This window comes from Lissotriton vulgaris, chromosome 6 (genome assembly GCF_964263255.1).
Source record: "Lissotriton vulgaris chromosome 6, aLisVul1.2, whole genome shotgun sequence".
NCBI classification, from domain to species: Eukaryota; Metazoa; Chordata; class Amphibia; order Caudata; family Salamandridae; genus Lissotriton; species Lissotriton vulgaris.
Genome location: NC_141694.1, coordinates 1,471,039,567 through 1,471,183,745, shown reverse-complemented (window position 1 = coordinate 1,471,183,745; position 144,179 = coordinate 1,471,039,567). Strand labels below are relative to the sequence as shown.

Here is a 144,179-nt window from a genome sequence, read left to right as displayed (position 1 = left end):
TGAAGTTTCGAGGAGCATTTCTTTTTTTTTCTTTCTTTTTACTTTTGGGGGATTTCCTGGATACTTTGCATTATTTCGATCGATCTCTATTGGATTAGTTTTATTTTTGAATTGTTTTTTGGGACGTTTTAGAAATAGTTTTTCCAGTTTTTGGTGGATTATACTTTTTTACTACATGGACACAGAGGATGATCTGCAGTTACAGAACAGTAAGCCATATTTAATTTCTTTGTTTTTGGTAGGAAATGTTATATTTTCTCATTTATGTAAATGCTATGTCATTGTTATTTGGTGTTATATAATTTATGTGTTGTAATTGTTTTTCACAATGGATTACATTACAACTATTTAGAAGTGCATCCTCACGTAAGATACCTTTGTACTCCCATTTTTTGTAATGAATTACCAATCTTTGATGGCTAAAAAATATTCTTTACATCATTATTTTCACAAATGTCAATATCCTTACATCTTGGATTGTGATTTCCCCCATGCTGTTTCTGGTAAGTAACTAGCATTTGGGCGCAATTCTACTATCTGTTTTTCTCTATAGTTATTTAACCTAATTTGGCTGCTCTGAAATTTCCAATTTCTTGTAGCAATCTATCCACAATTGCACCGACTCATATGGTCCTTTGCTTTGTAAGTCATTTTTTGATTCCTGGTGCACTTCACTGAGATTGTATAGCATATAGACCCCTTACGACATTCTTCTCTTCCCCTTACCTTCCACCACAGATGATCAAAGCAGATGTTATGGTAATGACCTATAGACAGACCCCTAAGATCCAGCACCAAACTCCTCCTTCCCTTGCCACATATTCGAACATTTCTAAACGGTGGTGGGTCATTTTCTTATCTGGCCCCTAAGCTTTCCAATAAGCTACAATTGCATCTTCTATCCATAATTGATCATAGATGCTTCTGAGGAGAATTAAAGACTTGGCTCTTTCCTCAGTAAACTGGTTATTACATTATCTTCTTGCTGAAGGTCTGCCCATCACCATGAGACCTCTTCGGTGATATGTGCGCTTAACAAGAATATTTGACATTTGATTTGACATTTTACATTTATTTGGATGGTTCGAAACATCAAAGTTTTACCAGTGATATATAATGATGATAATGAGTTTATAAGCTGTACTGGACTGACTAAACACGCATTTGAAAGTTCTTTGCCGCTCCCATCCAATCACTACTTTTATACGTATCTCCTTAAAGGGCTTAAAATATGTTTTATAAATTCAATCTGTGCACATATTTTTGGTGGTTTTGCACTTTCCATTGAACATTGCGCCGTTGCTCACCTGGTTCAGTAGTTGCATATTTTGTTAAAGGAATATTCTTAGTGTCTGTTCTTTTTTAGTTTGAAGTGTGTTCTTCTACTAATGTGTTGTGAGATACTCATAATCAGCTCTCAATGTATCTCCTTTTACTTCAAGAGGAGCCATTGCTTGCATATTGGAGAATAAAGGGTGTTTCAGAGGGCTCTGTTCATAGGCAGTATGTTCCAATAACGTATATGCGGATTATTGCCTCAAGTGATCTAGGTATTTCCTGCCAGTGACATATCTGGCAACAGCTGTGGTCCAGGATTAACACAGCTCCATTTATGCAGGCATTCCAGCTTAATTGACTGTTACACTTCAGTCATCGATAATACTGCTGCATGCTATGGGAATTTGTTTCCGGGTATGTGACCTGCTTGCCCTTCATCGTTTACAATTTATTGCAGAAATCAGTAGCATTTTAGCTTGAAACCACAGAGCTGGCTTTTACTTCCGCCTTCTTTTTAATCGGACACAACTTTAGACAACCGTACTGAAAGAGGCAACACCTTTTTAGGGCATCACCCTCATATTAAAATCTGCAGGCGAAAAAACGAGTTCACTTTTGATTAAAGAGAAGGAAACCCTCCTATTGAAAGAAAACACAGAACAATTTCCAGTTTCTATGACTGTAGTTCAATATTTTATGGTAAACAATCTGTACTGAAGTTCTTTAAAGCCGGAAAGGTGAGATACGATGATATAGTTTCTACTTTCTACATGTAATTTTTCAAGCTTATTAACATTGTTTCAGTGTTAGTATCTGACTCCCTTTGAGAGGATACAACCGTTCAAGTCCCGAAATTCTCTTTTACAAATCGTTTCAGTGGGATTACTACATAGGGTCAACTGAAAATACAAAAAGACTACGAATTCCAGAATACATAGGTCTAGTAAGCAAAGTCTAGAAGTGGGGTAGTATGATATATATAGGGCACACTGCCCAGGTCTACATGGCGGCGCACTTTAAATTGGGTGTGTCAGGCATAGACCTGGAAAGCCCCCTATTAAAGGTGGGACTGGACATGGTGGGCACTAGGCATTTCCCTGGGGGCCGCCATGGTGGGGGCCGGTTTTGGGCCCCTGGGGGGGGGGGCATTTTTGCCACAATGGGCCAGCAATATCGGCCCCTTGTAACCAATTTTTTGTCCGAAACCGGACCAAGCTAACAACTCGACTGCACATTCCCGCCCCTCCTCCAGGGGCGGACCGAGCAAGTTTGCCAGGGCCGGTTTACGTTGGCAGTTCGGCCCTGCCCCTATATGTCTATCACTTTGCAGGTGGCAATGAGGCCTGCCTTTCAAATGAATACAAAGACCCCAATGCATGCTTGTTCCTGTAGTGGCTGCACCCGCCGGCAAGGGAAATGTCTGGGGTGGGTTATTTGGATCTCTTGCAGGGGTCGCCCTTCGGGGAGGCAATGACTGTACACCACCTCTTCATGGTGCACAGTCAGTGCACATTCCAGATGGTCTCTTTTCCTTTGCGCCTGTGTCCATGATACATTGTGGATGCTGCGGCAAAGAGTTGCCATCATCAGCTGTAGCCACACCTGTATGCTAATGTAGGAATGTCCCTTAGAATTGTGCAGCACTATATGTGTGCAAGTCAAGTCAAGTCAAGTCAAAAAGTTTTTATTTGTTTTGGTACTCTACTGAGGACCACAAATATTTAAAAACATTTTACATCAATAATCAGGAAAATTAATATAATATTTGAAAAAGCTTTAAAAGAACAAAAAAAGTATTTAACAAACACATCCACTATTAGATCAAAGACACTAGAATAATGTTAGAAAAGACTTTAGAAATGTGTAAAAGTTATAACAGACCCATTCATTGGGAGGGTATTTACATACTAGTATCAGATTTTTGACTGTGATGATCCTACATTTATTGTATATCGGGATTAAATATCTTAACCGTGCTGTAACTATATTTGGATGGGGGCATACAAATAAAATATGCTCAATATTCTGATCGCCTCCTAGACAGAATTTACATGTAGGAGATCCATCTGGCGACCATTTAGAGGTGAAGGTTGACACAGGTAAAATTCCTAGTCGTAACATTGTTATTGCCCTTCTTGCATCATGCGTAAGGGAGAACCCTATATATGGCTGTACTTGCTTATATTCCAAGGACTCAGCAAAAAGTTTGTATGATGGTAACTTATTACAGTGTACAAAGTCTAGGTCGAAGCTCAATCTTGGTGTAAAGTTTTTTAGAAAGAGTTTCAGTTGGGACTTTGACCAGGATAGCAAGATTTCTTTGGTAAGTTTAGCGATTTCAAATGCTTCTGTCATATTCCGGTAAAAGTTGAGCTTCGATGCGCCTGATGAAAAAGTCTCGATTTTTAACAGGGAGCGCAATGTTCCTTCCTTCCCATGCAAGATGTTATGAGCCCATCTGATGACATTGGCGACGGCTGTAGCGTAGGAACTTGTTATTGAAAACTCTAATCTTAGGGCTTGAAACGGTGTAGATTTAGAAACCTTTAAGATTTTCTTCAAAATTTTCCCCTCGTTTAAATCCATATAAGACCATTGTTTTATTGGTATATGCTCGGTAGCATAGGATAGAACAGGAGGAATTTTTGCTCTGTACACTTTTAACAATGAAGAGAAATGTCTATTTCCTGTGACGGAGTACAGTCTAGAAAGGGCCCTAGGATGTATTTCTGATTTTCTCGTTAAATTATTTATTTGTTTTGTGTTTTTCAAGTTCTTTGTAAAAATTCTGCCAAGGTAGGTATATTCATCACATTCATCAACTTTTATCCCGCCAAGGTTCCAACAATATTTGACACTTTTTATCCTACCAGTAAATGCCACCACTTTGGTTTTTGTTAAGTTTGGAATTAAATAGTGGTCTTTTGAATAATCGTTTAGAGAATCCAGGAGCATTTGCAAACCAAAGGGGGTTAGGTCCAACATGACAATGTCGTCTGCATAGAGCAGAGCGTGTACTCTATGCGAGGCAACCTTAGGAGGCAGACTGGAGCATTGTTGCAGATGATTAGGTAAATCACTAAGGTATAGTGAAAATAGTATCGGTGCTAAAAGGCACCCCTGTTTAAGCCCGTTAGCCGTTCCGATTGATTTGGTTAGTCCTTTTTTACTCCCCATTTGCACCTGTGACCAAGTATTGGTGTGGAGATTGATTATGATCTGCAGCAAGTATTCAGGAATACCCAATCTCCTTAGCTTTTCCCACAGTGTAGGTCTATCGACACGGTCGAAAGTGGTAGAATAGTCAATGAACGCCGCATACACTGTCTGTGAATTTTGTGAATTTTTTGCGGTGTATTTGTCTAGAATGGTCTGGAGAATTGAGATGTTGTCAGTAACTGAATGGTTTGGTCGGAATCCTGCTTGGTACATTGGTATTAATCTCTTCGAAAAGGCCCATTCTTTTAATCTGTCCAGGACCTCTGCCGCGAAGATTTTCCCTGTGGCGTCCATCAACGCTATTTGGCGGTAGTTGCCAGCAATAGTTTTGCTCCCCTTTTTGTAGATGGGAATTATGATACTCCCCTGCCAGGACTTTGGTATTCTCCCGGTTTTGAAGATGTAATTAAAGAGAGGAAGTAACATCTGGCTCCACTCTTTAGGATTTCTCTGCAGGACTTTAATTGGTATTTGATCCGGGCCAGACGCGGCGGTGATTCGTGCTTGTCTGATGTGCATTTCTATGGAAAATGCCGTAGTGTTTGTTATCAGAGTAATATTATTTTCCGTAATAATATCAGCTGCTTTTCCATCCGAATTGTTCGAGTTTGCCTTATAAAGGTTGTTCAGATAAATTTCCCATTCCTGGGGCGGGACTGGTATGGCTTGTAGTTTCTTCTTTGTTCCTGTCATTTTGGCAATTAAGGTCCAAATTCTCGTTGATTATACTTTTTTGCGGCAATTTGTAGTTCTACCCAGTTGTTATCAAGCACCTTTCTTTTATGGCTCTGCTTCGCTCTTCTCACTTGATTTTTTAGTTTATTTATTTCTTGTTTAATTGAAGGAGAAAATTTTAGATACTGCCCTCGGATAAGTTTGTTCAGTGTTTTAGTTTTCGAAGTTATCCTAGTTGGTTTTTTGTTGTTCTTCCTGTTATTCCTTTCTGTGTCTTGTCTTATCCTGTCAGTGAGATCGTCCTTGAGTTTGTTGATGATACATTCAAAGTTTATTATTAGATCACCAGAGTAATTCTTAGTTAGTAATTGACTATATGTAATCATTTCGGTGATATAATCCAAACCTGCGGAGGTCCAGAATAATCGCCTCTGAGTATTGTTAATTTCAACACTACTGTTATGGAACATAATCTGATTATACCGTGAATGATTAATCTGCCAAGAGGTCTTTAGGTTTAAAAGAGCATGGTCACTTTCATCGGAAAAGATGATACTCAAGTGTGAAACTGTTTCTACTAAATCCATGCCGCAGATTATATAGTCGATGATTGAAGAAGATCCATTACCTCGCCTTGTGTAAGACGCCGGTATGTCTCCTTCAACATTGCCATTTAGAATTGTCCCATTGAAAATTGGCAGACTTGTTAATAACAGTTTTCCTCTCTTGTCTGAGGCAATCTCTTCAGGAAATATTGGAATAGAGAAGTCCAAAGATTCATCCTCGTATAGATTTACCCATTTATTAATCTCCTCATTCGAAATTTTTCCGTTCAGGTCGCCCATGATTAGGTAGGATGCGTTTGCACGATCTTCAATTATCTCTGCAATTGCTTCCATGGTTTCCACAAAGATGACATCCTGTTTGAAACCGGGAGGGGCATACATATTGAAAAGTAGAAAAACCTTTTTTTGATCGAGGTTATGTGTTTTCAACGAGATCTTGATGCATTGAAAATTGTCAGAATTAGACTCAATTACTTCTTGGTCCCATTGGTACTCCTCGCTCAACAAAATTGCCAGTCCACCTTTTGCATGACCCCGGTTTGTGGGTTTAGCAGGAATGTCATAGACATAGTAGCCACCCTGATGGAAAGTTGTTATTGCCCAAGTTTCCTGCAAAGCCACTATATCTGGTTGATTTTTGGTAGCTACTATCATTTTGATGTCTGTTCTTCCCGCAAGATTCCACGAAATGATCTTCAAACCATTGTTAAACAGTGGGTTGTTGGTGGTATTGTAATTTGTTACTGTTTAGTACCGCTATATGTGTGCCAATGCAATCTATTTTTCAGAAGGGCCAAGAGAAATCGGGCAGTCCCTTCTTTTTTAAAATATATTTTTATTGGTAGTATCAAAAGATGGACAATTGAAAAAACAACCTAGGCGGAAGTCTTAAAGTGCCTACACAATGGTTACAGGACAAAAAAACGGTAGAAAGTGGGGGGGGGGGGAAAGGCGGGGGGCAGTTACCAATAAAAAATTATAATACTTATTTATATACTAAATAGATTTTATTTTTAAACAAACAGTGTAAAAATGCATATATTTCAATACAAAGTAAAAATGCAATTCATAAACAGGAGAACGTAATAAAAGACACATAAATTTCTATTACAGATTTCTTTTACAAATTCCAAAAAAGTGGTGTGTCAAGTTGAATGTCAACGCGTTTCGGCGTCCAGCGCCTTTGTCAAGACAGAAAACACTCCCTGGAAATAAGAACACATTTTAGTGCATAAATTTAAACAAGGCTGTAACAACTTCCTATTACATATATCGAGTTATTATATCAGATATACTACGGTTAAAAACTACGGAAACTGCGCGAGGGAAGCAGGGGGAAACAAAGGGGTGGTTTTTTGTCCTGTGTCTTCTACTACTTTCTATCTTTTAGTTGTAAGCATTAAAAGTATACTGATAACGAAAATGATATACCATATGTATGATGGTGTAGCACTGTCCCTTGTAATAATTCCATTTCATTCTCAGACTAATTGATGTTTGAAAGACTAGCCAACTTGCTACAGAATAGCCAAAGAGATTTATAGAATTGGAAGTTGATATGGAGGTTGATAGAAGGAAAGGTATGGGCCTAGTAGAGCTGCCTAAAACATTCTAACCTAGTGGGAATTTCCTTGTTCTTAATTATATTATCCTTTTCTTTGGTTTTTATTATTTAAAGGATATAGTATCTAATTTTTAACATCATTTGTTCTGCTTACCTATAGCTGAAAAACAGCTCGGAAACGACTTGCGATGCTGGTGGTTTCCTTACGGTTCGTTTAAAATAATGAAAGGAATCTGTATTTTTTGAGGAAAAATATATGAAGAACCTTTAATTATCTGATTAAAACGAAAAAAAGAAAGGAAATTGAATTTATCCAAGGCAAGGTTTCAACATACCTATTGTCTATTTAATTTTCATATATTATTCGTCATTGATCTATTTTTTCTTTGTTTTGATCCAACTTTTTGATTTGGTACTCAGTTATTCAATAAACCTTTAAGGGATATGTAAAAAAGAAAAGATGTTTTATAATTACCAGGCTATTACATTTTCTCACTTCTCTGCTTTTATTCATTCATTTAAATTTTTAACTAATTTACCTGATGTATTAAAACCATGTGCCTCCGCCTCCACGGTAATGTAGCGATTTAAAATGGGTTAAAAATGGCGTCTCTCAGTTGCACCTATATTAGGATTATATATAAAACGTGCGTTTCAATATTTAGAATTTTAACAAATTACAACATTTCCCACACTTGCGTTATACTATTCTTACCTAAAATATTTAATTTCCTGTATTCGAGTGGCCACGGATAAATGCTCCTCGAGTTGTAAAGTGTTTAACACAATGGCAGCATTGCTCTGCTCACGGTCAAAAAATGGCCAATACTAAATGGAAACAAAGGAAAACAGGGATTGATTACAGTGTCCTTTAACACTGGAGAGTGCCGTCCTAACAGCTATGTTGAATTCCTAAACACGTTAGCGTACCTCGCGAGCAGGAATGCTTCCGAGGCGTAGTCTTTGAAGTTGACAAACGCTGGGCGGGCTGAAATGTCCTCGCCTTGCTTTATGAAGCTTCGCCCCGTAGCTGGCGAACGCTCAGGCGGAGAGTCTTCGAATTCTGTCTATAGACGAGAAATAATTTAAGAAGGGATTAACTATAGGCTAAGCTTATTACAAGAAAAGGAGCAATCCCTCTATCTACCGGTCGCGTTTACTTACTGATGTTTTTGCTGATTGTAGCGCGTGGAGGCGGTAGTCTCTATCAAACGGGTCTCAGGAATGCAATAGGTTAGGGGAAGGTTCACGCGCCTTTTTATGGCCGGTGCAGCCAATTAACAGTCATTTACCGTGATAGTTAGGCGAGAGAAAAGACTATCTAGGTAAGAGCTTGTGTCTACAGCGGTAAAACACATTAGGCAAATGTAAGGTTATAGACTACAATGCTAAAGCAGAATAAAATAAAAAAGGGGGGGGAGGCTGCTAAATTGTTTTCTCGCATTAGTGAAGGTTTTCAGGCACTGAAATGGAACAACAATGAATTAAAAAACGGATCGGTTATTTTAGTTTTTTTGTCCTGTAACCATTGTGTAGGCACTTTAAGACTTCCGCCTAGGTTGTTTTTTCAATTGTGCATTTTCCCTGACCTAGGGGTATGGTTTATTTGTGTATACAGGGAACCCTTGTTTGAAGCAAGAGTATCAAAAGATGGAACAAGTACATAGATAATAAATACAACAGCATTTTAAAATGAAAGTGCATATCAAAAAGAAATAGCATTGCAAAATACTATAGCAGCAAAATTCAGTCTGACAAAGTTAAAATGAGCATAGATATGATACTCAGATAAAAAAAAACAATGAATAGCAACCAAAACTCCAACTAAATTTACTTACAAAGAACAATATTAACCAGAGGCAAAGTTACACCATGAGCTGTTAAAGTTCTTAAGTTGATTAGTTCTTTTTGCATAGACCTGTTCAAAAAAATGAACCCAGTCCATTTTGTTATGCCAATGAACCACGAGCATTGGCTGGATTGAGTTCAATCACTGCAGGATCAAGGAACATGCCACCGACATCTCAATAAATATAAACTTTCGTTCAGTCAGTGAGAAATGTCAGGACTTAGATCTATTCCTTAGACTCATATTACTAATAGCTCGAAAGGAATCTTAAAAGTCTTATTCATAGACAAACTCAAAAAAAATTGCTCATTGATTCCAAAATTCATATAAAATCAGACAGATGGCTATAACAGGGAGCCAATCTCCCTCTCCCTCCGAATGGCATCTGAAACAATGATTACTCCCTAACGGACAAAAACTTTTTACACATTTGGGAGTAAAATGAGCAGCCACCAAGAAAAAAACGCCTAAAATTTCAGTTCTAAATAACTTGAAACTAAATTGACATTTCCATTTCCAGCTCCCGCAAATTTGACTCAAAGTTTGGAAACGTAGCTGAGCCTAGGGAAAGAGAAGCAAGATCAACCCTTTTATGATGGGCTAAAACCAGACTCATTAAGTTTTTCACCAATAGTGCAGAACAAGCTATCTTGTGGCAGTTTAATAAAGCCTTAAAAGCATCCCACACTGAGGAGAGGCAGAATCAAAATTAGATTGAAAGAAATTACAAACAGACGAGTTGATGCAACCGAATAAGATCGGATAATAAAAGATCGTTAAAACTCCACCTTCTTCCTGAAAAAGGGGCCCGTCCAACCTAAATTCCAAAGAGATCACTGCATGGTCAGATACATTATTTGTAATAATTTGAGACTCTAGACCATAAAAATACTGAGAAATCAAGAAAACGTCTAATCTAGATATAGCACTATTCCTAGCAGTAAAACAGGTATATTATCTATGTAACGGAAATTGAAAATGCATTGGATCTATAAGGCCAAAGTCAGACTTGAATTTAGCAATAGAGCCTGCTGTCTTGGATTTAGATTGCCTTGCCTTCTTCCGTAAGGCATCTAATTCAGGATTCTGATTTTTTTTTAAATTTCCCCCAAAATACCAGGGCTGTTAGAATGGACAGAAAGGGAATACATTTTCTGCAGAACCTCTATTTGATCGGGAATAGGACCGTAGTAGTTTACGCAATTACTGGCTCACCCAGACTAGGGAGGTGACCCAAATATATCTCCCCAGAGGGTCATTAACAGAGTTAATACTCTCACCCTTTAATGTACGTCTAAAAAATACAGCCACCCCCCTACAAGTCATGTTAGACAAATTGAAATGAGCCAGAGAAATTCTCTTTGGTAATGAAAGCCTACAGCTGTTAGGAGAATTAGATTTAAGATGGGTTTCTTGCAAAAACATCAAATCAGGATTATGAGCATCATTACATTTGGACGTAATATTTGCTCCATGTTACAGAACTCCACCCTGACTACCCCATTGGTGAACCATCCTGTCAGCATGAAATAATACCACTGTCAAGCATCAACAAGACTTGAAACCCATAGGATACCACCATTTTTCTATTTAAACCACCCAAGTGCATCTTGCATCCAACCAACCGCCCCAACCCAAGTGCGTCCTATACCCAACCCACCACCAATCCGCACCCATTTCCCTTTCCCTCTTCCCCTTTTCCCCACCCACATCACTTTCCCCAACGAGATGCCTACCCCACCTTAGGGAAGTAGAAGAGCCACCCTCCAACAAGGAGTGCCATAACCCTGCACCCAAACAGTCATCACACAGGAAGGGAGCAAGAAAACTCACCAGAAAAGATAGCAAAAACAGCAATAGAGAGAAGAGCACATAAAGAAAATGAAGCAAACCCAAATCAGGGAAAATTCTTAAGTAAGAACAATACCCCTAACCAAAATTAAACAGATATAGTGTGCATACAGTCAGACTGAGATTCCTAGCCATTCTGCTTACTCTGAAGATTTTTTAAAAAGTCTTGTGCAGCATCAACAGCATTAAAAAGATGAAAATGGCCCTTATAAAGAACTCTCCATTTGGACTGCTGAAACAAAGTGGGATGTGCTCCTGCGGCTTTTAAAACGACCAACATATTAGGGAATTCCGTACTTCTTCTAGCAGCAGCAACAGAAAACTTGGTAGGAGAATTCCTCTGAAGAGTCAAACTTGTTTAATTGCGTTGACCAGGATTTGTTCCTTTATCTGATAACTGGGAAAATCGTTACTGTGCCATCATTATAGTGAAATCCGCAGTATAGAGTTAGGAAGAATAAACCTGTGCCGTCGTCATTTTCAAAATTCTCCAGATTGCTTATGAACTTGAGATTTGAACATCAGAAATGATTTACCAACTCTTCCTTTTTATCTTTCAGCCCTCTAGGCCCTTTGTCCAGGTCTCCCCATGTTTTTGAACTACCCCATTGAGATCTTCCAAATCTGAGACCTTCAGTCAAATTCATCGAGCCTGCCAGCCATGTTTGATCATTTTTGGTCTTTTCCGTTCAATTTATTTTCAAGGTGGGCCAGACCCTGCTATTGTGAGGTTTTCACGCTTCTAACTTCTGCTTCTGACAAGATAGTCTCTAGCAGAGAATGGAGTGAAAGATCCAATAAAGGAGTCACTTCTGCAATTACAGCAGAAGGAGACGGAGGGTGCTCAGTCAGAGATGACAGAGCTTGAATGTCCTTATTTACATTGGAGGTCAATTTAGTATAGTCTCTCTGAAGCAATTACGAGGCCTGTAGCTTTGAACCTGAAAAGGATGGTGGAGCAGACTGAGGTGATTCTAAAGCAGAGCAGGCTGTGTTAACTGAGTGCTCCATACCGTTCGGTAGCGCAAAAAGGGGATATTGCCGACCCTCGTCTGCCACAACCAGAGTTCCTGCAGGGGGATCTGGCTTATCCACCTTCATGGCGACACCACCTTATAAGGCTGTGCCAGCTAAGTAGTACCATCAGCACATGACTGCTGTAATTTCTTAAACAGTCCTTTCGCAATGGCCACCCTAAAAGAAGTGGATGAAGTAGCTTCAGTTCGCCCAGTCAAGTCTGCGGTTCCTACAATGCCCGAAGTGTGTTTACTGGCATCACAAGAGGTCTTTCCCTTACATGGTGAGTTCCTAAAACTATAAAGCTTCATCTGTTAGACCAGTGGTGGCTCGCATATGGCGTGCTGCGGGCGGGGCAGGGAGGGGCAGGGTGGGGGGGTAGTAAACTCAGACATACGACAGAACGGAGGAACGTAGTAATTACTTTCCTCCGTTTCGTTGTATGTCCGAGTTTACTACCCCACCCTACCCCTCCCCTGCCCCACCTCACCGCCCGCAGCATGCCCTATGCAAGCCGCCACTGTGTTACACTTCAATGCTCAAACATTCACTCAACAGACACAAACAGGACAGCAGCTGAGCAGGCAGAAGTGAAAGACTGACTACAAGTCCAATGACAAACACACAAAGCAAGCCAGAACAGTTAAATAATTGTAACCTCAGTAGCATTTATGGTTTTGCATATGTGTATCCTCACAGAAATACTTCTTAAACCTAAGGCGGCACTGGATACCTCCATCCCAACTCCTTGAGAGTAGGGAAGGGGCACTCTCTCTTTAGTGAAGATCAAAGTGAAGACCAAGGGGGACCAGTAACAGATAACACCAATGGTTCCACCTGCCCACCTTCCCAGAGTGGCCTTGCTACAGATCCCAAATTCTGCTGGGTTGCCATTGCAGTTCCTGTACTAATGGCCGGTTTTGCCAAGCCGGACCATATGCGCCGTCAGCCACAATCCCCACAGCCAAAATCACTGCCTCACAACCCATAAGTCACCAGGCTTATCCAAGTGCCTCCCTTTGCCTCTTTTCGCCTCCTCCAGCTCCACAGCTCCAGCTCTTCACCAACACCACAATAGTCCGCCATTACGGTGCTCTCTCCTGGTTCCTGTTAGTGGTGAAACATCACAGGCCCCCGATACAATTGTACCCATTTGCAGTTTCTTCTGTAATACCAAAGTGCCCCGGTGGCACAGAAAATGGATGCAAATGACTGTTGCGCCCCCAGGGCACGTTATGCAGTACAGCACCAGTTGTCCCCATTACAAGCAGTGATACAGTCACCTTTATTTCTTTATACAATTAACTTTTATTATTATTTACTAAACACAAAATCTCACTTAACAATATTTCTAAATAGTGTCTAGTAAGACTAGCTAACAATGCATGAGGAAAACATTTTTAAAACTCTACCCGCATTTGTGGCGGTAGGTGAAAATGCAAAGACTCAAGAAATAGTAAGGGCAGGACCGGGTGCAAGGAAGGAATTCTAGCGCCTTAGCGCATTTGGCTAAGTGGCATTTTGTCCTTTTTGATGGTTTTGTGAACATCCTAGGCCCCTTTCTGTTAGCAGTATAGGTGTGTGCCTAGCGTTGCTTGATTTAGCATCCATCCCAGATCAATGAGGTTTCAAACAGCCCAGTCTCTGTTCAAAAGCTTCATATTAGACACACGAGATAGTCAGTTTCTTAGCCATACAGCATGGCCTTCACAATTACGCGTTCTGTTCTGAAAACACATATTGTAGCACAGTACAATACAGAGAGCTGGGAGGTGCCTTTTTTGGACTCTGTGGAGCCCCTGCTGATTGTAGCTCTGGCCCACCCACATATTAGGAAATAATTATTATTTTCAAGACGGATACCAAGACACCAAGTTTCAAGCAAGCGCTCCAGTAAAAAAGTAATGTCCAAAGTCAGAAGCTTTAACTCATTCTACACTTAGGGCTGTTTCAGTATGAAGCTTTCATGCAGATGGCCCCCAGATGACTAATTGTATTTCTAATTCATAGCTGCCCTTCATGCTCCATGGCAATCTAGTACTTTATTCCATATAGTCCAATTCATATAAGCCTGTACTGCATAACCCAGAATGAATCTGGTCACGCAGGTTCAATGCAGATTGAGAAGGCTGCATCCAATGCAATTTTCAGGATCTAAATGTGAATCACACATACATTCACCAGGCACTGTCCCACCCGTAAAAGCTTCTGGTCCGACACAGAAATCTTTCTTCTACAACTGTAATAATCTTGAATCACTCACTTTATTTCCTGATATCATTCCTACACCCCTTCCTTGATCTTTAGAGTGCTTCTTTGCATCCCTGTTAGGTTTGTACAGTTGTACCACCATAATAAAATGAAATGAAAATACATTTATAAAGCGCTCAAATACCAATTTGGCATCAAGGTGCTACTGCCCATGTACACATTCTTGAGGCAAGAAACAGAAACAGATCAGAAAAGAGAAGGAGTAACATCAGACTGGAGAGAGAATAGCCACGTTTTTTTTACTCCTTTCTAAAGGCGAGATGATTTTTCATTGCACTCAGATAGAGAGGAAGAGTATTCCACAGTTTAGCCTATGGCTATCTAGAAAGATGTTCCTCCCATCTCACTTTCCGAAATTTAGGAATGACCACCAGTTTCTTCTTGGTAGAGCGTAGAGGTCCACTGGTTGTTACCACTGAACTTTGGTTCTTATAGCACGTGGTCCTAAAGTATGCATGCCTTGTCTGCAATGAACCAGGGTTTAAAGGTGACTATCTGGTCAACGAGCAGCCGGTGAAGCTTGACCAGCTCAGCAGCCACTGACTGATGCCTGGGGAGGTCTAGAATGAGCCTTGCTGCTGCATTCTGTGCAGTTGACAATTTCTTAATGGAGAACTTGTTGATATTCAGGTACTAGGCATTGCAGTAATCAAATCTAGACAAAATCAGCGCCACTACTGCTTTGCGCTCAGACTGTGGAATATAGGAAAAGAATTTCCGCAACATTCTAACCAAGTTGAAACAGGAGGATACTGTTCTGTTTACAATATACAAACACATAAGGGGGTAGGAAGAACAAAAAAAACATACACCCAACAATAGACACGAGAATGGCAAAACCAATATGTTTTGAAAACTTCCCTCACTCACACACAAATGTGTGTGACATGCTTCATCATCAGGTCTGCTTACAAAACGCCCTATGTAGCCAATCTCAGGACGGAGCATAGGGAGGGGGAAAAAAATACAGAGACAAACCAATAACATACTTACACGACACAACACAAATACAATGAAACAGTGAGAACACAGTGAGTATCACACTTTGACTGGGTATAGTGATGGAACAAAGTGCAGCATGGGAAAGTGCTTTAAAACTGGCTCGTGGATACCCTTAGAACTTTTAATTTGTAGGTTCCACAACCAGGATTAAAATAGTGAAGGATGGGCAGTGTCTAAAGAGAATATTAAGTTCTCACAACACCATTCCTTAAACTGCTTGTGCCAACATGTTTCGACCGACTTACTGGGCCAATAATAAGCTGGTCACCCCGGTCTTCTTCAGGACATCTATCTCTCCCAGTCCTGTTACCCACCTCACCTCAGTCCGGTAAATAGGTGGAGAAAAAATGGATCGTTAAATGATCAGATACGTGTGGAGGATAGTCCCGCCATCACTGAATACAAATACTGCAAGAAAGCACATAAGTCATATGCTTTCATGAATCATGCAAGTAGTTGATAAGCAACATTAGAGAATTGTCTTGCCTCTCAATGATGTCCCCCTCAATAGCAAAATATTCGGGACTATTATATTAAACAGACCCCTGGAGTGGTTCATGAGTGTACTCGCCACCCTTCATACCATAGTCAGGTATCCATAAACAAAGTTCTTTAAAATATATACTGCTGCATAAAAAGTACCACATTGTCCTTCAGCATAATCTTCTGCAATTAGTTCTAGAAAAACGGCATGCATACATGCTAGTACAATATCAGCCTCTGTACCAGACTCTCAAGGCGTATTTTCCGAGTTTATAAATATTTTAAACTTGAAAGGGCGCCAGGCTGGGAGGATTCCAAAGAACACAACCTGTGTTCGAGGAAAAGAGAAGAAATATGGGGAACCGTCAGTTCTCTTGTTAAAGGACGACATGACGTTGTTCCATACATCCAAGTTTGGTAACCCCTACAGACAGCGTGTTTACCACCAACAGGGTTTGGAGACATCCACACAATCTTAGAGTCGTTTAACTCAAACCCCCCTCCAACAATAACGATACTCCTTACTGTTCTGTCGGATATCTGCACTAATAGTGCCTGCTCCTGGGCCGCCGCACAGTGTGTCAAGCGCAATGTGGCTCCGTAACTTAATGGAAATCTCTAATGCACCCGCCCTCTCGCAGCCGCCAGAGAGTGTGAGTGTCTCTGTGCGTCAATACATATGGGGCTGCTGGGAGATGTAGTACCTTCCGGTGGTTTTCATGACCACCCGCCCAAGATTTTACACTCTGAATTCCGAGCGAAGTTTATGAAAAGTGTGTCTAAAGGCACTAGTAGCCAATGCCCTCATTGTGTAAATGATGTAGAAAAGCACTCCTTAAAACAATCTGGCAGAAGCCTTCTCTCTTCCTCGTAGTGGTCAGAACATTCTTGAAACCGGGTATCCCAGTCTAACCAAAACAAAGACCCACTCCACAGATTATTCAAGGGAGTTGGACGGGTCGGTGGGGTGGAGGGGGGAGGGAGGAGGGGGGGATTGAGGGGGGTTTGTAGTGTGGGGTTGATTAGTGGCCCACAATACCATTACTAGGTGCACCCCAAGGATACTGGATCGATTGTTTTGTATTTCATGTGACCTAGTAGTTACCTCTATCGCCCAGGTTAATTAAAATACAAAGCTCAAGCTAAGAAAAGGGGGATCAGCTATATTTGTAGTTAGGGAAACACCCTTTTCCGAGATGAAAACTCGCCTTTATACACATTTCATCAAAAAGAGTGATGTCAATATCTCTCCTGACTAATCAGACCAGTACTCATTGTCCGTGGCTCACATTCATTCACCTGATGTCTCAATGGCAGGGAACCTGAATTAATTGAAACCATCGTTCACCTACCAAGGGTCTGCCAAAGTATGTCATTATTAAGTCCCACAACATGGCTTCTAAGTCGGTAGACCCACTTCTGTTCACGCAGCAATAAGGTTCGATTATCATCAATTGCATGCCTACCGAACTGGAGTTTTTCAATCACAGTCCACCTTACGTTTTCCGAGGTGTGTCCTACCACTAGGAAGTGTGCTGTCAGCCTAGTATTAGATCTGCCACATCTAGTAGTGCTACTGTGTTCTGTAATTCGAGTCTTCACCTTACTACTGGTCATGCCTATGTACTGTTAATGGCATGGGCATGTGATTAGATAAATGACCCCCTGCGAGTTGCAATTAGTATGGGATCTCTGTTCCCAGGGGGAAGGAAGTCCCAGGTCAATGTGCTTGGTGTTAGAGGTTAGATGACACACACTGCATGAACCACAGCAAGTGTGGCCCATCATTCTGTTTACAATACATACATACTTACATTTAATCATTTGCATAGACAATGGTTTTCCTGAAAATCTGTCATCGCTCCAGAGAAATGGTGTCCCTGATGACACTACTTCACTTTTGTTTTAAACCGTTCCATGCAGGGCCCAGTAAGGCAACAGCTTTAAGGCACCTACTAGTATTGGCACCAAATTAAACAAAAGGCCTGAGAAAACATTTTTTAATTATAACTCCAGTTGGCAAAAATTCTGTAGTGCCTCGAGCGCTGTGAATCCTTGCATCTTTCCTGTCTCCAAGATGCACAGAAGCTGACTCTTACCACTGGTGTGCAGTAACATGGTTTGGGTTGCAGTTAAATTCATGCAAAACTCAAGAAAATTACTCATCATGGACCGATCCCATAAATCTTGCTGTGTTGTGCAAAAGTCAACAGATATTTACTCATCAAAAGTTGACCTCTGTTCCAAAATGATGATTTTGTATACCCTGTCATTAAATAATTTAATGTATTTAAAGGGGCCATCTAGAGAAAAGAAAAAATGCATGTCCTTTTACGAGAATCACTAATAATCATCAAAAAAGGATATGGAATTTCGCTTTGTTTGAATATTCAGGGCTGGTTGTACAACCAATTATGACATCATTAACTGGATTTCTTCTTTAAAACATCACAAATCTTCTCCTGCAGAAAACACGTGGCGACCGGAGCTTCTAGGGATTCTTGTCATTCATTGATTGTGCAACTCAATTGTCTTCTGAGTTGTATTGCTAGGCTGACAACCAATCTATGTTTGGAAAAATACAGGTAAATATGTGATATGTTTTGTCATTTTAATGTACTGCATTGAAGCATTTATATAGCTAAATATGTAGCATGCTACACCAGGTGGGGGCTTCGGAGTGCTGTATTTCTTTTGTTTCTATGTGGGAAGAATTTTGGTGTCATGAGTGAGTGACCACAAGGTGCTCATATCTTGACTCTAATTGTACTTAAGTCTAAAACATATTAGCAGCTACAAAACATTAAATTATGGGGATGGGGCAGTTTGTGGTGGTGGTGTTGGAGGTGGCTGCAGAGGTGGCAGCATGTATGTGTGCGCTCACCAAAAATGGATGGTAATCCGTGAAGACTCAGTAATCCATATGCAATAAGCAAAAGGGAGAGATGTAAGTAGGACATAATGAGAGTTGGTGATATGAGCAATAGTCATGCACCCTTATGAAGGCAGGGATGCTGCCTACTGCTGTTCAAATACACCTCCTGACTGGGGAAAGTGGGGAAGATCAAGCAAGATTGGCAACCACAGCCAGAACTAGACAAGACCCAGACTTTACCTACTACAGCTAGACTAAAAGAGGTCAATATTTTTAGAGCAGTGATGTATGCCCTTAAACCCTCTATTGCTCAAAAAGGCCTATAAAGGCATATGATGCCCTAGTTGGGTCATGACTCTGACCTTACCCAGACTCACACCATGTACATGCAGGGGTGAGAGGGCAAGCACTTTGTGCATTGATGACCAGACATAAGAATGAATGGTCCAGCCACGTGTTACCCTCCAGTCCTCACCACTCAATGCAAGTCCAATACTTTTTCTTAGATCCCAGAGACCCCTGTATTTTGTCTTTCTAATTTGAATGAGTAGGCATCCTCTTGTTCAGGGCCGGACTGGCCATAGCGGGCACCGGGCAATCCCCCGGTGCGCCACACGGGTGAAAGACGGTTTTGGGCCCCTGGGGGTAGTTTTTGTTACAGGTCTGTTTTTTGCAGCATAGCTGCAAAATCAGCCCTGTACCAAAATCGGTCGAAAACCGGCCCCAGCAAAGAGCTCGGCGGCACCTCCAACCTCCCCAGTGAGTGGGGGGGGGTGAGGGGGGCGGCCGAGCACTTTGCCAGGGCCGGTTTTGTTTCCCAGTCCGGCCCTGCTCTTGTTCTTCTAGAATTTCTTCCCAGATAACCTCCACTTTCATTTTTATGATTTGTGGTGAAAGGAGATGAAACCTACTTCATTTTGTTTCAGCTAAAACAGCAGCATGGCATAGCTCTGGTAGTTCTACTTTTGTTCAGGCCAGCTCCTCACAGACCTGAGAGTCCTGCTTTCAATGATTTGCAGTGTTGGGGTTTAGGTAAGGACTCAAACAAGTGAAAGTTTGTAAAAACACCTCTCTCTTGTCTGCTATTAAATTATTTTTAAATACTCTGTAATGAATGAGCTTCAGCTAAAAGTTTCACAGCCACAAAAGTGAAAGAAAAAAAGACAAAAATGCAATGCAGAGGGGGAAGGCGACAAAGCCAAGCAAGATGGTGAATCGAAGGAGAACACTGATTTATTTGGCCACCAGTTGAACACTGATTTATTTGGCCACCAGATTCACCATCTTGCTTGCAGGGGCAGCTGGTAACATTTGAAAGTGGTGGGGCGCGAAATTATTGTCATACTGCACTGCAGCGGGCGAGCGTAGCGAGCGAGCCGGAACAACCTATGAGGGGCTCAAGGGTTCTACCCCAAGATTTTCTTTTTTTTAAAAGAGTGGACAAATGGTGCATTTTAAAGCAAATTTGAGAAAGCAGGAAGGTTAATAAAGCAATTTTGAAAGTGCAGTCATTACATTAATAAAGAGATGTCACTAATTCCCCATATGGTAAAAAATACTAGTTCTACTATATGAGGGGGCCTAAAGAAACCTTTATCAGCAGCAAATAGACCATCAGAGACTCAAGCAAGCAGCCGTCAGTGACACAGTGAATTCTGGTGATCTTTCACAACTTTTTTAGGGGAGACAGACCTACAACTCTTTTGTACTTTATCACTAGACAACACAATATTCATGTTTCATGCAGTTGTATACAAAAACCGTGCCAGGATAATCGGCACAGCAAGCCAAAATGCATTTTGTCCTTGGCACCTCCCTACCAACAGAATAGTCACATTTACAGCTCCCAGATGCAACACAGTACCCATTTGCTATCTGTTAGCAATATAAGGCGCCTCTCTATCGCATCTTAAGGACGGTCTTTAAGTAAGGCAGGGCCTGCCCTTAAGCTGGAATGGTGGCATTCCGCTCTAACACAATCTAATATATTTCTTTGCCTGCTCATTATATGACTTGAATGAATTTCAATGACTGTAAACAAATGTCAATTTCCAGAATACAACATTTAAAACATATAAAAGGACATTCATTTCAAAGAGTATATTTTGCATGTGTTAAACGTAGCTGAAAATAATGCTTACTTGACAACTGCTTTCTATTCACTGCATGGGAAAAAAATTCTAGGCCTTATAGCATAAGTAGTTTCGCCTTTCTAAAAACATTCTTATCCATCAATGTTATTTATTGCTACAGACTGTTTCCAAATACTTTTCCCTCTCTGGTAAGTATGGGAGGCCCAATTCTGACAGCAGGGTCAGCTCTCTGCAGATGTGACTAAAGATTGTACATTTGTAATTAGAGTACCTGTACCATGCTGGCACTTGGTGATACTCTTTCAGAATGTGGTTTCCGATTCTAAAATGTCTAAAGTGCAGCAGACTCCAAATTTTAAGCAAAGGCGAGGCCCGCGAGAACCCAGGAGAGCTTTCACTAGTTAGGTATTCAGTAGAGGAGCACCGAAAGTCAAGTACCAGTTACAACTAAGCAAGCACAATACAAGAGTAATATGCTGCCCAAAATAAAAATCCAAAAACGCAAAATCCTGGGAACAGCTAAAACTCTAATGGAGTGAAAGATTCAGTAAAAGATGTGAAATAAAAACGGGAACTAAATCACTGCCATGGGTCACCTGGATTCTTGTTACATGTATTGTTCACAAATTGTCAGTGTTTTTCACAGTCATGTTAAGGACATGAAAATAGTGCCCGACATGGACCTGTTTCAATGTCCGTTCTAAAATGCTACAGGGTCTGGGACCCGGCCCACTCAGTGCCCAGCAGTGTTACTCACCAGAATATAGAAAATAGAATATGCTGAAACAAGGCACTGTGATGTGTTATCGGTACAGCAGTGATGGTCGGTTGTGCGAACTTTCCCTTACACCGTTATTTGTATTGAAATATGAAGCATACCATGTAGTTTTATTACAATCGGCACCACTAGAATTATGTAATTTTGTACCCACAGCGGTTTTCGAATAATAATTATCTATTTGCCACAAGCACATAGAAATGTGTTTCTAGGTCAAATGGTTCAAAAGTTACAAACAATACAGAAACACGTGTTGCCGCTCCGGGTAAGGCGCTTTACATGCGGCTCTGAAAGTGGTAGTATGTAAGTGAAGGGACGGTCTGCAAGCACTATGTGAGCTCAACCACGATGTCTTTAAGAGCAAGCACTTCCGTGATGGAAGTGCCTCTGTAAAGGCAGCATGTGTCATCAGGGCCGAAATGTTCTGCGCAAGTTCAGAAAAAACACAAATGTACATGAACTGAAAGGGTGTCTGGTTTGCTGCTGCGTGTATTTAAAGTATTTACTTTAAATCAGTGCACAGTTCTTTGCTGTCTTGCATATTTAAAGTAGGCACTTTAAATTACAGCAGCAGAAAGAAGACCCTTTGAGTTTATTTAGATATGTGTTTAACGAACCTGCACAGACCTGGACAGAAGTGAGTCCTGGAGACCTGTGTCACAGTGTGCAGTCACGGTGGCCTCAAGGTGGTCGCCACAATTCGCCCCACCACCAGTGTGGTAAACACATGCCCTGTTGCCCGGGAGAGGTCAAGAGTAGAAATACTCCGGATTCCTGCGGCAGGTCTGTTTACAAGTCCGGGTCTGCGTTTACTGCCCCCGGGCGGACGACCAAACATAGGGGCCTGGCATCATGGTCAACGAGATTAAAGGGGGTGGGGGGAGGGGGGGAGTCTGAAATATCCCAACAAGCAACAGAGCCTCAGCCTACCCCACAAACGGGCATAAAGGGAGGCCCTGGTAATGGAGGCGATGACATGGAGGACCACTTGTACAGATAGCAGATAAAGGGGTATTAACGCCCGAGGCATGATACGGTGACAGAGAGAAGTGATAGTTGGGCAGGAAAAATGGCGCACAGAAAGACCTATTACAATTCACAATGAGAGAGATAGGTTGGGCTATTTTTATCGGGGTCCAGCGTACAGGCCCAAGGAATATGTGAACAAAGAAAGGTACGCCGTTCCCCTAAGTGTTATACCAAAGGAGTGGAAAAGGGGGGCCTGGTACCCACGTGGGAAGGAAACACGGGAAAGGGGGAGGGGGATCCTGCCTTTCGGGACTAAAACCCTCACCCACCCAGCAAGCTAGGTGTCATGCTTCATCATCTGGGTTTTGCTCCTCCTCAAACTGGCGGTGCAATGTCTGACGGGCACCAAAATGGGGCTCTTTGACGGAGATCTTCTGTCCCTGGCCCCCCTCTTCCACTCCTTTGGTATACCACTTATGGGAACTGCGTACCTTTCTTTGTTCACACAGAAAGACCTTACACTTTATCAGCTGCTACTAATTCACGCCTTCTGTGTGGAACTAAAGGTTGCTAATCTGATAAAAGTAAATCAACCAACCTGCTGCACGCTCATTTGAAACCAAGGCTGCAGGCAGCGGCGGCTTTCTTTTTCCAGCAACTGTGTCCCGGAAATAGGAGCTACCAAAGTTGCGTAGCCACTCCCCTAAGGTTACGCCTCGGCCATACCCAATTAAGATGCCTAATTCACGGAGGCGAAAGGAGTGCTGAAACTGTTCCCACCCCCTGCACTGTGCGCCATCCCTGCCTCTTCACATTATCCTAAATGGCACTCCACTGACCGCGCCCTCGGCCAATTCCTTAGCGCCCAATTTTAAATACATGCACTGCCGTTTTACACAGCCACTACCTCAAGGCTGATGTCACCAGCCTCCTCGCTTGCCTCGTTCCTCGCCCCTGGCATATGCGTACAGGAAGACTCTTCGAGATCGAGACAAGCACTAAAAAATTTTTTTACAGTTTCACTCAAACTATGTAAAATCTTTTTTTTTGTTTCAGAACAGTGAGCACTTCTTTTCCATGGTGTTCAGTCTCTAATCTCTCTCCCTTTAGTTTTCCCCAATGCTGGAAGGTAGGGCAACGCCCCCTACGCCCCTTTATACCAGCCACCCCTGCTTGCTTGGCCATGTTGCCTTCCCCCTCTGCTTTGCATTTTTGTCTTTTTTTTCTTTCACTTTTGTGGCTGTGAAACTTCTAGCTGAAGCTTATTCATTACGGAGTATCTTAAAATAATTTAATAGGAGGCAAGAGAGAGGAATTTTTTACAAACTTTCACTTATTTGAGTCCTTACCTAAACCCCCACACTGCAAATCATTGAAAGCAGGACTCTCAGGTCTGTGAGGAGCTGGCCTGAAATCAAACAAAAGTAGAACTGCCAGAGCTATGCCATGCTGCTGTTTTAGCTGAAACAAAATGAAGTAGGTTTGATCTCCTTTCACCACGAATCATAAAAATGAAAGTGGAGGCTATCTGGGAGGAAATTCTAGATGAACAAGAGGATGCCTACTCATCCAAATTAGAAAGACAAAGTACAGAGGTCTCTGGGATCTACGAAAAAGTATTGGACTTGCTTTGAGGGATGAGGACTGTAGGGTAACACGTGGCAGGACCATTCATTCTTATGGTGTAAGGACATCAATGCACGAAGTGCTTGCCATCTCACCCCTGCATGTACATGGTGTGAGTCTGGGTAAGGTCAGAGTCATGACCCAACTAGGGCATCATATGATAGGCCTTTTTGAGCAATAGAGGGTTTAAGGGCATAAATCACTGCTCTAAAAATATTGACCTCTTTTAGTCTAGCTGTAGTAGGTGAAATCTGGGTCTTGTCTAGTTCTGGCTGTGGTTGCCAATCTTGCTTGATCTTCCACAACTTTCCCCAGTCAGGAGGTGTATTTGTACAGCAGTAGGCAGCATCCCTGCCTTCATAAGGGTGCATGGCTATTGCTCATATCACCAACTCTCATTATGTCCTACTTACATCTCTCCCTTTTGCTTATTGCATATGGATTACTGAGTCTTCACGGATTACCATCCATTTTTGGTGTGCGCACACATACATGCTGCCACCTCTGCAGCCACCTCCAACACCACCACCACAAACTGCCCCATCCCCATAATTTAATGTTTTGTAGCTGCTAATATGTTTTAGACTTAAGTACAATTGGAGTCAAGATTTGAGCACCTTGTGGTCACTCACTCATGACACCAAAATTCTTCCCACATAGAAACAAAACAAATACAGCACTCCGAAGCCCCCACCTGGTGTAGCATGCTACATATTTAGCTATATAAATGCTTCAATGCAATACATTTAAATGACAAAACATATCACATATTTACCTGTCTTTTTCCAAACATAGATTGGTTGTCAGCCTAGCAATACAACTCAAAAGACAATTGAGTTGCACAATCTATAAATGACAAGAATCCCTAGAAGCTCCGGGCGCCACGTGTTTTCTGCAGGAGAAGATTTGTGATGTTTTAAAGAAGACATCCAGTTAATGATGTCATAATTGGTTGTACAATCCACCCTGAATATTCAAACAAAGGGACATTCCAGATCGCTTTTTTGATGATTATTAGCGATTCTCGTAAAAGGACATGCATTTTTCTTTTCACTAGATGGCCGCTTTAAATACATTAAATTATTTAATGACAGGGTATACACAATCATCATTTTGAGACAGTGGTCAACTTTGATGAGTGATTATCTGTTGACTTTTGTACAACACAGTAAGATTTATGAGATAAGTCCATGATGAGTTATTTTCTTGAGTTTTGCATGAATTTAACTGCAACCCAAACCAGGTTACTGCACACCAGTGGTAAGAGTCAGCTTCTGTGCATCTAGGAGACAGGAAAGATGCAAGGATTTACAGCGCTCGAGGCAATACAGGTTTATTGCCAACTGGAGTTATAATTAAAAAATGTTTTCCCAGGCCTTTTGTTTGATTTGGTGCCAATACTAGTAGGCGCCTTAAAGCTGTTGCCTTACTTGGCCCTACATGGAACGGTTTGAAACAAAAGTTGAGTCGTGTCATCAGGGACACCATTTCTCTGGAGCGATGACAGATTTTCAGGAAAACCATTGTCTATGCAAATGATTAAATGTAAGTATGTATATATTGTAAACAGAACAGTATCCTTCTGTTTCAACTTGGTTATAATGTTGCGGAAATTCTTTCCCTATATTCCACAGTCTGAGCGCAAAACAGTTGTGGCGCTGATTTTGTCTAGACTTGATTACTGTAATGCCTTGTACCTGAATATCAACAAGTTCTCCATTAAGAAATTGTCTCCTGCACAGAATGCAGCAGCAAGGTTTATTTTAGACCTCCCCAGGCATCGGTCGGTGGCTACTGAGCTGGTCAAGCTTCACCGGCTGCCAGTTGACAAGAGAGTCACCTTTAAACCCTGGTTCATTGCAGACAAGGCATGCATACTTTAGGACCACGTGCTATAAGAACAAAATTTCAGTGGTAACCACCAGTGGACCTCTATGCTCTACTAAGAAGAAACTGGTGGTCATTCCTAAATTTCGGAAAGCGAGATGGGGAGGAACATCTTTCTAGATAGCCACAGGCTAAACTGTGGAATACTCTTCCTCTCTATCTGAATGCAATGGAAAATCATCTCGCCTTCAGAATGGCGTTAAAAAAAACTTGGCTATTCTCTCTCCTGTCTGATCTTGCTCTTTCTCATTACTGATCTGTTTCTGTTTCTTGCCTCAAGAATGTGTATATGGGCAGTAGCACCTTGATGCCAATTGGTATTTGAGCCATTTATACATTTATTTTAATTTCATTTCATTATTGATGGTACAAGGGTACAAACTTAACAGGGATGCAAAGAAGCACTCTAAAGATCAAGGAAGGGGTGTAGGAATGATATCAAGAAATAAAGTGAGTGATTCAAGATTATTACAATTGTAGAAGAAAGATTCCCGTGTTGGACCAGAAGCTTTTAGAGGTGGGACAGTGCCTGGTGAATGTATGTGTGGTTCACATTTAGATCCTGAAAATTGCATTGGCTGCAGGCCTTCTCGATCTGCATTGAACTTGCGTGACCAGATGCATTCTGGGTTATGCAGTATAGACTCCCCTGAATTGGACTGTATGAATGAATCAATGAACAAAATTTATAACGCGCAAACAGTAACCTGAAGGCATCAAGGCGCATAACAAAACAGATCAAAAGTAAAATTCGCTACAGGTACGCTTGCGCAAAAAGGTGAGTTTTCAAAGCCCTTTTGAATGCCTGAAAGGTGGGTAGTGATCTTATTTCCAGGGGAAGAGCATTCCACCACTTAGGGGCCAAGGTGGAGAAGGCCCTGCCTCCCCATTTCACTCTACTGAAAGGGGGGGTCAGTAGCAGGAGTCTACCGGAGGACCGTAGATTCCTAGTGGGAGAATAGCGGGACAGGATAGATCCTAGACCAGTGGGGCTATTTCTGGCCAAAGCCCTGTATGTCAAGCATACGGTCTTAAAGTGGATCCGCGCCTCAACAGGGAGCCAATGTAGCAGCTTTCTAGCCGCTGTGGCTGAGGTGCGCCTGGGAAGATCCAGGACGAACCTGGCAGCGGCATTCTGGACTACCTGCAAGCGCTGCAGTAGGCTTTTTTTCAAGCCCGCATACAGCGCATTGCAGTAGTCCATTCTGGAGCCGATAAGGGCCACAGCTAGCTGTTTCCTTGCCTGAAGGGAAAGGTAGTTCCTAATCCTTCTCAGAATATGGATGATGCCCCAGCAGGTAGAGATGGTTTGACTGACCTGCTTGCTCATGTCAAGGGCAGGGTCTTTCATAACCCCCAGATTTTTTGCGGAGGAGGTGGGGGTGGGACAGGCTCCTAGTGAGTCTGGCCACCAGCTGGAAGACCATATTTCCTCTTTCCCTCCGAACACCATCAACTCTGTCTTCTCTCCATTTAAATTGAGCGAGTTTGTGATCATCCATTTACCGACAGCCTCCATACAGGATCTAAAATTGGAGGCAGTCGGGACGCTGTCGTAGGAGAGAGAGACTAGGATCTGGGTGTCGTCTGCATAGGAAACTATCTCCATCCCATAAGATCTGATAAGCCTGGCAAGTGGGGTCACGTAGATGTTAAATAGGGTCGGACTCAGGGCCGACCCCTGAGGGACCCCACATTGCACAGGAAGGGGTGGAGATAGGTACTCCCCCAGCTTCACTCTTTGTGCTCGGTGGGTGAGGAAAGACGTGAGAAGATCCAGGGCTGCTCCACGCACCCCAATCTCCCTCAGCCGAGTTGTTAGTACTGAGGGAGAGAGGGTATCAAATGCCGCAGTCAGATCTAGGAGGATCAGGAGGGTAGTTTGGCCCTCATCAACCCGTGTGCGTATGTTATCCAACACTATGGTGAGGGCTGACTCAGTGCTGTGTTCCCTCCTGAAACCATGTTGGGAGAAGTCGAGACATTCCGAGCTCTCAATGAAGGCGGCAAGGTGCGTATTGAGGTGCGCCTCTAGCATTTTTGCTGGGGCAGGGAGTAGGGAAATGGGCCAGAAAGTTTTCAAGACCGACGGATCCAGGGAGGGCTTTTTTAGAAGAGGTTTTACAGCCGCTCTTTTCCATTGAATGGGAAAGACACCATCTCTCATGGCTCTGTTCATGATGTCTACCAGAGGAGAGTTTCCCTGCATTGTTTAAGAATCCTTAGGGGACATACATCCAAAGGAGAGCCTGATTTGGTTTTGTTGAGGAGGCTATCAAGCGTGTCCACGGAAAGAGGGGGAAAGGAGTCTAGGGTTCCCGGGAGGGTTATTTCTACCGGGCAGGGTCCAAAGGCACTAAAGTAGGGGGCCCGCTCATGAGCGATTTTTGTAGCTCCAGGGCTGAGTAGATGTCAGATATTTTTGTTTGAAAGAAAGAGGCGATGTTATTACAAAGCCCTTGGGACGCCACTACAGGATCAGGGGTTTGAAGGGTTATAAGTGAATCTACAACCCTAAAGAGCTCTTTAGGGGAAGACAATGAAGTGGTCAGGGTCGTGAAGTGCTCTTGTTTGGCTTTAATAATTTCGGCCTTGTATTTTCTAAGCAAGATCTTATGTGCTTCCTTATCTTTTAGGTTCCATCCTGTATGCCAGAGGCGCTCCTGTCTCCTGACCTCCTGTCTCAGGAGTCTAAGGTGTTCAGAGAACCAAGGGGCTGAGGGCCTTTTCCTGGTACGTCGGCAGAGTTGTAGGGGGGCTAATTCATCTAGAGCTTCCGTCATGGTTCTGTCAAACTGCCTTGCAGCTATGGGGGCACTTTCTTCCTGAGAGGGACACCATTTGGATGCCCACCTGGAGAGGGAACTATTTGAGATGTCTTTGTAGTTCCTACGGAGTTCCTGTTTGCTAGGTGCGTTTGGGGGTACAGGTGTTCGGAGATAACTAAGTAGGAATGGGACGGCCATATGGTCAGACCATGACAGATGGATAGATTCCTCAATCGATATCCTCTCGTCGTTGGTAAAAATGCCGTCGAGCGTATGCCCAGCTCGGTGAGTGGCCCCTTTGACCAGCTGGTTAAAGCCGCAGGCTGACATAGTGTCCAGCAGAGAAATGGTATCCTTGTTGTCGGACCTTTCTAAATGGAAATTAAAGTCTCCTAATATAGTGAAGTCTTTTCGGCCGAAAAAGGGTTCAAGGACTTGGAGCAGCTGTTGTCCAAAATTGGTACGAGGGCCTGGGGGGGCGGTATACCAATATACCGTTTAGGAGGGTTCTGTGGCCACTTTTATGGCAAAGGAAAGGGCCTGAAAACTGTCTTTAGTGTCCGTAATGGCGACCGTGTGCCAGTGAAGATGGTCCCTATATAGGATGGCGAGTCCTCCAACCACCCGACCAGGTCTATCATGGTGGGACAGGCAGTAACCTTCTGGTATTGCTTCGGTAAGATCCGGACCAGAGGATTCCTTGGCCCAGGTTTCGGTAATGAAGACCATAGAAGGCTTTCTAAGAGAGACGAAATCCCTAAATATGACATTATTTTTGATAAGTGAGCGAGCATTCAGAAGGACACCCCTTTCTGTCTCAGACGAGTTTACCGGAGTAGTAATGAATGACTTGGGTCTAAACCTAGGTAAAGAAGGGGTGGGGCTTACCGCGTTAAGAGTCCCGCAGCCACATGTAAAAGGGCTGTATAGTATGAAGTACTAGATTGCAATGGCGCGTGAAGGGCAGCCATGAATTAGAAATACAATTAGTCATCTAGGGACCATCTGCATGAAAGGCTCATACTGAAACAGCCCTAAGTGTAGAATGAGTTAAAGCTTGTGACTTTGGACATTACTTTTTTAGTGGAGCGCTTGCTTGAAACTTGGTGTCTTGGTATCCGTCTTAAAAATAATAATTATTTCTTAATATGTGGGTGGGTCAGAGCTACAAGCAGCAAGGACTCCAGAGAGTCCAAAAAAGGCACATCCCAGCTGTCTGTATTGTACTGTGTTGCAATCTGTGTTTTCAGAACAGAACACATAATTGTGAAGGCCCTGCTGATTGGCTAAGAAACTGACTGTCTCGTGTGTCTAATATGAAGCTTTTGAACAAAGACAGGGCTGTTTGAAACCTCATTGATCTGGGATGGATGCTAAATAAAGCAACACTAGACAGACACCTATACTACTATCAGAAAGGGGCCTAGAATGTCCACAAAAGCATCAACTAAGGCAAAATGCCACTTAGGCAAATGCTCTAAGGTTCTAGAATCCCTTCCTTGCACCCGGCCATGCATTCATCATTTCTTGAGTCTATGCATTTTTACCTACCCCCACAAATGCAGGTACATTTTTTAAAACGTTTTCCTTATGCATTGTTAGCTAGTCTTACTAGACACAATTTAGAAATATTAAGTGACATTTTGTGTTTAGTGAATAATAACGAAAGGTAAATTGTATAAAGAAATAAAGGTGACTGTATCACTGCTTGTAATGGGGACAACTGGTGCATCAATTTTCTATGCCACCAGGGCACTTTTGTATTACAGAAGGGACTGCAAAGGGGTACAATTGTATCGGGTGGCCTGTGATGTTTCGCCACTAGCGGGAACCATGAGGGGGCGGAACTGACATCAGAACAGTCAGGAGAGAGCACTGTAATGGCGGACTTTAGTGGCGTTCATGAAGACCTGGAGCTGTGGAGCTGGAGGAGGCGAACAGGGCAAAGGGAAGCACTCGGATAAGCCTGGTGACTTTTGGGTGGTGAGGCAGTGACTTTGGTTGTGGGGATTGTGGCTGATGGCGCATATGGTCCGGCTTGGCCAAACCGGCCATTAGTACAGGGACTGCAATGGCAACCCAGCAGAATTTGGGATCTGTAGTAAGGCCACTCTGGGAAGGTGGGCAGGTGGAACCATTGGTGGTATCTGCTGCAGGTCCACCTTGGTCTTCACTTGATCTTCACGAAAGAGAGAGTGCCCCTTTGCTACTCTCAAGGAGTAGGGAGTGAGGTAGCCAGTGCCGCCTTAGGTTTAAGAAGCATTTCTGTGAGGATACACATATGCAAGACTTTAAATGCTACTGAGGTTACAATTCTTTAACTGTTCTGGCTTGCTTTGCTTGTTTGGCATTGGACTTGTAGTCAGTCTTTCACCTGCTGCATGCTCAGCTGCTGTCCTGTTTGTGTCTGTTTAGTGAATGTTTGAGCATTGAAGTCTAACACAGTGGCGGCGTGCATAGGGCATGCTGCTAGGTGGTGAGGCGGGGCGGGGAGGGGGAGGGCCAGGGTGAGGGGTAGTAAACTCGAACTTACGATGGAATGGAGGAAAGTAATTATTCCGTTCCTCTGTTCTGTCATATGTCTGAGTTTACTACCCCCCAACCTGCCCCTCCTCGCCCGCCCCACCGCCCCGCAGCACGCCCTATGCAAGCCACCACTGGTCTAACAGATGAAGCTTTATAGTTTTTGGAACTCACCACATAAGGGAAAGACCTCTTGTGATGCCAGTAAACACACTTCGGGCATTGTAGGAACAACAGACTTGACTGGGCAAACTGAAGCTACTTCATCCACTTCTTTTAGGGTGGCCATTGCGAAAGAACTGTTTAAGGAATTACAGCAGTCGTGTGCTGATGGTACTACTTAGCTCGCACAGCCTTATAAGGTGGTGGCGCCATGCAGGTAGATAAGCCAGATCCCCCTGCAGGATCTCAGGTTGTGGCAGGTGAGGGTCGGCAATGTCCCCTTTTTGCTCTCCCGAAGGGTATGGAGCACTCAGTTAACACAGCCTGCTCTGCTTTAGAATCATCTCAGTCTCCTCCACAGTCCTTTTCAGGTTCAAAGCTACAGGCCTCGTTATTGCTTTAGAGAGACTCTACTATATAGACCTCCAATGTAAATAAGGACATTCAAGCTCTGTCATCTCTGACTGATCACCCTCCACCGCCTTCTGCTGTAGTTGCAGAAGTGACTCCTTTATTGGACCCTTCACTCCATTCTCTGCTAGAGACTATCTTGTCAGAAGCAGAAGTTAGAAGCTCGAAAACCCCACAAGAGCAGGGTCTGGTCCACCTTGAAAATAAATTGAACGGAATAGACCAAAAATGATCAAACATGGCTGGCAGGCTCGATGAATTTGACAGCAGGTCTCAGGTTTGGAAGATCTGAATGGGGCAGTTCTAAAACATGGGGCAGACCTGGACAAAGGGCTTATAGTGCTGAAAGATAAAAAGGAAGAGTTGGAGAATCATTCCTGATGTTCAAATCTCAAGTTCATAAGCAATCTGGAGAATTTTTAAAATGACTACGGTGTAGGTTTTTTCTTCCTAACTATATACTGCGGATTTCGCTCTAATTATGGCCCATTAACAGTTTTCCCAGTTATCAGATAAAGGAACCAGGGGCAGATGCATCAACATCCATGTTTGCTATCTCAAATAGCGATTTTTGGAGAATTGCTATTTGAGAATTGCAAAATGGGATGTATGTAGAAAATCAGAATTTTTTTGCGATTTCTTAATATTCCTTAATTGCGATTCTGCGATTTGCTTTTTGCGATTCCTTAAATGATTGCGCAAAATTAAGGAATCGCAAATTTTGCGATTCCTTAATTTTGCGATGCAATTTTCTTCATAAATCACATTTGCCGATTTTTTTGTCGCAAACGCTGCTTTTTTGCAAATCGCAGCGTTTGCGACAAAAAAACCAGATGATACATCTGCCCCCAAATCCTGGCCAAAGCAAATAAACAGAAATCGTTCGTCTCTTCGGAGGAATTCTCCTTCCAAGCTTTCTGTTGCTTCTGCTAGAAGAAGTAATGCATTCCGCAAAATGTTGGTCGCTTTTAAAGCCGCAGGAGCACATCCCACTTTGTTTCAGAAGTCCAAATGGAGAGTTCTTTATAAGGGCCATTATCATGTTTTCAATGCTGTTAATGTGCACAAGACTTTTTAAAGACTTTTCAGGGAAATCAGAATGGCTAGGAATCTCAGTCTGGCTTTGTATGCACACTATGTCTGCTTAATTATGGTTAGGGGGATTGTTCTTAGTTAAGAGCTTTCCCTGATTTGGGCTTTCTTTTTTTACTTTATGTGCTCTGCTCTCTATTGCTGTTTTGCTATCTTTTCTGGTGAGGTTTCTTGGTTCCTTCCTGTGTGATTACTGTTTGGGAGCAGTGTTATGGCACTCCTTGTTGGAGGGTGGCTCTCCTACTTTCCTAAGGTGGGGCAGGCATCTCGTTGGGGAAAGTGATGTGGGTGGGGAAAAGGGGGAGAGGGAAGGGGAAAAGGGTGCGGATTTGATGGTGGGTTCGGTATGGGACGCATTTGGGTTGGGGCGGTTGTTTGGATGCAAGATCCACTTGGATGGTTTAAATAGAAAAATGGTAGTATCTTAAGGGTTTCAAGACTTGTTGATGCTTTACAGTGGCATTATTTCAAGCTGACAGGATGGTTCACAAATGGGGTAGTCAGGGTGAAGTCCTGTAACATGGAGCAAATATTAGGTCTAAATGTAATAATGCTCTTAATCCTGATGTGATGTTTTTGTAAGAAAAAGTGTAAATTGCCTGCGCACTCCTTATTTTGAACTAAGTTATTCTACTATTGAACTGTTTAAACAAGTGTGTGTGTTGTTTGGTCTAAGGCAGCCAGCCTATTGAAAGAGCAACATCTGGTGGGATCCCCACTAGTATACCAAACGCACTACTGATTTAAAGTATGTCAATTGGAAACACTGGTATCTGTGCTTAAATCAAAGTATCTGAAATTCAATCTAGTGCTGGAAAAAAAATTAACCAGTGTACACATTTTATATAAATTGTCAATTCATTTTATATATTCACTAGCAACCCGTCCCGACGTTGTCCGGGAGCAATTAGGCTTCAGGCCCCCCCCCCAGTCCCGACGATGTCCGTGGGTCCCCCGGAGCCTTCCTCCATATATTGCAGTATTATACCTCTATGTTTACTTTGTACACTTTTGTAACCTGCACACATAACTTTTTCCTCCTGTAATGCACTGTTTGGCTCACTTTTTTAATGCTCCGTTTGCTTCCTCTTGCTACCTGCACACGTCACTTTTTCCTCCTATACCTCTATGTTTACTTTTTACGCTTTTGTAACCTGCACACGTAACTTTTTCCTCCAGTAATGCACTGTTTGGCTCACTTTTATAATGCTCCGTTTGCTTCCTCTTGCTCACGATGTACGCTTTTGTAACCTGCACACGTAACTTTTTCCTCCTGTAATGCACCGTTTGGCTCACATTTGTAATGCTCCGTTTGCTTCCTCTTGCTCCCGATTTTCATTTTTGCTTCATTTTTCCGCTGCTCACCGCTCCTAAATAAATAAATAAATAACCTACCTCATCCGCCGCTCACCGCTCCTCCCCGCCTGTCCGCCGCTCCTCACCGCCTGTCCGCCGCTCCTCACCGCTCCTCCCCGCGCCATGTCTGCCGGTCCTCCACGCGCTCCTGGACGCTGCTCCTCCACGCGCTCCTCACGTCGGGCACGCACGTCGCGGCCGGTGCTTCTTCCGAGGGACTACTTTTTTGTTTTCGGTAAAAAATGTTAATAACTTATATTTATTACGTTTATATAGCCTATGTCCATCTGCACACCCTGACGATTACAACGATGTATCGGGTGTGTGGATTGGCGCTGTGGTTCCCGAGTTTACCCGCCTCAAAGGTTCAAAGTTCTTCCTTTATAATAGTAGTATAGATATACTTTAGATATGATCAACAAGTAATGATGAATGCACTGTTAGTTCATACAAAAACAAAGAATAAGACATTTTTTGAAAAACGAATTGACACTGTTGTGACTACTCAAAATGGCCCAATGCATTTCGGGAAGACTCCCTTCTTCAGGGGAACTGTAGAAAAAATTAATGTGAAAACAATATATTAACAGGCTGTATGCTAAAGTTGCAATGTTAATCATTTACATAATACTGAACATGAGCTCATGTACATGTATAGAGTTTACTCAAAGAGCAGTTCTGAAAACAATTGAAAATTGCCAACTAGGAATACAAAGTAAAGTTCCTAAATGGACTTATAGATAGGTCAAGTTTAGCCCCAGTGAATAACCTATGAAATATAATAGAACCGCCTGTGATAGAAACCTCGACCAAGATTGAAATGTGCTTGCTAGTAAGTTGTGTGTAAGATCAAGCTCTTAATTGAAGCATTTGTGCAGATAAGTCGATTGAAATCCCAGTTACAAGTGATAGTGTGAACTGCCTCATATTAGTAGAACATCCTTACTTTAGGAGAGGTTGAATCTTGTGTGGACAAAAGATGTCCCAGATAGTGTCTGCGGATACGCTGTAAAATACTGGTACAACCTGGAGAAGGATGAGTACCTCTGATTAGGCGAAAAAAACCCTGACAGTATGCTTGCTGTTGTATACACCACAACGTATGGTCTAACTAAATATTTAAATGCACTAAGGTGCTCCTGCTTCACTGGTGTTATAAATGCTGATTAAATATATACTCCACTATTACTGTGCAAGTGATCATGATAACTTAATCGTGGCTATCTTCCCTTAGTCGAGTAAAAATGACTCTGTCTCTCTGCTAACTGTAGAACAACTCACGTATGATAAAACCATTGCCACTTTGAAAAAGGGTGACTGAAATGAATTGTTATCTCTGGACTCACCGAGGTGCAGAGCGAAAAACAACTTATGTATTATGACTGCTGTTTAAGCCAGTAAAAATCACTCTATGAAAAAATGAAATCTGTGTAAGTATCGAGACCGATTGAATTCGCTCAGAGATGCTCAAGTAAATCTACCTAATGCTGACCCCTAAATCAACACTCACCTAGACCTTTAAACGCCAGTCCGTGAGAATTCAAAAAATGTCTTATTCTTTGTTTTTGTATGAACTAAAAGTGCATTCATCATTACTTGTTGATCATATCTAAAGTATATGAATATATAAAATGAATTGACAATTTTATATAAAATGTGTACACTGGTTAATTTTTTTCCAGCACTAGATTGAATTTCAGATACTTTGATTTAAGCACAGATACCAGTGTTTCCAATTGACATACTTTAAATCAGTAGTGCGTTTGGTAAACTAGTGGGGATCCCACCAGATGTTGCTCGTTTTTGTAAAAAGCCCATCTTAAATCGTATTCTTAAGCTGTAGGCTTTCATTACCATTATCTGGGCTTATTTCAATATAGCTAATGTGACTTGTATGGGGGTGAGTGTTTTTTTAGACATACATTGAAGGGTGAGAGTATTACCTCTGTTAATGACCCCCTGGGGAGATATATTTGGGTCACCTCCCTAGTGGGGGTGAGCCAGTAATTTTGTAAACTACTACGGTCCTCTTCCTGATCAAACTGAGGCTCTGCAGCAATTGTATTCCCTTGCTGTTCATTCTAACAGGCCTAGTATTTTGGGGGGCGAATTTAATGTTTTTTAGAATCCTGAATTAGATGCCTTACGTAAGAAGGCAAGGCAGTCTAAATCCAAGACAGCAGGCTTTATTGCAAAATTAAAGTCTGACTTGGGCCTTATAGAGCCAATGCATTTTCAATTTCCGTTACCTAGATAATATACCTGTTTCACTGCTAGGAATAGTGTGACATCTAGATTAGACGTTTTCTTGATTTCTCAGTATTTGTGTGGTCTAGTGTCTCGAATTATTACAAATAATTTCCCTGACCATGCAGTGAGCTCTTTGAATTTTAGGTGAGACGGGTCCCTTTTTAGGTGGAAGGTGGGGTTTTAACAATCTTTTATTATCTGATCTCGTCTGTTTGTAATTTCTTTCAAATTAATTTTGATTCTGGCTCTCTTTCCTAAGTGTGGGATACTTTCAAGGATGCATTAAACTGCCAAGCAATAGGGTGTTCTGCGCTATTGGTGAAAAACTTAATTAGTCTGGTTTTAGCCCTTCAGAAAAGGGTTTGATCTTGCTTCTCTTTCCCTAGGCTCAGCTAAGTTTCCAAACTTTGAGTCAAATTTGCAGGAGTTGGAAATGTCAATTTGGTTATAAGTTATTTTTTGGCCCCACCCCCGTGCCAAAAAATGTTGTGAAGAACCAAGGTGTCTGGCTGGACTCCTCACTCAACTTTCAGTCCCACACAAAGAAAGTGGCAGCTACGTGTGTGGGTCTATTGAGGAGTCTTAACCCGATACTCGGTTTCTTAGACTCCAGAACTCGCCAACTTATCATCCAATCCATTATCCTTGCCCGGCTGGATTATGCCAATGTTCTGTTCTTGGGGGCAAATAAAGCAGAACTAGCACGGCTGCAACGTATTAAGAACTCGGCCGCCAGAGCTGTGGTTGGCCTTCCACGCAGGTGCTCTGCCAGAGCCACCATCCGTAATCTGCACTGGCTGCCAATTGAATCCCGAATTCATTTCAAAACCCTTACCACTGCATTCAAAATTCTTAACTCAGACGGCCCTGAACTCCTACGCCCACTCCTTGTACCCTACACTCCCCAGCGCACCCTGCGCTCACTGGGACAACACCTAGCGACGGTCCCCCGAACCAAGCTTTGTAGAATGGGCGGCCGTTCCTTCAAAGTCCTAGGGGCAAGACTCTGGAACTCCCTGCCTCTACATATCCGCACCCTAACCAACTTGACTGCCTTTCGAAAGGAACTCAAAAATCACCTCTTTTCCGTCATCTAGTCCTCTGTTGGTTATTCCCCCACCCCTCAGGTACTGTTTAGGTCAGCGCCGGGACGCTCCGTTGCTGGGGCAGCTGTTTTGCGCTTTAACAAAGGGTTAAAAAAAAAAAAAAAAAAGAACTGCTAATATTAGGCGTTTTCAGCTCTATTTTACTTCCACAAGTGTGAGTAGGTTTTGTCCGTTAGGGAGTAGTCATTGTTTCAGATGCCATTCGGAGGCAGAGGGAGATTGGCTCCATGTTATTGCCACCTGTCCGGTTTTATATGAATTTTGGAATCATTGAGCTATTTTTTTGAGTTCGTCTATGAATAAGACTTTTGTGTTAGACCCTTTTAAGATTCCTTTTGAGTTGTTAGTAATATGAGTCTAAGGAATAGATCTTAGTCCTTAAATTTCTCACTCACCGTACGAAGGTTTATATTTATTACGATGTTGGTGGCACGTTCCTTGATCCTGCAGCGCTAGAACTCAGTCTAGCCAATGCTCTTGGTTCATTGGCATAATAAAATGGACTGCGTTCATTTTTTTTAACAGGTCTATGCAAAAAGAATTAATCAACTTAAGAACTTTAACAGCTCATGGTGTAACTTTGCCTCTGGTAATATTGTTCTTTGTAAGTAATTGTAGTTGAAGTTTTGGTTGCTATTCTCCTTAATCAAAAGTAAACTCGTTTTTTCGCCTGCAGGTTTTCATATGAGCGTGATGCCCTAAAAAGGTGTTGCCTCTTTCAGTACGGTTGTCTAAAGTTGTGTCCGATTAAAAAAAGGCGGAAGTAAAAGACAGCTCTGTGGTTCTGAGCTAGGATACTAATGATTTCTGCAATCAATTGTAAACGATGAAGGGCAAGCAGGTCACATACCTGGAAACAGATTCCCATACCATGAAGCAATATTGTGGATGACTCGAAGTATAACAGTCAATTATGCTGGAATGCCTGCATAAATGGAGCAGTGTTAATCCTGGAGCACAGCTGTTGCCAGATACGTCACTGGCAGGAAATGCCTAGATCACTTGAGGCAATAATCCCCATATACGTTATTGGAACATACGGGCATATGGACAGAGCCCTCTGAAACACCCTCTATTCTCCAGTATGCAAGCAATGGCTCCTCTTGAAGGAAGAGGAGATTCATTAAGAGCTGATTATGAGTATCCCACAACATATAAGTAGTAGAACACAGTTCAAACTAAATGGAACAGACACTAAGAATATTCCTTTTAAAAATATGAAATAAGTGAACCAGGTGACCAACGGCGCAATGTTCAATGGAAAGTGCAAAACCACCCAAAAAATGTGCACAGAATGAATTTATCAAACATATTTTAAGCCCCTTAAGGAGATACATATAAAAGTAGTGATTGCATGGGAGCAGCAAAGACCGGCCATAGCGGGCACCGTGCGTTTCGCCAGTGGGCCACTATGGTGGGGGCCAGTTTTGGGCCCCTGGGGTCTGTATTTGGTACCAGGGGGTGGCAGTATCAGCTCCTGTAAAAAAAAAATCGGCCGCAACCGGCCCTCGGAAACTGCTCGGCTGCACCCCGTTTACCACAGGGGGGGGGGGGGGGGGGGGGGAGGGGGGCGGCAGAGCAGTTTGCCAGGGCTGGTTTCGGTCCCCAGTCCGGCCCTGGCCACCTAGTGCTAAATCCTTTGGAATCCTGAGAGAGAACTGCTGTACAACTGCTCGTCTTGTGAGACCGTGAGCCCTGGTGTTGGGCACCATGGCGGAGACTGGTGGCGCGAGGTCTGGAGCAGGATGTTGGCACCGGCAAAGTCTGAACAACCCAGCAGCCATATTTCACAGGCACACTTCCTCCTCGAGAGCAGCCTGGGTGTGGGCCAGAGATGAGCCCGATTATGGATACCGGCAGCGATTGGGTGCCTGGGTGTCTAGCCACAGACCTGCATTGAGGATTACAGTCCAAGGGGATGGGCCGATGGCCCGAGTGGTAGTCTACATCAGAGGAACTTGAGACACCCAGTGACAGTTTTGGATAGCTAGAGAGGAAAGACACTGAACCTACATCCAGGGGTAGCCCCCATGAGACTCCCTTGCAGCCTAGGAGAGCGCCTCTAGGGTGAGATCGTGGAAGTGAACTTGTGAAGATGCCGGAAGATAAGACTGAGAAGGTTGCTTGTGGATGGGCTTCTAAGGATTGCATATTGACATGAGGTTTACATTGGTTCAGCACTTTCACTCTCGATTACTGGAAGAGTGGGGTGGTGTCTGGAATGGGCACTGTGCTCCCACGTTATGAAGGGGGAGGTCTGTGGCCCGGACCCACCCTGAGGATTAAGCCTACCCCTCCTAGAGGGTTACAGCTGGTGAGTTTGCATTGGCTCAGGGTACCCTGTTGAGGGGCACCCTTGGTGGTTTGCACGCTTAACACAAAAACGATTTACTTATTGTTTTATTATTTTCCTGTTTTCCTTTTTGGATTTGTTTGTTAACTTACATTGCTTCATGACCCTGATAAACCACAGGGTGGGGGGGACTGGTATACAATCGCCCTCTGGTTAGAGCATATCAGTGATACCACATGTCAGGAAGGTTTAGAACTGCCTGTAGGGAAAGGGGATGGAGGATAGGGGCTATTGTTTTAGGGATGTGCTGTTTTTCTATGTGTTCTGTTCAATGAGCAACAGCAGAAATCGGTGAGGGGGTACTGGCTGGAGGCATAGATGGTGACCAGGCTTGGACAGTTAGAAGTATGGGGAGGGACTGGACCTGGCCCCGGTCGGGGTCACTCATGCCCACTTCTAGTGCTCCTGGCTTAAGTGCTGCTGTCTTGGAACCTTCGGGGTCTCAACGGATATCTGAAGCAATGCACGTGTTATCCTGCCTCCGATGGTATAACATTTGCATAGCTATTACAGGAAACCCACCGCCCCAGGCCGAGGAGGTAAAATTGGACCAGTGATGGAGTGGACACATGTTTGCAGCAACATACTTTAGTTACGCCAGTGGGGTGGAGACGTGGATACCGTTGGGTGTTCCGTTTCACGAAAAGGTGGTGCATGCTGACCTAAAACTAGATACCTGATAATAGTTGGGGTGTTGGATGAGTTTGAGACCTGCCTGGTGAATACGTTTGCACCTAACATTGCTGATGGATCCTTAATTCCCGAGGAGGTGAGGAAAATGGCCCCGTATCTAGGAACACAGGTCACTGGGGCAGGGGACTTCAACTGTGTCTAGGACTAGTGAATAAATAAATCTCTTCCACATGGGACAGACTGACCTGCATCTCATGGGTGTCTGAAGACACCACCATCAGGGGGCAGGACAAACTCGTATTACTCATCAGTACATGTACCTTTCACGTTTTAGCTGATAGCACAAGTCACTTTCGTATTGATTCTGTTCTACTAGTGTATTTTATTCAGCTTTAGTTTTAGATATTTTTGATATTGTTCTTCTGCTCTGTTGCTTACTGCCATTGAATATTTGCTGCTAGCTTAATGCATTTAATGCACTGTTTACTTTTTGGTCATTGAATATCTGCTGCTAACTAATTGCACTTAATGCATTGTTCACTTTTTTGATAGCATACGTCACTTTAGCGCTGAATTTGCGATATGACAAGTTTTAGACATTCTGTAAAATGTTCTCCTACTGTAACTATCATTGAACATTTGCTGCTAGCACATCGTAATTTAGCTTATACTTTGTAAGCACATGGCATTTTATTTTTGACTCTGTAGAATGTTATCAAATCTGTGAAACTATTGACAGCACTATAATCCCTAACTGGAAAAAGTTAATCAACTAAGGCCAGTTGTTATTTTCTGCACTGTATCTCTGTATGTTCAACGAGTTATTGTGTTTGGTTTGTATTTGTTTTTTTTCTTTTTTGTAATGGTTTTAATTAATCAACAAATAAAATACTACTACTCATCAGTACATGGGGGATGCAGTTGCATAGATTGCGTGTTAGGGAGAAGATAGGACAGAGAAATGTACATCTCCTCATCCTATCTTAACAGATAACTCTCTGATCATTTGCCTTTACTCACTCCTGACCTTGCACTCAGGGTGGGCTAGACCTAAAATTCTGCTGTGGAGACTGTGACCTGAAGTGCTGACAGAAAACCCTTTTCTCATAAACATTAAGGAGTACATGGCACAGTTCTTCTGAGCGAACCAGGAATCCACTGATAGTAGATGGGAGTGGGAAACCTATGAGGTTGATTTGAGGGGGGAGTGCATTCCTCAGGAGTTAAAAGTCAACTGGTGTATGAACTCCTAGACCTAGAGGAAAAACAGGCAACAGGCGAACCTAGGGATCCAACCTGCAGACAGGCCACAGGGGTCCCAACGGCTGGTGCAAATCACTATACACAGTGGAATAGGTGTGGTCAAAGCTGCCTAAATATACACATACACAGTACAGAGACTGTTCCACAAGGGTGATAAATCAGCTGTTAGGATGGTTGGTGAATATGGAAAAGCCTCACACACACATACTGTACCTGTAGAGGGCATGGTCGCCTTGATAGCTAGAGATCAGATAAATGAGGCTCGCAAAGCTTACCTGCAGGAGGCATTTGCGCAAAAACCCACGTGGTGTCATATGATTTCCTGTGGCAGTTCCTTAATGGGTCAGAGTTATCAAGCCTCACGACAGAACAGAGGCTCAGCCCGGATAGCCGACTGGAGGTCAAGGAATTTAAGGAGGCACGCTTGAGATGACTCGGGTAAGGTGGCGGGAGAGGATGGGCTACTGGCTGAGCTATACAAGGCTCTGCCTGACTCGCTCCTGGAGACCCTTATAGGGGTTTTCACAGAGGCACAGGAGAAAGGAGTGCTCCCCCAACTATGAGAGAAGCAGTAATGGTTTTGATACTCAACGATGGCAGGGACACGGTGCATCTCTCCTCTTATAGTCCATTGTCCATCCTTAATGCAGATGTCAGATTGTTGTGTAAGGTTTTGGCAAATAAGCTCCTGAGGGATGTCCGTGACCTGGTCCATCCTGACCAGATTGGTTTTATCCTGGGAAGCAGCATGATGTACAATACCATGTTAAACATGCTGTCATAGGGACGAGGGATGACTTGCACTGGTGGCACTGAATCTGAAGCATGGTTTCGACATAGTAGGCTGGCATTACATGTGAACCACAATGCTCCACATGGGTTTCGGCCCAGAGTTTCTTGGATGGGTTAAACTTTTCTTCACCAAATCGATAGGCAGGGTACAAACAAGCAACATCCTTTCTGAAGCCCGCGAATAAGTAGGAGACCAGACAGGGGTGCCCCCACCCCGGGTCTGAACATGCTTGCAGTGGAACCGCTAGTCTCTCAGCTTCGCATAACCCTTAGGCTGTGGGGTATCCAGATGGGAAACACGACCCACACAGTATTGGTGTATGTGCTTGATACGCTAGTTTATTTATGGCACCCTGTGCATTCAGTACCCCTCCTTCCTCATTAGTTACAGGACTTCGCAGAGGCTTCAGGACACCAAACCAACATAGATAAATCCAGACCTTTTCCACTGGGTAGACTGGGGCATGAAGTGGTTCCCCTGCTGGACGATCTCAGTATTTAAGAATATGGGTGACCCGCAGCCAAAAGGCTCAAAATGACCTGAATGCAGGGAAGGTGACAGATAGACTGAGGAGATCTGTTGACTTCTGGAAAATGCTTCCACTGTCTGTAATGGGGAAAGTAACCCTGACAAAAATGATGTTCTTGCCGAGGTGCCTGTATGCCTTGCAGTTACACAAAGGGGTAAACCCAGACAAGTCCTGGGACCTGGGTAGAAAGCAGTACAGAAAGAGGGTGGTCCCAATCTTACAATTCAAAAAGCACGTAATTAAATGCCAGCCGATATTAATTCAAATTACACAACACAATAAAGCGTTCAATATTATTTAATCATATTGAGCATCAGAATATATCTGAGACAGCATATTATATCAAGTGCCCCACGAGTGGGGGAAAGAAAGGGGAAATAGTAAGGTGCGCTTTGTGAGGATTGCGGGAGTGAAAGAGAAAGGTATTTACATCAAATACATTACAATTAGAGCCGGCTTCACTTGACTACAACATAATCATGGAGACATGTAAAAGGCCATTGTTTTCAATACTCTATCATAGTGAAGCAAGCACTGTTGATCAAACTGGCATAGGGCAGTGATGTAGTTGACGTTTCGACCCCAGAAGGTAAGTAGGCTGTTTGGGTCCTTACACCGGGGTCTTCCTCTGGACTAAGAAGGGGATACCAGAATCCACCTTTGAGTGGATGGAGGATGGAGGAAGGACCACCTCCTTTCTGTACTGTATGACTTGCAGAGCATTATGTGCCCGGTGCTGGCATCGATGTTTACCCGGCTGGACAGTTTGCTTGCTGACCTAGTATGTGCATGAAAGCGAAGCTGGGCAAGTTTGTCCACATTTGAAACTCCCATGGGCAAAAGGCTGGGTAGGGATGCCACACTTTTTCTTTTCCCTGCTACAACTCAAATGCAGCATGTAGTAAGTTGGCTTGATAGGGGCCCCAAATAAAAAACAAATTATCTTGGCTGACACACACATGGTCAGTATGCGCTCTCCAAGGTGTTCCTAATTGGGGTGGGTGTCCTGAAGGATAGCCCATACCTGATTCGGCAGTTGGCGACGGTGTGGTTCAGGGTGGTTAGCAAGGTTCTCCGCTGATCCACCTTTGCGGAGGGTCTGCACCTTGTGGGCATTGAGGCCTTTGTATATCATTGATAAAGATACCTCCTATGCAGCAGGGCATGCAGGAGAATGTGTAACCATCGGGGTCTTATACCTCAACAATCGCTTCAGGCCCAGGATCGGTTTGAGCTGGGACCTGGACAATTTTTACGTTTTGCCCGGATAGTACATACTGCATAGAGGATTTGACCACTGTTTTCTGCTAAATCTCAGGAACATGACACAGTGAGACAATTGCTGGTATTGGCTGGCTGTAGACGCATCTATATGCATCCCTCATGACAAACAGTGGAGGGAGCACTGACTTGGCCCAGGAGCTTTGCGATACAGACTCTCCTTATGACTTGATGATGGCAGACGAAAAAACCAGTGCTCAGGTCACACAGGTGTCACCAAATGCATGTTTTAAGTTCATACACTCCACAATTTGCATAGGACTTATATGCCTAACACAGATGCTCACCAAAAGGTATCCTGACATGCCTACTGCATGTGGAGGCTGTGGTCAGGTGACGGCAGACTTCCTCCACACAATGTGGGGTTGTCACATATATAGCAGAGTTTTGGAGGTGTGTACTACTGCACCTGACCCAGATCATGGGACTGACGCTGGATGACTCTGTCAAACTGTGTCTCTTGGGCATTGTCCCAAGTTGACAGAGATGAAAAATGGGGGCTAGAAAGGCTGCATTAGGAATGGTATTGACGAGATGCCGGAGGAGGTGGACTGGAAAAGAGATTTAACGGAATGGGTTTTTGCAGACAAACAGCATGTCAGGCTCACAAGGCATGACAAGACAGTAGAGGAAGACCTGGTAACCTGTGGGGTAATTAGTGTAAGGATGACAGACCCCCCCTGATGGTGGGCACCCATGAAGTCACCCGGGGGAGGTTTGAGAGGGAAGACTAAGCGGAGGTAGTATGGAAGGGAAGTATTCTAATTAGAAATTAGGTATATTTATACAGCACAACATTACCTGAGGTTGTTTAGGCACTAACATTAGAGAATATCACGACAGTGCCAGCAAGACATAGATGGGAAAACACTATGGTCTAGGTCTAAAAAAGCCAAGCTTTAAGATTCTTATGAAAGATGAGGATGTTTTCGGTACCTCAGATGTGGAAGGGTAAGGATTTCCAAAGTTAGCAACAGAATGGGCGAAGCCCTGAACAACCACCTGTCTCCTAGATGCAGAGTGTGGCAGCCTACGAGGCGTATGCCATTTAAAGGTAGATTTGAAGCTCCCAGGGCCAGCATTGTGTGGCGCCCTGTGGACCATACGAAGGACTTTGAAAACCGCGTGTTTCTTATTCGGTAGACAATGAAGGATCGTATGCCTTTGACGACCGAAAGATGTTTTGGAATATCCAGATTAAGTCAATCCGCTGCATTCTGAATAATCTGAAGTTTGGTAAGAGATGTCTGGTTAATCTTCATGTGAGTAACAGTAATCTAGACGATATGTGACCAATTCCATGACCACCAATTTGTGCAATTCCTCCGGAATTAAAAGTAATTATTTTTCAGAGTTCTAATGATATGTAAATTTGTGCTAGCTGTGCGATTCACCTGCTTATCAAATGACAAAGGATTGTCAAAGATGACCCCCAGGTTCTTAGCAGAGTCTACAGGGAGTGGTACGTGACCACAGGAGACTCTGGCCACCATATTGTAGACCAGATAGACTATTGTGCTCCAAATATCCAGCACCTCTGTTTTTTCAACATTAAGTTTGAGAAAGTTATCTTATTTGGGCACACAGTATTACAGGTGGCTGCGCACATGTTTAAATATCTGGGTATTCATGTATACCGGACACCCACTGATATGTTGGACGGCAACCTCAATAGAGCAATCAGAGCCCTACGCTCTAGTATTGACTTTTGGACCACATTACCATTATCAGTGATGGGACAAGTGGCTATAACGAAAGTGGTGGTCCTCTCACGATTGATTTATTATTTTACAAATCTACAGGTGCTACTCCCACAGAACACTTTTAAACTCTTAAATACTATGATTATTGACCTCATCTGGGGGCCCAGTAGACGGAGGATAAGCCTCAAAAAGCTCCAGATTGGCACGGATAGAGGAGGCCTGGGAGTGCCGGACCTCAGAGCATACTACTATGCCTGTCAATTACAGTGGCTGTCCTTTTGGACGGCCGGGCGTAATTTGCAAGAAATAGGATACACCGAGCGAGATATCACAAGAGGAGCCTTGCATACACTGTTATTACCGCGATGCAAACTCCCCCAGCACCTTCCTCCCCTGCTAAACAAGGCGCTACAATGTTGGAAAACAGCACTACACTACATATGCCCACACCCTCCCTACACGGGTAACATCCCCTTATTGGGAATACCACTGGCGACCGGACGAATAATGAAGCGCACTATCGCTCCCTGGCTAGACGTAGGGGTTAGCACGGTGTCGGACTTATTCCACGATGAACAGTTACTGGATTATGGTAACTTTGCTAAAAAAAGACAGGGGTGCCAGACCACTTATATATATTACATGCAGCATTAGTACAATATGTAAAAACACATTGGGCCCCACATCGGCAGGAGCCTTCTATTCACAAATTGGTTAAAGCACTTTATTATATGGACAGGGGTAGGCACTTAATTAAATGGTTGTATGTAGGGATCCGTGCCCACGCGGGGATAGCCCTCGATACGTTACAAAACACATGGTCGGATGACATAGGGCGGGCTCTAGAAGACAAAGATGGGACAAAATTATAGAACACCCTAAGAAACTAACTAGAAATGCAAAATTCAAATGTATCCAAACCATGATACTTCACAGGGCCTATCTTACCCCCCATAGACTGGACAAAATGTTACCGCAAACGCAACACCACTGCCCAAGATGTCACTGGGAGGGAGCCAACCTAGCTCACATGGTATGGTCCTGCCAACACCTAAGGGGGTTTTGGGACTCTGTCAGACAATATCCCCATGCAGTCACACAAAGGGACATAACCAATACCATAGAAGAATACATCCTGGGCCTTCATAAATCCCAATCTAAACACAAAGTACAATATAGATTTGTGAACCTGTCGCTGATCCTAGCAATAAGGGCCATCACCCTGCTGTGGAAATCCAAGAAATAACCCTCTGCACACATGTGGCAAAGTGAACTGATTCACTGGGGTAGTGCAGAAAGTGTGGCTAAACGAAGGGAGGAGGCCAAGGGACTATGTAAAATCCAGATAGCACTGGAGTGGGACGTCATGCTAAAAAACCCTTAATGAGCAAGAATTAGACTTTGTAGACACCCACACCGGCTCACAATAAAGAGTGTAGAACTCCGAACCCACCTCGAAAGGGACAATCATAGATGCCAGAATATTACGCATCGAACAGGTGTTGTTGTCAATGTAATTCAACTGTAGATATGCGGTTGTTTTCTTATAGTTCAGTTGTATGCCAAGCCTCATTCAACAGGTGATTTAGGACGCTTTACTACGGCGATAAACGACTGGAGGGGGGGGGGGATAAATTGGGGATCTTTTTGTTGTCTTGCAGACACAGACGCGATGGATTGAGTTCACCTACCTGGTTTGGAGGTTGTGTATGTTTGTAAAGTGATAAGCGGCATTTATCTATGACCTTGTGGATTATTTGTGGTATGAGCAAAATGTACGAAATGTCATTACCTGATTTCTTCTCTTCCAAACATTAGAATTCACTGTAAAAATGATACTGACTGTACCACCCCACATGGCGATTGTACTGCATTAGTCATAATATGTAAAATGAAAATTACTAATAAAATCTGTTTAAAAAAAAAAGTTTGAGAAACTTGTCTCTCATACAACTGCTAATTCTAGACATTTGTTCCTTGAATCTAACTGCCACGAAGAGTACATACAAGTTGAAGAGAGTAGGGCTGAGGAGCCCAGTGGTACTCCACCAGGAAGACAGAAGCCTGAAGGATGGGACTTCGGGGGAGAACCTGTGCTATATAGAATCTGACATGAGCGGTGTGGATTGTGTCAAAATAGTCCTGCCTGAACCAGAGGCGCTCCTTGCAAAACAACTTGCTCTGTTTTTTATGGTTGCATATGAAAAAAAAATCTTGAAAAAATACAAAGCAGAAAAAATCTAGCAAATGTTCCACAAATGATAGCTAGTACCATTTATGTCATCGTTAGTCAATTCATGAACATTAATTCACAAAAATGTTTGGGGTAGTGAAACGACATCTAGCAGCCTTTAAACTCTGATGAACAGCCTGGTTGACCTCTTGTCCCGCACTACTAACTTCTCATTTCATTTGCTGGCCACAGGATTGGGGAAGGTCGAGGAGTAGAAACTATAGAGAGTAAACAGGGTTCCAGAGGCTTACTTGCTTTCTGATGTTGACACTGCCTTCACACTCCCAAAGGTAAGCAAGTAGATCAGACGACAAGTCAGATGTTGCAGATTTCACCCCTGCCTCCCACTAACTTGATCTGATCAGACATCCAAACCTATCATCGCACAATTAGATCATTTTCTGAATGAGCCATCAAGAGGCTGTTTCACGACAATGACACCAGTGGAAACAGACTTTGAAAGTCCATTGGTTCTGCCAGGTAGAGTCCATCAAGTCGTAAATGTTGCTTAGGCACTCCCTTATTCAATACTCGTTTTGAACCTCTTTGCGGCCTTCGGTACCGTGCTTCACTCAAGCTAATTGACTGGTTTTGCTCCAGTTTATCCGGTTTTGCTCCAGTTTACCTGGCTTGCGTAAGAACTAACAAGAATTGGTTCACATCATTGATGTACGGTCCAGCCATATGGCCACCATCTCTTATATATTGAGCCTTAAACATAAGGGTTGCAAAGCAGTCCCACGGGGTAGCAATCACAAACAGAGCACCAGGAAGCAAATGCCTCTCTAGCCACACCTAATCCACCCCTCGACTACTATATACAGGGCCACAAAATATGTGTAAATCTTGAATTTTAAGGCTGCAAATAGGCATTATTTAATGTAAATCACAACAGGAGATCCACTTGTTGAACAGAGAATTGTTTGGGCGTTTTCACAGTGTTGCTGCACCATCCAGGCCTCGCTGGGATGATTGCTGGCAGCTATCATGCCCCTGAACCTTTAGCCCAGCTGCTGCCAGCATCCATGTCAAGCTGCCTCTGGCACCCATCTATCTGCAGCCATTTCAAGCCCTCGCCCCAGCCATGCCAAGGCAGAGGCCGGGCTCCGAGAAGCCGCTCCAACACACCAGTCTTTGTCCCACCAAGAGGGTTCAGCGCTTTGCATTTTCATTTCGCTCATATTTTACACCGGCGGCTTCGCTAAGGAGGGAGAATAAAAATAATAACACATCCTGGACAAAAAGGGGCCTTTCTTAGGCCGCGCGCTCCTGTCAGGCTTTACTAGACTGTCATTAAACGGCGCTGGCTCTAAATGTATTTTCCGGGGTTTCCAGCGGAGACTCACTGGTGCCGGCAGGACGGGAACGGGAAGGAGAGAGGGCTGCACAATTGCTGAATTGTTTGCAGGCTTTCAGGAGTGCGCTCAGCTATCCAAAACATACATGTTGAAAATACTGAATGCAGTAGCCACGAAAACGCTGCACGTCTCCCGTTCACTTTAATAAAATTGGATGTGATCAATTTTCGACTTTTAATGAAGAATTAACACCTGAGTTGGAAGAAAGCAAAGACACCCCATGTGCTGGTGCATTCAGACCCCGGGACTCTGGCCTCAAAGGGGACAGGTTCTGGTGCTGAGCCTTTCAGGTCTGCAGATGCCCAGGGGATTGTTGGAGTGGGTGTGAGTGGTCTTGAGGAGGAACAAAAGGGGTGTGAAGCAGCTGGGTCTCCCCGTCCACCTCAGCTGCTTATTGGGCAGTTGCAGGGGCGTAACACTGGGGCTTGCAGCCCCTACGGCACATCAGGGCTCTCAACCCTTCAGGCGGGCCCTATTCAGACCAAGACCAATAAATATTGGTGAGATATGGAAGCCTCATGGGCCCCCATCATATTCTGAAGGTGGACCCCATCATTTTGCATTACGCCACTGGTCAGTTGATGTGGTCTCGTGTTGACACTGATTGGGTATTAGTGATAGAGTGACTGCTCCAAGGTCGGGTTTGGAGATTGAGGGGGATTTCTCAGTCACTTTTTTTGGGTGGCCACTTTTTGGCCTGTGTATTTACCAGCCACTGACTTGCCCTCCCCAGAGGACCAGGCATATGTGAGGAGTTGCAGTTTTACTATAGGGCTAGACTGCTTTTAGGTCGATCCTAGTAGACAGCACATGTGCTGCCCTTAGAGAGACACATTGTAGATTACCATAAACATAGAGGGGCTTGGAGCACGCCCACTGCTGGCTTTCCTTGTCACTCTCATTTGCCTCTTCTTATTTGTGTCCCAGCTTCTCAAGTTTCTATTTGCTCTCCCATGGAGCATTGCCTGTTTCTCATGTGTGTGCTAGCCTTGTGCCTGCAGTCGGTGTCAAGGAACTACTTTTCTGTGTGTTTGAAAGCACACACAGATAGTACATGTGTTTTTCAGCTGTCTCCCTCTTGTAATTCTTCCCCCCCTTTGTGCTGTTGCCTATCCACCGTGTGCTTCTTCCCTCCCCACGCCTTACTGCTCTCATCCATGTGGTTCTCTGTGCATGGGCTTAACACTGGGCCCTTGTGGTGCAGGGGCCTCCCTAAAACTTCAAAGGGAAAGCCAACCCCTCAGTGAGGCCAATGGGCAATTACAAATTGTAAGATATGAGGGGGCAGATTTATGAGCCCCTTGCGCCACGTTTACGCCGCTGTTGTGTCACGCAAGGTGGCGTAAACGTGGCGCATCCCTACGAGGCATTTACAACGTGACGCATCTATGGAGATGCGTCACGGTGTAAGGCCCTGCGCCACATGAAACCTGCGTCAGGTTTCATGTAGGCGTTCCGGTGCAGGGGGGGCGTTCCGTCGCAGGAAAGTCCCTGGAAAGTGACTCAGTGAAATCTACAAGATTTCACTGAGTCATTTTCCCAAAGCTGCTACGTTAATTCCTTACGCCTGCTTGAAGCAGGCGTAAGGAGTGACTCACCATGTAATGTATGGGTGGCCCCTGTGCATTGCAGGAGTTGCGACGCGACTCCAGCAATGCGCCGCCCGTAAGCCAAAAGATGCGTCACGCATCTGCCCTTCCTTGCACCATGGTGCGCCGCATTGTAAATGCGGCGCATCATGGGTGGCGCAAGGATGGATTTGCGTGACGTATCTTTCCTGGCGCATCTCTGCCGATTTGCAGAGATGCGCCAGGCAACGTAAATCTGCCCCGAGCTACTTAGGGGCCCCCACCACATTCTGCCAGGGGGCCCCCCAACATTTTGAGTGACACCAATGTCTCTGTGCTTCATCCTTTTATCCATGTGTTGCTTCTGTGCCTGCCACCCTCCCCTTGTTGCTTCCATGTCCCGCCGCCCACTAATGTTGCTTTCATGTCCACCACCCTCTCCCAAGTTGCTTCTGAGTCCCACACCCTCCTCTGTGTTGCTTACGACCCTCCATGCTGCTTCAACTCCCTGTTGCTTCTGCCCCACTCCACTTGCCTGCCTTAAAAAAATTAAATCGCTTTTGTTTTGTTTTTAGTTACTGATCATACCCGGAAATGCATGGTGCACGTGCGTGAAATTACGTAGGCGGACGCTTACAAGTTTTTTTTGTTTTGCTTTAGCCATGCAGCAAAGCATCAGGGATGCTGTGCACAGTGTGGCTAAAAACAATTCTTTTCCTCCGTTGTGGCATTTAGTTGTCTACATTTGGTGCATGAAGGTGTATGTTTGAATGTGTGTGCTAGAGGCTACATTCACACCTCTGCAGTTAAGGATGACACTACACTGTAGCAGAAAACCCATGTTTGCATCTTTAATGACTTTGCCCCCACACCTTGGTCGATTTACACCAAACCTTGGAAATACGTGTTATCTTTTTATTATGTTTAATCTTTTCTGGTGTTTGTGAACCCTGTTAAAGAATACAAAATAACTGCAACTTGTTATATAAGTGCTGAACGATGCTTTTGTCTGAAAAATGGGGTAGTTTAGCACAATATTTTTAATCTCTCCCAATGAGGTAAATTAAAAAGAAACTAACCCGAAGAACATTTTTTTAAATAGTTTCAACCTTCTAATTCACTGTGGTGATTTTTGTTTCAGTGTATTTTTGTATGATCTATGGGTGATCACCCACACCCCCATAGACAAATCTGAATGCAACGTCTGGCAACTTGGGGGCCAAAGCTGGCTCCAGAAATCCTGGGGTGGGAGGTCATACACCTGAGAGCCAGGTTGGCCAAATTTCAAGATTCGCATCCACCCTCTGGGTCTGCGAGCTCCACGTACACAAAAAAGCAGCATTGTTTAACATTTTAATTTCATATGAGTTCCCTTTGGGCCCCGCAGTTGGCTTAGGATCCGGATCTACTCACCCTGCTCTCTTGTTTAGATTTCAAAAATTTTTGAGGAAGGGGGAAACTGCAGCTGCAATTATGTTTATTGATCACAACACTGTTGAAAGAACACATAATTACAGTGCTCTATTAGGTACTTCAGGAAGGCCCTAGTTAGACCAAGACCAAGACCAATAAATATTGGTGAGATATGGGAGACCCAGGGGCCCGTCATCACATTCTGAAGGGGGGCCCCATCATTTTGCACTACGCCACTTCGCAGTTGATGTGGTCTTACATTAACACTCCCTGCTATGAAAAGCGTGGGTTTAGATAAAGGCTGTGTCATGGGGAAGGGGAAGCCTAAGAAGGATACTTGAAAGAGAACAAAGATATAACCCTAAAGTAGATCTGTTGAAGCAGATAGTGGATGCACTCTCCGTGGCACCGCCAACAGGACTGAACAAGCACACAAAACAGCCAGAACGAAAGGCAGAGGAGCAAGGCATAGCCACTATAATGACAATGGTAAGGTCCTCCCTCCCTTTATATGTCATATATTGCACCCTATTAGAATTACCCCTGAAGTCCCTGGTCTGATCAGGAGTGGCGACTCATGTAGTCACACATTCATCAAGGAGCTATGCCCTAAGTCATCCTACCCAGCCCCTGCCATCAGAGGAACTGTGGGACCATAGGTGTAGGACCTTACCTTTGTTTTTTGCCCTACAAATAAACATAGATTACAGATCCTTCTAGAGCACTGAAGAATGCCCAAGACCTGTTTATGGCTATTAAGAGGCAGAAGAATGTTGGCAGAACAGGGAGACACAAAGGTCATGGTACCTAAAAGCGTCCTCTGAATACACATTATAGCATTTATATTCATACCTAAGGTTTCACCTAATAAAGTCAATCTTTGTGGTATACCTTACGGCATTTTTAATAATTTAACCTGGATCCCTGGAATGTTATCCAGAAGATAATATTTTAGGAACGCCTTAAAAAAAATTGTGCAATTAAGTCCACCATGGTGGTACAATCCCACCAGGGTGGGATGAGGTGGCCTATAATGAAGCAGGCACCATTACGTGGGTGAACCCATCTCATCCAATAACTTAACCCTCCGAATTACAGTGCTCACTTAGGGTAACTGCACCTGAGCAGAAGCAAAAGTACAAAGGACCCTACTCCTTCACTATATAGGTAAACATGTTTCTTTGTAGTGGTGTGTCTTCTATGAAGGCGAACACAGCGTTTGAATCCTCCACTTCTCCCCGTGTGTTAACAAACCCACAGGGCAACCAACACGTCTACAGCACTTCACACCATGATCCACAGCAACAGATAGGTGACACTAGGGCAAATCCGCAGATCCCATAGAGTTTGCATGGAGCAGAAGAAGCAAAGACATGAGCACAGTCGATGATGCCAATAGCAACAGTGGGTGCCACAGTGCCATGCCACTGTGGTGCCAAGCCTTGCCACATGTGCTAGCCTGGTCCATAGTCCACCAAACCATGCATTCACATTTTGTTCTGCACTGTCTCATACCACATATGCAGTGCTACTGTTGCCACATGTTTCACCAGATGTTGTAATGTGCCGCACATGCCGTGCCATCCAATACCACTCATGGTGCTGTGATGTGCCATGACACTGCACACCACTGTGCCATTTTATATACTGTGCCCACCCCTTATAGGAAACATGCTGTTCCGTACCATCCCGAGTTCAACTACCTCTTTCAAGCCACCTACAATGCACAGCAATCTCTTGACACAGAACGAGCACCTACATCTTCCCACACTCAGCACAATGGCATTGTCCTTCACCTCTGTCTCTGGGCCCAAACATGGGTGACAGGTTTGTGGGAGAGAGCAGGAGTGGGAAAGATATATGTGTGGATTAGACAAAAAGAAACAGGTGTGTGAGAGAAGGCAAGTGCATGAGAGGAGACATCAGTGGGCCAGAGAGAAAGGCAGGTATTGATGTAGGGCATGTGTGGGAGGGGAAGGCAGATGTGGGAAAGTGATCCTGTCATGCAAATGATGTGATCCTAATACCAGTGCAGTCTCTAAAACACTTGCATCACATGGAGGGCATTGCTATGTTCATTTTAAATTTCGCATGGCTAGGTCATAGTTTCCATAGATTATTTTTTTTTCTTAATAACTTTGGCACTGACCTATGAATCTGCACAAAGCTTTTGAGAAGAATGTCCACCCCCCATTGGTCATTCAAGGCAAGTTTTGTGCCGATCCATCAAGCGGAGGAACGGAAAAAGGTTGCTCCTAAAAGTGCCATTTTCTATTTTAATCTCATTCTCAAATGGCTGAACAACATTGTACCAACTTTGTAATGAGAGTGGAATTTTACTCAAGGGTTGTGCTTTTGTTCGTTTGGTCTAAATATGTACATTAGGTTATGAGAAATGAGTATTTGAAAAGATGCAAAAAGTTGGGCAATAAAAGGTTACATTTTAGAAAAATGTATGTTTATCTGGGCCTGAAAAGATCAACAGATATACTCAAATTCAGCAATTTAAAAAATATTCAAATCCTATTTGACAGGAGAGGTTTTTTCTCCTGTTGTCCATTGTGGTACGGCGGATCCAAAGATGGATCCATGGCACCAGAATAATCTGATTGGTTGGCCAACCGTCATGGAAAATGGTGCGCCTGCCATTTCAGGACATGGTTCTCATTTCCATGTCGGGTCCGAGTAAAAGGGAGGGTCCAAAACCTTGTTTTCCCATGTTCATTTTCACAGGAATTTGTAAGAAGCGATATGGAAATAATTGGCTGAACAAAATTACACAATTTAAGCCGAAAGATGGATCAGAAATCTTGCTTTTCATTATTTGATGTAAATCCTTTCAGGCATTTTTGTGAAATTAATGTTTGAATTATAGTGATAATGGACTTTTTGTCCCATTTGAGTGCTTCGGGACTCCTGTACTACCGCAAATAAAAAGAAATAGAACATTCTGATTGTCATAGAGGCATTTTTTCCTGTTGGCACCTTCAGTACTGTGGGACCAATATTGGTCCCACGGTACTGAGATATATGGTTTGCTGGCCACAGAATGAAGACAAAAGTTGTTCCTGCCATTTCCTAACTCAGGGACTTAGTCCCCGTATCCGGTGTTTAGAAAAAAATGAAATAGAAGGTGACAGGGTAGGGGTACTATGAGCCCTGTCTTTGAGAGGGCCAAAATAAAAAGAAATTGTGCTTTTGGTCCCACTGTACTCCTGCAGGATCCAGCACAGCCCCTTTGTAGCACTCTCGGACTCATGAAGGAGTCATGGTCCCACAAGCTTCAACAAGTGACACTTGCAAGGTCTAACGGTACCACTGTTGGCACTTCAGCTACGGTACCGCAGCATATCGAAAAATCCTTAAAAACAAAGTAAATAAACAAGAAAAATGTGGGGTTGGGGTCTTTGAGTGATTGGCCTCCCGCAGGAAGTGTGGCTGTCTGTGAGGGATTTAGTACAGGCTTGGCCGCAGTGATGTGACCTGTGATGTTATTTGTGATGTCATTTGAGATGTCATTTGTGATGTCTTTCATGATGTAATTTAGCATGTCATTAATGATGTAATTTGTGAGGTCATAAGCAGTGTTTAGTGGGGGCACACGTTATAGTTAGCTCAGTGGTTTAAAACCACTTTTTCAGTGGTTTTAAAGCTCGTATTTCACAGAAAAGATGTCTAATTGTAGGATATTTAGATTCCCTAAACAAATTGCAAAGTTAAGGACAGTATTTTGTCTTTCTTGGATTGCTGGAAAAGAAAGAAAAGGGCTCACAATGACCGTGCTACTTTTAGACTACTTCAGACACACAACCTCTCGCTTGCAGGCCCATCCTTAATATACAAAAAAAACCAATATACAATAATAGGGCAACCCAATATTCCCAAGGAACTGGGTATAATCAATAACACAGCAAAAATGTTCCTTAAGGAATCACTTCACGTTTTTTTAGATTTCAAATTTATCACAGCAGTGAACAAAATTCCATAAAACTCAAGAGATTATTATCAAATAACCAAATATTTTATAGTTTTTTTCTCATAAGATACATAAAAACATATCTTATTAACATCGCATAGGTATAAATCCATATGTCAATTCATGTATGGCAACTAAAAAATCCACTACTTCCTGATTTCTGACATGTGCAGTGGTTTCTGACACTTTTTCACAGGTATATGGACAATATTGACAAATTTGCCATATATACATTATTCAACACTTATATACATAATTACAATACATTGATTAGTAATAGTATACATTAAAAAAGTGTCATAGCGTCGAAGTTTTGTCTCACAAACTATTATTCTTCGAGGCCATCATCAGGACATGTGTTGCACCATGAATCTAGCATAAAACATCATATACATAATCAGCAACATATTTATAAAAAATTCCTGGAGTACATAAATGTACACCTCTAGTCCAATTCCACCAATCGTGCAGCACATAAAATAATTGTGACATGCACAAGCAACTTGAATCTGTACATAAACCTAAATACTCACAACAACGGCCGGTAACAAAAACCTTAACCGTCTTGTCTTAAAAAGAAACCACAGCCAATCATAAACAACTAATTTAACCACAAGAACCTGGTATTCAATGTCATACACAAAAGTTCATCTATCTTACCTTCTGCCTCTTTCTGTCATAGGTCTATGAATAAAATGAATACATAGGCTCATCAATTTTAATACTCTCTGATATTATCAGGATCTTAACATTTAGTATCCACATACACAAAACAAATCAAAACTGTACTCACATACAAAGACGGCACTATATTTTGCCCGTGTATAATCTATAGAGGAAACACAAACGTAATGTACTTAGGTCAACACAATTTTAAATCGTAGTAGCAATCTTAATCCTTTCCCCCTCATGTAAGTGAGTACAGTTTTGATTTGTTTTGTATATGTGGATCCTAAATATTAAGATCCTGATAATATCAGAGAGTACGCTGTGGTCGGAACAGTGGTGGCGAGACAAACTTAAAACAGTGCCACCGCCCAAAGAGGCGGTTAAGAACCTTGATTTTTGGATTGATAGGGATCTTTCCTTCGACACCCAATCTAAAATTCTGGCCAGGGTCTGCTTTGGTCTCCTGCGGGGGTTAAAACCCCATCTCAGATATTTCGAACCAAAAATCCACCAAACTATCCTAGAGGCTACAATTTTAGCCAGGTTGGATTAAGGCAACTCCCTTTATTTAGGAGCTAATAAATCCTGTATCTTACGCCTTCAAAGAATTCAGAATGCCGCAGCCCGTGCTTTGTTAGCACTGCCCAAGTTTTGTTCGGTATCTGATTCTTTATCTAAACTTCATTGGCTACCAATAGCCAAAATAATTAAGTTTAAGTCCTTGTGCGTATCCCATAAAATTCTGTCACAACAAAGCCCGCCGATCTTAGCGGATCTGTTGGTTCAGTACACCCTGAACCATCCCCTTCGTTCCGCAACTTGGGTTTGGTGTGCACCCCCCAGTTTCAAAGAGCCAGGGCTGGTGGTCCATATTTTAAGGTACAGGCAGCTTATCTTTGGAACTCCCTCCCGCTGTCTATCAGAGAACCTCAGAATCATTTGACCTTTCGTAAAGCTTTAAAGGCCTGGCTTTTCCCACTTTAAACTTCTGGGGTTTGCTGGAGTGGCACTTGGCATTTGTCTCTTGGGTAGCGCTGGGACGCCCTGTTGCTGGGGCAACTATGTGCTGTATAAATCTATAAATAATAATAAATAATAAGGAAGACCACAAGGGGCTGGAGTCAAGTCATCCATTCTAGTCAGCAGTATATTTGAAGAGTGCTTGGTCTGGAGAAGCACAACTCAGGATTTCAAACATAACACAGTGGTTAGGGTTGACTTTACTAACAAATGGTTCACTGTTACAAAAGAAGTAACACACTAAGTTTTCTATATAAATTACAGTTCTGTGCTCTACCTGTTACACATGCTTTGCAGCAGGCATATTAACCATCTGCTCTTTTTATGATAAGTCAAAACTGCCACTAGACAAAACTTTGATCTCTCTCTCCAGCAGGTACATTAATCACCAGTGTTATCTTGACACTTTTATTGTTGCCTAAAAATTGCTGGACACCCAAAGTACTCTGCAGCAGGTGAGTTTAAACTCATAAGACATTTTAAAACACAGCATCCTGGAATTCGGCGTGTGGTAGCACCGGTCGAACCGCCCTAAAGCCAGCCCTGTCGGATGCTCATCTTAAGCGCCTCACACATACTCATCCTATCAGAAAAATCAATATTGTTTTTAGATCTCGCCTGAGCCAGGGTGCATGCGCTGCTATGCGAGGGATTAAGTAACGGCTTTTGAGCTCTGAACACACGTTCATGCATGTGCGTTTTTTTTCTTAGCTCGCAATTGACCTGTGCATGGGTCTTTTTTAAAAACACAGTACGCAATTGGTGCAAGGTGGGTGATTGTCCCGCCTTGTTTGTTCGATGGCCTAGGGTCCTCGGGCGCGAGCTTCAATCCCATCTGTCTCCAAATATCTCGTTGACGGTAATTGGAAACAGATGTTACCCACCTAGGGCACACTCATTGGTTATACGCCCACTACTTACGGGCTTTTTTTAATTTTCTTTTCGCGCGGGCACACAACTCCTGGGTTTTTATTCTTTAAGGCTGCTATTGTAACTGACCCACCTTCTACTTGCGTCCTACTGGGCACTAATGTTACCCACCAAGGGCACACTCATTGTTTATTCATTATGTCTTTTAGCACTAAGTAATTTATCAACTAAATGCAGCAGTTACTGATGAATGGTTCATTTAACTATCAAACCCGTTCCAGGGCATTCCCGATTTCTAACCGGGTATGTGAAAATTGTGTACCATCCATCTTCCTGCCTCGCTGGCTTTTTTTAAATTTCCTTTTCGCGTGTGCATACAGCTCCCGGGCTTGTTTTCTTTAAGGCTGCTGTTGTAACTGACCCGCCTTCTGCTCGCGTCCTACGGGGCGCTAATGTTACCCACCAATATCACACTCATTAGTTATGCACGCACTACTCGCTGGCTTTTTGGGGAGGAAGGGAGGGGAGTCTGGAAGGGGGGCTTCGAACTACCATGTAATTGAATGGGAATGGCTGGTGGAATACGTGATAACATAAATGATACAATTGTAGTGATAATTAAATGACTGTCTTACAGCTTTTAAGCACTGGAGAACTGACATCATTATTCAGTCCCTATGAGGTGATGCTTGTTTTATGGACATTGGAAGGATAAAAGGCTCGGTTGCCGAACCTTGAATTTGCAAGCATTTACATTCTGTTAATCATACGTAAGCTATCTGGTTTTAGGTTTAAACCTATAATAACTGAAAGGAAAATAGCCATCACCTGTGCAAACATATAAACACTGAAAAACACCTTTGTAACCACAAACTAAGTGCCATTCATGGAAAGGAAAAGATGAGTGAAAGACTCATTTTTATTGCTTCCGGAAGGGGGCAATACAATGTAACTTTGTCATACAAGATAGCATCAAGAAAGCCTGGGCTAACATTATTCTGCTTGAGTTTTGTTGTTCAGGGATGTCACTAAAACATTGTCTCTTCATCCTTCTGCTTTTTCAGTTTTGTGGTCTTTGGTCTAAAGATGCTGTGTTTAGAAGCATGTTTTAGGTCTTATGTAGTTTATAAACTGTAGAGAATCAGGAAATACAGAAATCAGATTTGAAATGTTGGCTACATTTAATTTCACTAATAGGTAAAATGGCTGGTTTCATAAGAATTTTTCCTAATATGTACCATCACATTTAACCGCAGACAGAGAATGGGTGAAATCCTTTGATACATCAGCCTCCTTTTCTAGTGAGTCAGTATTGATTGTAAGTGAATTGCCAAACACTCGAGTCTTTAAACATTCAATGCAAGATGTAGTGACAGGTATATGTGAAAAGAATGTTGTCACCAAGCATCTGAGATAGTGGTGAAAACATCACACCAGGTGTTTGGTAAACATGGAATGCAGTGTCACTTTGAATGCTGCTGAAAAAAATTCCCTCCAAGTTCAATAAATATTGGAGTGCTATTGTTTGAACTTGCAGTAATTCAGCTACGTATAGGAAAAAGTTGTATGATGGTCTGTCAAAATTGATACCTGAGCTGAAGGACTTACCTGTAAAAGATCCTTGTCACTTGCTAGATGGTATGCTCAAAGCCTATTTACAATCTTCAGAGTTAATGAAGAATGCTATTAACTTTGTCGTCTGGTGCAGTAAAAATGTATTTGGACCTCATTTAGCCTGTGCATACGCTACCTATACACATGCACTATCAGTGCAGAAAGCAAGCAATAATTAAAATTAAATTAAAATTCCATAAACACCGGAAAAACACTGTTTCTATTGTTTTTAATTGCAAACAAAACAGGTGATGGACAGAATGTGGATCAATGTCACACATTCACCCCAGTCCAAAGATCTGGGCCCAAATCCATCATTTTTTTGCACTCCACACCACCCTGGGTTAGACAATGGCGATATGCAAATCAGCTCTGACCCTGTGCCCCTTGGGAACAGTCCAGTCCGAACTACAAAAGCCAGGTCCTTCCCAGAACGGAATCAAGCATCCGAGGACCGGACCGGTTTCGAGGTAACACCTCTCATCAGCCCGGCTAGCTTGACTCCAGTGGTGTGGAGTGCCTGGGACCCACGTCTGAGCATCCCCAGCGCACTTATGGCGGCAATTGCAAACAAAACAGGTGATGGACAGAATGTGGATCAATGTCACACATTCACCCCAGTCCAAAGATCTGGGCCCAAATCCATTGTTTTTTTGCACTCCACACCACCCTGGGTTAGACAATGGCGACCTCGAAACCGGTCCGGTCCTCGGATGCTTGATTCCGTTCTGGGAAGGACATGGCTTTTGTAGTTCGGACTGGACTGTTCCCATGGGGCACAGGGTCAGAGCTGATTTGCATATCGCCATTGTCTAACCCAGGGTGGTGTGGAGTGCAAAAAAACGATGGATTTGGGCCCAGATCTTTGGACTGGGATGAATGTGTGACATTGATTCACATTCGGTCCATCACCTGTTTCGTTTGCAATTGCCGCCATAAGTGCACTGGGGATGCCCAGACGTGGGTCCCAGGCACTCCACACCACTGGAGTCAAGCTAGCCGGGCTGATGAGAGGTGTTACCTCGAAACCGGTCCGGTCCTCGGATGCTTGATTCCGTTCTGGGAAGGACATGGCTTTTGTAGTTCGGACTGGACTGTTCCCATGGGGCACAGGGTCAGAGCTGATTTGCATATCGCCATTGTCTAACCCAGGGTGGTGTGGAGTGCAAAAAAACGATGGATTTGGGCCCAGATCTTTGGACTGGGATGAATGTGTGACATTGATTCACATTCGGTCCATCACCTGTTTTGTTTCCTATTGTTTTTAATGGCACGAAAATGTGTAACCACTGATAAACACTGTTTTTTAAGGTATTGAAAAAACTGAAAAAAACCCACAAGAGTTTACCAAAAATAAAAACTGAAAACAGGAAAGCCTAATCATATGGAAACAGGGTAGACTTGGATGGGATGGCGAATGTTCAAAGGTTGGTGGCTTTCTGTGACTACTGGGAGATTCCAGACGGATTAGAAACCGGGAACGGCTGGGGAAGTAGCCAACTATTTAACAATTAACCTTTCTATGGCACACATACCTCTGAAAGTCAGGGAGGGTTGGGACACAGTGGATCACAAGCCAGCTAAGCTGGTGTAAAATCAGTGGTCACAATAAATAAAACAAACACATTCTGTGTAACGGGCATCCACCCCCAATGGCGTCTCTTGGCGCTACAAAAGGATAATGGGTGCTATTGTTATCCATCATAATGATGGCCATTTTGTCGGCCTCAGAAGAATGGAAAGCTGAGCGGCTCGACCAGGATTCAAACCCATGTATATAATATTAAACACAGATCTCTGCAGTAAATACAATAGCCTCCTGTGCCAGCAGAACCGATTTAAAAAATGCGGACTAGTCATGTGATACATAGTCACCGTCCGACTTTAATGTTTCGGTAGGGTTGGATGAAGAGTCAGTCATGGACGATGCAGGATGGATAGTGACGTGTAAGCATACCCTAGGCACAAGGCCACCAGGACCGAAGAATCCTGTTGGATAAGTAAAGTTGGAAAAGGGCAAACTATATAACCATCTCTTTCCTTTAGAGTGCCCCCTAATCCCACATATCTGCAGCAAGCAGCTCCCAGGACCCACTTCTAGTCATTCCCTTGAAATTATATTGTGAAAAATACCCTTCAGAGATATGTTTGTAATCAACTCTCTCTCTTGTTGTATATCACTACCAAAGCAAAGTTTTGCCAAAAAAGTGGAAACCGAATTTTAGCATTAACCCTATGTCTCCCTTTACAGAAGTGACTGATTGAATTTAAATGTATTAAGCACTGACTTTTGTTCTAAAGTTTCTTGGCACTTATCCCTGAGTACCACAATTAGGTGAACAAATAGGCTTTCAGCGCCTTCCTAAAAGAATTCAGACTACACTGCGGTCGAAGCGTTATTGGGAAGAGCCCATCCACAGCCCTGGTCCCACCACAGATAACGCTGTACAGGGGACTCTGGCATAAACCACCCTGGGGGAAAGTAACTGGACTAGACTATCAGATCATACATTTCTGGTAATTTTTCTTCAGCAGACTGTGTGTGGTGAATTGGGTTTTTACCATAAACAGTCCCATAACAAAAGCACAGGGTTTGAATGACATATGTCGCACCACCGACAACCAATAGAAGGATCTTCGCAGTCCAGAGTCCCTTTTATGTATGTTAAAAATGCTCTATCTTCAGGGTTTGCAGCCGTTGAAGCTTCCCATTGGCTCTAAAGGGCAGTCCTAGGTGTTGGCATAAACTAATCGAACAATGATTGCTGATTTACCCACAGATGCTCTGTTGATTCTCCCCTAGTGTCCGTCCCTTCTCATGTTCTAATTAAATTACTATTTTCCAACCTCAACTCCCTCGTTATTTATGTACCGCTCCCCCATAACATTTTTTTTTATAACAAACAAGCATGAGAAGAGGCAGTAAGAAATTGCCAACAGTGCAAGTACAAAAAAACTAGAATACGTTCTTTGTGTTAAAATCTTTCTTTAATCAGGTTGTTCAGTTATATATAATGTCTTGGGTTGTATAAAGGTAACAAAAATGCTTAACACTTTTTATTATAACTTTTCAACATAATGCACAGCAGCCACAATGCTCTACAACATAGCCAAAAGTTCTGGCTAAACACAGTCCGAAAGGCGAGACCCATTGGCTATGCCAATGCTTATGTGCTGCAGTGCAGTCCCTCTATTCCCGTCCCCTGGCTGACTGGCAACCCCGGGGCCTTCCTTCCCTCTATCCTGAAGTCTGAGTACGTTGTTGGTGGAGAAGCAGAGGGCGGATGTTGGAGGGGAGGCAGTGGGCGGAATCAGCAGGCAGGAGAGAGGTTGGCTCTCATTGGCCCGCAGGGACAGGGGGGCTCGGGGAAGCCCGGTAGATTAGCGTTGATCTGTATTCCCCTGAGGCTGAGATTCTGCTCGTGCTCAGCTGGCGCGTGCAGGGAAAAGCCACTTTATTTATTTTAATGCTTAAAAGAAATGCGTGGCCCAAATGAACGCCGGTTTAATGTGCAGTATTTCCTACATGTGCAATTAAACAATCCTATTACCTCAGGAAACTAGGCATGTAATCAAATCAGTACGTGAAAACAGGTAATGTGTGTAATCTGAAAAACGACTGTGTGTTTAATTTCTAATGCCTCTTTTTCTGGACTGTTTCATTACCAAATGTGTGTGAAGAAGGGGTCAAAGCATGTCGAAGGCACGGATTTAATGAAAACGGATAAACTAACGACACATTTGGCAATTTAGTAACAAAATACATAAATGATGGGAAACATCAGCACAGGCACGGGCGCCAGCAAGCCTCTTTGTGCACCAATGATCCCCGCTGAGGAGCCTTACTTCAATTATCTATGTTTACCATTAATTATTCAGCAAAGGATGGCCATTTTACATAGGGCTATCACACATATTACACAAATATATATTCCAGTCAAAACCCTTCCCGATTACAACACACACAAACCATGGGCAGTGTAACGGAGTTTATAGCATGTTCTGTTGTGAAACATACCTGCAGTTTTATCTTCTGAAGAAGTGTAGGCTTTATTCAGCTTGAAACTAAGGTCTGCTTCCAAGTATAGCCTCTGACTTGTGCCAGTTTACAAGGAAGTCAGTTAAGGATTGTCATGAATCACGGAAAGAATTCCAATATACGGTTGCTTAGAAAGGTTTTTATGTGGTATGCCTCATATTTGAGTTTTCAGAATCGAATAGAGAAAGGTGACAGTCAACACGTGTTTCGCCCCCTTCATATGGCCATCCGGCCTGGGGCTTCCTCGGGCGTGGTCAGAATTGGCAGGACAAATAGTGGCCCGTTCTGCACACTCGTCAATCTGTGATCGAAAGGATCGCGTATTGCCTGGCGTGTGTCCTGCGTATCTGTTGGCATCTGACTTGTGGCAGCCCTAGTAAGTCACAGACAATTTGCATCACAATTTATATACAGGACCCAACTAACTACTGCTGAAAGTGGGAAGGGGTAACCTATAGTGACGAATGTCTAGATTACTTGGAGTTATCTACATTTCGTCTAGTATCCTCTTCCTTTGTCCATTCATAATTGTTACTATATGAGCTGTCTAACCTTCCATCAAGGGATCACGTGACCCAGCAAGAGCCAATCAAAAGCAATAATCGACCTTTTCATCTAATTTCTATGCCCCTCCTATCATATGGGCAATATTAAGTGACACTTCTTGCTATCCCACACCAAAAGGGAATCCAGGTTTTAGTTAATGAGACCCAGGGAGGCAGGGTTCTAATGAATGGCATGACAAAGGGGAATTCAGAGTAATGCAGATTACCAATAAGTAACACCAAATCATTAACACCTCAACCCATTTCTTGTACCGTTACTTAATATATATATATATATATATATATATATATATATATATATATATATGAAGATATGAGGATATACCAGGGAAAAAAAATGCACGTTGAGTTCCCAAAACAACGGAACTCCCAAACTGATGCATTAGGAAATTATATGCAAAAAAATCAAGAAAGATCTATATTTTAGGATATAGTGGCTGCCAATACTCTGGGACCAAACTCGAGGGACTCAAGATTTCCAATATCCAATCTGTAATGTGGGAAACAAGTGGTCCATGTGGCTGCTTTGTTTATATCTGTAAGTGAAGCTCAACAAGCCTTGCCCATGAAGAAGCAATTCTGCATGTGGATCTGTCCAGGATCCTGCTCAGTAAGGTTGTATCTTGTAAAGCATAGGACGTTGAACTCACAGTCCTGATCCATCTACTCAAAGTTGCAGTCATAGCTTTCTGACCATGTCGGAAAACGCAAAAATTGATTAACAGATGCTAGTATTACCTATTGTCTTGTGACCTTGAAAAATAGATCTTAACTGCTGTCAAAACATTGAGTGTGTATAAGGACTCCTCAAGGGAAGTAGAAGCTGGAAAAAAAAGAAGGCAGCATTATTTCCTGTCCTGGACTGAAAGAAGGTATAACTTTAGGAGATAAACTTTGACATAATCTGAGAATCAATCTATCTGAAAACATTCTGAAATAAGAGGATTTAAGGATAAACAACCTAACTTACCCAATCTATGGGCTGATGTTATGACTACAACAGAAAAACGCTTTGATAGACAGTCGTTTCACATCTTCATTCAGTGGTTCAACAGGATGGAAGCGCAATGCTCTAGGGACCAATGGAAGATTCCAAGATGGAGATGTTGGTTTAATGTATGGCATAATTAATGAAAACCCCTTCAAGAGCCTACTACCTAAAGATTTGATTTGAGAGATGCCCCAATGGGCTCTAAATGCTCATTGAGCACTCAAAGTAGTAATAGCCAAATCCTTGTCAAAATCATCTTGAAAGAGTTGCAGGATCCATATGAACTTACAGTTAGAACGATCTAAGGACTTACACACACACTAACTAGAAACCAGTGGTGTTTGTAACATTTTCTGGTTGCTTTATGTCTAGATATCTGTACTGGAGAGGCAACAGGAGAGGAGAGACCTTTAAACCCCTCTTGTCAACAACCACACTGTTAACTACATTTTATGACAAATGATCACAGGTAGAAAGAGAGATCGCAGGGGACAGTGGTTTATCGGAAGTATCCACTCCTCTTCCTTGAACATCATTCACAACAAAGGAAAGGAAACCAACTCATTCTTAGCCAGAAGAGGGCTATTGGAATGAGATCTTTCTTCTCCCTTCGTAAGCGAGCTAATAATTTGGCAATCAGTGGAAAGGAAGGGAAGGTATACAATTTTTAATAGGGACACTATTTGGGTATATGTGGGTAATCATCTTGAGGATATAGAGCTGTCATCCATTTATCTGGATCTGTCAATGGAATTATGTACTGTAGTGTTTCGATTCTGAAATGAGTCAGTTATAAGAACTTTCTCAGCTTATCAGTCTTTTCCCGAAGATTTTGGAAGCAGAAAAGCACTGGAATACAAACATTCTCCTTTCTGAAGTTTTGGGAATGGGAAAATCGCTTCTTTTGCAAGTTGCTCTGCTATTTTGCAAGTTAGAGACAACATTTTATTGGATCCTTTGAATATACAGAATGAGCCAGGAGGAGCAAGGAGTCTTGCATAGTCTCTTCAAATTCCAACATATAGTCTTGTTCCAAAATTTGAGAAACCCATGCTTCTGAAATATCTTCTTTCCAATTCTGAAGATAATATGTGAGGAGCCCTTCTAAAGGAATCCCCACATAGTTAGGAATGCTTTCTAGGCTTTGGTGGATGAGGAGGAGAGAAGGAGACTTAGAATTCTGACCCATAAATGAAAAAGGCTGATTACACTTAATTTTATCATCCTGGACATTAAATGTTTTCGAACATCTTCTCCATCATGGTATCCAAGGAGGATTTGACTTGATTTGGGTTTTGAATAGCTGTACATGTTTCTGTTTTTTGAAAGTTTTATGCAGCACATCTTCATGATGACCCCTAAATAATTTACTCCTAGAAAAATACATATGAAGCAGGCACTCCTTTTAGGATCCCTCCTCCTTCCATACTCTGATATAAATCTGATGATGAGCTACAAAACTAGAAACAGTAGGAATAGCTAAGGCTTTTAATAAATCACAGGAAACAACTGATAGGAATTGTAGCCTCCTCCCCAGCCTGGGTACATGCAAAGGACTACACCACACACAGGGCTTGGTATTACATGTTTGTATTCCTCAGCGTGTAATCGATAACTGAACATCCTACATCATGAATTCTATGACCCACACCCAAGCACTTACGTCACTGTTCTACGGAGTCCGTCAGGGACCAAAAGGATCCAGTCATCTCTAACTCACAAGACACTACAGCATATTAGCAAATAAATCAGGACACTCTACCCCTTTATGATTTCTGTAGAAACAGCTAGAAAGACCTTGACCAGAAACTGTGTTACACACGCTGCATAAAAGCTGCCCTCATTGCAAGATTCAAACCAGAAAAATGTTATTTTCAGAGAAGCCTCAACTTTATGATCCATAACATCTGCCACTGAAACATCCTCAGCAATTATAGGAGAATGACTTGTCAGGTTAGCCAGAATTGGATCAATTTTGACAGCTGCTGGTACCTCCATGTCATTCTGCACCAAAGAGTACAAACATGACATGAACTTTGGGAGATCAGCCCTTTCCTGGTTTTTCAATTCACTCTGGAGCATACCCATAATGTCCTTATTGGTCACCAAATAAGGGGTGGGGGGATCGGTGGCTAAAAAAGACCTGAGCTGGTACTTGGTAACTCATCCTCCGTAGGTGGCAATAAATTATATCACAAACAGCTAAAAAGAGAGATAAGTTCTGATTCTTGAGTACATTTGCCTTTGGGAGTGGATTCAGGCACCTAGATCTCCTACTCTTTGTTATTACCGAAGAGATTGAAGCTGTAGGAGAAGACTGGGGATAATAGCTACTACCGTTCTTCTTTGACTTGCAGTGCCTCTGACAAAGAAGTAATCAAGTTGTGCATCTGATCCTCAGATAGTCTAAAAGCAACAGAAGTGGGATTTGAAGCAGCATCATCCTCTCTGCCCCTCTTCCATTATCACCCCTGAAGTAATGATGTATTTTAGCAGAGTGCTTCCTGTGATTCATGATCATCACAAAGGGGCCATGCATCAAAGTTCCATTTTGCGATTACCAAGTAGTGATGTTTAAGGAATCGCTATTTGGTCATCGCAAATGCCCATGCATCAATAAATTCGCAACATTTTTGTGACTCAGTAAAAATCGCAGTTGCTATCGGCGATTTCCATAATCCAATTAGCAAAAAAGCAAATCCACAATTAGCGAAACGCGAAATCGATCCGGGTTTTCGATGCAGCATGATGACATCACAATCAGGAAATTATGCAGCACATGTTGCCACCTTTGTACTGAGAGAGAGAGAGAGGAAGAGGCAGACTGCAGAAGCACAGAAGACTAATCTGCCGGGAATTGTTTGGCGCGTGGATCGCGAACGCGCCAACTGGGGAGAGGGATACGACCCCAAGAGGTTACTACCTCAATGCGACTATACAACTAGAGCCTATTCCAATACATTGGAAGCAAGAATACGACGGTGCCAACAGAGTGCACGTCAGACCACGTGAAGGCCAAGACTTGGGCCCAGTGGAACACACAATACATCAAAACATTGGATATAAAGATAAACGAGCGCCCCTTAATAACGACATTTCGTGAACATAAAAGGCAGATATCTACTTCATATATTCGTAGATGAAGATCACACTTATTGGATGCCTAGATAGAAGGACTCGGCTCCCGCTTCTAAACAGACGTTGTGAATGGGAATTTATCTCTACCCTTGCATACACAATTGCGCCCTGAAGAAGTTCCGCTTGACGGGACGAAACGCGTTGGCTGGTTTCTCTTGGCACATTAAAGAAATTCTTTTGCAACCACGGATTCAGCGTTGTCCATTTGGAACTACTGTTTGTCTATGAACTTTATTAATCAAGCCTAGTGGCAATTGATTTCCAATAGAGTGGTGCTTTTCGAAATTGGATTGAAAGAAGCACAGAAGAAGGAAGCATTTTGGGAGATCTGAACCTGTGCAAGGTTTCTGGAACAAGTGAGAAGAAGTCATCACAGCTCAAGAGGAAGGTGAAGTTCAGCAAGAAGGAGCCTGAAGTCCTCATTGAGGAAGTTGTAAAGAGACACGACAAACTCTTGGGGAAGCAGTCACTCCAGGTCCCTAAATCGGAGAAACGAAAAATCTGGCTTGGAATCCAATCCAGAATCAACACAGTAGGGATCACACAGCGCTCCATAGAAGATCTGCACAAGCACTGGTATGACCTGCAGAGCAGTGCCAGGAAAAGGTTGCTGCCAGGCTTTCGGATGCCAAGAAGACTGGAGTAGGATCATCGACCCAAACTGCCCATACACCCCTGAAGGACCTGGTGGAGGCAACCCTTCAGCCTGAAGCTGTAGTTAGAGTCACCCAGATAGACACCTCAGCAGTACTTCACAAGGTAAGATGCATGCAAAGGACCATTCAATGCTAAATCAAAAATTACCCCTTAAATTAGATCAGGCTAAGTGTTGCAAATCCTACTCCGGTCCACATTTTACTTGCTACACACAAATGCATTATGGGATTAGCAGACAGGAACTCAAATAGGAAAGGCAAGGAGGGATCACAACAGCGAAGGTGTTTTGAAGTACATCAAGCAAGTGAAATATCTAGATACGGTGTGTAACTAAAAAACTTTATTAAACCAAACAATGCGCAATTTGACATACATTTCCAACAAAAAAACGGAACTTGCACTGTTTAACATCAGAGATGCAGCTGCGCAGGAGTCTGATGAAGGTGAAGGCCATGACACCCTGGAGACTCAGGCCCAGTAAGGAGAGAAGATACAATTGGCCCCAGCAACCCCAATACCTGCACCCACAAGACGCAGGAGCACAGTGGCACAACTACCTGCCTTTGAAATAGAAGAGGAGAGGCAACCTGACCCTTACACATTACAGGCTGGGCATACCCCCAAAACAAGACCCCAATTAAAGATGCGGCGCAGCAATGTCCACAACCAGAGGCGCAGGGCAAGGGCTCAAATGGGAGGTGCTGAAGGTGATGGTTCCAATGTCTTTTGTGGACCGGAGACCCAAATGTTGAGGGTGCAGCGCCGGCAGTGCAAGAACATGCGTTTATTGCAGGCACAAATTGGTTCCTTAGCTACAAACATGTTAGAGATGAGGGACAGCATGTTGGAGCTCACTACAACAGTGGTGGAAGGACAGAGGGATACAAATGAGAACTTTACAAATGTCAGCCAAGCCATCCAGGAGTTATGCAAGGTGATACAGGAAGACCATGTGTCCCAACGCAAAATGAATCATCAGTTGATAGGGCGCTTAGATGGATACACTAGGGCCATCAACCACCTGAGCACAGCCACAGCCCTGCTGTCCCATCGTGCTATGGGTATGCAGGTGGAAATGACCCATTGCTGTGGGGATGTGGCCAGGGGACTCATACAGGTCACCAATGCTGTGGAGCAATTACAGAATGCTGAAGTTGGGGGCAACAATGTTCTGGGTGGAGGTGAGAGTGAGGAGGCCTCCAGCTGAGTAGTCTTTTGGCACCAGTGATCACATGCAGGAGTTGTAGTACTAGGAGCACCTCTGCATCAGAAGGCTCCACAAGGGATGTGATAGACCCCACAAAACGGCCCACAGGAGTGCGTGGCCTGAGAAAGTAGTGTGGCATTGGGAGAAAAACTGTAATCTGGTGAGGTAACCAGTATCACACCATTTGTCAGGGCTGACATTCAAATTCCATGGCAAGATCATATTGTTTAATTTTGACTGTCACAATGCAAGTTTGCACCTGGTATGTGTGCATTACCACTACCACATTTTCGTCATAATGAAGAACAGCAACAAGGAAACCATGTAATATCTCGTCTCATCAGTACCCACCTTCAAAATAATGCTGTGTAATCCCAGCACGTCTCTGTCTCCCCCCTGCTGCACTCAGCCCGCGTGCTGCTTGTGTTGGTTGTCCTGGCTGATTGTCTTCCTCAAGCTTGCTGTCAGAGAGTTCCATGGGCATGTCTCTAGAAGTTGCAAGGTTGTGCAACATGGAACTAGTGACCACAATTTTTAAGCTGGTATCTGGTCTGTACTGCAATGCCCGTCAATTTTGTCGAGGCAGCGGAACCTGCTTTTAAGTAAGCCGAAGGTCCGCTGAATCATGTTTCGGGTTGAAATGTGCGCTGCATTATATCGCTGCTTACTTGGGGTACTTGGATTTAGGTATGGTGTGAGTATGCAGGAGCGCACAGAGTATGCGCTGTCACCTACAGGTTAGAAAGCAACAGATTGCTCACTGCTATGTTTCACCATGACCAGAGAGTCTGCAGTCAGTGTTACATATGTTGGGATGGGATGGGATGGGTATGCCCAGACATGGGTCCTTTGCTCACTGTGCCACTGGATTCAAGCTAGCCTGGCTGAAGAAGGGTGACATACCCTGAAACAGGTCCCAGGATGCTTGTTTCTGGTCCAGGGAGGACCTGGCCTGGCAGTTCGGTCTGGATTGTTCCCATGGGGCACAGGGTCAAGACTGATTTGCATATGGCTGGGTCCAAACTGGGATGGCGTATTGGGCAAAAGAACGATGGATTTAACCCAAATCTTTTGACTGGGGAAGAATGTTTGCATTGTCAGCATTCCGTCCTTCATTTGTTTGCTGTAACACTTTTCGCCCTAAATGGGATGGGTATGCCCAGACGTGGGTCCCTTGCTCACTGTGTCACTGGATTCAAGCTAACCTGGCTGAAGAAGGGTGACATACCCCGAAAACGGTCCCAGGATGCTTGTTTCTGGTCCAGGGATGACCTGGCCTGGCAGTTCTGTCTGGACTATTCCCATGGGGCACAGGGTCTAGACTGATTTGCATATGGCTGGGTCCAAACTGGGGTGGCATAGTGGACAAAAGAACGATGGATTTAACCCAGATCTTTTGACTGGGGGAGAATGTTTGCATTGTCAGCATTCCGTCCATCATTTTTTTCCTGTAACACTTTTCACTCTAAGTGGGATGGGTATGCCCAGACGTGGGTCCCTTGCTCACTGTGCTACTAGATTCAAGCTAGCCTGGCTTAAGAAGGGTGACATACCCTTAAACCGGTCCCAGGATGCTTGTTTACAGGCCAGGGAGGACCTGGCCTAGCAGTTTGGTCTGGACTGTTGATTTGCATATGGCTCGGTCCAAATTGGGGTGGCGTAGTGGGCAAAAGAACAATGGATTTAACCCAGATCTTTTAACTGGGGGAGAATGTTTGCATTGTTAGCATTCCGTCCATCATGTGTTTGCTTTAACACTTTTCTCCCTAAGTGGGATGGGTATGCCCAGACGTGGGTCCCTTGCTCACTGATCCACTGGATTCAAGCTAGCCTGGCTGAAGAAGGGTGACATACCCTGAAACCGGTCCCAGGATGCTTGTTTCCTGTCCACGGAGGACCTGGCCTGGCAGTTCGGTCTGAACTGTTCCAATGGGGCACAGGGTCAAGATTGATTTGCACATGGCTGGGTCCAAACTGGGGTGGCATAGTGGGCAAAAGAACAATGGATTTAACCCAGATCTTTTGACTGGGGAGAATGTTTGCATTGTCAGCATTCCGCTCATCATTTGTTTGCTGTAACACTTTTTGCCCTAAGTGGGATGGGTATGCCCAGACGTGGGTCCCTTGCTCACCCTGCCACTGGATTCAACCTAGCCAGGCTGAAGAAGAGTGATATACCCTGAAACCGGTCCCAGGATGCTTGTTTCTGGTCCAGGGATGACCTGGCCTGGCAGTTCTGTCTGGACTGTTCCCATGGGGCACAGGGTCAAGACTGATCTGCATATGGCTGGGTCCAAACTGGGGTGGCATAGTGGACAAAAAACTATGGATTTAACTCAGATCTTTTGACTGGGGAAGAATGTTTGCATTGTCAGCATTCTGTCCATCATTTGTTTGCTGTAACACTTTTCACCCTAAATAGGATGGGTATGCCCAGACGTGAGTCCCTTGCTCACTGTGCCACTGGATTCAAGCTAGCCTGGCTGAAGCAGGGTGACATACCCCAAAACAGGTCCCAGGATGCTTATTTCCAGTCCAGGGAGGACCTGGCCTGGCAGTTCGATGTGGACTGTTCCCATGGGACACAGGGTCAAGACTGATTTGCATATGGCTGGGTCCAAACTGGGGTGGCGTAGTGGGCAAAAGAACGATGGATTTAACCCAGATCTTTTGACTGGGGGAGAATGTTTTCATTGTCAGCATTCCGTCCATCTTTTTTTGCTGCAACACTTTTCACCCTAAATAGGATGGGTATGCCCAGACGTGAGTCCCTTGCTCACTGTGCCACTGGATTCAAGCTAGCCTGGCTGAAGCAGGGTGACATACCCTGAAACAGGTCCCAGGATGCTTCTTTCCAGTCCAGGGAGGACCTGGCCTGGCAGTTCGATGTGGACTGTTCCCATGGGACACAGGGTCAAGACTGATTTGCATATGGCTGGGTCCAAACTGGGGTGGCGTAGTGGACAAAAAAATGATGGATTTAACCCAGATCTTTTGACTGGGGGAGAATGTTTGCATTGTCAGCATTCCGTCCATCATTTATTTGCTGTAACACTTTTCGCCCTACGTGGGATGGGTTTGCCCGTACGTGGGTTCCTTGCTCACTGTGCCACTAGATTCAAGCTAGCCTGGCTGAAGAAGGGTGACATACCCTGAAACCGGTCCCAGGAAGCTTGTCTCCAGGCCAGGGAGGACCTGGCCTGGCAGTTTGATCTGGACTGTTCCCATGGGGCATAGGGTCAAGACTGATTTGCATATGGCTGGGTCAAAATTGGGGTGGCGTAGTGGGCAAAAGAACAATGGATTTAACCCAGATCTTTTGACTGGGGGAGAATGTTTGCATTGTCAGCATTCCATCTATCATTTGTTTGCTGTAACACTTTTTCCCCTAAGTGGTATGGGTATGCCCAGACGTGGGTCCCTTGCTTACTGATCCACTGCATTCAAGCTAGCCTGGCTGAAGAAGGGTGACTTACCCTGAAACCAGTCCCTGGATGCTTGTTTCCTGTCCAGGATGACCTGGCCTGGCAGTTCTGTCTGGACTGTTCTCATGGGGCACAGGGTCAAGACTGATTTGCATATGGCTGGGTCCAAACTAGGGTGGCGTAGTGGCCAAAAGAACAATGGATTTAACCTAGATCCTTTGACTGGGGAGAATGTTTGCATTGTCAGCATTCTGCCCAGTATTTGTTTGCTGTAACACTTTTTGCCCTAAGTGGTATGGGTATGCCCAGACGTGGGTCCCTTACTCACCCTGCCACTGGATTCAAGCTAGCCTGGCTAAAGAAGAGTGACATACCCTGAAACCGGTCCCAGGATGCTTGTTTCCAGGCCAGGGAGGACCTGGCCTGGCAGTTCGGTCTAGACTGTTCCCATCGGACACAAGGTCAAGACTGATTTGCATATGGCTGGGTCCAAACTGGAGTGGCGTAGTGGGCAAAATAACAATGGATTTAACCCAGATCTTTTGACTGGGGAAGAATGTTTGCATTGTCAGCATTCCATCCATCATTTGCTTGCTGTAACACATATGTTTACCAAGCAGGTATCCTTCGCCAAATTCACCCCCAAGGAGACAAGTGTGTATGCCACTGTGTCGGAAGATGTAGGAATCAAGTGTACTTACTGCAAGAGAAACTCGCCACTATGTCTGTTATTATGTGTTTAGAATTGCAGTTGACTTGTATATTCAGTGAATGGTATGATTTCCTGTTCCTGTAAATGTACTCATTCACCGAGGGGGGACTTATGGCTACATGCGTCCCATCAATTCAATCAATTACGTGGGGAAATTGGGCTACCTGATAGAAATCAAATTTGGTTTGCCCCAATTCCTGTGATGTTGTAGGAAACCTTATGTGGTGGTGTATCCTCTGCAACATGGCATCAAGGAAAGAGTTGAAAAAGCGCGACAGGGCACTTTGGGAAACCCCTCCAGCTCCAGCTATTACACCCTGGAAGCAACCTGACGTTAGGAGGTGCAGTGAACATAGAACCTGCACATGAGTGGGGATGGTATGTGCCCTGTGAGTCTGACCCTGCAGTAGGGGATCCAATTTAGCTATCAGATCATAGATCAAAAATGAATGTGTCCTCATGTAACGCAACTTGTGCTATGTAAAGCGTTTCGATACCCGATACCTTCGGGTCAAGTTTGCGCTACATAAAACTCCATAAAATAAATAAATAAATAAAAATAGATCATGTCTGCATCCAACCTATATTTGTCATATATCCCATCCTCCGTCTGCCCTAACAATGTAACACGCACTCTAAAAATGCACTCCTGTATCCTCCTTCTCTGTGTTGCTGCTCGTAGCCTCATCCTCCTCGACATGACGTAGAGCGTTGCCATTGTGAAACATTCTGAGGCCTTCTGGGCCTGTTTAAATACCTTGCAATGGTTTCCACCTGATTAGATGGTTTTCTCCTGGTTACCACCTAATTTGAATTGGTGCTATTTTGTGAGTGATATATTGTGATTCCACGGTCATTTGCAATTCGCACATTTTTTATGTGAATGGTAGGGATTGCCAAGTAGTGAATCACTAAAACAGATTCACTATTTGACATTCGGAAAATAGGTCATCACTAATTTTGCGAATAAAGTCTGTGATTTTGGATGATGCCTTGCTTAGGGTTATTTTGTGATTGCAAACGGATTATTTTAGCGATTCGCACTACTGCGATCGCAAAATAGCTTGATGCATGTGCCCCAAAGATCCTTGCTAAAAGGAACCTTATATAGATACATCAAGGGTCCAAACGGTCTAAATACATAAACAGTTTTCATAAATATTGAACATTCTGTTACCTTCTGTCTTGAATTCTTGATCTAAGCTCATAAATCTATATATGTGTTAAAAATATTATACATTTCTCCTTTCAGTTTTCTTCTTTAATATTGCTATCTAGCTCAAAGCCTGGGCACCCAAAACTGAGGCAGAGAGCTTAGACATGGTCTATCCCTCTTGCTAGAATAGCCAATAACAACAACCATTTGCAATGCAATAGGTCTCACATTTTCGAGTGTTTGAGCTAATGGAATTGTAAATGACAATGTATTTTAGTGATTTGTTTTGAAAAGCTGCAAGCGGTGCGTAAGCACGCACTTTGTACTTATGGTCCTTGCTTACGAAAAGCAAGGCTGACAGTAAAAGAGGTGTAGTTACTGCCAGATGTTGCTTCTCGTAAGCAACAACTGTATGTACAAAGTACGTGTTTACGGAACGCTTGCAGGTTTTCAAAATACATAAATAAAAGACATTGGTATTTACAATCCCAACAGCTCAAACGCTTGCAAATGCGAGATCTATTGCTTTGCAAATGCTTGTTTAACAGTGAGGCTCTGTTGCACTTCATCTGTTTTCACTGCAGCTGAGGTGCATATAGGAGGTTCTCTCAGTGAGACTCTGGTGCGTATAGCGTGTTCCTGGCAGTGATGCGCCGCTATGTGTATAATGTTTTTTTTAACAGTGACACTCTGCTCTGTGTACTGTGTATGTCATAATAATCTGCTGCTGACTCTGCCTCTGTTTGTGCAGGGATCAGATGCCTTAGCACCCCCATCCGCCCCTAAAGAAATCTCCCCCCCTGTATTCTCCACCCAGGATTCCTGGTATATTCTGCCCATGGTACTCTCTTACCTTGGTTTAATATTTCCGCAAATCGGAAGACTCAGAGACTAAAGCATTCTCGCAAATAGACTGTATCTTGATTTCCTTTGCACTGTAAGCCAAAAAACCCATCCAGCACTGTAGCATAGGGCACAGCCATACTTTCAGGTCACTTGATAGAGTTCAAAGGAAGAAGAAGCGGCCACAATTGTCCCCGGCTGCTTGGAAAATGAGAGCATGCATGGCGTGCTGAACATAAAATAACAAGAAGCGTCCGCCAATATCCCGGGTTGCTTGCAAAGAGAAGGCGTGCATGTCACACTGAACATTAAAAAAAAGAAGCAGCTGCCATTGTTCAGGGCTGCTTGGAAAGTGAAAGCACGTACGGCGCGCTGAACATGAAAAACAAGAAGCAGCCGCCATTGTGAAAGCAGCAAGTGATGCAAGCAAAGCGGGCACCATTGCAGGAAAGCACGTTGTGCCTGCAGTACGAGAAACTCATTAAAGAAAATAGTGCTCACAGACTGGTAATAAAACATACCGTGTAACAACAGAAGTAAAAGGGCCAGTCCTCAAGGGAGGTTACAAATGAAGGCAAGGCGGTACTAAGGAGGGACTAACAAGCCTAATAATGAATCAGAAGCCAGCATTTACAAACGACAATGACACAAGCCAATGAAAAATATGGGCAGAGAGTGGGTGGAGCTTCAAGTCCATACCTAAATACAGCATGCCTCACAGAGCAGCGCATGCCCTACCCAGGCTCGACCTGAAAAACAAGCAGGCTGCAATGTTATTCTCCTCCCTTCTTTTACTCTAAAGATGAGCAGACGTGTGACGTTGCCTCTGTCTGCAGAGGATACTCACATCTCAAGGAGGAGCCAAAGGGAAAACACCACAGCAAGAAGGAAAGGCAGCAGTGCTGACAGGCATCTTTTACTGAGCTGAAAGAGAAGAGACTAAGAAACAGGACTGCGGAGCATGCAAACGTTCACAGCCCTGAGAATGAACATAACACAGACCACAAGAGTGGTTAGGCTAATAGACAGCCTGCAATAAAAATGTATTTGGCCCTGCTTTGTGTATGTAGAGGTAACCAATCCGCTACAAAAGTCTAAGCCTTTAAGACTGGCAAGCGTATCAGGCTACATATGTAATAATGGAGGATTATTTATACAAATCCTCCCTTCCAATATATTAAAGGCATCTCCTACTGCATAATGAGGAATACTCACAAAAATAGAAACAAAAAGAGCAAAAGAGAGCACTCATAAAAATTAAAAACCCAGAGAAATTTGCTCACCCTAGCCTGACAATAAATTCTGCATACTGTCTTTACTTACCAAGGAGTTAACAGAGAAGCCTGTAGATTACCCCAGGAGGCCCAGTAACCCAGGGCGTACCTTATGTTCCACGCGCTTCCAAAATGGTGATTCGTGATGACTGCGTCAAGTCAGACAAAAGAACAGGAAGTGTGCTAGGTTCCTTCTCTCTTTATTGCCCGTATGATACGAGGGGCCCTGGAGGGAGACAGAGGTGAGGATTATGCTTCTGATTGGCTCTAACTGGGTCACGTGGTAAGACCCGCTTTCATGACAGGTTTATTACTTAGCTTCAGGTTTTGCTATTTATAGTCTTAGTTATTTGGTTCAGTGGTAGTTTTTCGGAATACGTTTTTATTTATCCCCTGAGCACTGTTTGCCAGAGTTCCTGTGACAGAATTTGAAGTGGCCACGGCCGCGTTCCATGGTCAGGCAATCAGGGGCGGTTCTAGGCTCATGGTGGCCCTGGGCAGGGAGCGTAGGTGGGGGGCCCCGAAAGAGAGGGTCCGGGCGGGGCGGGGTGCGGAGGCCAGTGAAGAGGGGGGGGCAGGGTGTGTGGAAGTGAAACAGAGCCAGAGGCCGCCAAATCCCTGCCAGGGCCGCCACACAAATATGTATCCATCCTCAGAGGATTATTATATTAAGGATATATATTGGCATGGCGGCCCCTGGGGTTTGGTGGCCCTGTGCAGGTGCACAGCTTGCACATGCCTAAGGCCGCCCCTGAGGCAATGCTGTTTCTCTGCGTTTGGTTTGGCGCCTAAAGATCAGCATTGAATCCCCATGTATTATGAAGCTGAACCTGCTTTTCGATGCCCTAGTAGTTTCTGTCTCACCCCGTTTGTATCTTAATGACTGATGTATATGTCTATTATTGTGGTTTAGAACACTTCTGAATTTAAGAAGAGTCAGATGAGTTTTCGAAGAAGCGAGTTTTAAGATGGAATTATTTTGCTCTTATAGAGTGTTAAGTAGGATGTCCCATATGTTCTCCATCTCTTGACTCCCTTAAGCAGTGAGGTACTGCTCTGGAGGTAATATAGCTCAGAAGTTGAGTTTCTCCCGAGTAAGGTACATAGGAGTGATGTACCACAGGAACTGCTTTCCTGTTTAGTAAACCTCTTTTGAAAGTTTTGAAATTATTCATTGGGGGTATGTTTAATTTCATATTTTCTTGACACACTACTGTTGATAGGATAAGAATCAGCCTTTAAAGGTTGCATTGATTTGTCGGGTCTGACTAACTAGACAAGAGAAACCTTGGAAGATGTACCTTACATTTTATGTCATCAACTGATTTAGCAGGGTTAGTATTTGTCAAGGGAAGGAAGGAATAATTTATGAAGGAAATAGCAGTCAGTTTTTAGAGGAATTGGTAAGATGGACAATGAGTGTTTTCCTCTGTTAAAGTGCAAGTTGGAATATTATGCTGGAGCACATTCTATGCCAGCCTGGGACTCAGCTAGGGATTATGCCTTGACCAAATCCGTGCTTAGCTCTGAACTTCTAAGTCTCTGGAATCTAATTTTCTTTCTTTTAGTTACAAGAAAGACCTGATGTTCTTCATAATGACTTAACGCACTAGGGTTCCTCAGTAATGTGTACTTTCATCCTTAATTGAACACCAGTGATTTCATGAACACCTTTTTTCCTTTTAGGTAGTTACTTTTACCTTTGTCCCTAATTTGTAATTAAAATAGCTCCTTGTTTCCCAGATTGTGATGTCACACGTGTGGTTACGACTCGGAAGGCAAAACTATTGCACTCAGTATATTAAGTGAGTTTTGTTTTATAAAGACCCAAGTACTCAGGCAGATGATTCTTCCTATTGAGGTCAAGACTGTCAAATAATGTATTGAGGTTTGTTATTTTGGAATGGTGTGCAATTAAATAACCATATTTCTAAATTCCTGCCCACAGCATTACTAAGTTTACAACAATTCCAATAGAATGCATTTTCTGCTTGCATTGGGTAATTGCGCCCAGACCATGGCTAATACATATTCTGTTCTATTTTGAAGGTTTGACCGGACCAAGCAAGTGACTAAACTTCTTTGGTGTTATTCACTTTAAGTCTATGAATTTTATATCATCTTATTCCCACTTATAGCATATATTTTATTATTAATTATATTTTGAGGGCTGACTTTTAGTGGAATGGGTGCTGGCATTTCAAATGAACCTAATCTATTGCTTCACTTGAACCTTCTGGTGTTGATCTTGATGTTTTATCATGTTTTATTAACTTGTGATATTCAGTTTATAATGAATTAATTGATTTCACTAACAAATTTCAAACCTAACCAAACTTGTTCACCTCTGTGGACAATTCTGTTTGGGAAGCGTGTGCTCTGTCTTAACTGTCATCCACAGCTTCACAGCAGCATGCGCTACACCAGCGCTGTGATTTTGTAGCGACGACACAATAATGCATACAGACATGTCAATGGGTCACTCAACATGCAACCCCAATGCCTTAGTCATGCAGATTCAATTTTCTCCTTACCAATGAAATATCTACATCCAAATGGACCAATAGCTACAAGAATTTGGACCTGTTCAATTTAGTCAAAGCTGTCCTTAACACCTTAAGCGCTGCCGTCGGCCAACGGTCGTCACAAGCGCTACCTCCCCAGTGCTGCGCACGACCGTTGGCCGATGGGCCAGCATTCGTTCTTCGAACGTTCAATACTGGGCGCTGAACATTCGAAGCAGCTAAGGTGTTAAGTCTGTACAAGGAGGTCAATTCACAAAAATACCACGGGTAGGGGAAGGGACATCACACGCCATTTGACCCCTACCACATCACATACTTCACCGCTTGTCCCACTTCAAGCCATCCAAGAGCCTCCTCATATTGAGGGAAAATGTAGTTAATATTTAGCAGGATTCCTTGATCTCTGTTTTCTTTTTGGTCCTGCTTTCCCCTTTATGACTGCTGAGATCAAACATCACTAGAGCAGAACCAGTGGTACCAAAGGCAAAACCAATGGTAGCAGATGTTAGTAAAAGAGGAAGAATTCATAGTATTTCTCTTCACATTGTTTCAGACCGCAAACAAAGGTGTCAGAGAGGGGAGGGGGAAAATCATTCTTAAGATGCTGCAAACGATGAAGGAAATTTCATTGATGTTGAAGCTGCGTAGTAAAAAGAAAAGACGGGCTTAGGTGGACACACCACAATATAGATACTGAAGTATTTTATGTGCACTGGATAGTAGACCGCCATGTACAGATTTCGATACATTTTACCTTTTAATGAGGGGCTTGATAGAATTCACCTTTCGATGCCCCAACTGTCCCTTCGCATATGTAAGTTAGCATCATATGGCTAACTAGTGAAGTTCGTATATGCACCTGTGTTGAATTATTCCGCTTGCCATTTTATTATTCAAATGTACGTGTGATCATATTAGTTCCTTAGCTTAGCCTGTGTGCCACCATTTTGTGTATTCCTCTGTGACAGCGAGCCTTACTCGCTCATCTGCCCCTCCCGCAGGAATAGAGAATTTCCCTAAGACAGCAGTTTTCGTTTCTCGGCTTACTGTGGCCGAAACTAACAAGTCTCTTTATCAGTAATGTTCTCATGCACCAGAGACGCTGAAGCCTAGCTCCATGGCCTTGAGTAAAGATAGCGATGTATCCCTTGCAGGTGCAGATGCCTGTGTAGAAAAAGGTAGGGCTAGGACCTTTCTCAAGATTTGCCCGGCGCTAACCGCCCTTGTACCATTCAAATTACCAAGCAATGAGGCAGGCGCCGGAGACCAGAAGGCAGGAAACAGAAGTTTATTCCGACGGAGCAGAACACATCAGATCAGACAACAAGGTATCGTCTCGAGGTGCTCTAACAGCCACTCGGAGGCCTGGCCTCTTATACACTGGTTTATGGCATGTGACCTTTCTTCATTACAAACAGAACATTGTGGAGTAAGGGAAGAGGACATCCCCATAATCCTCGTGTCAATCCCACCCCCATATACCTTCACAATAGAGGTCCTCAACCTGCTGATAAGAGGAGGGGGTCACCACGCAGCTGAGTGTTTCGCCAAGTCTTAGGATGTGTGTGCCTGATCATACCCCGGGGGGGTGGAGAGGCCCTGGTCAACAGTGTGGCTATTGAAGAGGGATGACTCCATACAATGAGGGGCAGTAAATGGTATCTCCTGGCTTAGGCGATGGCCTCGGACCCGTGTGGACAGTCGGACACGGGGTAGGGGTCATCAAAGGAGTGGTAGTCATGCCGCGTGAACAATCGAGTGCGGTGGGAAGGTTTATCAACAGAGGGGCATTCATGGGAGGAGAGGAGATGCTTGTCAGGCGCTGGCGTGACTCCCAAGGACAGGGTCATGCAGAAGGGTTATGCTCATGAGGGGGAGGGAGGGGGAGCCAGGGTGCGCGGAGGATGCTTGCTGGGTCAGAGGGGCGCGCTGGTGATCGATTGTGGACAAGGAGACCATGATACCTAAAATGGCTGTTGTGCATGTTGTACGTGGGTGACAAGCTGGCGCAGATGATGTTTAGCTCGCAAACTAAAATTCCACAGTCCTCCCTTTTAACATATCTCGCCAACTTGTCAGTTTGGATTTATCCCCATAAGGCCACGTATTTCTACTTCATAGAGGGGACTCATGTGCTCATTTCGGAAGTCCAAAGTCTTTGGGCACATACAGTTAGAAACAAGGCCGCACAAAGATGGCAGACATTGGATACCTAAGCAACACCCACATAATATCACAACAGGTATCAGCACGAAGGAAAACAACCTCCAACCCCAGTTCTTCAAAGTGTCCCAAAACCAGCTCCCAAGCGACCATCCTTCCTGTTCTTGGTGAACCTCTGAGGAAAGTCTGTGGAGGTGTTCAATGGCTTTGTAGACTGAAGGCGAGTTGTCTGGCACGTAGGTGCAGCAGCTGGATCCGATGATGCGGCATGCTCCTCCTCGGTCGGCTAGGACCACGTCTAGGACAAGACGATTTTGAAGGGTCACAAGGCGGACCGCCTGAAGCTCCGCCGTGTTGTTGGCGAGGATGCCAGCCGTGATGTTGATCGTTGTTTCTACTGCCTGGGTCAGGTGTCGGATGGCACGGCTGTTTGCCATTGGGCCCCACAGAGGAACAAGTCCCTTTGCTGCATCTAGGAACTGAGCTCCGGTGGAGTCGGCTTGTCCAATGTCATCTGCACGCCTCTGTCGGTGATGGTCGGCAGGGGCTACATATGTGGGTGGAAGAACAAAGGCAATGTAACAGGCGCCCCTCCAACCTCTCGGAAGCCAGGTGTAAGCTTTGGTGCCACACACAAAGTACATATTCGGAGAAGCAACAAAGGAAGGGGGGTCAGCTGAGTCCAATGTCCTGGTGATTCGGCAAGCGCTGTGACCCACCAGCTGCGTTCCATGGCCTTCGAGACACACGAGGCCTGTGACATTGATAACAGACAGGGCCACAGTCAGAGTAGCAGTAGTTTGTTTTTGCAGATGAGAGAAGGTGGTCCTGGCTGGATTGTGGAGCACCTGTACTTCGACTCGTTCTTTGGCAGGAATGTCTTTAAGGAAGGTGGCGCCCGTGAGCGCAGGACACAGAGCAGCAGAGGTCCTTTCGGTTTTGTTCAGCCAGAACCCAGAGTAGAAGTGTGACACTGTCCGGCTGGAGGTGGCGTTGTCCTTGTTGCTCTCTTGCATGAGGATCAACCAGGCGAGGCAGGAGCCGTGAACTGAGAAAGGAGAAGGGATGAAGGGGATGGAGTGTCCTGTAGCATGTGGGAGCAACCCGCAGATCCAGCAGTTCGTAGCATTTGCAGCAAGGTTATGTTGGTGTAACAGTTGCACGAAAGAATTGTTCCAAAATTCCCTGCGCCTTTCTCGGAGCTGAGGCGACAGAGAGATTAGGTGATGCTCCTTCAGGGGTGTTGGCTGTGCAGTAGGTAGCAATGCCTCATGAGCCGGCGTGCTTTCCTCCAGAATCCAGAAGGAAGTCATGAGGAGGAGGCAGAAGAGGAAGACAATGAAGAGTGCGATTGTCTTTGATTTGTGCAAGTTGTCAGTCTTTGGATTTCTATACTGGGTATTTCCTGTTGCTTCCATCATCTTCTTATCTGGCGCTTCCATCATCTTCTTATCTGGCGCTTCCATCACCTTCAAGGGGCTCGGTAGTGGGCAGAACCACAGACTTCGTTTAGCTTCTCTCCCGGTAACCCTTGGATGCTTAGGTCACCGTTCTGAGATTCAACTTAGTCCATGGCCTACTTAGCCGAAACTCCCTCCTTTCGACGCAGGAAATACCCTTCTCTGGACGGCACAGTGGGATCAGAGAATTTTGCAAGTTCGAGTGCCTCAGTATCGGGATAACAGTCCAATATCGGTCGGTCTTTGCTCAGGAGCTCTTCTTGGGTGCTGACGTTTTCTGTCGTGGCCAGGTTCGCAGAGACCTTCCGGCAATGATGTGCGTGCAGCCAGTGCTTCTTCCCCTCCACTCGGAGCGCCGTTCGGGTGGTAATCAGCACTTGCCAGGGGCCCGTCCACCGCGGTTCCAGACTCTTGGTCCGCTGGAAATTTCGTATCAACACGAAATCTCCCGGTTGGATGTCATGGCCGGGGCCCCTGGAAGCATCGGGGATGGCCTGCTGCACCTGTTGATGAATGACAGACAACGTTTTAGTTAACTTGCACAAATAATCAGATAGTAGGACGTCTGGGACGTCATGAATGGAGGTCGGTTTGGGAGCAGTCCAGAGATTCATCGGTCGCCCAAACACGACCTCGTAGGGGGTCAAATGGTGCTTGGTGGGAGTGGAGCGCATCGATAACAAGGCCAGTGGGAGGGCATCCGGCCAGTTAAGTCCAGTGGTGGCCACTATTTTTGACAATTTCAGCTTCAGTGTGGCATTATGGCGTTCCACTAGACCGGCGGATTGGGGGTGGAAGACCGCATGGAACCTTTGCTTCACCCCCAACCCCTTTAGGATTAGTTGGATAACCTCAGCTATGAAGTGGGGACCATTGTCGCTCCATAAAATTCGACAAAGGCCATAGCGAGGGAAGAATTCCTTCAGTAGTACTTTGGCAGTGGTCATGGCAGTGTTGTCACGGGTTGGATAAGCCTCTACCCATTTGCTGAAGGCACATACAATGACTAGTACATACTTCAAGCCCTGGCATCTCTCTAGTTGGATGTAGTCCATCTGAAGGACCTCGAAGGGGTGATTGGGGGTCCCAAACCCTCCCCGGGGTACCACGGTTCCTTTCCCGGGGTTGTGTTGCAGACAGATGAGGCACTGCTGAACTAGGCGTCTGGCTGAGTCAGGGATTTTGTCGTTGTGCCAGACTTTGGAAATGAGTTTGATCATGGGTGCAGAGCCTATGTGTGCGGGGGAGTGTGCCATCGTCAGTATGGGGATCAGATATGAGTCGGGTAGCAACCATCTGTTTGCATCTTTTGTTCGCCAGCAGCCCTCTTCGTCCTTCAAACCCACCACTGCCCACTTAGTCAGTTCGTGAGGGGTGCTGGCCGACTGGATGTCTCTGATCATTTCCCTTGCGTCAGTCCATCTCTCTGCTTGTGACCTGGTCACATACATGCGTGTTGCCGTCCTATTCTCAGCTGTGGTTCGTGCAGTGATGTCGGCCAATGCATTCCCTTGTCCGACTAAGTCTGTTACCCTTTTGTGTGCCTGACATTTGATCACCGCTAATCGTTTGGGGAGGTGAACTGCTTCAATCAGGGCGGAGACTAGATCTCCGTGGAGGATAGGGGTGCCGTGGGACGTCAGGAATCCCCTCTCCCTCCACAGGAGCCCAAAATGGTGGACCACTCCGAAGGCATACTGGCTGTCTGTATATACGTTCGCGGTGGTCCCTGCGGCTATGATGCATGCTCGGGTGAGGGCTATCAGCTCTGCTGCTTGGGCAGATCGTTGTGCGATGCAGGCTGCTTCAACTACTGTTCGGGCTGTCGTTACTGCATAGGCAGCTGAAGTGGTGCCATCTGGGAGTTTGATGCATGAGCCGTCTACCCATAGCTCTCCATCGGGGTCAGTAAAAGCAGTGTCTCGGAGGTCAACCCTACTCCTAGTTTGTTCGTCCGTGAGGGTCACACAGTCGTGTATGGGAGGGACGTCGGGGTCATTTTCAGGCAGGGGCAGCAATGTGGCAGGATTCAAAGTCGTGCATCTTTTTAGTGTGATGTGGGGTGCAAGTAGCGTCAGTTCGTACCCTGTCAGTCGTGCGCTAGTCAGGTGTTGAGTCTTGGTTTGGTTCAGGAGGGTGTCAACTGCATGGGGTACTAGCACAGTGAGGGAATTGGAAAGTACGATCCCTTCGCTCTGACGGATAGAGACAGCAGCGGCAGCTACTGCTCGAAGGCAGGCTGGCAAAGCTCTGGCTACAGGATCAAGAGTGGCGGAGAAGTTAGCACAAGGGCGCTGCTTAGGACCAATCGATTGAGTTAAGACAGACAATGCGCACCCCCCCCTTTCGTGGGTGAAGAGGGAGAAGGGTTTGGAGTAATCCGGGGTTCCTAGGACAGGCGCTGAACAGAGGGCATCTCGTAATTCCTTAAAGGATGCTTGACACTCAGGGGTCCAGGGGAGCGGGAAGGAGGCATCTTTGGTTAATAGGGCAAGTAGAGGTTTTACAATGAGGCTGAAGTTAGGTAACCACTGTCTGCAGAAAGAGGTCAGGCCAACCAAAGAGCGGACTTGCTTTTGTGTTTTCGGGATGGGGATGACTAGGATGGTTTGGATTCGGTCGGGTGTAAGTTTCCTCCCTTCTTTGGACAGGAGATGGCCTAGGTAAGTTACTTGTGGCTGGCAGAATTGTAACTTCTTTTTGGAGACTTTATGGCCATTTTCTGCAAGAAAGTGTAGGAGTTGGACGGTGGCTGTCATTGCAAGCGGGGTGGTGTCGGCCGCTAAGAGGATATCATCGACATACTGGATCAACACCACTCCATCTGGTAGCTGGAAGGCATCCAGCTGCCTTTTGAGGGCCTGGCTGTAAATGCTGGGACTCTCAGTGTACCCCTGGGGAGCTCTACAAAATCGGTATGAGCGAGATTTTAAAGTGAAGCCGAAGAGATAACGGCTGTCTGGGTGAATGGGGATTGAGAAAAATGCGTTCTTGAGGTCGATAACAGTGAAGGTGGTGGCAGTGGACGGGATGAGGGTCAGAATGGTGGTGATATTGGAGACTACAGGATATTGGGGTACAACCACTTTGTTAATCTCTCGCAAGTCGATGATGAAGCGGTATGCTTTTTCATCTCCTTCGCCTTGCTTCTTAACAATGGGTAGGATTGGGCTGTTGCAGACGTTGCTAACCACCTCTTCAACCACTCCTGCATCTACCAGAGACTGAATGATCGCTACCAGTGCCTTCTCACCCTCTGGGGATATCCGATATTGCGGGAGTTTCGGGAGCATAGCGTCCTGTCGTACAGTTATGTGAATAGGATCAATCATCATTCGCCCCACATCAGAGTCGTTTTTGGCCCATAGGTACGGAGGCAGGGTGTCAAGCAGGGACAGGTCAGCGTCAGTTATGGAGCACATGCGTCGTGGGGGGCGGGATCTGGGCATGTCTGGGTTGTCGTACAAGATGACTCGTATTCCATCTGGGGAACACCTAATGGTAGCTCGAAAATGTTTCAGTAAGTCAATGCCCATAATGGCGTCAGGGGAGTTGGAGGAGAGCAGAAATGTCGCGTCAGTGGTGTTATTTTCTAGGTCAAAGGTAATAGGTACGGATAAGGGGTTAGTGGAGGGCGTTCCATCGAAACCTATCGACGTTATGTGTGAGCCAGACAAGGGTGCCCTTGGAATCAGTCGTTTTGATAACACACTACGTGTCGCCCCGGTGTCTACCAAGAATGGAGACTCTGTACCCAGGACCTTAGCGGTGACATAAGGACCTTGCTGGTCAACACAGAGCTCGACTGGATCCCTCCCTTGCCCCTGGCAGTCCTATGCAAAGTCGGGGGCATTTTCACCTTCGGACAACTGATATTGGTTCTGTCGGGGACGGTCAAATGTGTTCAGTCTCCCTGATCTGTCATTGTTGATGTCGTTGGTGTGCCCTCGTCCTTGTACTCTATTTCTCGGACCACTTGCCCCATCCCCGGAGTCCCTATTTCTATTCATCTCTAACATAACCGGACACTGGTATTTCCAATGGCCGAACCCTTTGCAGAAGGCGCATTGGTCATTGCTAATGTCTCTACGTCCGGTGTGGGGTGTGGGAGCGTGGTCTTTAGGAGGTAGATCTCTGGGGGTGGCTGATTGGTGGTTCCCCCTTTGATGTTCCCGTCCTATCGTTATACCTTGTATCTGGGCTATCATTACCCTTTCTTTTAAATCTTTCTTCTTTTTCTCGGACGCCCTATCATTCTCATTCTTTTGGTGCTCGTAATACTGAGCCATCTGAAGGATAGCTGCAGGTTTGGAGGCCCCCCAACTACTCTCACTCGTCTGCAGCTTTTGGGAGACCTCTTGTGTTAGGCCCTTTACATAATTTTGTACAAACAGGTGCTGTCCGGTTGCAGTGGTCATGTCTTGGCCGCTGTAGTCGGAGAACACTGTCTCGAATCGGGAGAAGTATTCTGACACATCTTCCTGCGGTTTCTGTCGACAGGCCGTGACTATCGACCAGTCTACCTTTCTTTCTGGGATCAGTGTCTTTAATTTCTGAACTATTTTGTCTGGGAGTTCCAGTATGTCTTTTACTGGCTTCCTTCCAGGTTCTCGTTGTCTATCTAATTTACCGAGTTGGTCCCAGGTATGTCCAAACAGATCCGTGTGGTCAGCCTTCCGGATTTGCTTCCACACATCAGCTGGCAGACATAACCCAAAGAACAAGTCAATGTCCGCTAAAGTCATTATTGTCGAACCCAAGGCTGTGCCTAATTCGGTATAAAATGCTGTCGGGTTCTTTCTTAAATCGGGCAGGGTTTGCTTAAAAGTTAGGATATCTTGTCGGTCCCATGGTTGGTAAACCCAATTGTACACAACCCTCCCTTTTGCATCTGCATTATTAATATCATCGCTTGTTCCCTGGCCACGTGGCGGGATCCAGTAAGGGGCCGCTTCTCTGATAGGCATCATAGTATTGGCTACTTCTACCGAGGTCGTTTCAGGGACTGTAACCTTGGCTTCTGGTTTTTGTTCCGTGAGATGGCGGAGGACCTCAAGTATTTGCATGAAGAGCTCCGTCGCCTCACATTCAGTCCCATCTCCAACATCGATCTTCCTATACAGCGTTGTTAGTTTAGTGGGACCTTTACTTTGATACCTATCCTCATATGCGTTCAAGGTGTGGTAGCTGAATCGCAAAATGAAATGCCGTCTGTGGCTGTCGGCATGTGAATTATATATGTTCATTGTGTACTCTTCGCTCTCCCTTCGTTCTACTAAGGTCTTTGCTATTTTGTCGATCCCATCCCGCTCATCTTTGCTCAACCTATTTGGTCTGGCTGGTGGTTGTTTATTAGCCTCGGGGTCGTCTGACGATGTTGTTAATGTGGCTGGTGCAGAGGCCGTGAGGGCTGGTGCACTAGCACTAAGGTTGTTCTCGTTTGCATTTAGGGCCCGCGAGTGTTGTTGGCAGGGGGCATATGGAGGGGGCATGTAGATGATTGGGGGACCTAGTAGTAACTCATCGTTCGCCCGCTGTTTGGAGGGCAATTCAGGGTAGAGCGCAGAGGGGGTTCTAACAGGACATTGGCCTGTCGACCCTGATTCTTGGTTTTGTGTAGCTTCCTTTCTTTCTTTTATTTCCTCTTCTAGTTGCTTTGCGGCTAGGTGGGCTGCCTTACGTAATTCTTTCCCTATTTTTGCTTCTTCTCTTTTCTTTCGTTGTTCCGTTTCTTTGCGCCACATGCCGATACTGTCGAGCATAGTGGGCGTAGTCTTATTCTTCTGGAGCGCTATTTCTAATGTTTTTATTTTATTTTCATTAAAGGAACCTATCAGTGGCCACTGACTTTCAGGGTTCTTTTTTGTATATTTATGCCATAACTTAGTATAAGCTATAGCGACTAGTCCATGCTTAGTGAACATGTCCTTATTAGGGGTGCCCTCCAGTGGAGCTGGATGGTTCATCTCTAATAAGCGGTCCGGGCTAAACAGGCTACCAACCAGTGGGGAGAAGACAGGCATGACGGATTACAACGGGGACAAAAGTCTGCACTACCTATCTTATCACGGCGGGCAAAGACTAGACAGAATATTTCTATTCTCCGTTGTTTGCCGGCGGTGAATACCTCAAACGAACCAATACCAAATAATCGGCCAATCAAACAATTCAGTGGGGAGAATAAGTGGGCACGAAAAGTTATCGCTACCCACTCTTTCTCTACCTGCAAAGAGAGACCTTGTTCTTCCCTGTTTGCAGACAAAGAATCTCCAGACAATAATCCACGAACGACAGTTCGGGAAACAGTGGGGGAGGAAGATAGGCACGACGGATTACAACGGGGACAAAAGTCTGCGTTACCTATCCTTCACTGCTTGCAAAGAGAGAGCCTGTTTGTTTTTCCCCGTTTGCAGACAGTGAATCTCCAGAGGTTTCAACAAAGCGTAATACTAGTATTATCCAAACAAAACAATCTTTTCTCAATTTGTCGTGTTTACACGACCTTACCCGGACCGCATGGACGGTTTCCTGTCTTCTGGATCCAGCGCCCGATCGTCCTCTCTTCTTCGTGATGCCCGTGGCACTCCTGATGGTTCCCAGTCAGGACCGTAGATCACTCGAGAGAGGTCTGTTCAGAACTAGTGAAGGTCGGATGATCGGCTGTCAGACGAGGGTCTATCGGACACGAGCTCTCCCGATCGTTGCAGTCGTTCACTCTGTCGTCGGGACCTCTCCCACTGGATCCACGTGTCGCTGATGGGCCCCACGTTGGGCGCCAATTGTAGAAAAAGGTAGGGCTAGGACCTTTCTCAAGATTTGCCCGGCGCTAACCGCCCTTGTACCATTCAAATTACCAAGCAATGAGGCAGGCGCCGGAGACCAGAAGGCAGGAAACAGAAGTTTATTCCGACGGAGCAGAACACATCAGATCAGACAACAAGGTATCGTCTCGAGGTGCTCTAACAGCCACTCGGAGGCCTGGCCTCTTATACACTGGTTTATGGCATGTGACCTTTCTTCATTACAAACAGAACATTGTGGAGTAAGGGAAGAGGACATCCCCGTAATCCTCGTGTCAATCCCACCCCCATATACCTTCACAATAGAGGTCCTCAACCTGCTGATAAGAGGAGGGGGTCACCACGCAGCTGAGTGTTTCGCCAAGTCTTAGGATGTGTGTGCCTGATCATACCCCGGGGGGGTGGAGAGGCCCTGGTCAACAGTGTGGCTATTGAAGAGGGATGACTCCATACAATGAGGGGCAGTAAATGGTATCTCCTGGCTTAGGCGATGGCCTCGGACCCGTGTGGACAGTCGGACACGGGGTAGGGGTCATCAAAGGAGTGGTAGTCATGCCGCGTGAACAATCGAGTGCGGTGGGAAGGTTTATCAACAGAGGGGCATTCATGGGAGGAGAGGAGATGCTTGTCAGGCGCTGGCGTGACTCCCAAGGACAGGGTCATGCAGAAGGGTTATGCTCATGAGGGGGAGGGAGGGGGAGCCAGGGTGCGCGGAGGATGCTTGCTGGGTCAGAGGGGCGCGCTGGTGATCGATTGTGGACAAGGAGACCATGATACCTAAAATGGCTGTTGTGCATGTTGTACGTGGGTGACAAGCTGGCGCAGATGATGTTTAGCTCGCAAACTAAAATTCCACACCTGCTGTATGATGGCATTGTTCGCTGGTCTGGGTTTCAGTAATTTTCCAGAAGGGGCGTACCCCAATGGACTGTGTTGCATTATAATGTATTGCTGTGATGCAGAGAGTCAGTCCTCTCGTTCGCACTCCTAGGAGTGAGGTCGTACAGGGCCCTCTCATATGAGTGTTGTTTGGCCTAATAAAGACTTTGTTTATTCTTCTCCACTGTCCGGCTGACTTTCTATATAGTTACTATAGGTGAGTGCGGTAAGTCACTCGGGTGGATTTGAGCCACGCTTATCAGATGGTGCCCGAACAGTGACCCCGCGATAAGGATCTTTCTCACCCGTAAGTGGGTAGCAGAAGACCGGGGACCCGCTGGTCGGCACGGTGGGCCCGGGTACCCATCTGATGCCGAGCTTGGTTCTCGCAGCGCTGCCCCACCCTGCTGATCGGGAGAGGTCCCGGTTCGGATCTTACGCCGGGGTCCAGAAGGCGGAACTTGCAGCTGACTGTGTTGGTCCTGGCAGCCGGAGGTGGAGAACGGTAGAGGTCGGTGCCGCCTACGGAAGGTGAGTGGTCCACCTGTGATTGTTTCAGGAACTGGAGTGTTCCGGGAGACTAGGGTGTCTCCAGTGGTTTGAGGAGCCGGTGTGCTCCTGGGGGTAGTGTGCTCCGGGGAACTCAGAGTGCGAGCAGGCACTCTGACAGACTTGACGAGGTTGGGGGGAACGTCTAGATATATTGTTTGCAGTGATCCGACCGGGTGGTACTGTGGTGAAGGCGTGGCTCATCGCGGGTGGACTCCCGTACTTACCCTGAACTCCTAGAGTGGCGGTTCAGTGGAGGTGAGTCCTGGGTCTCCCGTGGTAAAGTGCGCAGTGATCCGTAGTGCCGCACGGGGAGCGGATTTGTTCCCCCGCCTCAGAACAGTCAGTGTACTGTTCGGTCTGCGGTAGAGTCCAGGTTCCCCAGGACTTGGTCGACGGGCCTTGTCCCATTTGGTAACACGTGTTTGGAGGTATTGTATATGTGTGTGTGTGATTTCCCAACGTATAATTATATGTGTGTGTGAATGAGCTCGAGCTGGTGATTCAATGTAACGAAGTTTGTTGACAGAGAAGTGTTTTGAAGATGCCATGTTTTAGTAAGTTACGATGTTTTGGATGTTGTTGTCGACCCTCAGATACTAGACTGTCCGAGAGCCAACCCGCACCCCCTGAGGGCACTCCAAGCTTTGATATGTACGTCAAGCATGGATTGACCCCGATTTTGTTTGGCACTTTGTGGCACCGGTACACCGCTGACAATGTGGATTTGCAATGGCCCTTGACGGGTTCTTTCGATGAAGATAAATTGGATTATTTGCAGGACAAATTGTTTGCCAGGCGTAGCCGTCAAAGCATGTTTGATTCCTTAAGAGTGTGGCAGAAAGAAGCCCGGAAGCGTAAGTTGAGAGAAGAGAAAGAGGCTTTTAAAAAGTCCGCGCAGACTATGGCACAGAAAGCGAGAGAACATATTGGGAATGAAAACGCGCTGCGTTTGGAGCACGCAGATAGGCTTTGCAGGTTGAAAGAAAATAAAAGTTATGTAGTACGAGAGGATGACCCAGATGAGATGGAAGACATTTTGAATACCCGACCCCCTCCCCCTTATGCCCCGCAGCCCTTGTACCCCTCCTTGCCAGTTCCGGACTCCGGAAGTGGGGTTCCGGGTCCATCAGCCAGTGCTCCCCAACAATCCCCGACACCCCTCATTTCTTTACTCCAGCCCACTTCACCTGCACCCTCTCAATTCTCTTTAGCACTCCCTACTGTTTCATCCAGTACCACCCCCAGTCAGGAGATGTTAACGCCGAGCCGAGGCGCAGGGAGCGGACTACTCACACAAGTACGGAAGTTGCTTACGCGTTCTACAGTTGGTTTGGATGAGAAGAGTATAGTGGCTAATCAGGCATGCCAGTGGGCAAGGAATAATATTTACTCGTTCGAAGATATTTGGTCCACAATGAAAGATTTTGAGCCCTTGATGCAACAGCACGCTTTGTGGCATATGTCGAATGTATTGATACCGCTATGGGAACAGGGGTATGGAGGTATGGCTCCGGCGACTTTGCGAGATATACAGAGCGGAGCCTTCAGAACGAATACTGGGGTGAAGGAGGTGATGCGTAGTTTACGTGCTCTATTACAGTATAGAAATGAATTGCTCTCTGCAGGCATGCCCCATTTTCCCGGTATACATCCAATGCGTGAAGTGCACCCTATTTTCCATCCCGAGGTCACAGAAATGGTAGATCCAGTCACGAATGCTGTCACCAGGAACAGGATAGATGCACATTTTCAGGAGCAATGGGTGTATACGCCATGGAAGAGAAGTGAGGTATTATCATTGAAGGCTCAGCTCCCAGATTCTAGGAAGAACCCGACTGCCTACTACAAAGAGCTAACGGAAGCTGCGTCTTCCACTGTAATGACTTTGGCTGATGTTGAATTGTTTTTTGGGCTTTTGGTCCCAGTCGATGTATGGCGGCAGGTGAAAGGTACAGTTCATTCGGAAGAATTAGAGGTACGTGGCAGGAATTACAGGATTGGGATAAAGAACGTAAGCCGGGGGAAAAGCCAAAGGCTGAGATATTAGCTTTACCGGGGCGCATAATAAAGTACATGCACTCTCTCATTCCCCCGAAGAAGGTAGATTGGGACAAGTTGACGGCTTGTAAGCAGAAGAAGGATGAGGCAGTCTCGGACTTCTTTACGAGGTTCGAAGAAACGTTCATAGATTTTAGTGGGCAAGATGTGTCACAGGACGGAGGGTTGCGACTTTTTGTCAATAGGTTTGTCATGAACTTATTGCCCGAAATTTCAGCGAGATTGCAAGCGTCGGAGTGCACGTGGACAACGTCCTCTCCTTCAGGTATCCTCAGTATGGCACAGTATTATGAGCACAGAGAAAATGAGAGTAAGGACAAACAGGAAAAGAAGGCTAAGGATTTGAAGACTAGGGTTTTGTTGCAGCAAGTGGCTAGAGGCAGGGGAAGAGGTACGGCGCCGGGTCGTGGTGGCAGTTTTGGGAGAGGTGAAAGTAAGGAAAGACTGGGACCGAACCAGTGTGCGAGGTGCAAGCAGGAGGGGCATTGGTGGAGGGATTGCCCACTGCTTCAGTCGAATGCCGGTCCAGGGCGAGGACGAGGACGAGGTAGTGGTGATTTTGGGAGACAGGCTGCACGGTCAGAAGGAGGCGGGAGACCGGGAGGTAATTACTTTGACAACAGTGCGGACAGACAACAGTTGGAGAGGGGCGGCGGTCAGTACTATAATGATGATTACTCAGTGGACGATCTGACAGGGTTCTCCCATAACTAGGACAGCGTAGGACAGTCTCTGGGCTGTAAATGACACAGATGTAGGCAAAATGGATATAGCCCCGGTGACAATAAGAGTAAAGGTGGGAGCGAAATTGCCCCGGGTTCCACAGTACAGGATTCCTAGGGAGGGAGAAAAGGCCCTGCTACAAATAATACAAGATTTGATTTGGTCTGGTGTAGTGGAAGAGACGGATTCGAACATATGTAACAGCCCTATTTTACCTATCCTTAAAAGACGATCACCTGAAGCTACTGATAATACTCCTGATGTCTATAGGTTTGTGATCGATCTGCGCCACGTGAATAGAGTAGTGGAGCCACAATACCCAGTGGTCTCGGACATCACTACGATATTGACGATGATTCCCCCTTCTGCTAAATATTTCTCTGTCCTGGATTTGAAAAATGCTTTCTTCAGTATTCCTGTACATGAAGACAGCCGTTATCTATTCGGATTCTCATTGGCTGGCCGAAGCTTCCGGTTTAAGAGAATTCCCCAGGGGTACACTGAAAGTCCGAGCATATATAGTCAGGCTCTGAAGGCACAATTGGATGAACTGGAACTTCCACCAGGCAACGTCATGTTGCGGTATGTGGATGATATCCTAATAGCGTCGGACGACGAGACGGGTTGTCGGGATGCTACTGTCAAATTACTGCACCATTTGGCAAAAAGGGGGCATAAAGTGTCCCTTCCAAAGTTTCAATACTGTCGAACGGAGGTAACCTACCTCGGTCACCTCCTTTCGAAAGTGGGGAGGAGATTGACGCCAGAGCGCATAAAGGCTATTACTAACATGAAGGTACCTAACACGCAGCGAGAGGTGCGTGCATTTCTGGGCATAACATCGTATTGTCGCCAGTGGATACCTAACTATGCGTTACTAACAAAATCCCTATTGTATCTGACTACCAAAGAAGTGCGCAAACCCCTACCCTGGACCCCTGCATGTCAAGAAGCGTTTGATTTACTAAAAGATGCTTTATGTTCTGCGCCCGTTCTTGGAACACCTGATTACCAGAAGCCTTTTGTTCTTTACGTACATGAGGCGGAAGGTTGCGCGTTGTCTGTTCTAACTCAGTGTTTTGGGGGGAAACAGAGGCCCTGTGCCTATTTTTCCGCAATGCTTGACAATGTGGCAAGAGCACTGCCGAGTTGTCTGAGAGCCACGGCGGCTGCGGCGGTCTCTATAAGACAATCGGCAGGGCTCGCATTGGGGTCAGATCTCACAGTAATGGTACCGCATGCTGTGGACATTTTGCTAAACAGAACACAGACGCAGCACTTAACTAGTGCTCGTCTTACCGGTTATGAGATGACTCTCTTTGCACCTCATGTGACGATCAAAAGGTGTGCTACATTGAATCCTGCCACATTGTTACCTATCCCCACAGATACAAAGGACGATGACATACATGACTGTCTGTTCAGGACAGAAGAGGAGACAAAGGGGAGGGTGGATCTGACAGACAGGCCCTTGGACGGACCGGACGGGGAGTTGTATGTGGATGGGTCTTGTTTCAAGCTGCCAGATGGTACATCGACAGCAGCATATGCAATAACGACATTACAGACGGTAGTGGAGACCACTAGGATACCTTACAATTCGGCCCAAGCTGCTGAGATAATAGCCTTACTGAGAGCATGTGAATTGAGTGAGGGGCTAGACGTGAACATTTATACTGACAGCCAATACGCCTTTGCGTGGCTCATAATTATGGGCGACTGTGGGCAGAACGGGGATTTCTGACTTCACATGGACAACGCATACAGCATGGTCCACTGATATTACGACTGCTAGCGGCACTGACGTTACCCAAAAGGTTGGCTGTGATAAAGTGTAGCGCACACAAGACGATAGTGGATGATGTGGGACGAGGCAATGCCTTCGCGGACGAAACAGCAAAAGAGACTGCTCGGACAAAATTACCACGGATGTTTGTGGCAGGACCTGCTAGATGGGTCCCGGACGTTAACATGTTTGCAGATACTGTGCAGAGTGTAAAGAATATACAAGAAAAAGTGACTGCAGATGAATTAAGGGCATGGAAGGATGGTGAGGGACGATTGGATGCAGATGAATGCTGGACAGATGTGACCGATAAAAGACGATGGTTACTACCGAATGCGTATGTTCTTCCAGTGGTGACGATGGCGCATGAGCCTGCACATATTAGTGCAAAAGGCATATGTAAATTGTTGGACCCAGTGTGGAACAATAAGAATATCTCCAAAGTGGCGACTCACTTGGTCCGACAGTGCATGGTGTGTTTGAGGCACAATCCTGGGAAGGGTACCCCTGTCCCAGCTGGAAATTTTGCACCTCCCTCTTTCCCTTTTGAGGTGATTCAGATGGACTATATTGAGATGGAGAGGGTCAACAACTTAAAATATGTTCTTGTGGTTGTATGTGCTTTTAGCAGGTGGGTGGAGGCTTTTCCAACTAAAGACTGCCCGGCCATTTCTACTGCAAAAATGTTGATTAAGGAGTATTTTTCTCGCTTTGGATTACCTAGGGTGATCTGGAGTGATAACGGTACATCCTTTAATGCAGAATTAGTTAAACAAATATGTAAAGGCTTACAGATTTCCCAAAAGTTCCACTCGGCCCTACACCCTCAGGCAGCGGGTCTTGTGGAGCGGTTTAATGGAACGCTCAAACTGAAAATGGCCAAAATACAGGAGAGTACAGGTCTCCGTTGGCCAGATGCCCTCCCTTTAGCCTTACTTTCCACAAGAGTGACTGTTAATTCGACAACGGGCATCTCCCCCTATGAAGTGATATTCGGCCGCCCGGCCAATATCTGGGGAGTGCCCAGGCCTAAGTGCTTTTCCGAGATACCGTATCCTTTGTTGACAGACTATCTGTATGCTTTGACTAAAGATCTTCGTTCTATTCGTCAGCAGGTAGCAGACACCCTGAAGCCGTTGCCGGAGGGGCCTGGACACTCCATCAACCCAGGGGACTGGGTCTTCGTCCGAAGATATCAACGGAAGTCCTGTTTGGAGCCCAGGTGGTCGGAACCACGTCAGGTGCTTTTAACAACGCGCACGGCGCTTCGTGTGGAAGGCAGGAAGGCGTGGACGCACGCCTCGCACGTGAAGAAAGTCCCGCTGCCATTGCCCTATGATAAATGGGTAAAGGAAGGCATTGCTGACGAGGAACATGAGCAAATACCCAGATATGTTCCCTTCTCGGATGCTTCACTGAGGGGAGAAGAGCAAAGTGAAAGAGAAAATTCACAGTCACGTGCAGAGAAAAGTGTTTCAGTAAGCTCTACTACTCCCGTTGCTACTAGTGAAGAGACATCAGAGAGTCCAGCACCTGCCATCGACACACCTGTTTTGTTCACTGATCCCGAAGTGCGAGGGAGCACTCGCTATAATTTGCGGCCCCGAGGAAAATAAAAAAAAAAGGGAGTGACAAATGTGATGGACTAAACACTGGAAGAAGGGCTTAGTGGACTTTCTGAATACGAAGATTTAGTGGTAGGGATGGACTTGTAAGAGCCCTGGTGTTTAGCCGAAGATTGTGTTCTATGAGACTATAGAGTGGTGCGGGCCCAGATTAAGTGCTCCTCTGTTTTCAATTGCATTGTGTTAAGCGACGTTGGAGTAAGGTATGGACGGTAAAAGCCTGCCTGTGAGGCTTTGAAGGACACAGGGAGAAGATCCCTTTTTAGGGTTGAAGAACCCCTCTGGCCGGTTTCACGGATTGTCTGGGACTATTTTTTTTTTTTTTTAGTAGAAGTGTTTTTTTCCTTTTTTTCCTTTTTGAGATATTTTGAACACTATTGAGAATGTATCCCTTTGGCCATCCCATCCCTGATGAGGAGCAGCCCTTTGCGGCTCCGCCGAGACCTGTACCTGATTCCCCCTGGTTGGCCCTCTCCCAGAAAGGAAAAATAGTGGTTATTATTGTCATCCTAATTGCTTTTATAGTGACTCTTGGTATATTGTTTTTCCTGGATAAAGCCTACCCCGTTCATGTTTTTGCACCCACACCTACTGCCGTTCCTGAACATAACATGATTACTGTGGATTATGGTGAAAGAATGTTGAGAAAGGGTTATAAAGAAAATGTTTTTATTAAGACTTTGCACCATGCACATGCCACCACCAATCTGACTGATTGCTGGGTCTGTGGGCTCCTCCCTTCTGCTGCCTACAAGAAAGATAGATTCCTAGCACTTCCTCTGACTCCTGTGAACAGTTGCGTGGGGTGGTATACTCTCATAGGCCTTGTTAAGTATTTTCAGCAGCCAGATTTTCTGACTCCTAGACTACAGAATAGGGGGTCGACAATGATAATGCGAGTGCGACCTCTGCCTCCATCTTCCCTTGGACGTATATATACTGACGGGCGTTTTGACCAGACATTTATAGAGACGTGTGAGAAAAAGTTGGGCCGGTTTCTGATACCAAATGATACTGACAAAGTTAGGGAAAGTTTCCTGAAATTGAATTCCTCACTATCTTACAGACACCCCCCCAAGGGAAATAACAGTGTCAAGACTCTGATACCCCTGGCTGTGATGGGTCCTTCACCATTTTTCTGTATAGAGGGAAGGGGCCCCATCAAGGTTGGTAATAGCTCCTGTAATGTGACTGCATCGATACGTTTGCCTCTCAGCCCCTCTTTGGTTACACCCCCCAGCATCTATTTTGTGTGTGGGGATAATGGATACTTATGGTTGCCCGAGGGTTGGGGTGGGGTGTGTTATTTAGCATATATGATTCCTCCTGTATATGTGGCACCTTCTGATTACCACAGAACTCATCGTAGATTTCCCAGTCCACAAGAGCAGCGTAAAAGGAGGGAGCTTCAGGTAGATGACGTTGACCAGACAGACACCTCGTACCAGCAATGGACTGATTTTTCTAAGGGCTTGCTACCTTTCTGGGGTCCGATATTTAACAGTAGGGCCATTCGACGACTGTCCAGGGTAATGGAAAAGGTAGTCCTTACTGAAGTTGACATTGCGACTAACATGTCCGTTGAGATTCAGGCTATGAGATTATTCACGATTCAAAATAGGATGGTGCTTGACGTCATCCTGGCAGATAGGGGCGGGGCCTGTCGCGTCATCGGGACGTCTTGTTGTGTGTATATTCCAGACTCAGCTCCGACTGTTAACTTGGCAGTACAGAAATTACATAGATTAGCGACTGAACTACATCAGGATAATGGGACATGGTCCTTACAGGGGTGGCTCTGGGGTGCCTTCTCCTCCTGGGGTTGGAAAATATTGATGGGTTTGGTTGGTGTGGTGAGCGTAATACTGACATGTTGCCTTTGTGTATATTGCCTCCCTCCATGCTGCTCAATGTGTGCTACGAATTTGCATCCACAAAAGAAGGTGTCGGGGCAATATGCTACTTCAATGATTACTGAAATTCCTGCTGATGCAAGTTGGTTGATGTTTATTTCAGAGGACGTTTTAGACTAAAAATAAATGTGTTCCGCCCCTAGAATGGATATGCCGGCACTACCTTTTGGCAAATAAATGTGGCCGCAGTTAGCCAATGATGCTAAAAGGAGGGTCTGATAGAATTCACCTTTCGATGCCCCAACTGTCCCTTCGCATATGTAAGTTAGCATCATATGGCTAACTAGTGAAGTTCGTATATGCACCTGTGTTGAATTATTCCGCTTGCCATTTTATTATTCAAATGTACGTGTGATCATATTAGTTCCTTAGCTTAGCCTGTGTGCCACCATTTTGTGTATTCCTCTGTGACAGCGAGCCTTACTCGCTCATCTGCCCCTCCCGCAGGAATAGAGAATTTCCCTAAGACAGCAGTTTTCGTTTCTCGGCTTACTGTGGCCGAAACTAACAAGTCTCTTTATCAGTAATGTTCTCATGCACCAGAGACGCTGAAGCCTAGCTCCATGGCCTTGAGTAAAGATAGCGATGTATCCCTTGCAGGTGCAGATGCCTGCTGTATGATGGCATTGTTCGCTGGTCTGGGTTTCAGTAATTTTCCAGAAGGGGCGTACCCCAATGGACTGTGTTGCATTATAATGTATTGCTGTGATGCAGAGAGTCAGTCCTCTCGTTCGCACTCCTAGGAGTGAGGTCGTACAGGGCCCTCTCATATGAGTGTTGTTTGGCCTAATAAAGACTTTGTTTATTCTTCTCCACTGTCCGGCTGACTTTCTATATAGTTACTATAGGTGAGTGTGGTAAGTCACTCGGGTGGATTTGAGCCACGCTTATCAGACTTCTACTTTAGAAAAGTTGTGACCCACGTTCATTGGAGGCTCTGATTACTCTGAGATCAGAGGCACCCTAAGGATTGGACCAATCTAATCAGGGTCCACTGCAGATTTTCTATAATAGTTCATACTTTCCTTGCTCGTACTTTTTCTTCCAGGTCTTTGCATATCTTAGCCAATGCCTAACTCTACTACTATAAACAAGCAATTGCACCCAACTATTTTGTATTCTTGTATTTCTTCATTGTGTGCCACTTGTAGGCATCAAGTTCCCTACTCTTGCATGTACCTGAATTATGCAGCCCTATAAAGCTGATATGACAGTCTGTATCAATATAGATAGTCTTGGGATAAGGTGAGGAAGTGGGATCATTCTGCATTAGGGACCAAATGGACAGAAATGTATTTCACATGAAGGGCACCAAAAGGGCTTTTTCCACATGCAGTTTCTCCACCAACGAAAACAAACAGTTGTGTGTACTCCCTGCTTGTAATAATTTATATATAATCCTTATCACTAACTTTAGTATTGTACATATTACAATTCTGCCCTGGTCTGTTTTTGCTCCCATTGAGCTCACAATCATAAGGAATGCTTTGTGAAGACATACTTGATATTGTATTTCCCTAGAAAACTCACTGACCCATTACTTTTTGTGTAAAACTCCACACAGCCTTTGCCAACAATTCTTGATTCTTTTCCAGTGGTACCAGGCCATTAGACTGGTGCCTCTTCTGTATCCAAAGCAATTTGTTTATGTATTTACCGATGCAAGAAATAATGTGATCAGAAACACTGTACACTAGGGCAATCAATCACTGCAGCGAGTAATTAGCAGGGGTCGTTGATTTACACCTTCCATTTTGATTACTGTGTGAGGGAAGCAGGTTGACATTTAATGAAAGAAAAGTACATTGACAACAAAAGTCTAGGTACAGTACAAATGAAAGCATGCAACTCATTGGCATATTTACAGTGTTATTCTGGTACTGAACACATTTGTTTAGTCATTGCCTATAAGCAGCCAGAGGTGATATTTAGCAATGTTTTCAATGCCTATAGTGAAGGGCGTGCTTTAATTGACAGATGAATTTCCGGGAGGGGGGGGGGGTCATGCCATGGGAAAGAAAAGAACCCGAATCTGGAAGCATCACAGAACGTCCTAGTGAGGTAAGGAGGTGTGCATTGGCTGAACTTTGGTAGTGGGTGGGGCTATCGAACGTTAGAATGTTAGGGAGGATGGGGAGGGATATTGTGTGAGTGTCTTTGAAGGCAAGTGATAGAAGGTTGAAAAGGTCCTGTTCTTGTCAAACAGCCAACCATCCTGGCGGTGATAAAGTGATGATGGTGTGTGTCTGGGGAGCTTATGTCAGAATGATGGCATATTTTAAGACTTTGTCCGGGGTATGGAATAACTATTTCGAAGGTCCATTTTACAGACTATTACAATATGCCAGATTGCTAATAAATATTGAAGTGATCAACACTTTATCTGCATGGGAAGGTATATGGGGACAGATCTTACAGATGATTGGACTTGATACTTTGTTGGAGTGGCAGAAGATGCCATCTGCATATCGGGTCCTAAACGGACACCAAGGTTTCTTGAGAAGGGTGGAAGTTAGTGTATCCAAGGAAAAGTAAACTGAGCTACAAGTAGCAGTATATGTGGATGTAGAAGGCAATTAGAGCATCCCTGTCTCAGATTAACTCGGCATTAGCGAGAGGGTGACAAATTACAGTGAGTCTATCAGATGCTCTTGGCTGCAGGGAAAGTAGAAAAGTGACATTAAGAAGAAATGGTCACCATCTCCATTTTGTATATAGATGGTAGAGGACATTGAAAGAGGAGATGATGTCAGCAAAGGCGGTAGTATTTACAGGGGAAAATTGGAGGTCCAAGGACGGATCTTTGGAAGAGGAGTGTTTGCATAGCCAGACAACAGAGAAGGCCCTGCAAGACAGGTAAGAAGGGAAGCCATTGAGGGCGAGGGTCTTTAGGAAGAAATGTAGAGTAGGGGGATCATTGGTAAAAGAGATCAGAGGGTGCGGAAAGAGCAAGGTGGTTTTGGAGAGCAGCAGTGGTTAAATTAGCAACATGTTAGAGGAATGTGTATTTGGGGTGAAGTGAACAGAAGTAGGATTGGAAAGAGTTAACCAAATTATTGGAGGAAAGGGATAGTGTAAGGCTGTTGGACAATCATCTGTTCCAATATTGTGTACTAGACTGGGAGTTGAGACGCTGAACTTTAGGTGGGGAGGGGGGTCTAGGTTCAGTTACAGCTTCCTTTAGTAAAGTGAAATGACATCACATTTAAAACTTTAGGAGTTGATACCAGTTATACATAATTGGAGAAAAAAGTAAAGCAGATATAAATTTAGAGACAATAGCAAGATGTTGGATTGATTAAGAACCAACACCGTCAGATGGAGCACCATGAACTGTTAACAGGTTTAAGTATTGGCATTAGCTCAGTAGGTATATGGTAGAAGGTATCCTACCTGCTCCACTTTTCTTTGATCTAGCCAGGGTAGACTAAGTAATCCGTCATCAACACATTCTCCATGTAGGTTGGAACCATCCTTTCTCTTAAGGAATAATCTCTTCAGGAGCCTTTATTGCACCTGAACAGGCAAAATCAACTTTTAATATATGAAAAAGGTGAAGTGTTGTTGCTCAAATTCTTCTCATTGCAAAACAGAGGTACACTTGCAAAACAAGTCAATTATTGCGCAGACTAGTTTAGCCCATAAAATCTCACCAATGCACTTACAAATTTGCTAAAAAGAAATACACCTATAGGTGGGTGCAAATTCTGAGTTGCATATGTTGCCTGCCATTTTCTTAATGATTATACATCAGCAGGATACGTTTTCAATAGGTTTGTTCTGTTTTTACACTTTAAATCATTCAAATAATACAAATCCATTTCATCACACAATCCAATTAAATAATCATTAAAAACCTAAACAAATACAATTACAATGGATTATAGAATAGAACTGGAGCCTAAAAACATTAATAAAAATTAATTTATTAGAAATTGACAAATTCAAATGATGTTTAATGTTACTGTTACCATCATTTGCCATTCGCAACTGGGGCAATATTTTTGTTAAGCATGCAGGACATACAGGGGCAATCTATCAGAACATATATCACCAAATCCATTTCACCTAAACACAACCTCTAAATCCGCTTCCCTTTCATTAACTCCACCCAGGATCCCTATATTTCCCATACTTGTGGTAGGCCAAAACAAAATGTTCTTACACATTCTTCTGTCTTCTGATTTTTCCAAAACATATAATATGGTGTTGACCAATTAAAATCTCTCCAAAACAACTGGTAAAAAGGTGATTTGTGTTGCTTGTTCTTTGCCTCATTCTAAAGACTCACTTAAATGAAGTCTCTGGATATTTAAGGAGGGCCTGTATTTGGAGTGCAAAGACCCAGGTTTTTTGATTGATGGCAGGAATATACCTTCTTGCAGTAGTTGTCCTTTTCATAAGACATGCCTACATGGATGACTTTTTACATGAACAATAATGTGTAAGAAAAGATAACAGCTAAAATGACACCTACTTCAGCAGGAGACAACAGCCACTCCATCTTTATTGTTTTAAATAGGATGGATGATCTTACACCTAAGGTTTTTCTCGGTAAAGGAACCTCCAACTTGTCCAAATTGTAGCTGGCATAGAATAAACAAACTAGAGCTGCATGTATTAATGATGGGAAGATTTTAAGATCATATGCCCATCTATAAAAGAGTGATAAACAACCCCCATATTTTGGGCTGAATCAGAATGGAACTCATAACTGAAAATGGATATCAGCTGGAGCTCATAACACAACATTTGTCCTTTATACATGTAGAAGGAGCCGAATTTAGTTTGTCATCAAACAAAACACCTAATTATATGTAACTCTAAACTACTAAAATTGTGCTGTTATTATTGCGCCCACTTATCCTCAGCGAGCCTTTACAAACAGTTTAAGCTTGGAATCTTCTAAATTCAATTTCAGATCGCAGAGGCCTATTCTACAAACAGCATGTTGTAGTATGTTAGGAATATTACTAACATACTACAAAATGCAATTTTTAAATTTACATGCTGAGGTTCCGTCTTTGCCTCTCCTACCTTTTTCTATGTGGAGATCGCCATCCCCCGCCTCAGAGTCTCCACAGACACACATAAGTATATGCTTTTGTAGTAAATGTGGGAGGGACACTGGGGAGTGGCTGGAACATAGGGAATACTTACTTCAAAATTGGAGGAGTTAGGGAGGAGAAAAGAGGGGTTTAGGCAGGGATGTGTGCCCACCCACAAAACAGTAAGCACATTCTTATTCACAAGCTGCACTTCTAAAGTTACGACAGCCCAAAATGACCCAAAACATATATATTCCAGCTCACAGCTGTGAGGTTCGCTATAGGCTTTTAACAGACTAAATTACTTGTCATCTAATGGGGAAAATAAAATACAGATCCGGTGACAGGATTAAAAAATTTACCGAACTATCTATAGATGACTGAGGAGAGGGATCCAGAGAAAGCTTACTGTCTTCATTTTTCTTCCCAAAAATCATTTCATGTTTGCGTTAATAGCCTCCTCCAGAGAAGACGGCCCAAGAAGAATATTAACAACAGAAAATCTGGCTTTGTAATGTTTTGTGAGTTTAATTTATGTTTCAAATAAAAAACAGTTTTTTTAAGCTTCCCTAATAGCATATTTTTAATTGTGGTTCAACACACTCCACTCGTCTTGGTGTTGGGATTATAGACCCAACTCCAGTGGTGTTCTTTCACATGACGCGAGTAATTGAGAGCTTTAAACTTGAGTCTGTACCAACTATTAGGAAAAACTTTTTCTGGGGATGACTTCTACTGGAGCTAAAATATCTGCTCAGGATTAAAGCAGGGTATTTTATTGAAGAACTAATGTGAAAGTTGGAAAAGACGCATCCTATTATTGCAGGCTCAAATGACTTCAAGTGAAGAACCGCAGCACGAAAAACATTTACAATAATTGCAGTACTTGTGATAATAAAGGCAAGACCGTCTCCTCTAATCCTGAGGGGTATCGGTACAAACTGATTATGCCTTGGGTGTAAAGTCTTTAAAGTCTGCTGTAAAATTGGTATACCAAGTTTCTGAGCTTATTTGGCTTTTGCTTCATCCTTTACTGTCTATGTCATCGTTACATTGATACTGTTGTGGTGATCTTGGTGTGTGGAGATGCCACATTCTTGATACTCCTATGCTCAATAAACTTGGTTTTGAAAAAAAAAAATGGTATACCAAGTTTCAGTGATAGCTAGAATATCTCAGTTATAATTGAGAATTAAGGGTCTCATTTATGAGGTTTTACTGTAGGGCAGCGCAGCAGGCCTTCCTTCTGCGCTTCCCTACGACAAAAGAAAAGGGCAGGAATGCGCCATGTCTATAAGATACAAAAACCACAGGTGATGAACAGAACTGCCAAGCCATGCCTTCCCTGGACCGGAAACAAGCTTCCGAGGACCGGTTTCTGGCATTCCAGCCGTCTTCAGCCCGGCTTGCTTGAATCCAGTGGTGTGGAGTGTATGGGACTCACATCTGAGCATACCCATCCCACTCGGGGTGACAAATGCAAAAACCACAGGTGATGGACAGAATGCAGAACAATGTCATACATTCACCCCAGTACAGAGATCTGGGCCTAAATCCATCGTTTTTTTGCACTCCACACCACCCCAGTTCAGACATGGCCATATGCAAATCAATCTGACCCTGTGCCTCATGGGAACAGTCCAGCCCGAACCTGTGGTTTTTGCATTTGTCATGGTTAATGGCATGTTCATTGGGGATAGAATGGCAGGATCCTCTGTGACAGAGCCACAATGTCTGCTTCAACCTGCAAGTAAGATACAGATAGAATCCAAGAATTCTTAATCAGAGCCAGTAAAAATCATAAAATATAAGCTTATGCATTTCCAATAGGTCAAAGTGTCATATAATTTACTGTCTCAGCCCAGCTCTCAGCTGTGTTTCCCCACCCAAAATGCAGTCTAAAACAGCAGCAATTCAGATATCTCATCTCATCTCAAAAAGCTTTATTTCAACTAAAAATAGCCATAAAAGTCACAACCAAGGCCCTCGGAGAATGACAGCCAAATAAATAAAAACATGTATTATAAACAAACTCCACTATCAATTCATTTGGCCTTCTAGCTCACCCCAGGCCCCAAAAGGTTGTTTAGGTGAGTGAGTAATAAAGTGCTTGTGCAACATGTGGCCTCACTGGCAAATTAAAATTCCATTTCCTTCTATCTCAGGGTGCAGCCCCACGATTTAAATAGGGCAGTAGCAAACTACATATACATCATATACACCTTCTACAAATAGAGTAAGTGCTTGTACAACCTACGAGCAAGCTTAACAGATACTACTTAGTGTATAATATTAAGTTCGTAAAAGCCCCTTTTGTAGGCGAAAGATGTCCCTAATCTGATCTAACATCAACAAACAATCGAGGAGAGAGGAGATACTCAATATCCATTTTGGGCATTGTAATTAAAACGTTTTCTTAAAAAGTTCTAAAATACCTGCTTACAATTTACAAAGGTATCACTAAGAAAGAAGAAACTATGTTAATCGTGGGAGGTATAGTACAGGGTATTGTGTTGAGGTGATGCCTTTAAAATGGCATTGCGCACACATTACATTGAAAATAAGAAACGTGCGACGGAAAACACAATGGGTGGATGTGTATGATATCTCAATATCCTGTATGGCTCTCTACAATGTTTAACTCCAAGATGTCTGCATATTTGACTGAGCCAGTGCGACCTTGCCTCCTTATAGCCTTGGCAGATAAAGAGTATGTGGATATCTGTCTCCTCTATATTGCTACAAGCTGGGCAACCTTGTAAGGGGCAGGCCGCCCATTTGCTAGCATCAATTCAGATAAGAAAGTGAAAAGTGCAATTAAAATTCACGAAAATAGCATACATTCGCTGCATGTTCGATTAAATACCCGCCTCCCAAGAAAAACTAGGCAGGCACCCAAGAAAGGTGACCGGGTAGTGCTGCGTTTGGAGGAGAAAGAATGGCGGGACCGACTGAGAAACCTGCCTTAGCTCGTAAGTAAGATACAGAAAGAATCAACAAATTTTAAAATCAGTCATAACCAGCATAAAATAGAAACATAGGTTCATGCAGACCAAATAACTGAAGATGCTTCAAAAAAATGTACTGAGCCAGCCCCAATGTTCCCTGAGTTTCGCAAGGTACAACATGTTAGCCCCCAGTTGCGATATCACAATCCGAAAGTAGTGTGAAAAAGCACAAATTCATCAGTGAAAGTGCCAAGAAAAGTAAATGCCTTATAATATCGCTCACTGAAAATGGGAAAGGCTTTTGTTATAAAAACAAACAAACATATAGACACACAAAAATGTGAAAGAATATTTTTGGTTTGTTTTACCCTTCATAAATCACATGTATGTTTTCCACATTTCATTGTTTGCTTAAGCTCAGAAGTTGCTGAAAGTGACACCATTTTTAAACAGACCTGTGGAACTAATACATTTTGATCTTTTTTTATTGTTAACAAAACCTGCTGAATGTATTTTTTGAACAGCTCACCTTGCTGTTAGTGGCATATTAGTTTCTTGTTAGTGTTCTTTATTCAGCTTAAAAGCACTACAGATTGTCAGTTAATTTAAGGATAGAAGCGCTAATGAAGTGACATTCTTTGTTCCTTGTCAATTAAGAGTTTCACAGAAACCCCGCTAGTGCCCCCCTCTCCCCGGCACAAATAAAGGTGATGCTGCAAGTGAGGTAACGGGTTAAAAGCCTTCTAAGGCAGGTTACACACATGCAGCGCTGGACGCAAGGTGACATCTCTGAGTCTCCTCCAGCCCTGGGTCAGAGGATCGGGGTCCCTTCTCTAAAAGTACTGAGGGGACTCTGTCCACCCATGTCCACCACCTTACTTGTGCAAGGGTTTCTATTTGTATTTAAATAGCGCTTCTTACTTTTGACGTGTGCCGAAGCGCTATTTCCAACAGGTAGCATTCGACTTATGTCACATGCTTAAAGATTTCTCTCAACATTAATATTCACACTTAAGGCTTTTCCGTCGCTCAAAAATTCTCATAACTTTTGCCCAAAGCCACAATTCTGGCTTCTTCCTTTTGCTGCTTCCACTGTTGCAACGATTTAATGTAATTGGTTGAGCGCTCTATGACACATTAAAATGGAAAAAATGAATATTTCGTGGGAGCGCTATCGATGAAAAAGCGTGTCTGCCACGTTGCCTATATGAGTAGTGTTTTGATATCAAGTAGGAAGCGTTCCTGGATGGAATTCGCTTGTTTTCTGCTTAAACGTGAAAGTTCCGATTTTCATTCTCTACGTGGCATACAATAATTTCTTAAATAAATAAGCTTCCCGGAAGAATTGAGTTCTACCAGAAAGATTGTGCAACCTCATCACGTCATTGGTATCCACAACTTCCTGTTTACAGAAGCTTGAAACGCATGCAGCTTCCTCGATGAGGTAATGCAGCTGTCTTTAGGAGCTATGTCTTGGATAAAAATCATTCTTTTCGACAGATTCATTGCCTAGTCTTACACCTCAGCTCTTCAGGCCTGTTTGGAATTTATCCAAAATAGTTCAGAATGGCCATGTTTGGCATTCTCCTGATAAACAGGAAATCACATAAGAAAGTGCCAAAAGGTAGCGTTTCCTTTTGTGAAGCAATTCAGTCATACACTAGGGAGACATATTGTATTGACCTGCAACAATGTGTGGTAGGTACTCTTCAGCAGGAAATCATATGCTAAGACAGTCAAACTAATATGGGAAGAAAGCTGACGATGGAAAAGAACACACAAACACATTTATTTAATGCTATTTTGATTAATGTACCCGTTTTAATAAAGCCCAAACCACACTTGTTCCAACAGCTGAAGAGTGCGTTGTTAAGGTGCAGGCAACCATATTTTCTTGCATTTCGACTTGTCAACACAACAGTGATGACATTCAACATTCCATTTTTAGGTCGAGCCTGGAAGGCATGCTGTATTGGAGTAGGTACTTGAAGCCCCGCCCATTCTCCGCCTATATTTGTAAATGTAAATGTATGTGTCTTGTAAAGCGCACTGCTGCCCTGAGGCGTCGTGGTGCTGTAGACCGCTGGGGAACCAATCCTGGCTATCCCTGTGAGATGGTCCCTACTGGGTATCTCCAAGGTGAAACCAGGCATCCCTGGCGAATGTGGGGGGCCGTTGTAGAGATGAGGCAAGCTAATGCCCAGAGTTGCCAAGTGTGATCCCTGGTTAGAGTAGGCACCGAGGCAAGAATTATCGAGTCCGCTGACGCTGGTCCACGACCCTGCCGCGTCAGGAACTGAACCGTGGTTCCGGGCCGTTCTCTGCTTCCAGGTTTGCCGCCTCTAACCAGTGAGCCACACCACTCGATAGGCTTGTGTCATTGACATTTGTAAATGATGGCTTCTGTTTGGTAAATAGACTTTTTAGTCCTTCCTTAGTACCACTATTTTCTTTAATGAGCTTCTCTTAATGCAAGCGCGACATGCATGCCTGGAACATTCAGCGCATTCAGAGCGTCATACATTGTTTCACGGGGAGCTTTTGCCCAAAAAAACATTAGTTTGTCAACTTGATAAACAGATGCTTTTTTTGGTAAAAGCACCCGATATTGCACTTTTGCTTTAATAGCGGGCGCTGGCCTTTCTTTACACATGGCTCATCTAAAGAAAGGGGTGTGGTCTCTATTAACGTGAAAGCACAGTATGGGGAGCTATTTCCCTAAACATGAGTGCCGCTGGCCCACACTCGCAATCACCGGCTCAAATTGAGCAATCTGTACTCACATCAGACAGATATAAATCCAAAGAATTGTAACTAGAAACTACAGTGATGCACACTTAGCTCTAGCTTTCGCGACAGAAATCACAAGCATTTGATTTGCAACAGGTCTCGCATTTTAGAAACTTTGACCTATTGGTATTGTAAATAACAATGCCTTTTGTTTTTGCAGTTATTTTTTAAACACATAAATAAATGGCATTGTCATTTGCAATGCCAATAGGTCAAAATCTCTCAATGCGAGACCTATTGCTTGTTGTTTCTGTCGCAAAAGCAAGAGCTAAGTCTCCATCACTGCAGGTTCCAGTTACAATGCTTTAGCTTTATATCTGTCTGATGTGAGTACAGAAAGGGATATTGCTTAATTTGAACCGGTGATTGCGAGTGTGGGCCACCGGCACTCCTGCTTAGAGGACTGGCATTTTTTCCCCATCAGATATTTCCTGAGCACGAGAGGGAAGAACACACATAAGGAAAAGAAGGAAGAATAGAAATATGGAAAAACCGCCACTAAGGGAGAAAACAGAAACCTGTAAGAGTGAGATAAAGGGACAGACAGCTTCTGGCAGTGGATTAAACAGGCCTGATTTGGATTCAGGACTACGCAGCCTTAGTAATCGGAGTGCTGACATGTAATAGAACCAGTCGAGTTTCTGAGCAGCACTTTGGGTGCCAGCACTCATTATTCTCCTAACTAAGCCCTGGATATTAAGATATTGACATAGGTGGTGAAAGAGAGAGGAGAAGATGTACGGAGCAGGATTTTGCTGCCGCAATGTGTTTTATTTTAGTCATGTATTTTCCAGGGTACATCAGATGAAAGTTCCAGCCCTAACTTCTCAAACACATGGAAAAGATGGACGGTGTGCTGAAACATTTCAGACACTCACCCCCAGTCACAGATATGGGTTGAATCCATCATCATTCTTCAGCTCACTTCGCCACCTCAGTTCAGACCCAGCTATATGCAAAACAGTCTTGACCCTGTGCCTCATGGGAACAGTCGAGCCCGAACTGCCAAGCCACGTCTTCCCTAAACCGGAAACAAGCATTCTGTGACCGGCTTCGGGTAACAGTACTCATCAGCCAGGCTAGCTTGAATCCAGTGGCAAAGTGAGCAAGTGACCCATTTCTGGGCATACCCTGCCAACTTAGGGCAAACAAAGCCAACACAAAGAGATGATGGATGGAGCTCTGAAACTTTTCAGACACTTACCCCCAGTCACAGGTCTTGGTTGAATCCATCATCGTTCTTTAGCTCATTTTGCCACCTCAGTTCAGACCCAGGTGTATGCAAATAAGTCTTGAGTCTGTGCCTCATTAGAACAGTCCAGCCTGAACTGCCAAGAAATGTCTTCCCTGAACCGGAACCAAGCATTCTGTGACCGGCTTTGGGTAACAGTACTCATCAGCCAGGCTAGCTTGAATCCAGTGGCAAAGTGAGCAAGTGACCCATTTCTGGGCATACCCTGCCAACTTAGGGCAAACAAAGCTAACAAAAAGAGATGATGGATGGAGCTCTGAAACTTTTCAGACACTTACCCCGAGTCACAGGTCTTGGTTGAATCCATCATGGTTCTTTAGCTCATTTCGCCACCTCAGTTCAGACCCAGGTATATGCAAATAAGTCTTGAGTCTGTGCCTCATGGGAACAGTCCAGCCTAAACTGCCAAGAAATATCTCCCTGAACCGGAAACAAGCATTCAATGACCGGTTTCGGGTAACACTACTCATCAGCCAGGCTAGCTTGAATCTAGTGGCAAAGTGAGCAAGTGAACCATTTCTGATCATACCCTGCCAACTTTGGACAAACAAAGCTAACACAAGGAAGAGAGGATGGATGGAGCTCTGAAACTTTTCTGACATTTACCCCCAGTCACAGGTCTTGGTTGCAACCATCACCGTTCTTTAGCTCATTTCGCCACCTCAGTTCAGACCCAGGTATATGCAAATCAGTCTTAAGTCTGTGCCTCATGGGAACAGTCCAGCCTGAACTGCCAAGCCACGTCTTCCCTGAACTAGAAACAGGCATCCTGGTACCCGTTTCGGGATAGCACTCCTCATCAGCCAGGTTAGCTTGAATCCAGTGGAAAAGTGAGCAAGGGACCCATGTCTGGGCATAGCCTGCCAAATTAGAGCAAACAAAGCAAACACAAGGAGATGATGGACGGAGCTCTGAAACTTTTCAGGCGCTCACCCAGAGTCACAGATCTCGGTTGAATACATCATCCTTCTTTAGGTCACTTCTCCACCTCAGTTCAGACCCAGCTGCATGCAAATCAGTCTTGACCCTGTGCCGCATCAGAACAGTCCAGACCGAACTGCCAAGCCACGTCTTCCCTGAACCGGAAACAAACAAACAAGCATCCTGGGACCAGCTTTGTGGTAACCTCCTCATCAGCCAGGTTAGCTTAAATCCAGTGGCAAAGTGCCCTGACTTCTCAGTAGGGAGTGGAAGGGCAACATTGCTTTCAAGAAAGCCTACTGGGCAAAGCCTTACAACTCCGAGATGATAGGAGTACTTGCTAGCAGATGTGCTTTTCTGGGGATTGCATGTGAGGTCAGAGGAGGAGGAATGACAACTGAAGGTATAGTAAGAATGGGTTTAAAATTAGGTTGTGTTATGGTCAGGGGAAAGGTATCTTGTTCCTCTTTGGCAACTGTAAAAAGAAAGGACAGATTGGATCAGGGAAGAAAGACTAGAAAGTAAAAGGATAGATAGGGAAGATAGACTCAGGTGTAGGCACAGTGATTTAAACAGAGTAGATAGACTAACACTTTACTCACATATGGAGATGCAGAAGGAAGACCTCGGCAAGGATGGTTAAGCAGAGAAGATGAATGGCAGAGGACCCCATAGTGTAGCGAAGAGAAGGGACAGAGCTGGAAGGAGAGGTCCTCGACGATGAGAGCAGGCATGCCCACTACCACACACTGCAGGTTAGTGTGATTAATTTTAGTACTGGTGTCTCCATCACCACATTGAAATGCTACTGTCACACATTACTAGCACATTAATATCTCCTACGTGCTACGCGGTGCACTAATAGAGTGTGCTGTTAAGGAGCCAGAGTGTAAGCCGGGCCCAAGACAGGTTGGCTGCTATGGAGATCTTCACCTGGGCTTAGCTAAGTTATTTTCTCAAACGAAATTGTTACAAAATAACATTAAAACAGTAGCAGCCTCCCAGCCCAGCAAGCCCTCTTCTCCTCATGGCATGCTTAATTAGCATAATTGTTGAGGGGCGCCATTCCAGCCCCAAGTGTTCTATTCGAGCACGAAGAGTTGTATCTGTTGCCAGGTCCGACCATGAGCAGGATTATTCCTGGCCTGAGAGCGGGCTAGTGATGGTCCCAGCCCACAGTCAGTCACACACTATTCTGCAGCAGTTAGTCTGATGTGCCTTGACAGAACAGGTCACCCAAAGATAGCCTCTGATTGCCAGATACACTTCAAATCTAATCAAATAAAAATGTATAAAGCGCATGGCTACTCTATAGAGTCTCCTGATACTAAAAGCTCGTCGACCACTGACCTAGCAACTAAATTAAAAGGCGCTATTAAACAGCGAAGTTTTTAGGCTCTGCTTAAAGGAACTTTCATCCTTAGTAGCACCCAGGTAGAAACAAGGGGCATTCCAGCTGGAAGCGGCCAGCGCAGAGGAGGCACCTCCCCATTTCTTCCTCCAGAAGTGCATCCAAGGAGTGCAGAGTTCTAGCCGGATGATAATGTATAAGTCTTTTGGCCAGATAAGTGGACCTGATCTAGAAAAGGCTTGATGGGCCAACACCAGTCCCTTAAATTTCACTCTCTCCCGAATTGCCAGCCAATATATTGCCTTGAGATGCGCATGGATTTAATTATTCTTCCGAATATTTAAAAAAAACTGGGCTGCGGCATTCTATATCAACAAGAGTATCTTAAGTTGGTACAATGGAGACCCCAGTATAAGGCATTGGAAAAATCTAGCCGAGAGGTTATGAGGGGGTGAACCACCATCTTCCGGCACAGAGGGGGAAGCAAGAACTGAAAATTTCTCAAGATCTGAGAAGCAAAAACAAGTTCCCACCACACTGTACACCTGGGAATTGAAAAAAAATGTACTGTCAAACATCACACCAAGGTTCCGAACTACCGTGGCAGGAGTCGGAGGAGATGGAGCAGAGCTGCCCAAACTTCACCGCCCCACGAAGGGGTGGGGGAAATGTAACCCAAGATATCTGTTTTACTGGTATTGCACTGGAGGTTACTCCAGTGAATCCCCTGGAATATCACTGACAGACATCCTTCAAATCTGTCCTGTACGTAACAATTAACAGCATCTCAACAGGTAATACATAAAGACAGTTTTTTGGAAATTAGCACAACAGATGCAAGAAGAAGGACACAGGAAGGCATGAATCACTATAGCAATATATGCAAAGGGCAGTCTGTATTCACACAAAATGGGGAAACGGCACCATATTACATTGAGTGTACGTGTAACCTGTACAAACTTGTGCATATATGTGCTTGTGACAAAGGTGAACGTCACAGAGTGACAAGTGAAGCAGCAAAAAAACAGCGCAAAAGGGAACAATAGTGTTAATATACAGAAAAACTTGTTGTGGTTCAGATTCATTAACAAAGATTTGGAGAAGGTAAATTATTTGATGAACCACAGAGCGTGCGCCAAGGAATTGTGCTGGGAGGTTGACGGCGCTTTGACCTGTTGTGATTTCAGGTCATCTACAGGCCAGATTACAGAGTTGTACGTGCTACGTGGTTGCAGGAGTGCAAGTTCAAGGGGGTAGCGAGGCTAGCACCCAGAAGTGGTGTGCTAGGGGAGGCAAGACGCCTGCTAGGTTGTCTAGGGGGAGACCTGGGGTGTTCAAATTGTGATTTTCAAGTAAAGAAAATTTAAAGGAGAAACCCTTTAGAAGAAAAGGGATGGGGTTTTAGGTACTCTAAAAAAAGCGACAATTCCCTTTTCTTAAGTTTTAAAGAGGTATAAAACCTCTGAGGGATTTTGTACCAAAAAGTCAGGGATGAGCCATAGATTGTATCCAGAGTTGCAGAGAGATTGACAAATTTACAAATATAACAATTTTCAATAGCAATATGTCAACAAATATTAAAAACAAAAACAATACATCCAAGATTATTACGCAAGGGTGGACTGATGAGAATATGCACACTCACAGGAATATTTCATACAACAATTTCTTTATTTTGTGATTTTACCGACCATTTGATTAAAAGAAGAATTATTCACATTTATTCATAAGAAACATTAAAAACTTCAAAAAACAAAATAACAAGATGTGTCGACGTGGCGTTTCGGTGATGTGAGTCGTCACCTTCTTCAGGACAAGATTTCAATTTTAAAATCACTACAGAATTAAAAAATACAAGATTTACAATTACTTCATATCTCCAAAACAACAAATTATTTAAGAACAGTTTCAAACTAATTGGTGCGGCAATTCCTGTTAGCATCTAATATGATCTATTAAGTTTTTAACATGTGCATACTCATCAATTTCTCAGCTATTCTCTAAGAGGTCTTAATGTGAAAAAACAGGGACTTTGGGAACAAAAACATTTCTAAATCGAATAACAAGCCTATAACACATTTGTGAATCTCGCAACCTGCTATGATCAAACCTTCCTTTGGTATCCCTCAACACAGCAATTTATAAATCCATGGCACCTTTTCAGGTTGAGCTATCCTTTTTTGTTAACTCCCATTTTAATTGGGTGGCTTTTCTGGGCTGTCGGTTTTACTGGATATAAACGGATCACTGAAATAATATCGAGGGACAAAATATCGACTTGCAAAAATATCGTGGACAAAATATCGACAGACAAAATATCGAGTTTGTATCTACAAACAGGTAAGTACAAAAATATCGAGTACAAAATATCGTTTACAATAATATATTTTTAAAAAATATCGACTTTATTAAAAACAGTGTTAAATTAAATTAATATTAAAATTTAATTACTAAAATATACTTAAAAATACTTAAATTAACTTATAATAATTGAATAATAAAATAAATTAATAAAAAAAATGTTACAATAATATTTGTAAAACATATATATATAGTAACATACTATAATTAAATAAGATACTATTATATTACCGTACGATAGCAGAAGTGTAAAAAATACTATTCCCACTCCAAAGAGTGCAAGCGTAGGGAAAGCATTGGATAGCGTAGGGGTTAAAATTACTATTCCCACTCCAGTGGGTGCAACAGTAGGGAAAGCGTTGGATAGCGTAGGGGTTAAAATTTCTATTCCCACTCCAGTGAGTGCAACAGTAGGGAAAGGGTTGGATAGCGTAGGGGTTTAAATTACTATTCCCACTCCAGTGGGTGCAACAGTAGGGAAAGCGTTGGATAGCGTAGGGGTTAAAATTACTATTCCCACTCCAAAGAGTGCAACAGTAGGGAAAGCGTTGGATAGCGTAGGGGTAAAAATTACTATTCCCACTCCAGTGGGTGCAACAGTAGGGAAAGCGTTGGATAGCGTAGGGGTTAAAATTACTATTCCCACTCCAAAGAGTGCAACAGTAGGGAAAGCGTTGGATAGCGTAGGGGTAACAATTACTATTCCCACTCCAGTGGGTGCAACAGTAGGGAAAGCGTGGGATAGCGTAGGGGTTAAAATTACTATTCCCACTCCAGTGGGTGCAACAGTAGGGAAAGCGTTGGATAGCGTAGGGGTAAAAATTACTATTCCCACTCCAGTGGGTGCAACAGTAGGGAAAACGTTGGATAGCGTAGGGGTTAAAATTACTATTCCCACTCCAGTGGGTGCAACAGTAGGGAAAGTGTTGGATAGCGTAGGGGTTAACATTACTATTCCCACCCCAGTGGGTGCAACAGTAGGGAAAACGTTGGATAGCGTAGGGGTTAAAATTACTATTCCAACTCCAGTGGGTGCAACAGTAGGGAAAGTGTTGGATAGCGTAGGGGTTAAAATTACTATTCCCACTCCAGAGAATACAACATTAATACTTCATAAATAATTATAAAATGTATTATTGAATATCTATTAATAATTAATTAAAAATAATTAATATTTGTATACAATTTATTGATTAATATATTATATTTACTAATTAACAATAATTATTTCTATTGATCACCTATTAATACTAATTAATACAAATATTTACTATTAATTATTTAATAATGAAAAAGTATTTAACAATTATTTGAAATTAAATAAATATAAATAAATGTAATTAATTAATTATTTATAATTTAATCACTTCCCACCCAATTCCCCTATAAACTCACAACCCACTACAAAAATAATTTAGTAAAATTTACATAATTACCAATTAATCAATTAATTAAAATTAATTACCAATTAAAATTTAATTAATTATCTTTTATAAATTAATTAAGTATTAATTTAAATTTACTATCAATAAATAAATTTAAATATTTAATTAATTATAATTAAAATACTTCCCACCCTATTCCCCTATAAACCCACAACCCGCTTCAGATTTAAATTACGCAATGATTATAAAAACAAAAATCATTAATAAAAATTAATTATAACATAAATACACACTTTTCACACATATTATACCATAAAAATACACTATAAAAAATTAGTTATTATTAAAAATTCGATATTTTTTACTATCTATATTTTTAACAGTCGATATTATATCACTTACCTTAAAAACGATATTTTGGTCATCGATATTCTGTCCTGTCGATATTTTGTCCAGTCTATATTTAAAAGTCGATATTATGTCCAGTCAATATTTTGGAGTCGATATTATGTCTGTGCACCGATATAAACACATCCTGCCCTGGGTGTCTATCATTTACCCTCTGACCACCGGTTTTTATATGGTGGGTCTTGATTACTCAGAATTTATTTTTGTTATACATACCTACACGGTAGTTCGGCGATCGCTTTTATCAATGGGCGATTTCCAGAATCTTACAACTTAAGTACAGTTTCTGTAAGTTAAACTCGGGTGTCATAAGTTTGTTGGACTTTTAATCATGTCTGTCAACTGTATTATATTCGCATGTTAAATATACCTTATTTCTGTGACTTTTCGAGTAGAGAAAGAGTTTCAATTATTTTACCACTGGAGGCCTTTGGATCGAAAAGTCATTTTTCCTGTATGACAAAAAAGGATTTATTCTATTACTATTTAAATGAATGCCTCATTTGTTAGCATCTTTATATTAAACAATTGGTTCTTTGCTAAAGATTACAAAACGAAAAGATATTTGAGCGTGGTTTTATTTATAATATCACCTTCGCTTCCATGTTAAGACTCAGATCTCAGCATGACACCCTTCTGGGTGTGTGAGGCAAATCCATCCAACAAAATGGATGCCCCAGGGTGTTACTCCTACACCTTTGGTCACGCCAGTTAAATCTTCCCTAGTTTTCCATTGGAACAGTCCAGCAACCCCTCTTTGTTGTAAGACTCAGATCTCCTCTTGATGTTATATCCTAAAAGTATACATATTTCGGGTGCATATCTATTTTATGCTTCTCTAAACTTTATCATCGTCAATGGTCCTAGATTGTTAAAGGATTGTTTACCTGGATTGTTTTATTCCAATCCTACGGTAGACGGTCGTTTTTCTCCTTGCCCAGCCAAACTTGGGGAAGGTTTCCCTGAAAGAATATGTGGAGGGGTTCATTACATTTCTTCTGAATTACCCCTATTTTCAGAGTGTCTCATCTGGTTATTTTATCAGTCTTACCTTACAAGATATATTTTGTATATATCTGTCTGCTCGCTTTATTTCTTGGGCGGTGGCTCTTGTTTAAAACTGGACGCTCTTTGAATTCTAGCGGAAAAAAGGAAAAAGTTTTTCTTTTACCTACTATCGATTGCTTAAGGCAGTAGGTTAAGAGAAATATCTCTACTTTAAGGAGATTTGTTGGGGTCTATGTTGTACTTACTTTTTAAAGGATTCTTCTAGCGTCTCGGGTGGGCATCTGCACCGACCGTCCTTCCGGGCTGGAATGGCCTTACTTGATTCTTTTCCGTTTATATAGCCCTCTTAATTGCTAAATTGAATGATTTAATGATTTCCACTTGTGGGTTTTCACATGGTTCTGCTCGTGTTAGGAGAACCGCGCCAGCCATCTTGAAGTTCCTACCTTATAGTTACTGAGATGTTCCGGTTTTCTAAAATATATTTTATTCTAATGTTGTGTTGTCCTAATGTTATTTATGAACAGGGTTCACTTCAGGCAATTCAAACATCTAGCATCTTTTGTTGTGGTTTCTAATTAATTACGTGTTCCGGGTTTAGATCTATTTTGTTCGAGTGTTTGTGTTGCGATCACGTGTCCCCCATCTACACGATCTTCCTATTCACCGTAGTGGCATCCATCTTGAAATGCCTCGATAAACTCGGACTCCACCTATTTATCTCCGGTGCCTATCTATAGGCAGCTGTTACTGAAATTCAAGTATATTAAATTTTCAACCTTAATTATTTGGTTATGTTTATAATATCACCTTATTCCTAAAGGGCCGTACCGATTATCCCCCATTGTTGGCGCTGCCATCTAATAGTGGCTTTAATCTCTTTACGCGGGTTCTTTTCTTGTCCGCATATGTGTCTGCGATTTACCAGATGCTAACACGATTGGGCCGTGTTGTTATAGCGGCCATCTTGTAGTGGTTTTCCCAGTATTACTCGTGGTCTAGCTGCCAATATTTCGTGAACTAAAGGTTTTTTGTTACTTCTCTTAACTCATATATTGTATATTTTAGGGCCAGTTTTTATCATATATTATTATTCTAGGTATGATCTAATGGGTTTTAAATCTGAAAATTGTCGAGCCTTTATGGATGCTTTCAATGGAACTACTGTTCCATTTGACTTGAGATCCCTATTCTATTCGTCTTAGTGAAAGATATGGGCACTATGGGTAGCATTATATTCTGTAAAAGGTGATTGCCTATCCTATTTGGCTTTTGGGGAGGGGGTGGTATTTTAAAACTCAAAGGAAGGAGTGGGGCTGCACAACTCTTGCAATGTTGCTGTACTTCAGGATTGTTCTAATTTTAAGAAGGATTTTTAAATTATTTTGTCCCATTCTTCACGGCTGTTTAATCCATTTCTGAATGTGTTAAATTTGGACATGTAGTACTGCTCTCTCTTTTTTCGTTTACCATCCAAATCCCCTCCTCTATTGTTTAGCGTTACAACTTCAATGATCCACCATTTTAAGTCCTCTACAGTATGTTTGGACTGTTCCCAGTGCTCTGCTAGAGGTGCATTGGTACGTTTAGTTCTAATTGAGGATTTGTGCTCATTTAACCTAAGTCTCATCTCTCTTGCAGTTTCTCCTATGTACGCTTTTTGACAAGGACATTGTATCATGTAGACCACATTCTGGGTTCTACAGTTTACTAGTTCCTTTTGATAATGAGTGATTCCATTATAATTGATTTTTGGACCTTTGATTATCATACTGCAATTTTTACATGAGCCACATGGGTAATTGCCCATCGGTGTTTTTCCGTCTATGGTTTCCATCCTATTTCTTTTCATCTCATCAGGATATGTATGTACCAGACAATTTTTAATCGTTCTATTTCGTCGAAATGCGAAAATAGGTTTTGGGAGGGGTATTGATCCTGAGTTTTGAAGCAAATTCCAATTCCTATTTATAAGGTTCTTGACTTTATTGCTGATGTTGGAAAAATTGGTAACACACACTAGTTTTTGATCTTTTGTTGTAACTTGGGCTTTGGGCTCAAACAGACTATCTCTATTGAAGTATTTTGCTCTTTTGTAAGCCTTCTTTATCATCTTTTTTGGATAGCTCCTTTCTAAAAACTTATTAGTCAGGATTTGAGCATGCTTTTCAAATTCTTCTCTGTCAGTGCAATTTCTTCTGACCCTTAGAAATTGGCCAAAAGGTATGTTGTTTTTTTGGGTTGCGGGGTGGTAGCTTTCAAAATGCAGCATAGTATTACGATCAGTGGGTTTACTAAAAAGTTCCACCTGTAGGGTTCCATCTACGGGTTTTATTTTGATATCAAGAAAGTCACAGCTTTGATTGCTGTAGGTAGATGTGAATTTCAGATTTTTATCTCCTAGATTGATCCATTGAATGAACTCTTTTAGTTCATCTTCACTTCCTGATCATATACAAAACACATCATCAATGAAACGGACCCACACCTTTATATTTTCAAAGAATGGGGCCATTTCATTGAATATGTGCATATCTTCAAAAGCTGCAACGTACAGACAGGCAAGGCTCGGCGCACATGTAGCACATGTAGCGCCAATGCTTGTGCCTTTCGTTTGATTGAACAAATCTTCCTTGAATAGGAAAATATTATTGGTTAAGACAATCTCTATACAGTCCACTATGAATTGAGCATGTTCAGATAATTCTTCGTCTGTACCTTTTAAAATCTTCTCTATCATTATTTTTGTATCATTTTGCGGGATGTTTGTGTATAGTGCTTCTATGTCTAGAGTCACTAGCCACTCACTATCCACATTATAAGGTTTATTTTCAATTTTTCTAATCATATCTGTAGTATCTCTGATATATGCTTTTTGTTGAATCACTAATGGTTGAATAAACTTGTCAGCATATTGGCTCAATGGTTCTGTTAAAGAGTTTAAGCTCGAAACTATGGGTCGCATTGGTGGGCCTCTAATATCTTTATGTACTTTTGGGAGGCCGTAGATGGCAGGTATCACCGGTGTATCATTTCTTAGAAAATTAAATTCCTCCTGGTTGATTACACCGTCTTCTAGTGCAAAATTTAACCTCTCTCTTATTTTTATCTTTAATTCCGACCATTCTTGTCGATTAGAAGGGGCATAGTGAAGGGTGTTTTTTAGCATGTCTTTCATTTTGTTCTCGTATTTCTCAGTATCCATTATGACAATACTGCCACCCTTATCACCAGGTTTTATTGTGATTTTCTTGCATCCCTTCAGGGTTTCTAGGGCATCTTTCTCTTTTTTGGTAAGATTGTATTTAACCCATGATTTTTGCTTTAGAAGGTCTTCTAATCCTTTCTCTATTACCCTTTCAAAGGTGTCAACCTCTTTACCTACCATAGTGCCAGTGGGCATCCAATTTGATTTGGGTCTAAGTCCTGATTTATTATCATTAACACTCTCTCTTTCCCTTCAAAAAATTTGTTTAGCCTTATCTTTCTGAAGAAGCTTTTGATATCACGCTCTAGATTAAATTTATCTACGGGCTCAGAGATTGCATATCCTAGTCCCTTTTCTAGAAGTTTGATTTCCTCAGTATCTAGGGTTCAGTCCCAATTCTTTTGGCTGCGGGTTCTCTTGTAAGGATGCGCTTGCCCTTGGTTCTGGGGATAAAAGTTCCTTCCTCGTGCTCTCCCTCTTGGATTTAGGTTCTGGTTGGTTTTCCGCCTGTCCAAAAAAGGCAGGCTATCTTTATTGGTTTTGCTGCTATTACCCCCGTCTCTAGGACCGGTGGTTTCTGGATTTATTTCAGAATCAGATTCGGTGCTAGTGTAGGAGCTCTCAGAGAAAGTTACTCTTTTTCTTGAACCATTTCGTCTGTTGGGTTGCCAGCTTTGTTTATATTGAAACTCCTCTTTCTGTTTTTCGTAATAATCTTTTTGGAGATAGGGATAAGTCAGTTCAGGTCTGTATTTATCTACATCCTTTCTAAATGTATTACTTTTTTTATTTGTAAGGAAATCCCTATAGCCATCTAGATCTCCCTGAATTTCCTCTAACTTACTCTTCGCATCTTCCAGCGATGTATTATCTCTTAATTTTTTCTCCATTTCGTCAATTTCTTGTTTCTCTATATTTAGTGTTGCATGGGCCGTTTCTATGATTAATAGTAGCCAGTCCCTACTGCATCTATTCGCAATAAATGTCCATGTTTCAATACATTTTTGGTTTTTAGTAAAAAGGCTGGGTTTGTTCCTTATTTGTAAACCCTTTGGGATAATTCCCTTTTTACAGTACTCGATCAAAAAATCTGCATGTAACTCTGTTCGTATTATCTTCTTTTTTAAATTCCAGAGTTCTTTCCATTTTTCTTCTTCACTGTCTGATATTATGACGGTATTGGTAGTTTTATTTTGACCATTTACTAGTTTATTAAACTAATCTTCAGAAAAACTAAAGCCTTTGAATTGGTCCATTGATTATTTTGGACCCTTGCACTTTTATTAGTGCACCTCTTTTCAATTGTAGAGGTTGCAATCAACACTCCTCAGTTAACAAACTGTGCTGTTACAAGTAAAGAAAATTTAAAGGAGAAACCCTTTAGAAGAAAAAGGATGGGGTTTTAGCTACTCTAAAAAAAGCGACAATTCCCTTTTCTTAAGTTTTAAAGAGGTATAAAACCTCTGAGGGATTTTGTACCAAAAAGTCAGGGATGAGCCATAGATTGTATCCAGAGTTGCAGAGAGATTGACAAATTTACAAATATAACAATTTTCAATAGCAATATGTCAAATAATATTAAAAACAAAAACAATACATCCAAGATTATTACGCAAGGGTGGACTGATGAGAATATGCACACTCACAGGAATATTTCATACAAAAATTTCTTTCTTTTGTGATTTTACCGACCATTTGATTAAAAGAAGAATTATTCACATTTATTCATAAGAAACATTAAAAACTTTAAAAAACAAAATAACAAGATGTGTCGACGCGGCGTTTCGGTGATGTGAGTCGTCACCTTCTTCAGGACAAGATTTCAATTTTAAAATCACTACAGAATTAAAAAATACAAGATTTACAATTACTTCATATCTCCAAAACAACAAATTATTTAAGAACAGTTTCAAACTAATTGGTGCGGCAATTCCTGTTAGCATCTAATATGATCTATTAAGTTTTTAACATGTGCATACTCATCAATTTCTCAGCTATTCTCTAAGAGGTCTTAATGTGAAAAAACAGGGACTTTGGGAACAAAAACATTTCTAAATCGAATAACAAGCCTATAACACATTTGTGAATCTCGCAACCTGCTATGATCAAACCTTTCTTTGGTATCCCTCAACACAGCAATTTATAAATCCATGGCACCTTTTCAGGTTGAGCTATCCTTTTTTGTTAACTCCCATTTTATTTGGGTGGCTTTTCTGGGCTGTCGGTTTTACTGGATATAAACACATCCTGCCCTGGGTGTCTATCATTTACCCTCTGACCACCGGTTTTTATATGGTGGGTCTTGATTACTCAGAATTTATTTTTGTTATACATACCTACACGGTAGTTCGGCGATCGCTTTTATCAATGGGCAATTTCCAGAATCTTACAACTTAAGTACAGTTTCTGTAAGTTAAACACGGGTGTCATAAGTTTGTTGGACTTTTAATCATGTCTGTCAACTGTGTTATATTCGCATGTTAAATATACCTTATTTCTGTGACTTTTCGAGTAGAGAAAGAGTTTCAATTATTTTACCACTGGAGTCCTTTGGATCAAAAAGTCATTTTTCCTGTATGACAAAAAAGTGATTTTCTATTGAGATTCTACATGAATCTCAAGTTGGAGGCTTGAGAGGACAACAATGAATCCAGCACAGAGAGGGAGATGCCCCTGGAGATGAATGGCAATTACCAAGGGTCCAGGTTCCTGGGAGGGGAGGTGACATCCGGTAGTGTGGCATAACGAGCAATCTGCAGTCGCAATTAGCTGTACGGAGGTTAGCCAGGACGGGAGCATCCTCTGATTACGCCAAAGACTGTGGAGTGATTCAGAGCGGGGAGGAACTACCTTGTCAGGAGTCGGAGGAGATGGAGCACCGCTCCAGGAAGGGGTGGGCGAACTAAAAACCAAGATTTCTGTTTTACTGGTATTGCACTGGAATATCACTGACAGACATGCTTCAAATCTGTTCTGGGCAGTAGAGATAATACCATTCTAGGTTAAAAGAATTTGCAAGTCGTCACCGTATGAGAAAATCTGTACTCCAAAAGATTCCACCAGGACTGCCAAAGAAGACAAATAAACATTAAACAATGTTGGACTTGATACATAGCCCTGGGGAACTTCACATTTTAATGGTTTGGAGTGAGAGCAAATTGCGGCATCCAAAATGATTGCCATCGGCTCAACAGAGAGGAGCTCAACCAGGCTAAGTTGGTCCCACCTATCCCGATACTCCGCAAACATTGTAACTTGATAGGATGGGCAACTGTATCAAACGCCACAGATAAATCTAATAACAATAGTGATCTTGCTTCTAATCGTCCAGGGCCAGTTTGATAGTGTCCAATAACTCTACCAAAGTGGATTCAATGCTGTGTCCCAAGCGAAAGTTGGATTGTGATGGATGCAGCAACTGATTTGAGTCCATGTAGCTAGACAATTGGGCACTGATTAGTTTCCCAAGAATATTTGAGAAAGCTGCAAACACAGAAATAGGCCTATAGTTGGCTAGAATAGATTTGTCTGCCAAAAGTGTTTTTTAACAGTGGGATCAAATTGGCTACCTTCCAACATCTGGGGACATTAGACTAATGTAAAGAGTCATTTAAAAGAGAATTGAAAATGGGATTTATGGCCTCAGCATTAGCAGTCAGTATATGAAGGGGACAAGGGTCATCATGGGACCCGAGTTTACAGGGCTTTCACAGAATCCTCAAATGTGATGGTGGTAAATTCTGGCAGTGAGCACGGGCATAAGGTTGGAATTGTCAGAGGCTGGTCTCCTAATTCATTAATATCAACACTGGTATCAGCACGAGATGTATTTAGAGCATCAACAATGCCTATGATTTGATTGTCAAAAAAGTCAGAAAGCTGCATGTATAATTTCTGGGAAGCTTCAAAGGTCTGAGCTAGGCACTAAAGGGCTCATTATAATGGTGGATGGACATCAGTCCGCCCGCCATCATCACGGTGATGGGACCGACTGTCAGACGTGCGGTGGTCCCACCGGGCCAATTAGGATGCATCCGCCATACTGGCTACAGCACCGTCAGCAATGGTAAATGGGCATGCACATCATTTCCCTGTACCACGTGGCAGGCACCAAGCGGCGCACCACCCCCCAAGGGGCCCGCATCGGGCCCCCAAGCCAATCCCCGCAGGCCTTTCCATGGCACTTTGCATTGTTGGTACATAACCCTGAGCTCCTCATTAAACCAGGGAGCTGAGGGATGGCTTAGGCCAGCAGACCCTGTCTTAATGAGCGCCAATAGGTCAGCCATATTGCCAGTGACTGCCAATGCATCTGCTTCAATCACGCCAGACAGAGGTGGAATAGGCTTGGTGAGGATCGCCATAGTCTCCTCATATTAATATTGTCCCAACTTCAATGGGGTACCGAGGGATTCTGCATTCTACAGCTTGGGCCTTCCTGTAATCTCCAATTAAAATATGTTGTTGTATGACCCAACCAGATGTTAGTCATAATGTCTGTCACATCAACGCAACAATTAGAAAAAGTTGAATCGATCAAATGGCCTGCAGAATGAGTACGTAAACAGCCTCAGTTTCGGTGCTGGACTGTTCCCATGAGGCACAGGGTCAGACTGATTTGCATATGGCCATGTTTGAACTGGGGTGGTGGAGTGAGCTAAAGAATGATGATGGATTAAACCCAGATCAGTTGACTGGGGGTGAGTGCTTGCAATGTTCAACACTCCGTCCATTATCCCCTTTGCTTTTGCTTAGTTCGCCCTAAGTTGGCAGAGTATGGCCAGACGTGGGTCCCTTGCTCACTTTGCCACTGGATTCAAGCTAGCCTGGCTGATGACAGCTGATTAGCCAGAAAACAGTCCCAGGAGGCTTGTTTCCGGTCCAGGGAAGACTCGAAACTCACCATGACCAAACAAGTCAACGCTGTCTCCTCCTCCTGCTTCAACACCCTCCGTATGCTCCGCAAAATCTACAGATGGATCCCGACAGTCACAAGGAAAACATTCACCCAGGCCCTGGTCAGCAGCAGACTTGACTACAGAAACGCCCTCTACGCCTGAGCCCCGACTAAGCTCATCAAGCTGCAAAGAATCCAGAATGCCTCTGCACGCCTGATCCTCGACTTCCTGCGCCACGACCACATCAACCCCCACCTGAGGAACCTGCACTGGCTCCCTGTCGACAAAAGAATCTCCTTCAAGCTCCTGATCCACGCACACAAGGCACTCCACAAGACCGGCCCAGCCTATCTCAACAGCCGACTCTCCTTCTACGTACCCAAAAAGAAACTCCTCTCCGCAGACCTCTCCCTGGCTGCCGTCCTGCGCATCTGTAGAACCATAGCCGGAGGCAAATCCTTCTCCCATCGCGCCGCCAAAACCTGGAACACCCTCCCCCTCATCCTATGACAAACCGAAGACCTTCTAACCTTCAGGAGACAACTCAAGACCTGGATGTTCGACCAGTAGCAACAGCCCTCCCTTCCACCCCTCAGCGCCTTGAAACCCTTGCGGGTATGTAGTGCACTTTACAAATTATATGATTGATTGATTGATTGATGGCTTGGCAGTTCGGGCTGGATTGGGGTTGAGTGCTTGCAATGTTTAACACACCGTCCATCATCCCCTTTGGTTTAGCTTTGTTCGCCCTAAGTTGGCAGGGTATGCCCGGACGTAAGTCCCTTGATCACTTTGCCACTGGATTCAAACTAGCCTGGCATATGACGGCTGATTAGCCAGAAACCGGTCCCAGGATGCATGTTTCTGGTCCAGGGAAGACATGGCTTGGCAGTTCGGGCTGGACTGTTCCCATGAGGCACATGGTCAGACTGGTTTGCATATGGCCATGTTTGAACTGGGGTGGCAGAGTGAGCTAAAGAATGATGATGGATTAAGCCCAGATCAGTTGACTGGGGGTGAGTGCTTGCAATGTTCAACACTCCCTCCATCATCCCCTTTGGTTTGCTCAGTTTCTATGCTGGCATATTGTCCAGAAGAAGGAGCACCCATAGCCCTTGAAGAGGTAAGGAGCTTTTTTCCATCATTGGTCAGCATGGAGAGGGACAGGAAAGCCAGCTACTGGTGCACAAGGATTCCCCAACCCCCCAGGCACTTGAGGCAAACTGTTTGCAGAAATCAGTGTAAGACAAGCTGTGCCCCGGGCTCAGGCACTGGGACTGTGGGACTGGCATCCAAGGAAAACATCTTGTGCAGTATCATAGTGTGTGCCGCACTCCAATAGGCTATGTCAGTTTCACTGTAATGCCAGGATCCACACACAGCTGTAACGGTGCACCTCAATATTGAACGGTAGCATCTCCTACTGTTCCATTACTATTAGTGGGATAGATAGACAGCAATGCACCTCATTCATATTCTTCAGCACCCTTCGCTGCAAACCAATTACTAGGAAACAGATGTACAGCTACAAGACCCTATATTGTCATATGGTGGGCCTCTTCACATGTCCAAGTGGTGGACAGGGAGAATGGCCTTAAAGAGGTTGATATGACTCATTGGACTTTGTAGAATACTTTTATTTCTCATGCAAGAGGAACGTTAAGGTTTCTGCCACGCACCTGTGTCATGTCAGCTTCGTCGCACCTAAACCAGAGCTCTTGCTATTTGAATTATTTCAGCTACATGTTTTGATGTCACCTAGCTAGGATGTTCTTCTGTAAGTGAGGCTGAAGTGAAAAGCCTTACCTTTATGGATGATTTCAGAGAAATAGTTCCTTACGCAGTACTTAATTTGAGCCGATGGTTGCAGGTGGCACCCACCAGCACTATATTTGTGAACACTGGAACATTTTTGATCTTCAGACATTGACCTACATATAGCAAGACAGAGAAAGGCGGAAATAAGTGAAAAAAGGAGGAAGACAAAGATGGGAAAACAGTGACAAAGGGGGAAATCAGGGCTAAAAGAGAACCCTCAAGAGGGAGAAAGGGACAGGGAGCGTGTATTGGATAAGGAATGAGTCATGAGGTGGAATCCAGATTAGCCAGCCTTGGTATTCAGTAACCACGATTTTTCACAGCAGGTCTTCAAAGAAAAACTTTGCCTGCAAAATCTTATTCTTTTGCAAACTAAGCACCACTCTTAAGGTTTCTGCCACACTTGGGTGTCACCTAAAATATTCCATCACATTTCCATGTATCCCTTGTCACTTTCAACAGCATTTGTATCATTTTAAGCATCAATTGTTTCCCTGAACTGTGGCGAGTAACACCCTCTGTTGCAGATAGTAGGGGCTGAGGTTTACCACAAACCCACTAATTTAAAGTGAAACCCAGTTTCTCCTCTACCAACCAGTAGACCCACTGTCTATGATTTAAGATCTCTGGTGTATGTTTAAATTGTGGAGTTGTTGAAATAAGATCTACTGAGCTCCCTGCCATGAAACATGGACTCCAGAGAAACAAAAAGACAAAGGGCAGAGCTTTACTGGATACCTTGTAACCCCTGTATGAAATCCATAACAATTTCTTGTTGATTGCATCAATCACCCCCACCAACCATGGCAGAGGAGAAGGAAACACAACCACTGTTATTATTTCAATTGCAGTAGTGGCTGACATATAAACTCTCAATTCACAGGTTCGTAAGGAGCCCTCATGAAATATTCCAATACTTTCATGATGTGACATACCCATGCCTCAAATCTTCAAAGCTCAACCCCCAAAGATGATTTTGAGAAAGTGGTGGCAAAATAGTCAATTGTTCAGCACAATTTCCCTTCAAAATGTGCAAAAAGGTTTATGTGCCACATGCAGTTCTGAAAATTCATTTTCACATTGCCTGTCATTACTCATAGCTTATTTCTTCATTTCTCTTCCTTTCATTTTTCCATCATGACCTTACAAGTAAATTCACAGTCACACACCATGAAGTGACATGGGGAAACCCACAATCACAGACAACAGAGATCAGAGCTAGACAGATTGTATAGACTTGTAATAAAGTGCTATGACTAACATTCAAGTTATGGCGAACTTACAGGCTCTGACAAAATACAGGTTACACCAAACTTACGGGCTTGCATTTCAGACAGGATTAGTCTTTATTGCTCAAAATCTCTTGTAGATATGTATATTTATGAAGGTAAACCGTTGGTCCTTAATAATTAGCTAGTCAGGAATTACATACATTTTACTATTAAATACAAACTTGTCATTCTGGTAAAATAAACCCAATTGCCAACAATGTTAGCATATTTATGTGTACCCTAAGGCCCTAAATACATGAGGGGCAACCAACGTCAAGCTTGGATGCCCACTGTATGTATGCCAGGTTTCACCACAATTGTGATAGACCCAGCAGTATACCAAGGGTGTGCAGCATCATGCCATGGAGTCTCAATATGCCAAGAATTTGCTTGTTTACGTCAGGGCCAACATTATATAATGCAAGGTTATTATCATTTTATTTTTACGTGCTGAGGCGGTGTTGCAGGGCGGGCACGGGCTGGGCAATACAGGGGGGAGGAGTGGTTGCACTCTCTAAGTGCTCATGATGTTTGGTCGGCTGTCTTGGGCCGGCCAAACAGTAATGCGCACTTTGCATGTTCTTCACCCAGGCTGCATTACAGCCTGTGTGGAGAAGATGCCCTGGCTCGCATTCCCTGTCTGAGCGTCGAACTACGTCGCTCAGACCAATCACAATGCTGCACTACAGTGTTTTGATTTACTTAGGGGAGCCTTGGTGCTTCTTGCTTACACAGAAACCAGGAAGAGGATGGAGAGGATGGGGGAGAGGTGGCGGTCAGCAGGCCAGCCGGTAGTGATTTTTTTTTTAAGTCCATCACACATTTCCAATTTTCTTTACGCTGCTCTGAAAGTTTCTAGTGCAGTGTCTACTGTCCAGGTTCTACTCCCTCTGTATGGTACTTAGCTTTGTGAACCTCATTACAATAACTATCTTAACATATTTTTTCTACTTTATATGCCTCTTTTCTCTCTCCCATTCCTTTTTGCACTTTTTCCTACTTTCTTTTCCTTTCTATCTCCTCTTTCTTTTTATATAAAATTAAAAAACTATATTTTTCATTACATAAATATGTTTGTTAAAAATTGCAATACTTGTTGATCCATACATTTCTCTTTGGTATTGCTCTTTACATCTTCAAGAAAGATCCTTCAACAAAAAAAAATGACAAATGCACCGGCGCACACAGATTTGAACATGAAAACATGATTGCTAATAACAATGTTTATGATTCGCATTACCCAATCTACATGCATATCTGCGACTGTTCTTAAATGTTGCATTACAAATAACACCAAAAAAGATGTGGAAACACGCTGTGCTTGCATTAAGACAATGACAATATTGACTTCTCCAGTAATGCCTTTTTACGTTGGGCTTTATACACAACTTAAAATCCAGGCATGTTACTATTATCTGTCCTTGTTTTTATTATTTGATGCATGATATATGGTGCTTGTTTTTTAGGTCGAGCCTGTAGGCAGCGCGCATGCGCTGTCGCCATGTGAAGATCTATTGTGTTTAAAAAAAAAAACTCAGAAGGGGCTTTTAGCTCACCCAACCTCACCATTGGTTAATAGCATCATCACTCTCTTTTGTTGCCTCCTACGTTGCACCGCTCACCCACCGATTGATTAAACTTAATTTGGGTCCATCCACCGCAAGCGTTATAATTGAGACACTATTTCTACTTTCGCATACGGAAGCCACATAAAACATCTGAATGGACAACATGCCAGCATTAATTTACAGCCTTATAGTAACATTTAGCGACTCACTATACCGTGATCTATGAGGTGAACACTGTTACGTGGCAGATATACTTGCAGAACATGATGGATGTGCAAGCATGCAGTGAAAGGCAACCGCAGGTATCTAAGCCTCAAGCTAGCATCAAGGCTGTACAAAAAGATTTCAATTCTGCTTGAGATTCTGTATTCTAAAAGGTAGCAGAGGCTTTAATAAACATTAAAAATGCTGCCTCCTGCTCTGTGTGCCTCCAGTGCTGAGAAGACCGGCCACAAGACGCTAGTATCGCAAGAAGCTGTTGAAGTACTTGAAAAATATATCCTAGAGCTATACTTACCAATAGCCCATATATCACAATTACCATACATAAATCAGTCGGCAATGGAAAAGGTTCAATCATTTATTTCGCAAAGCGCCCTGTACAGGGGAGCCTTCCCCTGGTCACAGCTCGCAAAGGTGTGCAGAGGAGACTGCTGGATCATGTTCAAAACAGTGTATATATACTTTCAATCATACCCATAGAAACCCCATACATGGAAAAGTACCAAACCAGAAGAAGTCAACAGGAACACTCATATAAGGCACAATAGATTAGGCTTGAAGCTCTGCAGAAACTATTTCGGGGGTAGGTCAGCGAAGGTGCCTCCCTTTCGTTCTGGTGCATGGGAGTATAGGCATGGCGTCTGCAAGAATGTGCTTATCCTACAAGAAAGAGCAGATATGACCTTGGGCTTCTAACATTAGTAGCAATGCTCTGTTCACAGCCTGGGCCGACCTTTTAGAATCGCCACTCAGCAATATGTCACGTGCTTTCCTTACTAACGAGAGAGAGCTCGGGAGACAAAACCAAGATGGCGTTTGCTTGATTTGGGCCCGATTCTCAATAGGTACATGAATCGAGCATATTTACAAGAGGCTTTACAGGAGATTGCAGATATACATTGGATATGTTATGACAACATTATATGGTATCGATTTTATATTCCTTCAGACCACCCTTTTGGCATAACATATCCAATATACATAAAGACTACCTGTTCAATCCAAGAACACACCCTCATCTATCTGCATTTGGTCGGCCACTTCTTTCTGTACTAACTGCTTTTCATTTTTAAGCTGTTGAGAAACTGTCAAAGAGGAAGTAAGTTTGGCAGCACAATAGGAGCAGCATGCTGGGCCACAATGGAGACACAGGCAACAAACAAATACCACTCCTAGTGCTCCAGCCAGGATCATGAAAATCTTCCAGCCCCAAGTAGATAGGAGATCCCAGAACCACCCGGTAAAAGACTAAGTGCCAGTGTCAGCATCCACTTCTGCAGCCAAACGATGTAATTTCTGAATAGCTAAATGTATGGTGGGGGCCGAATCTGTAATATATACACAACAAGAGCTGCCGATCACGCGGCACGCTCCTCTTCGATCAGCTAGGATGACGTCAAGCACCATCCGATTTTGGAGCGAAACAAGCCTCGTAGCTTGAAGCTCCACAGTAAAGTTAGTCAGAATTCCAGCAGTAGTTTGAACTACATTTTCCATTACTCGAGAGAGACGCCTGACATCTCTACTAGTGAAAATGGGACCCCATATTGGAAAGAGACCCTTGGCTATATCCATAAACTGCTGAGCAGCAGTATCAGTCTGATCAGTACCCTCAGTACTAATACTTCTATATACTCGGTAAGGACCAAGGCTCCGTTTAGTCAACTGGTGTGTTTTGTGGTAGTCAGACGGAGCTATATAAACTGTAGGATACAGGAAAGACAAGTAACATTTTCCAGCCCACCCTCTTGGGAGCCAGGTATAGGCATTTTCTCCGCATACAAAATATACATTAGGAGGAGTAATTAGGGGTGATGTACTGGTGGTGTGCAAGATGTAAGTATAGTTACACCTACTATTCCCTACATTAACATGACCCTTCCCTTGGATGCAAAAAGAAGCAGTACTATTCAAAATAGGTACAGGCATCGCCTTATCATCAGTGACCTTTCGGTCCTGGAAGTGCTGAAAATATTGGGTAGAATTGAATTGTTCAAAGTCCAACATTTCCAACTTTAACCAAGTAGCATTTTCATAGGTGGTATACATATTCATACTAGCATCGGGGTCTAAAGATCCCTCCCCTTGGTTACCCAGTGCATCAAATCCCTGATGTTGTTCTATATATTTTAAAATGGCTTCATAATCCTTTTCAGTATGCCGTTTAGGGTCAGCCACGTAATGCACATACATCAATGACAATAACTGGAACCAAGCTTCACAACTTGCCAAATGCGACAATGGTAAGGAAAGAAGCAAATCATGGCGATGCATTACCGATGGCAAGAGACCACAAACCCAACAGTTTGTCTTATTCGTAGTGGTATGAGCCTCATGCAACATTTCAATGAATGCATTTCTAACATAGGTTTCTCGATGTCGTTCTTTATGGGGAGGCAAAGTATAAAAATAATGCTCGGGTGGGGTTGAGGTAGTACCTAAAACATGGTGCATTGGATATTGGAATTCTAAATATATAAACACACTCATTAGAACTATCATGATCACTGCAATCGTTATTACAAAGGCTACCTTCACTCTGGTAGCCCAAGCAGAAAACATAGGAACATTTTCAAGGAAAGGTCGAGGTGCAAGAGGTCTCTCATCCTCAAGGGCAAAACGGGCAAAGGGATGCATTTCTAACTAAAAGTCCAAACTAATCTCGGGAAAGAACGCGAGCCAGCCGCCAGAGGGTTTCTTCTTCCTGTGTCCGTTTAGAGCCTCACAGGCAGGCTCTTGCTATCCATCCACAAGTTGATTCTCCGAGAATTTCACTGTTGCAATTTAAGATCCCCCTTGTTACTAACACAGTCTTTCTTTCTGAACAGAGCAATGTGTCAGTTTCAAACTCTCAACAGGTTCAGTCCAGTGTCTCGCTCAATACCCCAGACAAACTTGTCTTTCACCCTACAACTCAAGTCTTTCCCTTTCTCCTATATTCCAGAACTGGGGTATCGCCTGGTTTTCGGGGTCGTAAATTGTATCGTAAATGGCCAAGTCGCTCCTGATCATGGAATAACACAACAGCAGGGGCATTTGGTGTAATACAGCTTCCAGAAGCCTCAGGGGATTCAGCTGCACTACAATTTTCAGAACCCAAAGCTGATTCGTCTCCTTGCGGTATCGACAACCTTTTCTCCTGCCCAATTTCAACGGCATCCGAGAAAGGCACAAACCGTACCCTTTGTTCTCCCGCTTGTGTTAGAACTCCTTCTCGGTTCTGCTGATCAGAGGGAAGGGGCAAGGGTAGCTTCTTTAGATGGGAAACATGTATCCAATTTTTCTTCCATCAACTTTCACTGCTGTTTGGGTGACCAGAAGAATTTGATAAGGGCGGCTCCACCTTGGTTCCAGACTCGATTTCCGCTGATAATTCCGCACGAGGACCCACTGTCCTGGTTCCAGGTGATGTCCGGGACCCTCCGGCAGCGGCTGCAGTACTGCTGAGACCTGTTGATGAATAGAACGCAGATTAGCGGGCTGCCCAAAAACTACCTCATAGGGTGACAACCCGGCCCGAGAATGGGGGGTTACTCGTATTGACATTAATGCTATGGGCAGTGCATCTGGCCAACTTAAACCCGTACTTTCCTGTATCTTCGCCATTTTCAATTTTAATACACCATTGTATTTCTCAACTAATACGGCAGATTGTGGGTGTCGTGCTGCATGGAATTTTTGCTTTATCTGCAGCCCTGCACAAACATGCTTAATTATCTATGCATTAAAATGGACCCCATTGTCCGTCCATATAATCCGGGGTAAACCGAATCGTGGCTGGAATTCTTCAATTAGGACTTTGGCAGTAGCTAGGGCAGTATTGACTTTGGTGTGGTTCTTCAACCCATTTGCTAAAGGCACAAACCACTACCAGTACATATTTAAGGTACACTCTATCAAATTGAATGTAATCCATCTGTAACACTTCAAAAGGTAATGACGGGGGTGCAAAATATCCACTAAGAACTGTTTCTTTTCCTCCTGGGTTATGCTGCAAACAAACCATGCAATATTTACCTGAATGGGCAGCAGTTTTAGTGATATTAGGGTTATTCCATACTGGGTCTAATAATGCACAAATTCCTTTAGCTCCAATGTGGACAATACCATGGGCCATTACTACGACTGCATATACCAAGGCATTGGGTAATAGCCATCTCTGTCTGTCTGTTAAATCAATCCAACAATCATTTGTGTCTAACCGCCCTATTTCCTGTTCCCACCTTAGTAGTTCATCAGCTGTAGCCTCTTTCTGTAATTCCTTAACACTTTCAATAGTGTTATCAAATACTGTAGTCTCCGCCACCCATTTAGTTGCTACACTATGGAACATTGTGGAGGTTTTAGTTTGCGCTGTTTCTTTCGCTACTTGATCAGCAAAAGCATTTCATTTTCCTGTAGTGTCAGTGATTTTCTTATGGGCACGACACTTAACAATAGCTACCTTTTCTGGTAGGGTTAAAGCATATAATAGTCTTTCGATCAACTGGCCATGCTGTATTCTTTGGCCGTGAGAAGTAAGGAATCCCCGTTCCCTCCACAGCCGCCCAAAACTATGGCTATGCCAAAGGCGTTTTGTCTGTCAGTGAAGATATTAACTCTTAACCCTTCACTCAGTTCACAGGCCCTTAGTAATGCTATTAGTTCAGCTGCTTGCGCTGAGTGCTGGGAAACCCGAGCAGTCTCCACTACGGTTCTAAGAGTAGTTATAGCATAAGCAGCTGTTGTCGTGCCATCTGGTAACTTAAAACAAGAGCCATCCACATAAAATTCCCCTTGTGGGTCAGATAAAGGGGAATCAGTGAGGTCTACACGTCCCTTCGTTTCTTCTTCCGTCCGAAATATACAATCATGGACATCGTCCTTTTGGTCACTCGAAGGGAGGGGTAGTAACGTTGCTGGGTTCAGAGTGGCACATCTTTTATTTTAATATGGGGTGCAAATAAAGTTAATTCATAACCAGTCAATTGTGCACTCGTGAGGTGCTGAGTTTTTGTTCTGTTCAATATTATGTCCACAGCGTGCAGTACCATCACTGTGAGGTCAGTATTTAAAACACTCCCTTCCGACTTCGAATAGCCACCGCCATAGCAGCAGTAGTCCTTAGACAGCTAGGGAGGGCTCAGGCAACATTATCCAATACTGCCGAAAAATATGCACAAGGTCTTTGCTTTCCTCCAAAATCCTGGGTCAACACTGAAAGAGAGCAACTGTCTACCTCATGCACATAGAGTACAAAAGGTTTCTGGTAGTCCGGGGTACCCAGAACAGGTGCAGAGCAGAGGACAGATTTTAAAGAATTAAAAGCATCTTGACATTCATCAGACCAGGGTAAGGGTTCATGGACATCTTTCGTAACCAAGTGCCACAAGGGTTTAGTCAGAAGAGAAAAATTAGGAATCCATTGGCGACAGTAAGAAGTTATGCCCAGAAAAGCACGAACATCACGCTGAGTACGAGGCACAGACATGTTAGTAATAACAGATATTCGTTCAGGAGTTAATCGTCTCCCCGCTTTCGACAGTAAGTGACCAAGGTAGGTCACTTCCTGTTGACAATATTGCAATTTATACAGAGATACCTTATTGCCATGGGTAGCTAAATGATGCAAAAATTTAACAGTGGCTTCATTGCAACCGTCCGCCGTATCAGATGCCACCAGAATATCAGCAACATATTGTATGAGAACATTACCAGAAGGGAGAACTAATTCATCCAAGAAAGTTTTTAGAGCCTGGCTATAAATGCTAGGACTCTCAGTATAGCCTTGAGGAGCGCGGCAGAATCTGAAGCTTCGGCCAGATAATGAGAATCCGAAGACATGACGGCTGTCAGGCTGTATGGGGATACTAAAGAACGCATTCTTTAGATCAATCACCGAGAAATACTGCGCGGTAGGGGGAATCATAGTTAGGATGGCAGTGATATCAGGGACCACAGGATATTGGGGAACCACTATTTTATTAACCTCTCTAAGGTCAATTACAAAACGGTAAGTATCTTTATAATCAGGATCACCATCTAGAGGGGCCTTCTTTAAAATTGGCAAAATGGGGCTATTGCAAATGTTCGATGCTGTCTCTTCCACCACCCCCTTTTTAATCAAATCTCTAATAACATGCAACAAAGCCTGTTCGCCTTTAGGCGAGATTCGATATTGAGGAATACGGGATAAACCCACATTTGGTTTTAATGTTATAGAGACAGGCGGTATGTTCAATAATCCAACATCTGTGTCCCCCCTTGCTCACAAAGTGGGTGGTATGTCTGAAAATTCAGGAGGAAGGGGTACATTTTTCATCAAACATTGAGATGCACATTCAATGGGGGGCCGTGATGTTAGGTACACACCATCAGGAGAACAATAAATTCGAGCATGCAACTTATTCAATATATCCAAACCTAACAAATTCTCGCTGCAACTAGAAGTAAGCAGAAATGGTGATTCTACAGTAACAGGTCCAATAGTAAAGGGAAGTGGTTTTGAAACAGGGCTAACTACAGGGATTCCTGAAAATCCCACTGATACATTATTTTGCCCAGACAGAGCGGCCCCTGAGACCAATGCATGAGCTACAGAACTATTCATAGCTCCAGTATCCACTAAATCATTTTCAGAAGTCTCCATCAAATTTCCCTCAACATAAGGCTCCTGCTGGTCAACTGGTACTGATATATGGTACCTGCTCTGTCCGTGGCTGTCTCATGCATAATTATTTCCGCAATATGTGTCTTCATGATAATTTTCATTATAGTATTGTCTCCCTTGGAAATCATCAAAATAGTTTTTTCCTAACTCACCGCCTGCTCGGTCACCACGTTTCATGCTGCTTCGGTCCGTACCTCCTCTTCCTCGTCCCCTGCTGAAACCACCCGCTCCATCAATAATGGACACTGTGCTCGCCAGTGTCCCTCCTGTCTGCATTTTGAACACTGATCGTACCTCAAAGGGGGCCCCTGACTACCTCCCCCTCTCATCATTGCACCCCTAGGAAAAGGGCCCCTACTTGTCCTTCCTCCATCCCGCCCTCTGCTAACTTGCTGTAGCAGGACACAAGTTTTCAAGTCTTTAACCTTTTGATCTGACTTATCCTTACTCTAATTTTCCCGATGTTAATAATACTGACCAAAATACTCAGAATACCTGACGGAGTTGACGTAGTCCAAGTACTTGCAGCTGCCTGTAAAAGTGTTTTTATTTCTGGCAACAAATTAGTAACACATCTGTTGACAAACAGTCTTATACCCCCTTCAGTGGACAAATCCTGTCCACTGAAGTCGATGAACACTTTCTCAAATCGGGTAAAGAAATCTGACACATTCTCATCCTTCTTTTGGAGGCAGGCTGTTACTTATCCCAGTCTACCTTCCTCGGGGGAATAAGGGTTTGCATGAATGTAATAATCCGAGCTGGAATAGCTAAAATCTCATCTTTAGGTTTATTGCCAGGTTTTCGATCTTTGTCCCATGCCTTTATCTGATCCCAGGTTCCTCCAAGTTCAGCAGCATGATCTGAGTCATGCACTTGTCTCCATATATCCACAGGAACTAAAAGACCGAAAAATAACTCAATATCAGCTAATGTCATAACAGCCGAATTAGCGGCCTCAGTTAATTATTTATAATAAGCAGTAGGATTCTTTCAAGGGTCAGGGAGCTGAGCCTTTAATGCAAGGACTTCACTCCGTTTCCAAGGGGTATAAACTCACTGGTCTTGGAAATACGCCTCTATACGTGCTCTAGTGACATTACCTCCTCCATCCAATACTTCAGGAACTTCAGGGTGGAAGATGGGGTGCACTTCTCTCATAGGGTGCTGTGTCCCCGCATCTGGGCATCTGTTAACCATTTGTTCTCGATACCTAATTAAAGTTTCAACATTTTGGAATACCTCGTTAACCTGTAACTCGAATTTAAAATCTCGATCTCTAATGTTACACAATGTTTGAGGGGCCAGGCCTTCATGGAAGCATTGTTCCCATAAAGAGATCAATCTTATTGCCATATGCTCTAATGCTAATTGTTGAGTAACTGGCTCGAAGTCTTTCATCGTACTCCAAATGTCTTCCAGGGTATAGATTGGATTCCGCATCCATTGGGACGCCTGAATCACCACAGCCCACCTGTTTTCCACTCCTAGAGATGATCGAGTAAAAACATGACGATCTCCCACACAATGTCGCGGGGTGTCCTGTAAGGAGGCAGCAGTCATCCCGCTAGGGGTAGCCGACATTCCCCTAGCTGGAGGTGTCAAAAATACTGGAGAAGTAGGGGAAATGGCCGCCGTTCCAGGCAACAGGGTGATTAATTCTGAAGTAGTAGAACGGAGGGTAGTGGGAATTGATAATGGAGCAAGAGGGTGCACAGCCACTGGAGCAGTCGTAACCGCCAATCCCACTCCTCCTTGTCGATCTACTGGAACTTCTGGGTACAAACCCTGGGGTGCATATGGGGGTGGGGGACTAGTCTCCAACAGTTCCTCTATTTCATCCTCCGCTTCGGTTCGGGTCAGATAACTTTTGTCAGTCTGCATTCTAAACTCTCTATCCAGTTCCTCAATATTCTTCTCTACTTTTTCTATTTCATATGCTACTGCCTTTTGGGTTACAGTCTGTCCTGCTTTCATTTTTTCCAATGTGTCTCCTCGGATTCACCGTCTTGTTGCTTCCTTAACCCAAAGGGTCAAGGAGTCAAACATACTCTGGCGGCTTCTCTTTAAAAATAATTTGTTTTGTAAATAATTTATTTTCATTTCATCAATAGACCCTGTTAGAGGCCTCTGTATTTCTGCATTGTCTTTAGTATATTTGTTCCACAATGTATTAAACAAAATGGGAGTAAGACCGTGTTTCACATACATGTCAAAACTAGGACTGCCTTCCGAAGGAGCGGGTTGTCTTTCTTCCAACCGTCCACCCTTCCGTCGACAGCACCCAAAACATAGTTTACTAAAACAAGACATTTTCGATAATATTCAACAAAACAACTGCAGTCACTCTTATAGACGCGTCTATTCAGCAGACAATCTCTCACGTTTCGTACTTACAGCAACTCCATAAACGTAATAGACTTAAAGTGCATAAGTTTCGGTCGAGAAAGAAAATGTTCCGGTCATGACTTCATAGCTCCTTACGACATGTCTCATACACGAACAGAGCCCGTCGACTCCTGTTCGGGGAATCGATCACCCTGGATTCCAGACCACCAAAGGATTTCACAAAAGAGACAGTCCAGAGACTGCCCTGGGATTATCAGACAGGCGAACCACGGACCCTCTTAGAGACTATCCCCCTGTGCTGTTTGGGCCAGGCGTTATGGGCGCAACCCCAGACCCTGCGCTTACCCAGTTGCTCCTGGGGGCCTTTCCGAAGAGGATCCGTCCGAGTGAGCACCCACCGTGCAGCACAAAGGCGTCCGACACTTCCCAATTATTCACCAAACAAGTCTGTGGAGCATCTGCCTGTGCAGTCACACCTCTGCCACGTCAGACCCCCAGATTCCCTTGTGGTCCACCGACCACCATACCATACGCAGTTAACTGTTCTTCTGAGCCACTTCTCAAAAGTGCTCATTCCGTACCATACAATTCACTCACCTGGTGCGCGCAGGTCTGATTGAACGTTCTCCACCGCCAACTTCCTTTATAGTCCAACATGGTCAGCTGTTCCCGGGTTAAGCCCGAAGGACTCAGGCGAAGGGTTATTTAGCAGCGGGGAAGGTCTCTGGGTCGAAGAGTGGAATGTTCCGCTTTTACCACAAACTGGTTTCTCAATTAGGATCCTTTTTCAGTCCACCCCCTCGACCAGAACCCCTCCCCATCCCTCTTCTCCCGTTTACGGGAGGAGACAACCCTATCACGGAGTCCCGGCGGAGTCGCCAACTGAAGTACTAGAAAAATATATCCTAGAGCCAGTGGCGGCTGGTGACATTTGAAAGTGGTGAGCCGTAAAATTGTCATACTGCACCGCAGCGAGCTCGAAAAACCAAGGGGGGGTCGGGGGGCTTTCCCCCGAGAAAATTTTGAAAAAAGAGTGGACAAATGGTGCATTTTCCAGCAAATTTGAGAAAGAAAGAAGGTAATATAGCAATTGTGAAAGTGCAGTTATTACATTAAGAGATGTCATATAACATAGGTAGCTTCTTATTCTGTATAACCACAGAGCTTCATAACAGAGTTCGAGATACAATGCATTGCTGAGTAATATCAAAGGGAGCATTTATTTATTAGCCAAAGTGCTGTACCAAGACTCCAAGAGGCAATATGAAAACGTGAAAAACATGAA

General features: G+C 43.8%; 1 pseudogene; it reads left to right on the top strand.

Moving 5' to 3' along the window:
* Nucleotides 1–27,966: 27,966 nt before the first annotated feature.
* On the top strand, nt 27,967–70,910 carry LOC147709009 (t-SNARE domain-containing protein 1-like; annotated as a pseudogene).
* The last annotated feature ends 73,269 nt before the right edge of the window (nt 70,911–144,179 follow it).